At 39.5% G+C, this 122,259-nt stretch overlaps 5 protein-coding genes across 6 annotated transcripts; 4 read left to right on the top strand and 1 right to left on the bottom strand.

Annotated features, from left to right (window-relative positions):
* The first annotated feature begins 9,552 nt into the window (after positions 1-9,552).
* LOC125015179 (ceroid-lipofuscinosis neuronal protein 6 homolog) lies at positions 9,553-18,260 on the top strand. The gene is made up of 8 exons (XM_047596875.1): positions 9,553-9,731; positions 11,269-11,389; positions 11,985-12,083; positions 12,161-12,349; positions 12,549-12,604; positions 15,891-16,022; positions 16,697-16,825; positions 17,546-18,260. The coding sequence occupies exons 1-8, from the start codon at positions 9,646-9,648 to the stop codon at positions 17,688-17,690; spliced, it is 957 nt and encodes a 318-aa protein (XP_047452831.1). The 5' UTR covers positions 9,553-9,645; the 3' UTR covers positions 17,691-18,260.
* A 7,714-nt stretch (positions 18,261-25,974) lies between these two features.
* slc7a10b (solute carrier family 7 member 10b) lies at positions 25,975-46,331 on the top strand. Its single transcript, XM_047597426.1, is given in 12 exon segments — positions 25,975-26,037; positions 26,040-26,196; positions 30,816-31,020; positions 31,313-31,464; positions 36,543-36,668; positions 36,762-36,915; positions 37,866-37,989; positions 39,600-39,703; positions 39,777-39,873; positions 42,778-42,927; positions 43,023-43,200; positions 43,297-46,331. Coding segments are annotated over 12 exon segments (1,641 nt in total). The 3' UTR covers positions 43,428-46,331.
* Positions 46,332-48,099: 1,768 nt separating this feature from the next.
* dus2 (dihydrouridine synthase 2) lies at positions 48,100-60,679 on the top strand. The gene is made up of 16 exons (XM_047595736.1): positions 48,100-48,224; positions 48,791-48,931; positions 49,003-49,048; positions 49,128-49,219; positions 49,327-49,370; positions 51,673-51,733; positions 51,821-51,868; positions 51,953-52,018; positions 53,966-54,036; positions 54,472-54,558; positions 54,876-55,044; positions 56,195-56,316; positions 56,419-56,559; positions 57,039-57,126; positions 57,854-57,927; positions 59,419-60,679. The coding sequence occupies exons 2-16, from the start codon at positions 48,809-48,811 to the stop codon at positions 59,642-59,644; spliced, it is 1,458 nt and encodes a 485-aa protein (XP_047451692.1). The 5' UTR covers positions 48,100-48,224; positions 48,791-48,808; the 3' UTR covers positions 59,645-60,679.
* A 789-nt stretch (positions 60,680-61,468) lies between these two features.
* On the top strand, positions 61,469-79,197 carry LOC125014564 (nuclear factor of activated T-cells, cytoplasmic 3-like). Of its 2 annotated transcripts, XM_047595735.1 has the most exons (11): positions 61,469-61,867; positions 62,989-63,173; positions 64,366-65,053; positions 65,299-65,697; positions 66,711-66,873; positions 69,012-69,211; positions 69,595-69,767; positions 70,010-70,150; positions 70,234-70,289; positions 74,815-75,571; positions 78,372-79,197. In XM_047595735.1, the coding sequence occupies exons 2-11, from the start codon at positions 63,167-63,169 to the stop codon at positions 78,497-78,499; spliced, it is 2,712 nt and encodes a 903-aa protein (XP_047451691.1). In that variant the 5' UTR covers positions 61,469-61,867; positions 62,989-63,166; the 3' UTR covers positions 78,500-79,197. The 2 variants fall into 2 exon arrangements, with proteins under 2 accessions (XP_047451691.1, XP_047451690.1); XM_047595734.1 differs by lacking the exon at positions 62,989-63,173 and having other exon boundaries at positions 61,470-61,867.
* On the bottom strand, positions 77,730-81,503 carry pdcd2l (programmed cell death 2-like). Its single transcript, XM_047595737.1, has 2 exons — positions 80,695-81,503; positions 77,730-80,161 (listed from the first exon to the last, which is right to left on the bottom strand). Exons 1-2 carry the CDS (start codon positions 81,176-81,178, stop codon positions 79,563-79,565), a joined length of 1,083 nt encoding a protein of 360 aa, XP_047451693.1. The 5' UTR covers positions 81,179-81,503; the 3' UTR covers positions 77,730-79,562.
* Positions 81,504-122,259: the final 40,756 nt, after the last annotated feature.

The raw sequence follows: 122,259 nt of genomic DNA, 5'->3' as shown, positions 1-122,259 counted from the left end.
ATCATTTAAAGAGTTGCATAGTCTTGCTTTAAGTGTAAATCTGGCAGATTTTTTTGTGGTTTTCTGGGTCATGCTAACATTACACTCTTCACCTCAGCCATGGAAATTTGGGGAAACAAGGCTTCAGTGTTAAGCTTTGTGAGCCCTATACAGCTCTTCAAATAAACATGATTTTTACTTTAATCAAATGCTTGCTTCTGAATCCATCCAAGTTATCTTGAGACTGACATGATGATGGTGAAAAGAGAGGAGGCACGAATGCAACATCACTGGCTTGATTCGATGGATTAAGAGAGTTAGCCCTTGAACCTGGTCGTCCTGCTCTGGTTTGTCTCAGTCTTGTCTTACTGCTGTCAATATATACTGCTTTAAAGGTTGGAACTGAGTTAGAGTGACAGTTATGAATAGATCTCTTCACTCAAACTATTGACCTGTCTGGAACCGTGCCTTTAAATGAGGTTTGGTGTTACGCAGTGTGTCCAAAATTAATGTTACACATGGGGAAGTGTTTCCTCAAAATGGATAAGGTCCGTTAAATATTTTCAACACACAGAATATGAACAAAACCAAGCTCTGACCTTCCAAGTAATATTGACCTGAGGAAAGATAAGATACTAAGAATATATCGTATAGAAGCCAAAAGGCTTTTTGAAGCTTCCATAACTTTCACGTGGTCCTGTGTGATTACTAAATTATTGTATTGGTATTTTGGTATTTATTGTAATTAGAATTCAACTGTACAAAACTGGAATAAAAAATCAAATCTGAGACTAATTATCTGAGATTAATATTTTTTAAAGTCCAGGGCCTTCAGTGGTTTACAGATGCTAACTGTAGTTTTGATCCTGAAGCCCCTATTAATGCATGTACGTGCAGAATTTGAAAGGAACGTATCTTTCTTGTATCCCTGATAACCAATATCTGTCTCTGCTGTCCTCAGCATCAAAGAGGACCTAACAGCAGCACATCAGAAAATACCTCTATTCTTTGAGAAGGAACAGTAGTCTTGCTGTGAAGAAAGAGCTACGAATATGTGAGTAGTGTGCTATTATGACATCATTGACGGGCTCAGGATAAGGTAGATGGCGAGAGGGCCACAATAGGATAGCCTCAGCAAGACACAGAGACATGCACTGAAGACCACTGTCAGTCTGGAAATTGGTTTTCCGGCTGCATTTGGAGTAGTTTGTAGTCCGTGAAAGGATCTTAAAGCACTTTAAAGGGTGTTTCCATTTGATTTCAAGTTGCACAAATTCTGTATAGGCCTATATGAGGTTATGTTTTACATTGCAGAGCAAGGCATTCTAAATGAATGATTGTATGTACTGTAAATCATACAATAATCTGTAAATTGACTTATAGCACTCACATGACATGTTCAATTACTCTCTAGCCATAGATGGATAGATACTCTATTTATCCCATGGGATAACTCTTATCAGTTCTTTTGACAGTACTTGTTTCCGGCCAATACCTATTAGTATAATTTTTGTATGAGGATTTAAAGATTGCTTTGGGATTCTTTGTTGCAGTTTTCTGCATTATTCACTGAGCTTTAGTTCTCCGTAAATTTAATAAGATTTTGTTATCTCATGCTGCTACAGTCACTGTGTGTGTCCTGCACTGGGGTCTTTCCAACTTTTAGCAACCTTTAGTTAAACCATAAACATGAGCTGACATGAGGTTAATGTTTTTTTTTGTTTTGTTTTTAAAGGAAGTGTTTATAAAATTTAGATGCATTGCCATTGAATTGTGTGTACTACAAAAATCGTTGTTTGATACTTGCAAATTAGATAACGAGCCTTAGTGTATTTATGTGAATGGCGCAGATTAATAAATGCCAGCATGCAAACACACCAACCTAACATCTAAATCTAAAATTCAGCTCTGTGAGTGCGATAGTATCATTGAAATTATGTTATAGAAAAATGAAGGCACCCCAGAAGCTTTAGATAAATGATATCCCTTGTACTTGCCTGCTGATCTAAACCAGGTCTTTCTGGAAAGTCTATTACTCACCTTCATGTTATTAGCATTTAGAGAGGCTGGGGTCATCCAGGGATCCAGACCAACATGCACACACTTGAAATCCACCAGCGGTCTTAAGACTCTTATAGTTACAAACAAATGAAGAAACAAGAAAAAGACCAGAAACCTCAGATTAAATTTCTATTTCTGCTGGATGATGGGCATCTGTTACTGAGCAGTTTATGCTCGGTGGTACAGAAGGCCAGGTCAGGACTGTTTATTGTATAAGATTTTAAGCCATTCATCTTCTCTTTGTTCTCTGGCCACATGATAAGAAATTATGTATATATTAAAACAAGCTTACACAAAAACAAATTTAGGAGATATTGTGTCTCAAAAATAGAGATATTTTCTTCATAAGGACGGTCATGTAAATGGTCTTGTATTCATATGGCACTTTTCTACCTATTGGCCCTCAAAGCCCTTTAAGGTCATGGTGACACATCTACCAATTGCTCACGCAAGCACACACCAGTGCCAAGAAAGGACACTTCGGTATCTTCCAGGTATCGATAATAATCCTCTGATTCGTGGGCAACCCGCTCTATGTACTGTGTCACCGTGCTTGTCCATTCACGCCTTTATTCCTGATCCCTCTCTCACTTCTGTCTTTGGTTCACCACCCAATATCCATTTTTCAACATTCATCTTTTTTAATGGGAGAATCTAACTGTTGTGGTTGTAGTTTCAATGACAAAGCAGTTTACTACACTTGGACATATGGATAATGTTAGGTCATTCAGTGAAGTAACTTGAGTTGGAAGATTTTGAGATCTGTAAATTCTCAGACATAACATTGACAATGAGGCTGAAGTTTTTGTATGAATATTTTGAAATGTTCATTGGGCCTGTGACTGAAGGACAGTTTCTACCACCGGACCATCAGACTCCTCAAGGTACTCATGGTAAAATGAACACACATCTAACGGCCCACTACAATGTGCAATGTGACTGCCACTTCCACTTATCACCTTTGTCAATATATTGTAAATTTGTAAGTTCTCTCATCTACAACATTTCACTTCATTGTTAATACTGTGTTAATCCTGCACGCGACAAATAAACCTAATTCTGAGTCACTTTAACAAACACAACTTGTGATGGTGGACTCTCAGAAGGAACTGATACACTATTTCATTCTCTGTGGGGATTGTAACCAGTCATAATCTAAGGGACTATTTTTGCCTGCACCGGCAACAAAGATCGCCTCCATTATCTATCTAGCACAGGGATTTTAGCTAGACTCTGCAGTATGAACTGATTAGGGACCAACTGGCTTAACTTAGTAATAAATTATAAGTCAGAGACAAACTGTTAATGTCCTGTGATGGTCTAACTCTGGTAAAAACTGAAAAAAAAAAACGGGTTCCTACTGCAGTTCCTGAGGTGAAAAGTCCAGGGGTGAGTTACTCCTTGCCACGTGCAGACCAAATTACCTGGACAACAGTAGAGTGGAAAACAAAATCACTTTTCCAAGGTCTGTTGTTCTATTCCTCCAGCCTCCACTCAAACATCAAGTTTCTCTGGTCTCTTGGCACACACAGCCATCCATTCGGTGAGCCATGTTTCCCCCCAGCATTCAAGTGGTCCATTTTAGAATTGGCATGCTTGCCTCTGCTGAATAAAGTGACACCAAAATATGTCACTGCGAACTGAATTGTCATGGTGGGCAAAATAGCCTTCTCTGTTTGCTATGGGACCACTACGTTCACATCACTGATCTTCCATGTGTTCCATTACTTTTCCTTCTGGTTCTGGACTTCTTGACCATGATCGGCTCTCAAAGCTTTACTGGAATAGCTTTTCTTAGGGCACAACCCCCATTGAGTCCACCACCTGTCAGTAGTACAACTTGCTATTCACCCCAGGCCAAGAGAACATGCTCTCCTGAGCCACCAGTCCAGCACTGAATTTAAGTGTGCAGTGCAGTATTAACATTAAAGCTATTCAAAACAATGGTATGGCTGATTGCCAAAACCTGTTTTCATTTATTTTATAAAATACCTTCCTCTTTGCTGATTTTATCATTATCTTAGAAATGCAAGATGGACAGAAAAGGAGTCCGGTCGAGTCTTACACTAAAATACAAAAAGTTTTGCAAAGTCTGCCTGGACGGGGATGGAGACAGTAGGCCATGTCCATGATCCATAGTCAAATCTATTCTTGATTAATGATGTTTTTCTCCAAGATTCAAATGCAAAATAGGTGCTTGCGAAAATGACATATTCTGGAAACAAAGGCAATCACACTCTGTTCTGGTGCTGCTTAGTAAAATGGGAGAAATGCCCTGTACTGAATACACATTAAACCTGGGGTGCAGTATTGGACAAATTTAAATGACTTAAATGACTACAGGTCATTAAGGAAAAGGGAAAAATGGAAAAGAATAACTAAATGGGCAAAAGATACTGAAGAGAAAAAAGGACATTGTAGTAATACTGCACGGTACTATTTAAACAATGAAAAAAGATCTTGGTAGAACCAGGACCCACAGAGTGGGAAATAAGGATTTGGAGTGTGATACAACTTGAAGTTAAAATCATGTCACAGATGGATGCTCAGTGTACAGTACAGAATCATTTGCTATTGCCTGGACATCATGGTTGACAGAATAAAAGGCCAAACCAAATCCTAATCCACTCTAACTCTGCACCTACTGTGCCGGCTCTAAGAGAAGGTACTGTACATCAAAACCATTATTTTCTTTAAAGAGGCAGAAGGGAAGTTCTGCTAGTTTGCTGGGAAGGAAAATGGACACGTAGCAGCAATGCCAACCTTAACGTGTGGAATCAGTGATACTAATGTATACCTTCAAAGTGCTGGATTTAAAGGCAAAAGAAAAGAAAAAATGTTTTATATAGGCTTCCAGCACAGAGGTTTTCATTATTTTTCATTATTTCATTCTGATGTTATTTTTTCTTCTTCTTTTGGGTTTGTTGAAAAAGTTTTCTATCCTGCAAAAGTGCCTTTCTATGTCACTGTCTGCATGATAGCAAGACAAGACAATCAGAGGCGATAACTGTCTTCCACCTATTTTAGTGCTAATGTTCATATAAATACATATCTTCATACAATCTCCTCACACTGTGGGATGACTAATACTACTCATTTCCACTTATTTAGGCTTTTTTTTTTCCTGTTGGATTTTTCATTTTATATTTGATAACATTTTATTTAATATTGGCAGGAATTTGAAGTCATTTTTCTTATACCTTTTGTGTTAACATTTCCCAACCGCCTTAAATTATTGAAATTAGATTTATTGCGCCCCTGCAAGATGGCTTTTGCGGGAAGTGATTTGAAAGTCTTGTTCTTCATCTACCTTGATTAGGTTTGTTTCGATTGCTGATGCTATATAGCCATAATCCAGTACTTGAAGTCAATCTTGGCCTGTAAAACATCACAGCATGTTTCCGACCTATTTGTACTTATTACCGCCTGCATGTAGGATTTCCTTCCAGTGCCAACCACTTTCTCTCTGCTTGAGTACCTGTTCATATAACTTTAGAGCATAAAGTTTTGTGGTGGAACATTTAAATCCACGCTCCATTCAAAACACATGTCCCCTCTGCCCCATAATGTGTGCTCCATGCGTATTGTTTTTTTTTTTTGTTGTTGTTGTTTTTTGAGTGATCTAAATGTCTTTATTCTTATACAGAAAGAAAAAAGAAAAAAACTACTGGACACTTGTCTGGATCTAGAAAACACAGGTAGGAGACAAAACCTTGGGCTAGTGGGAATTAAGTGTTAGACAAATGCATTTTTTCCTGAGATGTGGGGCCAACTTTAACATTAACTGCTAACTAGAACTTGACAGAGTACATCTCATACTGACCCCAATACAGAACAGAATGGAAAAAATACTGGTTCTCAGAGAGAAGAAACTAGCATATAACAGGGACCTGACACACATCTTTCAAGACATGAGTCTGACATGAGTTTCATTTACTTATTTTTTTTAATTTTAGTTAAATGGGTTAGTCACAGTTTCCCATTTATGTAGTAATGTAAAGTTGCATTGGTTATAGCCTTTGCTTATAAGGAATTCCACATTATTAAATAAACAGGTTGCTGGCTTTAAATGTGTGTAAAAGTTGTAACTGATGAACGATGTACATAAAAGGGTACTGTAAAAAGAACTGTGTGTGTATATATATATATACACATACAAACAAAAACAAAAAAACGGTAAAAAAATAAAATAAAATAAATAAATGTATAGAATATATCACACATCTTCATTCTCCTAATTAAACGACTTTTTACCTGGTTTGATCACACAACTAACTGTTCCCTCTACTAAACCTAGCAGACAACTAGCACCACTCTGTAGCCTTCTGCTATTAATAATATGTGCAAATTACACTTAATCACTCATCATTTAGGTCATCTTCAAATGGAACTGTATGCCTGCCACCTAAATACATTGCATTGTGACAAGGCAATTATGTGTTATTTGTGAGGAGAAGGTGTAATGACTGCCTCTCTTTGTAGGGACATCTCTTTGCTACTTATGATCCTTCCCATCTAATAAATGATATTACTTCTTCAAACCAAAATGGCCAACACGTTTGGTTACTTACATTACTTTATAAAGATAATAGACACCAAAATGTCATCCTAAAACAAGGAAATTTGAGAGAAAAAAAAGGCTTCTGGTAGTCTTCACAAAGTAAAATGCTTTTCCATCAGGCCACAAGATGTCACCCACAATGTCTCTGTGAGTAGCTGCACTATGTATTCCTTAAGTGGTATTCACATTTCAACCATATCTCTTTTACTAATTTTCTTGGTAATTTTGTCCCTGACAGATCATCATGAGTCATTGGCAGTAATTTAGGCCTGTATAACAACTGACAACATTAGGTGAGTCATACACACATGCGCACACACGCAAACACACAAGTAAGAGTGATAATTCCATCTGGTCAGTCGGCATGGGGGACTCATGATTTATTTATTCTTTGATTCTTTGTTGTGTCTTTTGAACTGAAACATTAAGCGATTATTTATCTTATCTTATTCATTTTCATAAAAGGGATCCGTCTGTTGCTTTATACTCCACATTGTTCCTTTTTTTCAAGATGATAGCTGTGGACTTGTGTGAGATATTGAATAATAATGTATGCACGTAGATGAAGCCTTTGTGTGTGGTAGTGGATCACTAGCTAGACTGTGGCTCAGAGACTATTTAATCAAACAGCACCCTCTGTTGGTCATTTGACATTTCTGATCTCTGTACCAAATAGCTTCAACAAACAAACAAAAGAAACTTTTATAATCAGTCAGATCAGTACTCCAGTTCATTTAATGTACACTTGTTTGAATAGCTTTTCAATGGCAAGAGCAGGACTACTACTTTAGATGACACAATGGTGTGGTGGTCACTGCTGATGCCTCACAACAAGAAGGTTGTGAGTTTAAATCCATGGGGCCGTTCTGTGTGATGTTTGCATGTCCCCCCTTGTCTGTGTGGCTTCTCTCCAGGTACTCCAGCTTCCTCCTTCCGTCCGGAGACATGCTCGTTAGGTTGACTGGTGATTCTAAATGGACTGTAGATGTGAGTGTGAATGGTTGTGTGTCTCCCTGTGTTACTGCACCCACAGAAAATGAATGAATACTTGAAACTATATTGTACTTGTACTTGTACAATGTGCATTAAACAGCCTTTTCATTTTAATAACCACATTCCGCAAAATCAAAAACAGTTTTACTGCAATTAGTTATAATCTCCATGGACTTAATGATATTCCTTCAAAGTCCAAATCATTTAACAACCTGTAATTTTTTTTTTTTTAAGATCATTCTTTCAGATGGAAAGCTCCCATAGCTTAACAAGAATACTAATCTGTGAACTCAGGTGTACTTGTTCTGTTATTACAAGAAAAGATGTTGGAAATGATTTTTCTCGCTATCTTGTCCAGGATGTGCATTTTTCAACATGACTTTTGCTCTTAAAGATTAAAATTTATCTTGTTGTGCATACTCAGCCCTCACTCACCTCATGAATAGACTGTAACACAGCTTGGACTCCATAAAAGTATGGGGCGAGATGGCTGACAGTACAAGAGTAGGAGCGGGACGCTCTCATTGTCACTGCTGCTGTCAGCTAACCTCCATGTTAATACAGAAAAACATTATTTCATGAGTCACTATTTCAAGCTTAAATTAATGACAATGAATGGAATGAAATACAAGAGCAGGAATAAAAAAAAGCCTGGAACTGGCTATTTGTTGTAGATGTACCCTGAGGGATTTAAACAGTAATCTGAGGAGAGAATAGTCACTACAGGAACAGTAAGCAAAGTACTTTCACTGGGGACCTCGAAAAAGAGCTTTCTTCATTCTGAATAAGTGGAAATATTGATTATGTATAATTGAAGAAAATGCCAGCAACCTTTTCACTCTCCCCCATGTACATACAAAGAAAGACACACATACACACCACAGATGCGGAGAGATGAGTTTCTTGCATATTAGCCAAAACCCATTACACTGCTATCATGTTAAATTATCTGCCAGGTGTTATGTACTGAACAACAACCATTTCTATCCAGGGGGTGGATGCCATTATTATACTAACAAATAAAAGGCACTGTTGGGAGTGTCGACTTCTCTTGTTGTTATCCTGACTGTTGCACCATCGCAAGGTGCATCCCAGTCCCAACAGTCCCAAATGGTGTGAACCAGGAAAGACTACAGACCAAGGCATTTCTCCACAGGTTCTTCAGAGCTCCCACAACCCCATACAGACTGTTTGTATATACGCTGTGTGGCTGTGGGACTGTGGCTCTCCATGACTCTCCATCCACATAAAAAACTGCTTTATGCCTGCCATGAGGTTATTTATTTGATATCTCTCAGCTCATTAGTTACATATGGAAACCATACACTAAAACTGCAAAACAGCTACAGTTTCACTATTAGTGTAAGTCATTTTTAAGTTATAGTTTTAATTCTTTAGTGTTCTTTTCAGGTATGGAATTTTTGCAGCGTTACCTCACTGTGGTTTGCAGTCTGCAATGCGCTGTTGGAGCATATTACAGCCAGAGTTGTAAGCAATTAAAAAGTAATCTCTCTTTCCACAAACTATTCTACCTGAGATGAAGGTACGCCTCAGGACGTAACGTGGGAGGTGCCTCTACGACAATTCTAATGTAGAGTTTCCAAACTGCAACCCCATAAAATTATTGATATTTTGACAGTTTTTCTGCAATAAATTCATTTTGAAATTTAAAAGTAATTCTACTGACTTTTTCGCTTTCAGACTGATAGCGCTCAGGATATCTACCAGTGAATGAAATGACTGACATGGAGTTTGAAAATGAAGGCACCATGATACTCACTGTGTGCTCATCTGATCCCAGATTAATGCTGTCTAATAAAAAAATAGGAGCAGATTTATACAGATTATAGGCTTATCAGATAAACCCGCTGGACACATTCCAGCACGGTAGCTGGGAATTTCCACTGAAACTATTCGCTTTAATGTGTATTTATTTCACTCGAGGAGCAACAGTGAAACATCACATTCAAGTCAGGAGGGATGCTAGGAAAATAGTTCCGATTTTCTGTGAGGGGTTTTGGAGGCTTTCAGTGTGTGTCCATGTTATCGGCATGAAGTTTCTGTGGAAAAGGAAGATGCAGCCCTCCAGTCGAATGAGAGAGAACTCAACTCTGCATGCAGCTGCTTTCATGTCCAGGTTGGTAAATGTATATTTTTCATAATCAGTTATCACTCCTAATGTGGTGTTCAAGCCAGCTCTGACCGATGACACTGCTTTGTAATATTTGGAGGTTCAGTAGTTGCTTTTGTTATTGCACTAAACGTCTTTATACGCAGCCTGGCCAAAAAAGGTGTGCATAAAGTGTACAAACAGTGTACTACCCTCCCGTTCTTTGATTCAAGATTCAAGAATCATTTATTGTTATTATGTGTGTACAAAATGTTGAATGGTAGCTCCTGGCTAAAGTAGTGCAAATATAAAAAAATAGCAGAAAGGACTATAAATAAAATGAATAAAATAAAATAGAGCAGTATAGATATAAACATACAAGTAAGTCAGCATGGAGGAGCTGTGTGTCTATGTCAGGCACAAGAGTTGCGTGTGTATATGCTATGGGCAGGGTGTAACCTTTATCTCTATAATAAAACAACATATGTCAATTTTTAGTCATAAATATATAATAAAACTGTACAAAACACCAAGTGTAACTGAGTGTGTAACATGAATTCAAAACTAGCCTAAACTGGATTCATTAATCCAAAATTTGAAAAATATAGTACATTCAACTTTAAAAATCCGAGCTGTAGCATCTCTGAATATAAGATATTTGTGGGACTAAGCTGATTACAGATGCAGTTCCAGACAAATTAAATTGAAAGCAGCAGTGTTGTAGCCTACCCGCTGCTGGATGTGTGGTGTGTGATCATGTGAGGTAAGAGCTAGAGCAAAATTTGGGGTTTTGAAAGTTGCTCAAGTTTTATACATGTTCCATTCATGTTCACAAGACAATCCTTTAATTTGTCCCACCGTGGGGAAATTTGCACTATTACAGAAACATATGGTTAAGGACAGTGAAAAAGACAAGAAAAAGTGGACATAAAATAAATACAAAAACAATGAAACACAACAGTAATGTTACGTATGTGGTCTAAGGCTTGGTTGCCTCACAGCAGCATTTATTTTTAAACTAAAGGGTCAGACTCTTCAAAAATCTATCTAATCTATCTATGTAACATAGAAAAACTGGATCACTTGTGACTTGTAATAATTTCTTTAACCTATATTGTAAAAGATGTCAATTTAGTTCAAAACAAACCAAACATAGCGGCACTTGTCATTTCCAGTAGCAATAGATGTTCATGTGCAGACTGTTAAATGTACACTTAGCTGATTTGTCACATTAATGATAAGGGCACACAAATATAAATCAGTTAAAAGAGGTCATTATTAATTGTTGGTCAGACATATGAAACAAATGATCTTCCTTCAGCTGACAATAAATTCCAGTCTCCTTCAAGTTCTGTTTCAGCATTTCTGCCTTTAATTGTCTTTTCTGGGCTGCTGATCTCTTCCCTTGGCTCCCTCACTGTACAGTGGATCTGGAGGGCAGCCAGAGTCCCTGATTATGCAATGACCAGCTGCTTTAATAATTGTAATCTCCATGAAGTGAAACAAAGAACTTCTGTGCACATTAATCCATTTGTATTCCACCACACGTTCCTGTGTTCTGCAGCCATTCGTCGGGTTCCGCACAGACAGAGGTGTTTTGTCCGAAGCCTCGGTTCCACTTGGACCTTTGGCTTTGCTTCACTGTCCAGAACTGGATCCTCCATGTGGGCCTGAATGTTGTCATGGTAACAAATGATATGGCAATAGAAGAATCAGATTGGTTTTATTGCAAACTACGACAGTATAAAAAACAATAAGTTGCAGTTAAGAGAAACAACATACAGTATATAAAAACACTCGACAACAACCTGAAACAGTGTCAAACATTGATCAGATATTGAGTGTTTTTGAAAATGCACAGTCCATTTTGTTATTAATTATCCTCTTTTATGGAGGATAGCTTTACACCAAACTATACATCATGACATAAAGACAAGAAAGTAATAAAATGTATTTTTCATATTTACTTTTGCTAAGTTTAATATTGGATTGTCTCTAGCTTTTCTCTATATTTTATGGATTTTGTCAGTCAATAATTTTTTAATATTTTAAATTGACTTGTCAGTATAACTAATTATCCAGATATCGGCTTGAATCCTTTTTTTTTTTTAGAAAAAAAGCTGCTTCATCTCTAGCACTGAATAAAAAATAATTTGTTCTTTCATTTTAATATACTGTCAATTCAGCCTTTTATACACTGAAATAAATCTGAATCATAAAAAATTGATTTTTTTTTAAGGAAGAAATTAAATATTAAATCTGTGTTTCTTCTTTCTGCAGCTCCTCCTTCCTGCAGACTGGTTTCCCCTGAGGAATCCTGGTGTTGTAGAATACCTACAGTTTCTGTACAACCTCACTACTCCGTTGATGCTTCTCAAAGTAACTGCAACTAAATGTGTTACTACTTTAAATGTTTTTTCTTCAGGTCAGAGCTAAACATGTATTTAAAAATTCAGATACTCGAACGCAGACCCAGGATGCTACCCCGCCTCGCCATCCATCTCGGCATAATCTCCGTTGTTATGGGAACCAGCCTGCACATGGTGACCAATTCCATCACGCGACGGCTCCTGCTGACTGGCTACCAGCTTCACCTGTCCGTCAGTGAGAACCCAGTTATGAAAAACCTAAAACCACCATTGCTGGTGGGTGATATCAGCTTTTTTTGATAGTCTAACATCCATTTCATTCTCAAAAGGAAATCTGCACTCATGTTTTGTTGTGATTTTTTGCACAAAAACAATTACTTTGCTCAGTGTGTGATGCAGGGTTGGATTTTTGAGGAATATGGCGTGGCTTAAGTTTACATCTATAAAAGTTAAGACTTTATATTGTGCTTTGCAGGCTGATGTCTTTGAGCTCCTGTTTTACTATGACAGCACCCTTGGTCATCTGATGTGGTAAGAAGAAAACGTGAACCTATTTTTACTACAATATGTTAGTGTTCAGTGCAGTCACACGGGCCTCCAACATTAAATTAACTGTAAAATAATAGAAATACATAATGAACTACATTCATACATACTGAAAACCAAACGAAGGCCGTCTGTGAGGCTGGCTCACATTGCCTGTGTCTGGACCAAAGATTTGGTCTTGAACACACCCAAAGATTGCAGCTCATGTCCAGAAAGTGCATACTGTTCGTACTGTGCCGGTATAAGAGAAATATCTGTCTGTACCAGCAGGTGGCAGTAGTCTAACTACTGTAGGACTAGATCATGAGAAAGAATTGTGAACTGCCTGCATCATGCAGGTCAGTTGTTTAATGTTTAGACTTTCTAGTATCATACAGTCCTGCTCACCATTATTGGCACCCCTTCATTTTTTGCATAACCTCTATAATATCTTCAGAAATAAATGGAAATGTACCAAGTTTATATCATCAGGATCTTTTAATTGGTGGTCCAAAGTAATTTAACAAAGAAAATAGTTTTTTCAACTTACATATTGTTATTTCAAAGAAGAAACCGAAAAAACTGCATGTGCAGCAATAATGGCACCCCTTTTTAATATTTGGTTGCACACCCTTTGGCAGTGATGACAGCCTCCAAACGTTTCTTGTCATCTATAAGCTTCTTGCACTTCTCAGCTGGTATTTTCTCCCACTCTTTCTTTACAAATTGTTCAAGCTCTTGAACGTTGGCAGGTTTCTTTTCTCCAATGGCAGATTTCAGCTCATACCAAAGATTTTCAATCGGATTGAGATCAGGACTCATTGCTGGCCATTTTAAAACAGTCCACTTTTTCCTCTTCAACCATTCCTGCATGCTTTTGGATGTGTGCTTTGGTTCTTTGTCTTGCTGGAGGACCCGTGATCTTCAACTCAAACCAAGTTTTCTTACACTGGGTAGGACATTCCTGTTAGGAGGTGACTTGTTGCCCTCTTTCGGTTTACTTTCATGTCTGCTTTTCTCACCTCAGGTGTGTGGAGTGAGCTGCTGATTGCTACGCTGGGGCTGGGCTGCCTTCCCACCTGTTTCACATTTCTCGTTATGTTGAACCATACTTAAGGACTCTCCACTCTACCATTCTCTGCCAGTTGCCAGTCCTCCAGCTAGCCTCCGGAATCGTATTATTTGTGTATTACACTTTTTGCTCAAGATCTTTTGTTATTAAAACTTCTGTTGAGCCTGAACATCTGAGTCCTGCGCTTGGGTTCATTCTCTCCCATTTGCCATGACACAACAATTTTGCTCTAAAATCTCTTAATAATTCTCTGATTTCATGAGTCCTGTGATACATTGAAGGCCTCCAGTACCAGATGCAGCAAAGCAGCCCCACAGCATTATGGATCCTCCACCATGCTTAACTGTTGGTAGGGTGTTCTTTTCCTTGTAGGCTTCATTGCACTGTCTATAAACATACTGTTGAAGTGCATTGCCAAGAAGTTCTATTTTTGTTTCATCTGTCCACAGAACATTTTCCCAGAAGGATTGTGGTTTGTCCAGGTAGTATTTGGCAAAGATCAGTCGTTCCTTTTTTTCTTTTCATCAGCAATGGTGTTTTCCTTGCCCTTCGCCCATGAAGCCCTGTTTGGTTTAGTGTGCGGTGTATGGTAGTTGTTGAAACCATGACCCCAGACTGTTCCAGGTTGGCCTTCAGGTCTGTGGATGTTTGACGTGGTGGTTTTTTCCACCATTCGCACCAACCTTTGAAGACTCTCAGCAATTTTTCCTTTCCCCCCATGTCCAGGGAGGTACTTGACAGTTCCATGCTTGGCAAACTTCTTTATAACATTACGCACTGTTGAAACAGGGATACCAAGGTCTTTGGAGATGGCCTTATACCTTTTGGAGGTCTTGTGTTTGCTAATTATCGCACTTCTGATGTCCTCAAACAACTCCTTTGTCTTCACCATTGTGACAAAGGAATAGGGGATAATAAATGGCTTTTTAAAACACGGAAGTCATCATTCATTGGTTAATTCATGCCACATGGGCACAGAAAATTTATCACAGATGATTCTCATTTGTGATTTACCACAGGTGAGTCACAACGTGTTTCCATACTGATTTACAGCAAAGGGTGCCAATACCAGTGACACAGCAAGCTTTAAGTCTTTCTATTTTTTCCTCCAATTGTTTTAAATTGTTGTTTATCATTTGCTTTTTTGTATCAAACATGAGTTCTCTATAAAAAATAAATGCTTCACATGATTCATTTTTTTTGAGAAGATATTCCATATTATGTACTTAAACTTAATGGGTGCCAATAATGGTGAGCAGGACTGTATTGTTGTGAATATATCATAGACATGTCTAGCCCATTTTTAGGGGGGCATCCTTAAACTTCCAGCACCCCTAAAAATAGGAGCTTTAAAATGTCAAAAAAATCCAGCGCCCTCTCCCTCTTACATTATAGTGGTATGATTCACCTCTCTCGTTTACCCCTCCCTCCCCCGAAAGCGTGCATAAACGTTGGGACCATCTCCTGTAAGTTCTCCTGTAAATTACCTGACAACCCCTAAAGCTCTGGCCCTAAAATCGCCCTGGAATATATAATTGGATTTTAATGTTCATGAGTGATTCAGATCAAAAATGAGAAAAGCAGTCTGTGACTCATTGGCTTAGTCTCATCACATTGGTTTTGTTTGCAAAGCTGAACAGCCATTTATACTGATAAATCGACATTTGGCGCTCTTGTGAGTATTTGTGGTAGCGGAGCAGTGTATTTAGGATGGAGTTAAAATAAAATACAGTGTTTGTGCTATTGGTTATGAACTAACGTGCCACAGGTTTATTTTTAATAGACTTTACAACAAGTTCAAACCACTGTAAATACAGTAGAGGGGAAAAAACAGCTACTCCATAAGTGCATGGCGCAGTACAGGCAAGTCAAGTCCTTAGCTGTGGACTCAGCCATCTTGGTACATCTGAAAGAAAAGGGCCACTCATTTGTCAACAGCGTAACACATGTGACCTCAATGGTTCTCTCTGCTAAGGGCCCCACAAGACCTCAGATACCTGAGAAACGGCACTTGTAAATTAGAACAAAAGAAGCCTTTTGGAAGCTGGCGCAGATGGTATTCACATCCACTTGTCCTCCACAGGCCCCTCTTGAGATAAACACACAATTATCTTGACAACCTTTTTTTGTGTCAAAATGTTTTCTTTTACAAGCATACAGCACAAAAGCAGAAAGAATCATCAGGCATCAACAATGATTCTTTCTCTTCTCTCTGTTTAGGTACGTTCCCCTCTTTCTAGTACTCATGCTCTACTTCAGCGGTTGTTTCTGTCACAGGAAGCAGAAGATGCAGGAGGAGAAGATGCCAACAGCGGCATGGGTTCTGCTTATTCCAAATGCTGTCTATTACTGGTCAGACTGCTTTACTTCTACTTTATAATTACAGTGTACACCTGAGGACTGCTTTAACTGAGGAGTCACAGGTTCAGTTCATCACTACATATACCATGTTCACCTAATAATTAGGTTTCAAAAAAAGACATTCCATGATAAAGGAGTTGTGTACTCACAATTTCAGATAGTTATTTAAAATAATAAAATAAAATACAGAGAGGTAATTTATCCTTGAAGTAAAAATGATTACATATTTAACAGTAGTAAATCATTTACAGTGTGTCCTCTGCACCACACTGTCACTCAGCGCTGGTTACCTATATGTTTAACATGTATGCGCAATATGAATTTATCTCCTCTCTTTTCCTTCTATCTTTAAGTTCTTAAACAGTCCTTGTGTCAAAGAATTAATAATAATACTTACAAGCGAGTTTTAAAACCTCACCTCATCACATGGCTTTGCATTTTTACTATTGCCTTGCCATGCAACTAACTTCAGTGGTGCTTTTCTATATAAGGTGGCTAAACTGGTTAAACAAACAAATGTTCTGTAAGTGGTTCCACTTCGGGTCTGTGATAACAGAAGCTGATGAGCTGGAATAATTGTGCTACTTTACTAGTGATTTGAGGTTTCAACATGAGACCCTTGGCTTAAAGACAAATAAACACAAATGCCTCTGTGTTCTTGGCAGGTATATGATCACTGAGGGACAGACCTTCTTCCTCTTCATCTTCACCTTTTTCGCCATGACCGCCACAGTGATGCACCAAAAGGGGAAGGGCCTGATCCCTGACAGTAACGGCTGTTTTATGCTCTACAGGTAAAAATGAAAAAATGCAATGTGTCCTAATGCTCCAAATCTGCACAGTGACTTCACACATTAGGCTTCTCCAAATACAAAAATAAAGCAGTTGTTTGGCACATAGGGCATTAACTCAACCAAAAAAATAACTTTCCAGAACTGGGATTTAAGTTCAGTTATAGCGAGAAGCCATTCTTCCAGCAATGAGCAAATTAATCTAGATGTTCGACATTCTGCATGCAGAGCACAACATCTACGTCTGAAAGCACACACTATTTATTATATTGTGTATGTTTCCTACTCAACATCGTGCTTTTGATTTTTTTAGTAGCTGCCAAACATGGAGATGGACTACCAACACCAAACACACTGTGTGTCATAGGATGAAGTCTAAGGTCTAAATCTGTTTTGGATCTGATGTGAGGCCTCATTGCCCTTTCATTCCAGGAGCAGTTACTGAAATGACTCAAGATGACCATTGTCACTAGTTGTTTCCAGTATGTTGTTTTCCCAGTTTATTAGCTCTGATAAGGAGTCATTTTCTTCTAATCCAGAACCCAAACAAAGAAAACTCTCAGACAATTATCGTGCAATCTGTGTATTAAATGATGAGTTTAGCAGATTGGGGATTTTTGGCTCACTGCCCTACGAGTTTGTGCAGTGAAATATGGAAAGGAAGAAAGACAAAGAAAGGCACTGTCTTTTGGTCCAGATTTGTTGAATTTGTCTGTTTTGTAGTTTCTCTGCAGCTCTGTGCCTGGTACTAATCTGGGGGGCCTGCCTATGGAACAACAGCATCTTGAAAAAGAGAATCTCTGGTCTGATCTATGTTCCACAGCCGGGTATGGTCTACAGACTCTACTTCTGCCAGAACAACAACTAAAAGTTCACAGTGAGGCATTCAGTGTACCACTAATGATGCACATGGAACCAGATGAGGACATTCTCGAGTTTTCTAGGGAACGGCAGTCCTCACATCCACCTACTGTGTACTGTGTACTGCGGAGAGTATTCTCACACCATGTGTCACTGTGTGTTATGGAAACTGCTCAGTAGCAGACAGAAAGGCTTTGCAGCATGACATTAAGTCCCCACACATGATCAGTGGCTGTATTTCGTGTAATCAAGGACATTTACAACAGAAGGTAACATAAAAAACTCTTCAGAACCCATGAAAGGCTTACCCAACTTCACTCAGGGCAAAGGCAGTACAACATCAGGTCCAGGGTGCATAGGCTCAGGAATAGCTTCAGTGTAATATCTGAATATTGACACATCTCTATTAATATTTTGTACTGATTTAGTACTGTTAGCGTTATTATTTATTCACTTTCTTCTTCTTCTTTTTTTTTTTTTACTGTTGCCTGATTGCACCTCAGTACTTAAGTTTTGTTCTCCTTTCTGTACCTCATGTTTTGGAAGGGTAATAAAAAAAATCTTTGAATCAAAGGGGACAAAGATAACTGACAGTACTACACTTAATTTATTTTTTATTGTCTCTTACACTTGTTCTCAACCCATCTTTTATCAGCTAGAAAATCCCAGAGAAACACTTTCTACATAAAACTGAATGCCAACAGGCATTACAAAGGCTGCTATTAAAGCAGAGGGTGAAATTAACCAAGCCTTTATCAGTGTAGCTTTCAATGGATGGGCCCACAGTCACTAAAATCCATTTAGTCAGAACCACCGTAGCCATACTTATTTTATTTTATTAAATTATTATCTGTTGTACTTATTGCACTCTACTGGTTCCTTAGTCTTATGTGCATACACTACATAGAAAGCCTAAGGCCGGGAGACTGGAATGTGAATGTGTACAGTCAGCTAAATCCTTCCATCTGTTCCACTGAGACAGTTTTTGATCTCACTTTACCATTGTTTTATCTGAATCCTGAAGATTTACAAAACTGAAATACCAGCCATTTAAGAAAGAAAAAAAATTGAGGATAAAATATAACGGAAATAAGTGCAAAAGAAAGCTCAAAGTCAGTAACAGAATCTAAGCTACAGCCATACAGAAATAACAATCCATACAATTCTCACTGACTCTTTGTACAAGACTTTCCAAAACTGAACTCGAGATATAAACACAAAGGCTGACTGAGTGAATCACGGGGAAGGTGGCTACCAGAAAACATGTCACTGGGAGATGGAATGTCTCCATTTGTGCATATATGGATGAGTGGGTTCAAAAACCTTCATGAAATCTTACTCAAAGACCCTTTATTTTTGGAGACTAGGGACATGATGCTTGCTGGTTTACGGGTGTTTTGTCTTTTGTCCGCTTTGATGGGACTTTGCCTTGGTCTGATGAAGAGTCTGCAGAAAGAATGTGTTTTAGGAATTAATGTGGAAAAAAAATACTTTCACTAATGTTGACTCAATAGTATAAACAAACAAACAAACACATGAGTGCATAACTTTTCAACATCAGAAGACAAAGAATATAATGCAACTAACATTAGCTGAATACACTGCGTCCAGTCTAATATAAAATATGTCTAATGAGAATGACTCAGTCTGACAACAATACAGTTAAGAAAAACATTTTTCTTTCTTTCCTTTTTTTCTTATGCTAACAAGCGAAATAAAAATGGTTCTCTCTCCAATTAGTTCACAAGATGTAGATGGATAAATAACCACTTGAACATGTGTGGACTCAGTTTTCTTTTCCCACAGTGCAGTGGAAAAATACTGTTAAACTACTGTTTTCTTTGAGCTAGTGCAAAACACTGTTATATTTCAAATCACAACACAGTCAAAACACAGCACTACATTAACAGTAATGTCCTGTATTTAGATATAACAGGATTATACTGTTGATATTTCAATGGAAATTTACAGTAATTTCAAACAGCCAGGTTAGTATCATGCAGCAAATTATAGGCAACAACCAATATGTAGCTCCACTCACCAAACTCCTCCACTAAAGTGTGTGTCCGTTGTGGCGACTGCTGAGATGTGTTTATGTGTGAAAACATGTAGAGAAGGGCAGTGTAGTTCACAGTGTTGTAGTTTTGTAAATGGCCACATGGTTGCACTATTTTGACAGTTTCTGTAGAGCTGTATATTAGAGAGAGTCTGGCCACCTACGGAATGGACTGTTTGAGCTATCCCTCAATGCTGATTGGGTCTGAGCTGGTCACGTGTTTAATGGGCGCCATGTTTGCTACATCTAACCAATATTCACCCAAAGAGAAGTGGCAATAACAGAGAATAAAGTTGGACCAAAAGTTAAAATATGCCACAGTCTACGGCTCCAGCACAGGATCAGGAAAACATGGAGGAAACTTCACTGTTTCCTCAGTGAACAAAACAGAGAAAGTCATGGGAGCAGAAGATTAAAAGGAAGAACTGGATGTCAACTGATTTCTCCTTCTTATGTGAGGCAAATGTCAATTTCTCTCTTTAATGTTTGTTAAGATTTTATACAGGAAATGAAAGTCATGCCATCATTAATGTGAACCTTGATCTCAAAAACGCTGCTTTACAAAAGAAATGAAGTTTGAGGTTAACCAAGCCTTATGCTAGAGAGTTATCTAGACTAAAGGCTTAGAAAAATAGCAGCTACTGTCATATATACTGTGAAACCCATGTGTGCGTGTAATTTATGTCCATGTTGATAGACAGATTTAATTAACACATAATTTTGCCTCTGTTATACCAAGGAACTGTTTTATCTCCTTTCCTGTCCACTTTTTACACCTCTGATTTCTGATACAGCTCTGGGTTCTGCCACCTGCAGAGGTTCTCTGATGACTCTGCGGTAGTAGGGTGTAGAGATGGACAGGAGGTGGAGTATGGGACACTGATCGCAGATCAGGGGCGCCGTGACCTCCAGCAGATCCCAGGAAATCTAAATACAGAAGAGAGCAGAACAAGTAACAGCTATGATACTGAGCAGGAAGCTCAAATTCCAAGGCCTCTGGTAGAGGACCAGACAACCTATTCATGCTTGGTGCTTTGAGGGGATGGGCCTCCTTCTACCTCTGTCACAGATCATGAGATGAAGGCGTCAATGAAGCATCCACACCGCTGTTTTGTCAAACATTCATCCCTTAAGAATCGGTTTTACTGATATATGGCCAACAAAAATGTCATCCTCTTCAAGTGGCGTCACCTCCTCAGCTTTTCCGGAAATATACCCAATTGTTATTGCATGTCCTTTAGTGTAAGCACTAGTCCAAACAAATCCTCATCTCCTTGACAATGAAGCAGAAGTTAACATCATTAACAAAGGACGTTTCTCAATTCCCCCAGGCCTATCTCTCGCTTTAACAACTTTCATGAGTACTTGTGTCTTCTAGGCTTTCCATGTGCTTGCATGGAAAGCCAGGAAAAGGCTTTCTATGCAAGCACATGGAAGAGCAGAGGGTCACAGAACAGAACCATACCGCCAAATAAAGAAAAAAAAAAAAAAAACTTGCGCAAATAAAGTTTAATTTTAACAAAGCTTTCCTGACTGAACTCGGCTTCTCACCCAAGAACATGCAATTTTGTGTGTGTGTGTGTGCGCGTGTGTGTCTAAGTTAAATTTTTGTTGAGAGAGTCAACACTCCACAGTAACCGTTGATATTGCTTACCATTACTTCTTAAATTATACCTCCACATTTATGGAAAGACATTTTAATATTACAACATTGCAGCTTTCACTGAATAATGAAATGGCACTATGCAAATTTGTATTTTAATCTGATCAGTAGTCTTTCATGAGTCATTGTTCTATTTCAGTACTTTCTACAGCCCTCTAACCTTGCTGGTTCTGGAACTGGTTGCTCATCACTGTCAGGACTGGAGCTATCAGGAGCCTGTTTCTTTCTGTGTCTGCCATGTTGCTCCGCTATCCTCCAAAACATTCTCTGTGCATGTTTCACTCTCCCACTCAGATATAGGCTTGTAGTATTTGCCTTGCTCTCTCATTTCTCTCCATTTCTGCTGGCCTTTTACCAAGTATGCCTCCCATTTTGCAGGGTTGCCATCCTGCTGTTCATGGTAACGGTGCTGCTTTTCAGCAGTAGATAATCATGGCATTTGCCTGAAAAACAAGTTTACCTTTTACAATATTTACGGAGTACAGTCTGTTTATTTAATGTACAGTTACAATATTAAATGAACTCTTAAAAACTACAAGAACATATCATGAGTGACACATGAGTGTCCACTATTTTACTCTTAGCCCTCTAAGTTACCTTTCCAAGGTAACATAGTTGATATTTTTGCCGTTTCTAGGCCTAAAATCAACATGGCACCTGTAACCAAACACCACATGATATTTTTATATAAAGATCATTTCTAAACATTATGTATGCAATTGAGTAAAAATTATTGCTTTTATTGCAGTGACTTGGAATTGACACTTCCTTGAGAGGCATCATGTAATGTGTTTGTAATGAGGAACTTAGCTCTTCTGGGACATGGATACAGTTTGTTATATTCCATATAAAATTTTATATATTGCCAAAAAAAGAATAACTGTCATGATTATCTAAACTTAAGAAAAATATTCTAAAAATGCAAATTTTATGATTGTTAAGCCAATTAAAAGGTGGTTGTTATTAAAGCTGAACAGTTATTTAGTTGACATTTTAGTGATATCCAGTAATTTTTTTAACAATTGATTATTTCTACAATAAATAATGATGGAATTTGTAAAGACATGACCACAGTGAACGTTTTTATTAAAAAAAAAAAAAAAAAAAGATATATGTTTTTGTTTTTTTCTACTTTTAATTCTTGCAAGATACATCCCATGGACAAAGTCCCTCAATTACATACTGACATTGAAGCTGAAAACTCAAAGTCTGATCTTTTACTTACAAGATACAACACCGTACTCAATGTTTCCCCAATTCAAATATTTTTCATTAAGTTGTACGATTCTTCTGAATATAATTAATTAATATAACTCATGCAATATAAGTGATTCAGTTTGAGTAGAAATTCTCTTTTTCTCATCCTCGTGCCAGTAGGAGAGAGTGACTCCTCTGTGGCTGTTTGTGGTGCACAATGATGCCTCCGTGGTGTGTGGCGCAAAGTGACGCCTGTTTATATCCACAGTAGTAGACTTTGTGTCTGATGCTAATTTTCCAACTCGCTCTCATCATCTCCAAGTTCATAGGGAGGGCAGAGAGGACCCATTCAGAACGAGGAGTTCATGTAGGCTGCTGGGCCCATTAGTCTTGGCTCTGGTCCAACAGGTTTCTGGGGGAGGAGGCGATGCCATCTCTTCTGAGCTGGAGTCTACTGTGGGCAAGGTGGTGCTCAGTAGATCCACTGCTTCTTCCACAAAACACACAGCTGCTGGAAGATAAAGTCCATAATTTAGTTTTTAAAGATTCCTTTTCCAACTTAGTTCACATGGACACTTGACATTTGCAATTACACTGTGCAAAGTATAAGAGAATGTAATTTTTTGGGCAGTTTACATGATGACGTGTAAAGTTAGGAAAACCGGACTTGGGTTTTCCTAATTATTTTAGGGATGTAACTGATATTTTGTCTCTCACAAGATGTTGGAAACATAGTTCGCGATTCTGCACCATGTTGAAAATGCTACCAGTCCACTGTTTGGCAGGTGTTATCTCTACCATGTTCACAGTCTTTGCAGTTAGATTTGCAGTTGGCTGATAAACCAAGGTATTCTGTGCCAGTCCATTAATAGTTTCACAGAATATGCTATGTGATATCAAGGAATACCTTATGAATACTACAGGGTATGTTTCATTTAATGCTGTAAATTTATTTTCAGCGTGTGCAGCTCGGATCAGGTGTAGGTGGCCCTTTAAATGAAATTTAGCACTGAGGACCAATTCAGCCAAAAAATAAAATAAAATAAAATAAACCGCATTTATAATTAAACAAATTAATAATAAACATTTACATTAAGTATGGGAAAAGTAAATTTAAATATAGCTGAATTCTGATGGGGGGCAGCAGGTTTGTGTGTGCGTGTGTCTGTGTGTGTTTAATAGTCTAACCGCGTCTTTAGAAGCTGTTGGTTTTGCTCCTAATGCTCCTCCACCTTCAGCCTGAGGGGAGGGGAGCAAACAGTGTGTGTGCAGAGTGGGTGGAGTGAAGGTGGGCAAGCTGCCTCTCATGATCCTCTGTGTAGCTTTCACCACCAGAGCCTTCTTTCCTGCAACCGAGCAGCTACTGTGATGCAGGAGCTGAGAACGCTCTCCACTGCACCTGCACCTGTAGAACAAGGTCAGAACTGAGCCCCCAAGTCCAGCGCACTTCAGCCTCCCAAGAAAATGGAGGTGTTGTTGCTCCACTTGAGGTTATTGGTGAGGTGTACGCCCATTTACCTGACACTGAAGACCATTTGCAGAGAGGGGCTGTTTCTGCCCTCAGTCATATGTCAGCAGGTTGAACAGGAAGGGGCTAAGAACATGGCCCTGGGGGGAACCACTGCTGAGGGAGAAGGTGGAGGAGGAGCTGTTATGGATTTAAACAGGTTGTGGTCTGCCTGTTAAAAAGTCCAGGACCCAGTTACAGATAGAGGAACTCAGCCCAAGTGTCCAGAGCTTTGTCACTAGAGTCTGTGGTATTATTGTACTGAATGCAGAGGTGAAGTCCATAAAAAATAGATGGACACAAAGTCTCCAGGTGGGTGAGGGCTGTGTGCACCATATGGCTCTTTATATGGGCCATGATTCTTGATGGACTTGGGACAGCTGCCTGTGATAGTGAGGTGTTTTAGATCTTGGCCAGCACTTCAGAGAGCTGATGTGCGCAGCTCTTCAGTAACCATCTCATTATGTTAGTCGGACCAGCAGCTTTACGAGGGTTAATCCTTTGCACAATTCTGCTGAGGTCACGCTGAGGGGCACTTCTCCTGGTGGTGGCATGTCCACATGTCCCTAGGGTTGTTGCAGGAGAAGTGACCCTGTATTTTCTAGGCATGTGTCTCTTTGGCTTTCTTTATGCCCACAGTCAGTTCCCTCCTGGCTGCTCCTGAAAGATGCATCCCACATTGATAAACAACACCCCAGTAGAATTTATCCCCTGGGTACTTTGAATACCTGTGATAAAGTTAACAGAAACACCTCATATGGAGCCAGAGGAATGGCCAAATATTGTCAAAGCTCTTTTCTTTCTTATTTTGAAATGAGTTTCACAATAATCATACAAAATTAGCATTTTTTCCCCACACACTTCACTGTTCTTAATTTGAAAACCTGTATCAGTTAGATTTTTCCAGGTCTTATATATTAAATTTTCTTGCTAGCACTAAGTGCACAAATTAAGAATTATCGTGTCAATTAAGAAGGGGAAACTTTCTTTGTTTCGTTGTGTTTGTCCAGACATCAGAGTCTCATGACCTGTTAATGCAAGTGCTGTAGGTTTACTGCTCCTCATGCAATATTAATGTCTTCATCTGACTGTAGGGCTGTACTTTGTAGGATGAGTTATAATATAACTAATGCATTTTTAAATGACTTACTCCAAGACCACTCTAATAAGCTGTTGTTTGAACTGTGAAGATTATTTATTAGGGGCTGATCTTAGTTGATATAAATCGTATTGACGGATGCTTCAGTCCATTGTGTCAATTTGGGTGAATCATGAATTTGTGCCTGAGACATATTGTTACACATAAATCCCTCTGTCATCCGTGAAACAGACAGAATATTCAAATTTAATTTTATTTCAGTATCTTTTAAGTAATTTCACAGTTTTTGTCAAATGCACATATGTCATGTTACACAACATGACGCGTGTAGCTATTTTACACATTGTCCCCATCCACACCTTGGAGCCAGTGACTTCGTTACAGCGAAGTAAAGTCAGGTAAGCAGCCGTTAATGGACATTTGTTGCACCAGTTGCTGGTTTTTACAGAAACAAGTCAAGCAAGTTTCTGATGGGTTTAACCCACATAGTTTCCTATTTAAACCTCAACTTCCCACCAGTCTCTTAGAACTGAAAAAGCTACTCGGATGAGTGGCGACACGTCTTCTCAAAACTCTACAAGTCCAGTTGCCCTTTCAAACGTCTTTCAAGCATGCCAATGTCTCGATTCTTATGTAGAAACAGGGTAATATTGAGAAGAACGGTTCCTCCCGGTGTTCCTGAACGCCTCACGGTGAGCCTGGGTATTTAACATTCTACCCTGGACAGCGGCAGGTTGTTGCGCAAGCGCAGCCCATTCAGTCTGCATGAATGCGGAGTGAGGAGAGGACAGGAGCGCTGGGAGTACTGGGACTGGGAGGAACACACTGGACTGGACGGACCGGACCGGACCCGGGCAGGCGGACATGGATGGACAGAACGGCAGCAGCAGCATCTGCTCCGCAAAGGAGGGCAAGAAGAAGAAGAAAATCCCCGATAGAGTGACTCTGAAGAAGGAGATCGGGCTGCTGAGTGCCTGCACTATCATCATAGGTGAGGCAGGAAAATAAGAGAGCTGCAACTTGGGAACGGTCCTGCCTTTTACTTTACTATTGAAGAACTTGTTCACAACAACTTAGCCTGATTTGACTTCTTTAACAGGCACTTACAGGGTTGATAAATTGCAGCTAAAATAATGCTTAACTTCCATCAGTCGAATGGGCAGATAAATGTCATAATTTGTGGCACAGGTCTTAAGAAAATGTGGATCTCCATGTTTGTTTTCGGTTCACATTGCACAGAGATGTAGTGCTTACGTGGCTGAAATATATGAAGTCTGGGAGCAGGCTGGTGATCAAGCAGAAGGACATTGTCTGCTGGAGCAGAATGAGCAGCAATGAGGGACCTTCAAATACACCTAAGCACAGTAAATATAAGCATCATCGGGCTGGATGGAGGATACCTGCAGACTACAGCCCTACAGGGCTGGCTGCACAACTCTGCTCCATCACTCTTAGGTTCACATCTTTAATCTACTTTAACTTTAGTCTCCTTTAAAGTTAATGCCTTACCTTCTTTTGCTACTCCTCCGTGGCAGCTAAAGAGGCTCCTGTGTTAACATAGAGAACTCTGCATGATATCTGTTTGGTGTGCCGACTCAGATAAACATTTCTTCTAAAATCCATAGCTGTAGAATTCGATTACATTGCCTATTTAACACAGAAAAAAACATCTTATGTGCCAAACATTCAGACAAGAAAAATGCAACAGGAACCTATAATATGAGAAGGGTCAACCTGCAGACCTCTCGACTGGACATCTCAGGTTTGTGAGCCAATGGGAAGAGAGAGACTGGGAGAGACCCCCACATAAAACAATAGGTCATTTGTGCAAAGCTTATGCTAGGTGTTGTAACAGCACCTTCTAGTGGACGTGGTTATTATGAACAGAGCAGGTGTGGAAATAGTTAGAGTAGAAGAGGAGTTTTAATGTGCCATAGTGATGCTTTCCATTTCAAGCCTATAATCCACATGTGTGGAGAGAAGGTTGATAGGATGTGACAGGTTTTTGCTATGGACTCCCAAAAGGTTGGTGTTCAGTGAATGAAAATATATTATGCGCTAATTTTTAAAAGAAGGTAATTCTAATTCGTCACCATCAATATTCTTGCAGGTAGATATATGAGCTAGTAGTGTCTTTAGATTTTGGATGACTACCACGTCGTCAGAGAAAAACAGAAGTATACTGCTGCATAGGACATGCTGGTCTCTAAGTGCAGTCAGTTAGCAACACATACTGCCCTTTTCTAGAAGTTCAAAGAGGTTTTTGTGCTCTTTGCTTTAAAAACTCCCAGAGAAAACTGCGATATACCATATCAGTCCATATTAGAGACACTGTGGTAGCTAGAGTGGAGGTTAAGTGATATAGTGAAATGACAGACTTCCTAAAAATGTGTTTGTCTTCAGTAGAGAACATTTTGTGTGTCTATAATGTTCAGATCTTGTGGCTTCATTTGAGGCTAAACACGCAAAACCGGTTTGTGTAGCCAAGACAAGTGGGTTCAGTGACAGTTCACAGGGAACTATCTTAACAACTACACAATTGATTGCTATTAAATTTGGTTTAGATTTTATTGGGTCTCACCAGATGGCTACTAATGACCTTTTGCTCCTTGGCCTTTTCATCTTATGCCAAGTTAAGGCATATACACTTTGAATACACTGTATACACAGATCAGCCGCAACAAAAAAATAACTGACAGACGTAATGAAACACACTGACCATCTTGTGACAATCCAGTGTTCTGCTGGGAAACGTATGACCCTGACATACATGTAGATGTTAGTTAGACATGTAGCGCCCACCTAGTCCAGACCAGACACCCCCACCCCATAGCAATGACACTCCTTGATGGCAGCAGCCATCCCCAGCAGGATGCAACCTGACATAGACACACACACAAAAATGGTTTGGGAATCAATAAACAAGAAAAACAGCATCAACACAAGGTGTTGACCTGGCCTCCAAATTCTCATCCTTCCCCTCAACCCATAAGACTCAAAGCCCCCCACTAAGAACATTTTGTTAACAGACACCACAGGACACCATCAGAATACTCATGTCCATTCTCTGATGAGTAGCAACTGTTTTGGAGACACAAGGGAGACCTACACATTATTAGGAAGGTGGTCATAATGTTATACCTGATTGGTGTATATTTTTGTTCAACATTTTAATTAATGAAAGGATACCTACATGGTGTGAATGATACTGGTTGTTGTAGTCTGAAAATTTTACAGAACTAAAAGAATTGACTGTTGATCCATACATGGGTCGCAACAAGATAACCAATGGGTGAAGGGAAATCAGACATAGAGGTCTTTTTAATGGAATGTGGTGAGTTATTCAGACAACTCTGGGGACTGTCCAGTGTAATGCATGGGACAAAACCATCACCGTAACTCATGCTCATTTACAGTCCTGGCAGGCATCGTCTTTCGTTTGTGTCTTGGGTCATTGTGCACCACATGGTACTGCAGTACTGGCTGTAGCCACCCAAGTTTGGATAAACCCTTTGTATTCAGGTAACAACCTAGTCTTACCTAGTCTCCACAGTAACAGCATTGTCTTTCCTACCTTCCCATTTGTACCCTGGTCAACACTTTATTTCCGTTGGACCTTTTGAGTTTTGGGTTTTCACTCAACAATTTCCCGCTGCCCCCTCTGTCCCTCTCTTTTCTCATGTCCTGTGCATGGACATGAACATGTCCTGTTGCTTTTCAGTGAATTTGTCATAATATTGATTGTTTATTGAATTGAAATTACTTTCTTACTTACCTAAATTGCAGTGGCTGAAACCTTATCAGATCTGTCAGTTTGATTGTCTTGCGTGTAACAGGGATTACAGCCACATAGGGCTGGTAGTGAGAGGTTTCAGTTGCCTAATTTCCCTGCCATAGTGCTTTTGAGCAATATACCACAAACTGCTACAGCTGCATGTGAGTGGAATGAGAGACAAAGTCTATTAAACTTCTATATGTGACCATGGAGTTTATAACATCCGACCTGTGGCCGCGTTGTTGGAGGTGCAGGTGCTGGTGCTGGATAACAGAGCAGAACATCAGAAGTCATTTTTCTATTGGCTAAACCTTACCTATATTTGTTTCTAGATCTTATTCCCTTCAACCCCAAACATTTTTCCTGTGTGTCATTGTTCGGAAATTGTAGGAATAAACTGACATAGAAGGTGAGACAGTCACTTCCTACCTCTGCAGATTGAAGTGGATAATTTATGTCTGGTTATGTAATGGCTGTGTGTGCCACTTGGCTGCCTTCTGCCGTGCTACTGGTAACGTTGTAGTCTGAATGCGTCGGATCTGCTGGTACTCCACACTGCATACTGAGGCTCTGGGCAGGAGGGATTGTCCCTATCCTGAGTGATGGCCTTTACATCCCTCTCTAACTCCCTCTGTTATAGAACTCTTTGTGTTTTAATGCCCTCTGTATAGACTCGCAGGGGAACAGTTTGGATTGTGTGACTGGGGTTGCTCAAGAGTCTCAATGGGTCACTGGTGCTTTTAGGGTGCAGCAACAAAAATGTTGTGGATAGTCTGTGAGATGTTCTTTACCATGTGAAAACCTTTCTAAACAAGTAGTCACATGTGAACAGCACGTGGGCTACTGGAACATATGGAATGCTGTAGAAGATCAGTCATGTTACACATTATATCCATTATAAATCGCTGCAATAATTTTAAGCAGGCACTAGGTCTAAAAAAAAAATTTTTCAATCTATCTTTTAATTTTTAAACACAGACTAATAGATTGGTTCACATATAACAATTTCTATGATTGTGAACATTCACATCATAGCAACTTGTATGGAGTGGTCTCCTGGATTGGAAGAGACTGAACACACTGGTGAAGAAGGCCAGCTCTGTTCTGGGTTGCCCTGTTGAGCCTGTGGAGGTGGTGGGTGATCGGAGGATGGAAGCAAAGCTGTCCTCCCTGATGGAAAACCAGTCCCACCCCCTCCATGGCGCTACAACAGCACTGGGCAGCACCTTCAGCAACGACTGCTTCATTCGTACTGTGTGAAGGAGTGTTACCACAGGTCCTTCCTTCCTGCTGCTGTGAGGCTGTACAACCAAACCTGCTGCCAGTAGACCACACACACAGAACTACTGTTGTATTTAATTTGCTATTTTTTGTATTTATTTTTATGTTTACATTTCCTTGTCATGTGTACTGAGATTATTTTATTTGGGATTTGAAATGTGTCACCTGTACAAAATCTGAGTCAGAGAAATAACAAATAATGGCACTAAGGTCCTATTTCCTACATATTTCTACATGCTGCTGAGGCATGCACCTTTCATTCTACCATAGCAGTTTGACATTAGACGACTCTAACTTTTGATCATTTTCACTTCTACTTACTTTGTAATTCACTCCAAAACTCTGGAAAAACTTGAAAGTAAACTTTAATGGAGATGTCCAGCTACTGCCAACAATGAACATGCACAATGTGTCCATGCAAAAATACGTAAGGAGATTTAGGAATGTTTACATGCAGAAACAACTGGATGGAAATTATCCTTACCTGGAAAATGGCACACCTGCATCATTAAATAATGTACACCTGTCAGAATTACATACTTTCTTTTCTGCAGGAAACATCATCGGCTCTGGGATCTTCATCTCTCCTAAGGGGGTCCTGGAGCACTCGGGGTCGGTGGGTTTGGCACTAGTGGTTTGGGTACTCGGAGGTTGCATTGCTGCACTGGGATCCCTCTGCTATGCTGAACTGGGCGTCACCATTCCCAAATCTGGAGGAGACTACTCCTATGTTACCGAGATATTTGGTGGTTTGATGGGGTGAGTAGTGCCTCTTCTGCACTTTTTATGGAGACTCAATGGTCTTATCAGAAACTTTTCACTTTTATATAGAGGGTGAGATAGAATGTACACATACATTAGGAGGTAGGACATACAGGTGAAAATCACATGATATTGATGAGTATGCAAGTGTGTATGTAGACTTGTAATCCTTATTCATGAGGCCACTCAAGTTCAAGTCAAGTTTTTCCACTGGATCGTTTTGTCAGGGTTGAATTATGCAGAGATTTTGAGTGTGCCCCATGTCACAGGAGTTCCTTCTCTTGTGCAGGTTTCTCCTCTTGTGGAGCGCCGTCCTCATCATGTACCCGACAACGCTCGCTGTCATCGCTCTCACCTTCTCCAGCTACGTCCTGCAGCCCGTCTTCCCAAACTGTGTTCCTCCATACATGGCAACACGCATGCTGTCTGCCACCTGTCTCTGTGAGTGTCTTCACCAGTGTATTTGATTCATACATGTTTGCTGTGTGTGAAAACCATATGGACAATGCGTCCCTACTCCCTTGTATTGGATTTCTTGCAAATTTGGAACCAGAGTCTGCACGGTAGTCCAAAAGTGGTTATTGATGACCTGCCCACACTTCCACCAGACTCACTTGCGTTTTCATTTAATTAATACTGCACTCCGCTCTCCCTTCACCAGTTACAAAGAAATGTTGGATCCAAATGTCACGTTTCTCATAGTGCTTTCAGACAGACATGGTTCTGGTTCTGGCTCTAGTTCAGTTCTGGGGACCTTGAAGCCCGTTGGCATGGCAACTTGCAGTCATCATGATGTTATATCCTGTATCTCTAGCATCAAAAATTAACAAAAAAAAAAAAAACTTATCTGAAAAAAACTTGAGTAAGCATCAGTACTATATAACTAGCTAAAATGACAGAAACCACCCCTTAAAAAAAAAAAAGATTTGACGTGTATTTACTGATTTCGCTTGGCCTAGTCCCATTCACTAACATGGAGGAGGTGGAGCTTATGACCTATACTACAGCCAGGCACTGGAGGAGCTCTACTTGCTTTGCCTTCACTTGATGAAGTGTTAAATTGTCCATCTTAATACAGCCAATGGTGAGAAAATGGTGGCTGATAATGACAGCATGGTGACCATTTATGAGTAGGCTTCAAGAAGAAAACACAGGAAAACAAAAACAAAATGGCTACAACATCTCCACTACTACTCTGACTCTGCTTTCTGACTACCAGTCAGAGTACTTGCATCATTCATGAAATATGGCATGTTGTGATTGCTCTGCGGCTGCTTTTCGGTGGATCCTGACCTTTCCTCTGAGTTCATGCTTGTTACTAGGGTATGTGGTGACATGAAAAACGTCTCTTATATAACTACAGGCTTTCAAACCATTGTAGTAAAAAATGCATTGCGTCCCTCAAGAAGAGCCAGACTAGATAGCAGGCTTAACTGGAAACTGCTCTGGAATATGTATGACAAAATAAAAAATGAAGGAAATGTATGTATTTGACAATTCATTTATGTACTCTATGCTGTATATATGCATGCAGTCAGTGGGCTAATAATGGAAGCTTCCTGATTATTTGTGGCTCTTCTGAAACACTATACCCTCAAGAGGAAATGGAAACGCTGCCTTGACAGAGAGGAACGGTGCAGCGAATAGTTGAAAATGAATAAAGGATAGTCTTGGATCCTTGAAGGAATTCATGGTGTTTAACTTTGTTATTCGCGAACTGTGAGAGAGGCAGATGTGAGAAAATGCAATGTTTAAGGTTGCTGCCGGGTTGACAATAAAGTGGGCTATGAGGTCCAATGTTTATTGTAATTGCAATGTGTGTAATGACCTTGTTATTAAGATGTTCACAGAATTTGGGCCAGTTTGTGACACAGACCAATCAAGATGGTCTGAGATGGAGTGCTACATAGAGTCCTTTAACAGATGGCTGCTAGTGTTTGGTTGCTCCTTTTTTGAATGTCCCTAATATAACGCTTAGTTCCTGAACAGGACAGGGTGTTAGGGTGAGTGAAGAACCTATTAGCATTTCTTTTGTTTCCGTGACAGTCAGTTGGAAATGGTGGTTTTGGTCTTACCGCTGGGTGAAGTGTGCAATCACGGTATAAAAGTCCTGGACAGAGTGATAGTGTGATGATGAATGTGGTGGTGTGGTGGTGGAGAATGAGGGGCTGGTGCAGTCAGAATAGTGGGATTTGCAGAAGAGAGTACTCTAGACGAGATGAGACATGAGACCAATGTGCAGACTGAGTTGTCATTGTAGAGCATGTACTGAAATACTGTGCTAAAAGACAGAGGATACCTGTCCCAAACATAGGTCTGCAGGTTCAGAGAGTCATGACTAGTCACTAGTCACTAGTCACCCTTTATATAGCTTTAAATATCTTTAACAAACTTATCAGCCATTGTGAAAAGAAATACTATGTATCACATACATCATATGTAAGTGTACTTACAGTCCCACTTGCTAACATGGAAAAGTGTATGACCCGTACTGCCAGAGGGCGATTGAGATCCTGACTTCATTGCCAGGGTTGCTGTCAAATCTTGGCATATTAAAAAAAATATAATGGACATGGAGCATAGAGGATAGATTTATGCTGTGTTGTTCATATCTATTTGTTCATATTATTATTTATTTTTTATTTGTTCATTTTAGATTTGTAAATATGGATCTTGGGAAAATGAACTCTGTTCTCTCAAGATAAAAACTTGTTATCTCGGGAAAACACGCTATGTTTTTCACCTGTCATAACGAGGTAATTAACTTGTTATCTCAGGAAAATAAACCTTTGTTTTTTCAAGATCTCGATATATTTAATAGGCCTTTTGCACATGACGTCAGACTACTTCCGGTGGGTATCCTGACTTCCACTATCTCAGTGAGCGGTGTTTTAGAATTGCAAACTCAAATTCTGTTAGGCAGAATTGCACAGACTGCACAAATCTGTCTGCAACTCTAGTCTCCAAACTTGACAAGGGTTACAGGTCCTTTATAGAACATTACGTATTTGATAATGAAGCTAAGTGTTGTTGTTGTGCTAGCTCTGTCATTAGCAGAGATGCTAGGACAATGATAACAACATACAGGTGTTTTGATCATCTATTAGTGTCTGTTTCTTGATTAAGTTGCTATGATAGCTTTATACATATTAAACTGTTGCTATATCCAGTATTCTATTTCACAGGTGTCATCCACCAAGTTGTACCTGGAATATAGTTTAGAATCATTTAGCCTTGTTGTGTAATGTCAGACCCTCTCACCTAACATTGTTTTGGAACAGTGTCAAACTCACTTGGTCACAGTAAGGGCACGCTGTCACAGGTCTATGAGGAAAGACAAGTAACCTCATTACCTCAGGTTTTCTCACAAGATTTTAGGGTTCTGTTTTCTCTTTTGTTGTGTTATGCTGCGGTTGCAGACATTGCAGTATTCCACGAAGTTCCACTGTGGGTTCAATGTGTTTCTCCTCGTGTCAGTATTTCAGGAGGACAACTGCACACATAACTGTTAAGGCCTACGTTAGCTAAGGACAGCGACTGAGAAAGATACTGTCAACTAGTGTTTACATGCACAATTATAATCAGTGTATTATCGTATTTCTGTACTGTATTTCGTATTTCTGAGGACCTGATGTCTTTTATCAAATTACGGCAGTTATCAATTTAATTCAAATAACTTTCGGTATCCCCAAGGGGTCATTTAACAGCACACTGATTATTAATCTGCACATGTAAATGCACTCAGTGAAAAACAGCTCCTACTGTTCCATACCCTTAAATTCTGTCATGTTACTGTTTTGATGATTTAGAAATGATCCAAATCCACTTAACACATCATGTCTATTTATAATGAGTATGAGAAGGACATACTTTTGTGAATGATGTTCATGTAGTTGCTCTAAGTTCAAATATCATATCATTAAAGTACACATTTCACGTATTCTTTATTTATACTGTATTTAAGTCTTTTTACAGTAGACAGGGCCACAGCTATGCTCAATATAGGAAACACACTGGGCCTAGATACTGGTGGAGTTGTTTGGAAGAAGAGAAGGTTGGAGATCTGGATCTGGAGGTGAAGGAGAGCGATTTCCAACTAAAATTACAGCAGCAGAGTAGAACATATTTATGGTTTGGCAGCAAAGACATGACTGACTGATGAATAAGATGTGCCATGCTTTCTTGATGGATATTATACTGTTGAGATATGGTCGGTCATTACACGAGGGTATGGTGGCTGTGTTACAGCATCTACAGTTTAAGACTTGAACCGGACGTAGTGTCGGAAGTTGTCTGATATCACCGTGAAAAGGGTTTCGTTTTCCCAAGATAACGAGATAATTAACTCGAGATCTCATCTGTATCCGGAATGCATTCACCATAAAAAAAAAATCTCCATTATGGACTGGAAGAACAGTCAGTACTAAAAGTGACATTGACAGAAGGGACCAAATGCTGTACATTAGACAGTGTGGACCTGTCAGGTTGCCTAATTGCTTGGTGTCCTGCCTGAGAGTACCTGCTACAATTAATCCACACTGCCTCTTTGTCTGATCAATGAGTAAATAGCGTCTAGCCATGAAATCCTGTCAGTGAGGTGAAACGGCTGGACTCCAGCATGCGAGTCCTTGCTTCTGACACCATCATTCACACTTGTTTTTGGGACCAGATCCTGAAACGTGTGCTCTACCCAGCTTCCTCAGGGTGGTAGAGGGGACCCAGACGGTTTTGTTTGCACTTCGCAACGGAAGTGGTTTGTTTTGTGGGGCTGACAGCTTGTCTTTGTGCTGGAGAGGCAGGCCACCACGAGAGAGAGTGGGGAAAAGCCAGTGACAATGATGGACGAGGTGAAACAATCGTGCCCTCCCTCACTCGGCTGTTTCCCACATTCCTGCCTCCCATGGCAACAGGCCACTGCCGCCCACTCCCGGCAAGAGCACCGTTAGCCCACCATATTTTACAAGTCAATCAAAACGTCATTAATACGTCTCAGTCTATGCACTTACTACTTCTAATTTTTTAGTCCTGGAGGAGTACAAATAATGACCCCGAGGAAGTCCTACTGTGTAGATGGAGGTCAATATACTGTACATCCGTCCAACTCTATTTAAATTTGCAGCTACATTTGAACTCCGTCCTGCCCTGGCATTTTGACAACAGGAGTGTTAACCAGTGAATTCATTTAGCATTATGTGTACACTCCTTATATCAGGTATTACCAATCTGGCAACCTGAGTAAAACATTTTCACGATAACACTTGAGACCAATGTTTCCAGAAACAAAGCAGTGAAAAAAAGGAGTGTACCCAGGTATGTCCCAACTTTATGGCAGTACAATAATATAACCATATAGTGCAATGAATGACACCATCCAGTAGAATATGAAAACCCATCCCAAACATTTTGGAACAAAATGGAACCTCTGACATCAGTACCTGATTATTATTGTGTCAGTATACCCAGGCTTTTCTCTGTCCTCTTGTTTGTGTTGTCTTGATGTTGCTGCGTTTCCTACTCAGTGCTGCTGACGTGGGTGAACTGTTCCAGCGTTCGTATGGCCACCAGGATCCAGGACATTTTCACCGTGGGGAAGCTGATGGCTTTGGGCCTCATCATCGTAGTTGGCCTTGTGCAGATCTGCAATGGTAAATTTCTCAATCTGTGCACTGAAGCTTGACTTCTCCTGAAGATTAAAAAAACAACAGGAAACACACTCAGTTGTCTAATTTATATTCTAGGGCACTATGAGGCACTGACTCCACACGTGGCCTTTTCACTCGACAGGACGCCATCCGTAGGGCAGATTGCTCTTGCCTTTCTACAGGCATCATTTGCCTTTAGCGGCTGGAACTTCCTCAACTATGTCACAGAGGAAGTAGTTGAGCCGAGACGGTGAATATTAATACATTTCTCATCACACGCCAGCATGTCATCTTGATACTTTTTTCTGCTTACACATGTGTGTCTGTGACATTTCTAGCTTTTACAAGGACAGAATTTCTCTTAATCAAAACAGAATAGTTTCACATTGTAGAAAATAGCTTAGACAGTTAGAAAGTTGCTAAAGGAGGGCTGGTTGGTTTGCTTTCCTTAGCCAACAAATTAGAAACTGGAAATAATAGCTATTCTGACTAAATGTAAATGTCCAACTCGATTTCTCAACATTGTTTTTCTTTTTTTTTTAAACATTTTGTGTGCCAAAATGTTTCTTGGGTCCGAACAGTAATTCCTTTTCTGGAATTTCGTCCAACAAACAGTCTGGTAAAAATGTGGCTCCTATTGAAAAAAGTACATTTAAATTATTTATTTATTTTACAAAATTTAAACAAATGGGATGACTGTGGAGGATTAATACGGTTTAATATTTTTTATTTATTTTACTTTTTTCCCTTTTCAGTTCACTATTGCTCCATGTTTCTTATCAGTGCTAATTAAAATCTGGTTTTATTGTGGAATGTACCTGAATAAAATAAAGAATAAAACAAAAAAAATAAATGTAGCTGTAATTTAATTTAAAGCTTTGTCACACAAAAATTCTACAGTTTAACAATTTCTTTCTTTTTTGTTTGTTGCGTAATCAGTTACCAGTTTACATCTGGTGAGTTTTTACATGCTTATCAACTAGTGGGTTTCCACCACCACTAGCTCTGCACTGCCAACAGTTTCTATTCCTTGCTAGTCATTCCACTATTGTGATCAAAAGCTTTTCATGTGAATCTTTCATGTTAGAAGTCAAATATAAAAAGCTCACTTTGCTTTTGCCTTTGATCGACTTCAGTGCATGTTTAATAGATTTTTGGTTTTGACTGTATCATCTGTGCATGGTGTGTGGCCTCGGTCAGGAATCTACCTCGTGCCATCTACATCTCCATTCCATTGGTGACCTTTGTGTACACGCTCACCAACATCGCCTACTTCTCCTCTATGTCACCTGAAGAGCTGCTGTCATCCAATGCTGTGGCTGTAGTGAGTAATGTTGCCAAATAATGAGTGTGCTGTCACTGTCACTTTTATGAAATCATAACATAACAATGATGACGGAAAAATATAATTTATTTTATAAATTTAATCATTACAAGCAATATGAAACAGTGGGCGAAAACGTCACTGACAGAACCCTTCAGAACTAGTTTGACATGCTATCTGATGTTCCATATTAAAAGGAAATGTGAAAAACTGGAGACTTTATAGTTTAGAAATTTGTTAGTAGAGATGGGATTTACGGCTCCTTGAAGGGAGTTGGTTCTTGTGGATCCATTCTTTTGAAAGAGCTATCCTAAAAACTGGCTCATTTTTAATATTTCTTTTTAAGAAACCAGTAAGGGTAACTGTATGGGGAAATAATTGCAGAGAGGAATGAATAAGAATGATTCAAAATATGTAATATAAACTATGCAATATAAAATATATTCTTTTGGTATGCTTACCACTACACCACCAGTGCTATGATATTCTGTCAAACGCTTTATGGTTTTGGTCATCACAGAAGGAAATTGAGATGCTGCTGCCTTTTCTTTGACTCAATCTGTATTTTTGAGCCACGAGCCACTCACTCCAAATGAAACATGTCCTTCCCTGTCTTGAGACCGCTGCGTACTGAGGCACCAGTGTGTGGAAACCTCAGATGATGTCATGCAATATTAACATATCAAATAAGCACTGCGTGTACTCTGCTGTGCTCCTTACCTTGTGCCTGGAGTGGCAAAAAGAGAAACACAGCAAAAAAACCCATAAAGAATGGCTCGCAACTGCGACTCACTTCCCACTGATTGTTTTAAAAAGCCAGTTAATAGATTTAGTTCGTTCACGAACATCACATCTCTATTCTCATGATCTGAGGACAGCGTCTGTGATACTGCAGTCCAAACATCCAAACAAGATGCCTTGTGTCAGCTGTCCATGCTGATGATGGTGTAATGGTGTGTGTGATGTTTTCTTAACATCATAATACCAATTTCCATGAAATACCATAGACTTGTATTGTTTCTGATCATGTTGTTGTTGACTCAGAAATGACGTGATGCAAGTCAACATGGAGCAGATTCTGACATCTGACATTCGTTTAGTAGATCATCTCTGGGTTTTTAGACTGACGTGTCTAAAAACATCAAACTGCTATTAAAACATCCCAGTCTCAGCTTCTTTGCTCTGCTCTACATTGTCAACTGATGCTCAGATTTCGATCGGTATAAGCTGTGACATCAGGTGTGTCTCAACTTAACTGAGCCTCATTTTTGTAGCTTGGTGACATGCTTTCAGTTATCATGTTAGCATAACCTGCAAAACACATATTGGTTATCTAGCCTATGTAAAAGAATGCGCTTCGTTTGTAGTTGTTTTCAATTGCCAGGCGTCTGTTTGACCAGTTCTAGATGAAAAGTTTTTATCTTTTTGACATCATAAATGTCTGCTCTCAACTTCATGAAAATGTATTTATTGTCTTTTTTTTATGTAGAATTTACTGAAAAACTGGAAATACCTACATATATCATTTTATGTACACATCAAGATTCACGTGAAATAGCTGCTTCAGGTCTGCACACATCAGTGACTCCCTCTGTTGTTGTGCTGTTCAGACATTTGGTGAGAAGCTGCTGGGCGTGTTCTCTGTCATCATGCCAATCTCGGTGGCTCTCTCCACCTTTGGGGGTATCAATGGCTATCTGTTCACCTCCTCCAGGTGAGACTTTATCTGCATGCTGTCACTGTTGACACTGGTCATGCTGCTGATGGTCTGATGTTTATGCTGGCAGGTTGTGCTTCTCAGGAGCCAGAGAGGGACACCTGCCCAGTTTGCTGGCTATGATCCACTACAGGAACTGTACACCCATCCCTGCCTTGCTCGTCTGCGTATGTATAATCTCACACTGACATTACAGTAATGTCAGTTTTTATGTGCATATTCAGTATTTTTAAATTTCTTTTGCATGTTGTTATGTACTGTTCGTATATGTTGGTCTTTTTTTGACTGCCAGCAAAGTGTGTCCTGACAGACAATTCAATTTGGTTCATAGACTGTATATAAATACGGGCAGTGCATCCCCACTTCCTTGACCTGACCAAACTGATGCTATTTATCAAGAGTTTCTGCGCAGAAACTCTGCGCAGTATGTTCCTAGAGTGGAGCCATGCGGAGCCGTGATATTGATGACCTGTCCACACTTATTTCAGACTCTGTTCTCATTTGTTTAATACTGCACTCTGCCATCCACCAGTTACAGTGCATGGACGAAAGGGTTGCTTCCCTGCGCCTTTGGGTCAGGGAACGGGTTCTGACTGTTGTTTCTGCTTATGCGCCAAACATCAGTTCAGAGTACCCACCCTTTTTGGAGGCCCTAGGATGAATGCTAGATTGCGACCTGACTGGGGAGGAGCTGAAGAAGGAGGCCTACAGGACACGGTTGGTCTGTAGGTCGCCGGAAGTAGCTGACCGGCACCGGATGGCTAAGCGATCCACAGGCAGGGCAGTCGCTGAGGCAAGAACTCTGGTGTGGGAGGAGTTCGGTGAGGATCAATCAAAAAGGCTCCGGCAAACTGTCCGGCACCTCAGGGGTGGCAACTCACCAACACTGTTCTCGGTGGGGACGGGGAGCTGTTGATGTTACCTGGGGCTATTGACCGGCAGTGGAAGGAATACTTTGACAAGCTTTTCAATCCAACCAACACACATTCCATAGACGAAACAGAGCCAGAGGGCCTTGTAGTTGGGCCGCCAATCTCTGGGGCAGGAGTCGCCGAGGTAGTGAAACAACTCCTCAGCGGCGGATCTCTAGGAAGTGACGAGATCTGCCCTGGGTATCTTAAGGCTTTGGATGTTGTAGGGCTGTCCTGGCTGATATGCCTCTGCAACATTGCATGGACATTGGGGACAGCGCCTCTGGAGTGGCAGAACGGAGTCCCCATCTTCAAGAAAGGGGACCAGAAGGTTGGTTACAACTATAGGGGATCACACTCCTTATTGGAAAAGAGGGTACTGATCCAATTGATAGCTGAACCTCAGATCGAGGAGGAACAATGCAGTTTACTGCCCTGTCGTGGAACCATGGACCAGCTCTTTAACCTCGCTAGGGTGCTGGAGGGGAAATTGGAGTTTGCTTAACCAGTCCACATGTATTTTCTGGATTTGGAGAAGGCTTACGACTGTGGCCCCAAAGACATCTTGTGAGGGGTGCTCCAAGAGTATGGGGTGGAGGGCCCCTTGTTAAGGGCCATTTAGTCCCTTTACCAAAGGAGTGTGGACTTGTTCCCAGTGTGGGTTGAACTCCACCAGGGATGCCCTTTGTTACCAGTTCTGTTCATAATTTTTATGGACAGAATTTCTGAGCGCAGCCAGGTGGTGGAGGGTGTCAAGTTTGTTGACTGGAGGCTCCTGTCTCTGTTGGTCCTCCTAGTTTTATCAAACAACGATCTTATTCACGAGTGAGGGTAGGAAGGAGCGGCATCCAGAGTGATGTGGACGCTTAACCGGCCTGTTGTGGTGAAGTTAAGCCAAAAGACGAAACTCTCAATTTACCAGTTGATCTACGTTCCAACAATCACCCATTGTCACGCACTTTGAGTAATGCCCGAAAAAACAAGATCATGGATACAAGCGGTTGAAAGGAGTTTCCTTCGCATGGGTGGTCAGGCTCATCCTTAGAGATAGGGTAAGGGGCTTGGACACACCGGAGGAGCTCAAAGCAGAACTGGTTGCTCCTCCACGAGTCATCTGGTAAGGATGCCTCCTGAAGGAGGAATTATATCTCCCATTTGGCCTGGGGATTGCTCCGAATGAGCTAGTAGAAGTGGGAGAGGGGCTTCGGAGAGGGCCGTCTGACTTCCCTGCTGAAGCTGCCGCCCCCGTGACCCAGACCCAGATAAGCAGTGGACAACGGCGATATGGTCATATGATATGTTTTAAATGGTTTCAGCAGATTTGGTTTTGGTGCATAGAGGTTTCCAATAAAAAGATACATGATTTTGCAATGTAAAACTTTAAAGGCCGTTTTCTCAAAATGATTTTTTTGCATATTCTGAGCCAGAAATGTAGACTTCAGTAGCACTTACACATACAAAACTTTCCAGATTAATCCTATCCTATCCTATCCTATCCTATCCTAATCCTAACTACACTCTGCAGGTATTTACAGAGGGGATTTTTCAGATATCATTCAGAGCCTGATTCATATAACATTTTACTCCTAAAATCATGGCATGGCATGACTTAAGGAGGGAAAAAGTGAGTAACAAAATGAAACAATAATTTTAAACCTCACTTTAGCTATTATTCAGATTTCTGTTGTGGAAATGTATGCAAATGTGTGCATATTTAAGTAGATAACTCATTTTGCATATTTAAATATAAATTCACTGTCTGTAACATCATGTAAGTATTAAACTGGAGAAGATTTATGGTGATCTCTATATTTACCGATCTGTAGTTTCTCACCTTAATATAATATGAATACATGCTCAAGTGTCCATCTTCCTAATATGTTTAATTTTAGTTAAGTTATTGATGCTCTAGGAAAATGATGTGGCATCATGATCACTACAAGATATCATGCCAACTGCTTTGTGAAGCAGGACCATGAGAGAAGTAATAAATAAATAAGTACAGTGTATAATTCAAGATTTCAGAAAATACAGTTAGAGTTTTTTCTGAGGGTCAAAGCACAGCTAGCCAGGCTGGGCAGATGGTCAGAGAACTACAGAGGTTCACTTACAAGTGTGGTGTTCCAGTTGTAGTGTTTGAATTACAATTCTGTTTTACAGTGTGCTGCAACCATTGTTATTCTCTGCATTGGAGAAACACACAACCTGATCAACTATGTCTCCTTCATCAACTACCTGTCGTACGGCGTCACCATTGCAGGTCTGCTCTACTACCGCTGGAAGAAACCTAACCTGTACCGACCAATTAAGGTACACACAAAAAAACAACAAACTCTGTGTCAGAATGTATCTGCCCTCACACTGACCTTATTATTTCTATTATTACCTTGTAACTTCTTTTTCAGGTCAATCTGCTAGTTCCTGTGTGCTACCTGATGTTTTGGGCATTGCTGCTGGGATTCAGTCTTTACTCTGAGCCGGTTGTTTGTGGCGTCGGTCTGGTCATCATGCTTACTGGCGTACCTGTCTACTTCCTAGGTGTCCATTGGAAAGAAAAACCAAAGTGCATCTATAACTTTATCGGTTAGTTTCTGAAGAACTGTTTAATGGAAGAAGTCTGATTTAACTCTTGTCCTGTAACTAATACATAACTCCTGGCTTGTTGTTTTTTTTCTGCAGAAAGGGCGACACATGTGGGCCAGAGGTTGTGTTTTGTAGTCTTTCCTCAGATTGACCCCATCGAGATTGCCAGTCCTTCAGAACGGACTGACCGGTCATCAGGCAGGAGCAGTTTGTCTGCCAATTCATAAAACTCTTTTCTGACATATATGAAGACCTTAGTTTTTCTTGTTTTTCTCCTGTCATTATGTAAGTCCAGATGTTCCCACAATGGGAACTTTCTGTCTGACCTTTGACCCTCAAGCGGAATCTCCTGCTGTTCTGTGTGAACTGATTGCACTTTTTATTTGCATCTCTTTTTTAAGTCATCAAGTACAACATAATGCCAACAGTGACACACTGTGAATGTGACCCATAATCACATTTTGGACCCATTTGTTTCTTATTTTGTATCATGACAGAGCAGTGACTGACTGACAGTGCACAATTCTTTTTTTCTGAATGATGCTGGTGTTTTATTGTGCCTTAAGATCTTTTCACACCAAGTCCAAAACCAATTTATACTCATAAGTCTCGCATTGGTTACTACTGGAGCAAATTGCCATGACAATTTGTATAGATATTCATGTTATCCATGGAACGAATTATCACACGGACTTGCTTGAATGACAAGTACACTTTTATAGTCTGTGAAATTTCACTCAGCAACACCAAAATTTCCTGTTTGTCCAATACTATGCATTAACTAATTTTACCTTTGTGTTTAGTGCTTAGTAGAAAATGCCAACATGCTATGCTAGGTTTGTGTGCTAGCTTGTTAGCATGCTATCTGAGCATTTAACCTAAAACTCTGCTGAGCCAGTGTAGCTGTAAACTCCGATCCTAGATTAACATTAAAATGTAAAGCCTTTAGCCAACACAATTTCCCAAGAGCTCAAAGTCTTTTACACAGTGAATTCAATATAGATAGGGAGGTTGAGTCATTAAAGGTTGTAAGATTATAGAGCATAATCGATATCCACTGACTTTATTTACATTGCTGAGATTTTGACTAATGTAAAGTGTCCGTATTGGTTGTATTAAGCTGTCATTGTGATGAGCTTGAAGTTGATATGCACAGCATTTAAGATGAAAATATCAGTTACATTATAACAATGTGACATGAACACTGCATTAACATCAGCAACCCAGTAGAAGATGGCAGCTGCTCAGACATGGCTCTAAATAAACAATAAATATTTTATATTGGAACTTCTCACCTTTTTGTGTTCATAAATTGTAATCAGTGAATTTATTTGGTAAACCTTTATAAATTTATTTACTAATGCTTCCACTCAAAGAGTCATTAAGAGAAAAATGATTTTATTCCAATATTAACCCTTAACTTTATAAATGGATGATCCTAATGTCCTGTAGACCTTATACAGAAAATAAGAGGTGACAGTAGGGCTGTCCCTATTGAATTAAACCATGCTGGAGCACAGATTTTTTGTTTGTTTGTTTGTTTTTTCCAATATTGAATTAGTAACTGCTTCATAAACAAAAAACTGAACAAAAGCCATAGTTTTAGTTTAGTAGTATTACCGAGAAGATATCCAGTAGACAACTGTTAAGTTTCAGACTTGGCGTGAAAAGTTCTTTTGTGGCAAAAGTGTATATTCAAACGTTTATTAACTGGTTAACTATAGTACATGTAATATATTGTGTGAGTGCCTTTTGCTTTGCATATTGCCTGCGTTTATTAGAGAAGTGCTTTGGTCTTCTGTTGTCTATGTCCTGGCCATTTAGTACATACCACACAAACCAGATGGTGCACAAAGCACCATCCCATCCAAGGGACCAAGGGGACCACCTGTTGCTAACAAAGTAGTTGTGTTCACTATACATGCTACTCTCAGCCAAACTCTGTGGTTTGGAGTTAAATGATTTAGACATAGAAATATTTACAAAATGAGATTCTAAAATTTGGTGTTATGTTATGTGTATTAAGCCATGTTTGATCCTTCTTACATTTCAGTTATACTGCATATGTATTTGCAGTTGTTCTTTATGGCAACTGAATCTATTCTGCTGATCAAGTAGGCCCTGCAATGTTACAGTAATGTTTCTGTAACTTCTGACCTCTTCTAACTTATGTCTTCTGCCTGGTAATTCTTTCAGCATATAATGTTACTGCAGGTGTTATCGCATTAGTCACTTAGCATTTTTAGACTATTCATCAAAGCATTATTTATATCTGTCCAAAAATAAAAACAGAAATAAATGAGATTCACTATTTAGCAACATACAATACTTAGTAGAAGTCTGGTCCTTGCATGTAAAAATAAGCACAGGTATGTTGGTCATATTTCAGTCAAAACACTTAACTTAGAAGTTTCTCCACTATTCCGTAAATCAGCCCTAACTCCTCTTTTTAATTGAAATAAACTATAAATCAGGCTTAGAATTATTAGTGTTGACTTGTGTATCTTACAAACATTATTTGTATTTCACTTGGTTCTGCTTGAAATTAGCTGACTCTGACAATATTTATGAATTGTAATATTTTGTTCAGTACTCAAGTTAAGATAGATTTCAGTGGCAACAGCCACTTATGTGGATTACAACCAAACCCTTTGCAAATTTTCTGTCCATTAAATTGACACTGCCTCAATCTTTTGGCTTTGATTTTTAGACTAAACATGAATGTGGCCATTTTCAGGCAGCCAGGTCATTCGGTGCTAGAAGTGCTTCATATAGCACTTGTGGGTATAATAATCAAGCATAGACCGAATATTATTGTTACTCATTCGAGACCGTCTGCTACAGTTTCTGTTTCTTGAATGGTGTAAATATTTTTGTAACACTAATCTTATGTACATCAGTCAAGAGGGAATTTGTCAGTGAAAAATAGAATGAAACATCAAATCAAAAACCCAGCTGTATTCCCTGTCACATAAATTGGGAAAACCACACTGTAGGATCTGGAGCAGCTGGTGTCTTCATCTGTCTCAGTTTGTCTTCAGAGACACTGTAAATTTCTTGTAAAGCATTCAGTGTTTACAATGGAACCATTACATGGAATGTTGTTTTGTAAAAAAAATAAAATAAATAAAAGTAAATAACTATAACAGTACAATAAATCGAGAATGAACTGAACAAGACTGATGTTGATTTTTTCAGCCTTGTAGTTTGCTATATGTCTGTAGGCAAAACAGGTACACTTTTAATTTTGTGATTATGTTTTTGAATTCTTTCTGTTTTCTTTGATTCACTAGTGTAGTGTACTATATGTACTGATGCCACTGCCGCTTGGGGCCACTGAGTGGCAAAACATGATGAAATGTAGCAGTAGAGACTGGGGAAATGTAGATTATCAAATCAAATTAAGGACGATTGGACTCGACAGTGATCCATTCGAACTCAAGTAACAAATGGTCCATGAACATTAAGGTATGGCCAGAAATCAGTTATCTTGATATAAATACTAGAAATACTATACCTATACTAGAGCACGACCTTTTGGTACTTTATAAAACACAGCTGCACCAGCGTTATACTAGGGTACCCCTTATTTAACCTCAGTTTAAGTTAGTTTTAGTTCATTTCAGTCAGGATAAATGTAGCTAAATAAAAGACACTAACGCTAAGAGCTTTACTGAGAAGTAACGTTAGCCATACGATACTGGTCGGACGCTACATGTAGTGACAAATGCAATAATTTAACGTATGACTTTAAATGAAAACAAGTGAGTCTGGTGGAAAAATGAAAAACTAACAAACAAACAACAACAACATAAAAAAAAAAAAAAAAGAATTAATAAATATTACCAGACACAAAATGTGAAACACGGCACCAGGTTTCGTCCGTATTGTTCATTTACTTCTCTTTTCTTTATCTGTATGTTTTTATTAATAAGATTTGTTTTACTCTGGAGGAATGTATTGTTTGGCTTCTACAATATACAATCTATAAATGGCCTCCAGAGTAAAACAAATCTTACTAATAAAGTTACGTATTTTCTGACAGAAATGTCTCACAACTGGGCAATGACAAAATATATACAATCGTTCCTGGACATTGAGAACAAGAGTCTTGTATTACAGTTTTTCTCCATTGGTTTGGCTCATTTCTTGAAACAGAGATTACGTTCTCAAAACAATATGGACAAACCTCCAAACCACTTGGCAATTGTTGACAACCGAATTGTATTTCTCATTGATTTCATCACTTTGCAAATGTCTTAGTACATCTTTGCAAATGATTAAGTACAGGTAACCTACAGTTATCACAGTTAGCCTACATTTAGCACAATTTCCAAGTGAATAGATCTTGTTGATCTAAACTGATTGATTGATTCTCAGTTTAATGGTTGTTCTCTCCAAAACATGTCAGCATCATATCATTCTATAAGCCATCACATGCAAAATAGTTCAATTGTCAAAATAAGTCAAGAACCTAATACCATTAATACCATATATGAATCTCTTCGAACTTTGATTAATTGTCAGGTTAATCTAGAACTTGACTAACGAAGGAGGAGTTTCACACATCTCAGATGACCATTCAAACAAGATTTTGGCAAAAGCACCAAGAGTGTTGAGAACATCCAGTCTGTTTCGAGAAATGAGCCAAAGCAATTGAGAAGGATCTTTTGCCTTTTGGTGGCACTGACTATTTATATGGGAAAGGAATTTAGTTTTGAAGCATGAGTGAACGGTTTTGGGAGAGATATGAGCTTTTGCAAGTGAACTATGGTGTTGTGCTGAACTGTAAGACTGTTCTGCCAAATGATCTTAGAGTTTTGAGAATGTAATTTCTGTTTCAAGAAATGAGCCAAACCAATGGAAAAAAAATGTAATACACGCTGTAAATGTATGCATGTTGACGTCACGATGACGCAGAGGTCTAAGCAGGAAGTTTAAATACAGACAGCAACACGCTTAGTGTTTGCCGCATGTCTACACGCTACGGCTGCTGTGATCAGTACAGGACAACATAAATGCCGGTGAGTCTGTATAGTTGAAAATTAAACAATGTATACATTTCTGTAAACGCACGAACGGCCTCTGTACGTCTGCTTTAGCTAAAGTTCCGCTGAGACCGGTGTTGAAGGAGCGGCTAAAATGTTAGCATAGCATGCTCGTGATCAATCCGTCCTTCCAAACTCCATCCAGAAAGCTTGAAGTTAAAGGCATTCCTAGTTTTCTGCAACGTGTCAGATCGGCCAGAATATAAATACGGCAAACATACAACTCGACTTTATGCTGTCCTTATATCGGCTTAAATATCTTTCAGTTAATCGCAGCTGTTTCGGAGGAATAATCATCCCAGTGTGTGTTTACACAGAGAATTGTAGAAGTAGCTAAATTATGTGGAGCAAGACTAGAGGTTTAAATTTTTGTTATGTGTGAATGGTGTGCTATTGCTTGCCAAGTCAAAAATCATAATAAATAATATCCACGAAGGTTTTAAATAATGGTTCGGTTGTGTGCGTTTGAGGTGAAACCAAAGCTGCATTATGTCAACAGAATTTTATCTTGGTGTGACTGTTGACATGCTCTGTTATTATAGCAGGAGGAGTGAGCAGCCATGATGACAGCAGGCACACTGAGCTTCAGGAACATCACCGCCCTGGCTCCTATGGTCCGGGTGGGGACTCTACCCATGAGACTGCTGGCTCTGGACTATGGCGCTGATGTGGTTTACTGTGAGGTGAGGGTGGAGGAAAGCATAATTATGAACTCGGTGTTGAATTATTGTCAACTGTGTGCTGTCTGTTCCAGGAGCTGATTGATATTAAAATGGCCCAGTGTCAAAGGGTGATCAACGGTAAGAGTCTGCCTTAGTTGTTACTCTTGATACCACAGACGACGCAGACACGTTTTCTCATTGTGTGTGTGTTTGTCAGAGGTGCTGGAGACAGTGGACTTTGTCGCTCCAGATGATCGAGTGATGTTCAGGACCTGTGAGAAGGAGAAAGACAGAGTCGTCTTCCAGATGGTGAGACGGGAAACATTTGAACTAAACAGCTTAACCGTTTTTGACTTCTAGTTTCTGTTGTCTTGCTCTAAACTTACAATCACATCAGTGCTTCTTTCTGTTTTTAGGGAACTGCTGACCCAGACAGAGCGTTGACAGTGGCCCGACTAGTGTGAGTTCGTGATCTCTGAGTTTTGTGCTAAATATCAGGAAAACCATTAGAAAAGTAGAAGAGGTAGCTCCATCGCAACACAAATTCAGCTAACTAACTGTAGTAGATAGGTAGTGGAGCTCAGGGACATCTGTGCTGTCTTTCTGCGGAGGTGCTATTACTCTGAAAGTTTCCCGTGTGGTTATTCTGACTGTGTTATAATGTAAGATGTAATTTTATACATTCATCCATTAAACAATGTTCCTACATAACTATGCACACTTTAGACCTACTTTGAAATACATTTAGATCTGTTGAAAATCCTACATTTTCTGTAGTAACCATCTTGTTTTTTTACAATACTATCTACATAGAGGATGTCTTTTGAAGATGTGAAGACAAAATCTAATGGTAGTGTTGTGGGGGCTGGTCTGTCAGCAGTTTGTTGGAGACCATGAGATTTGTGCAGAGGTTGTTGGTAGTCAGCAAAACAATCCAGTCAACTACTGTAACAATCCATATCAAGTTTTGACTTGGCTAAGTACAGATAAATAAGTTCATTATAACTTAATGACATGGAGGTCACTGACCTGAAAACTTCATCAACTTTGAAAGCTTCAAATTCTAGTGTAGTCACATTCAGCACCAAAGTGATACAAAGTGGACCACTACATGGATGAAACCAATAGTCCTCTCATCTGTACTTCCCAGAGGCTGTGTAGATCAGTTCTGGGATTGTTACTTTTGGTCGCCATTTCTTTCTGAGGCACAGAAAAAAACGAAGACATGCTACATGCGTGGCTTCCTTGGTGACACATGGAGGAGGGGGTGTGATGATGTTGGGCAAGCTTTGATGGTGTCATTGTTGGTGATTTATTCTGAATTTGAGACAGCACTTGACCATCATGGCTGCCACAACTGCTGGCTACACCATTCAATTTGGTTTGTACCCAGGGAGACATCATTAATCCTTCAGCTGGACAATCACCCACGTCCTAAAAGGGCTGTTTGGCCAAGAAACAGCGTGATGGAGTGCTGCATCTAATAATAGAACCTCCACAATCACCAAACTTCACCCAACTGAGATGTTTAGCATAAGTTTGGCTGCAGTGAAGACAGGGCAGTCATGAAATTCTAAAGAATATCTGTCTTCAAGACAGTTGCAACCATTCCATGTAATTACCTCAAGAAGCTGATTGAGAGAGCGTGCAAAGCTGTCATAAAAGCAGATGGAGATAAATCTAAATGTGTGATTTTTGTGTTACTTATTCAATGTTGTTCCTCTGTTAAGTAAAGAGTATTATCCATTCTCTGATTGTAACCGACCCTGATGTGGATAATTTTATGTTTTTAAAAGACATAAGTAACTGTTGCAGCCATCCAGTCTGATGACAGTGACAGTCTGCTACTGTCAGATTATCTGTAGTCTCCTGTTCATTGTGTTGTGAGAAAAGTCTTTAACTGGGAAGTTTGTAGTTAGTCTGTGCAGCACTGTCCAAGAGTGGAGCCACATGGAGTTGGTTATCGATGACCTCTCCACACTTCTCCAGACTCACTTATGTTTTAATTTCCTTAATACTGTGCTCTGCTCTACTGCCACCAGTTACAAAGAAACGCTGGAATATACACTGAACTTACTTATTTCTTTTATTTCAGCTCTCAAGGTCCTAAAGGACCGCTTCACAGAGCAGTTGACATGGCAGTTGGTAGTGATCATGATGTCACATCCCGTTTCTTTAGCATCAAATAACTAAAACAATGCTTTTCAGAAAAAAATACACTTGAGTATGCATTAGTATTACATTAACCACCTAAAATTACCTCATCCTTGACACATCCTTGAAAAAATATAATATTTTACGTCCCATCTACTAATATGGACAAAGTGGAGCTTATAAACTAGCCATCTGGGTGAGTTCTCTTTTCGTTTTGGTGAGTGATTTATACTGTCTATGGTTTAAGCCAACATGAAGCTAACTGAATAATGACTTTGCATCCAACAATAAAGTATTAATGAACAGAACATCTATATAGCTACAGCACTTTTAAAAATATAAAGAACTGTTACCTCAGTTCCGTTGTACAATGGCAATAAAGTGAGTCTGATTCTATATTTAGGTTACAGAAAAGAAACCTTGACTCATAATTTAAATCGCAAGTTTCCATTCACCATGTAACACATGTGGGTATAAAAGAGAAGTATAAATGACAATGTGGAAAATGTGAGGAACTGTCACCAGGGAACCAATGATTTAATATCTCATGATGCTATGCTGTGTTTGGCTAGTTAATCTAATTTGATTATTATCTGTGTTTTATACAGGGAGAAGGATGTGGCAGCAGTAGATGTGAATATGGGCTGTCCAAAGGAATACTCCACTAAGGTGAGTTAAATGTCCGGCAGCGGCTGCTGCTGCTGCTGCTCTGGTCTCAGACCCTGTGGCTGACCTATGACCTTTAATGTTCTGCAGGGTGGGATGGGTGCCGCTCTTCTTTCAGATCCTGACAAGATTGAAGCTGTGAGTAGTACCAGCTCATAGTAATTGTATCAATCATATCTGGACAAAAAACACTGTACTAATTAACTTTTGTCTCACCTGTAGATTCTTAAGACACTTGTTTCTGGACTTTCTATACCAGTGACATGTAAAATCCGAATCCTTCCTTCGGTAAGATCTGCATGTCTGTGTTTTTATTTATTGAGTTAAGTTTCATCTTTGATCTTGGTTGTGTGTATCCAATCTTTCTACATTTCAAATGTAACATTTACAGCAAAGCTGAAGATACTCTGGTGGATGGTCTGACTTCCACTTTAACAGTCCAAAGGTATTTTATTGGATTGCAGAGTTAGAATAATTGTAAGGTTGAAACTTCTTGTAACTGGCACTAGGCTCTTCATTTAGTATGTGGGTACATTAACATTCATAGCTTGGATGGATATCTATAAATGTTATCTGTCCTACACCTTTTGTACTTATACAAGTACAACTGAACTGTTTAGGCTGGAGACAAAACTGGCAATATTATGGATCTAAACTTAACAACCAGTGATTATTAAAATTGCTTTGGTTCAATTCTGAGCAGATGTGATGTGATCATTAATCTGAACTTTTAGCATGAACTCAAAAGGTTAACTACTCAAAAAAATTGCATCTGCTGCTCAGGAAGTGATCATATAGTTGATAGTGGTTTCACTGATAACGTGTTGGTAGGATATCAACCATACATGCACAACAGTTTTAAATAGTAACAGATAGTCATACAGTGTTTATGCACCCCATAGAATGTTCTACATTTCTTCTTAAAAATGTCTCAAAACATCAGCAGATGTCCATGCAAGAAAGACAAGGGGAGACTAATTTTAGTCAAATAATTCTACTTTGGTTTCAGCAATCCACAAAACTTTTCCATTTCCAAACATTATGCATGATGTAGAAATGTTTTTTTTTTTTTTTTTTGGAGAGCATTAACTTTGCCCCTGCCACTCTGTCATGCACACCATGGTTGTTGAGTGTTCTCCTGATGGTGGATTCAAGAAAATTGACATTAGTCAATGTTAGAAAGGCCTTTAGATGCTTATAAGTTACCCTGGACTCCTTTGGGACCTCTCTAAATACTGTGTGTTGCTTTTGGAGTGTTCTTGGTCAACCACTTTGAAGGGCATCAGTCATCTTAAATCTCCTCCATTTGTTCACAATCCTTCTGACTATGGATTCCATACTTTTTAGAGATGGGTTTATAAACTTTTTTCGAGCCTGAAGTTATGAATCATTTTAATGCCGCAGAGTGCAAAGCATTACAGACTGAACTGCAGAAGTGGGCGTTTGAATGTCTGGGCCTTTGTGTTTTACTGCTCTTCACATATTGTATTTTCTCAAAGAGGGTTATTTGCCCGTTCTATTATATTGCTTATAATCTTTAGATAATACCGTACATTGGAGGATGACTTTAGGGCTGTAACAATGCATTGCCAGAAGTTAAAAATCGATACAAATGTGTGGCGATTCTAATTGGCTGAGATGAAAAATGAATTGCGATGCCCTTTTTAAACAGCAGAGGGCGTAATCTAGTTTTGAGTTCACTTGATTGATGTCATGTCACTGTGTTTGACATCATACATCACTGTCAGGTATTCACATGGGATGAGATATGCTGATCTACCTTAAAAACATAAAAAAAACCCCACTTCAATCCCAAGCTAGGAACACATGCAAGCCTTAGTTTTTTCATTTGAAGAGATTTTATTTGTTTTTATTAGTCATTTAGTCACTTTGATATGGGCTTCTAACCTGATTAAATGATTGTTTTTCAGTCATAATTTGTCTGCAAACTCATTTTGTTAAAAAAAAAAAAAAAAAAAAAAAATCATGAGAAATGTGAGAAACTTAAATTGTTAATCCAGTATTGGAAGTCGTATCGTGAGTTGAGTGTATCGTTCCATCCCCATTTCAGGTGTAATGGGAGAATGGATAACTGAGAGAGACACTAAAAAAAAGAAATTTGTTGTTGAAATGATAGATTGATGAATGGATTCACTAAGTAATTATTGAGATTTAGCTGTTGAGAATTTGAGTCTCACAGTGTCCCAAGTGAGTCTACAGTTGATTGGTTTTCAGGTGGAGGACACGGTCAGTCTGGTCCGGAGGATTGAGAAGACTGGTGTCGCTGCCATTGCTGTTCACGGCAGGTAACTCCTATTCTGACAGTTTGTTCACATTTGTGTGTTGGTCTTTTTTTAAATCAGTACATCCTTGGATTATTTGGAAAACACAGGAAGGGAGTTATATGGTTTTATTTTTTTATTTTTTAAGCTGTAAAGACCAGGTCACAGCTAAAACATCAATTGTCTATATTGCCGCAAGAATACTAAAGTTATCCTCACTGCCAGGTGATGCATTGAAACTTCTTGTTTTATTCCACCAACTGTCAAAAAAACAACAAAACCCAACTCATTTTACATAAAAGAAGAATGAATACACAGACCATCAAATTATACAATATTAGCTTTCATTTGCAAAATATGACAGAAGGAATTGAATGTCACATTATTTGCTGGTGAACTGTCTGTTGGTACAGTGCTGCTGAACTTCATGAATGTTCTTTTCCTGACTGTGTTGCTCAGGTTTAAGGAGGAGCGTCCCAGACACCCTGTCCACTGTGATTACATTCAGGCCGTCGCTCAGGCTGTTTCCATTCCTGTCATTGCAAAGTAAGTAATAATCAAACATAACCGTATTAAATGTGTTTATCCTACTGGAAAAAACGTGGAACTGTAACACTGGAGCAGGTGTATGGTCTCACACAGTATGGTGACGATGCTGACATCAGGGTGAAATTAATTCGTCTTGTTTCTTGTACAGATAGGGGTACCTATGATGGACGGTTTTGAAAATGAAAATGAGCTTGACTTAAATTTGAATTTGCTTCCTTTGTTAATAAGGACCCAGCAAAAATATTTAGATTACTTGACTAAAGAATTTTTTCCCTACCTCTTTGACCGTATTCTCTGTCTCGTTTCTCCTGCAGTGGAGGTTCTCTGGACCTGGTGAAGAACAACATCGACATAGAGGCGTTCCGAAAGGCGACCGGCGCCTCTTCGGTCATGTTGGCTCGCGCCGCCATGTGGAACGCATCAGTGTTTAGCAGCAATGGACCACTTCCTGTAGAGAAGGTCATGGAGGACTACCTGAAATATGTGAGTCTAACAATCGGCACAGATTTCTACTTGAAATACAGGCCATTAAAATGAAATGTTTGAAACTGTTGAATCTTTCTATATGTAGGAGTAGGCATTTGAGATGGCATCTTCGCATGGTAAATAACCTATAGATATACTTATTATTTATTTATCTATCATATACTTATTATTATTCTAACCTTTATTTAACCAGGTATGTCCTGGGCATTGAGATCAGCAATCTCTTGTAAGAGAGACCTAGCCAAGGATGGCAGCTCATATAATTAGATTTGTAATGTTTAGACATAAAAGATAAAAATAACAATTGAATTTGCAAAATCAGTTAATAATAAAACATTTAGACTAGAATAAAACATTTGCTCTCATGTAGCCTAGATATAATGGGATTTACCGTGGACTTAAATACATTCAGAAATATAGACTTTGGAGGTTGAACTCTGGACTACAAAATGTCCCATGTAGTTGGAGCAGAAAACCTAAAAGCTTTCTTATCCATTTCTGTTCTGACCTTAAGAACAGTAAAACTCAGTGACATTTGGCATTTCAGCTTAATTATTAACTGATGTCAATTATCACAACACAAATTAACTGTTACTTTTAAGTTTTAGTCTTGAATCCAGTGAACCAGTGCTGCTTTTTTCTGGTGAAGTTGGATGGTTATGGTCTCCACTTGTAATTCCTAGCTGCTGATCTGTGCACATTCTACTGCTCTGATTTCCAGTATTTCCCTTCTTTGAGTAGCAGCCACAGACCACAGGCAGGTCAGTTGGGATAAATAGCAGATGTGTTATGGGTGGCAGAAATACTAGCCCCCCTCATTTACAGGGGTTGAGGAAATATGCAATTACTTAATCCACTGTGTGGATTTTAGTTGAAATACCTGTTAACAGAAATGAACATTTGCCTTAAATAAATGTTGACTTATTCCAACGAGCCTACTTCTGAATAATGTTATCCTATCATCATGCTTACATTCGTCTCCTGAAGGTACTGAGTATTGCTAATGTGTGGTGGGTGCAGTAAATGGTTTTATTTTGGGGACAGTTGGAATATTTTATCATACATCCAATCAGATGGTATCAGAACTGTGATTATGTGTTTAAGTGATTATGATGAGCATGTGATGAGGCCCTGTTACGTTTGGCAGGCAATCCGGTACGACAACCACGCATTCAACACAAAGTACTGTCTGTGTCAGATGTTGAGGGACAAAGTGGAGTCTCCTCTTGGGAAGCAAATTCATGCTGCTCAAACCAACAGTGAGATCAGGTACAGGACTTTATAAATCAGAGGTAACAGCAGATCGTCCATGTCTGATATCACGTGTTGGGGAGGTATTACTCAATGGTGTGTGGTGTTACTATGTTGCAGTAAGGCGTACGGGCTGCACGAGTTTTTCCAGCAGACTCAAGAGTTGCTGCAGTCAAGGAGGGAGGCCCTGCAGAGCAGCAGGCAGCTGGACCAACCCGTAGTGGATGGAGATGTCACCACTATGGCTGTCAAGTTTGAGCGGTCAGTTTTTTTTACTCATTGTCTGTATTAACGTTATATAGCATGATCAGATCTGTACCACTACACATCTCATCTGAATTATGGGACAGGGTTGGATTCAGTTACTGGCTGTCAGAATACCAAGGTTCGTTGAAGCTTTTGTCTCTTGGTTTATTTTATTTGCGTAAACAGATGCAAGTAACCATACTCCTCATTTACCACTGACCCAACCATATGTGGCTAAAGTTACCGAGGTCAGTAGTTGATATCAGCTGTAGCTAATGAATGTTAATAGCGTAATCTATCCATTGAAGCTTTAGTCTGTTCCTTTGTTCTGTCTAAGTCACCAACTCAACAGAGATGCTTTGTACCACCTGTCTAAAACGTCCAAAAGACAGTAGGCCAGCAGAACAAATGGTCTTTTAGTGAATCTTTTATCTTTTCAAATCTTCAATTCATGATTTAGGTTTTCAGGATATGATTTGTGTGTGTGGTTGCAGTAGGGACTATCCACCACGTATCACTCCAAAGATGTTCCTGCTGGAGTGGAGCCGCAAGGAGAAACTGGAGCAGCCGCTGTACGAAATTGTAAGAAAAAGAAAAGTATAAAGTCATTAAACGTTTAAGTCCTGGTTGATTCGACAATGCTGAATAGTTACTGTTGGTTAAGATGCAGTTTGTATAAAACATTATTTCAAACTCATCCGCTCTCTAAAAATTTTGGATGAACAGTATCAGTAAGCACTATTCTCACTGACAACATTGCATTTGCTGAGACTACCTAAAAGTTGATGTGTGCTAGACTTAGACTTGATTTTATTGATCCCTTTGGGATGTCTCCCTCTGGGAAATTATATGTGCTATCATGTCAGTTAAATGTTTTAATGTAAAATACAAAAAGTCCAATTTCCATTAGTACATGTCGATAATGATTTAGCTCTAATCAGCTGACCACCGTTCATTATCGACCAACATTCCAATTTTATTGACACTTTTATTGGCCACCACTATAAAGGCCCATTAGAAAAGCAGATCAGATGATGCAAGAATTTTGAGATCATTTTCTGGTGCACATCCAAAATGGACACAACCCACATATATGTGTTGTGTTGTGCATTGCGATGTTCTGGCTGCTGGACTGAGGCACCAGAACATGGAGGCCCTTGGCCCCCAGTGAAAGGAATATGGACTGGCTCCTTGGATGCTGTGTATACTGGCGTCAGGAGCCAAGCATCATAACAGATGAACTACCTCAGTCATCACTTTGTGTTAGCTGCAAGCAGTCTGTCATAATGCTTGTGTGTTGTGGTTTCAGGTGGAGCGTTCTCAGGATCGAGCCTTCCAGTCCACTGTGACTGTAGCAGGGAGGAAATACAGGTCTTCACTGTGGTTAGTATAAACATTAGTGCTTACTGGATAATGGATTCTGTTGTGTGTAGCACATAATAAAAGGTCACTGGTGCAATAAAACATGAAAAAGATGAACAGGGATACAACCTGGGTTATGAATGAAACAAATATCTGTATGTGTTACTGGGCAGCTTACACTATGATGATGTGCCCTGCATCAATCTAAAGCTCTCTGGTCTCAGACGTTATGACAGCAGTGGTTTGACCATTTGACCAGGCTCACATTGTTGTCTATTTCTATTATAACTTACGTCAGGCAGAGATAAATAAATAATAACAATGTGTGTGCATTCAGAGAGAAAGCCCTGGAGGGATGTTAATGCAAGGTCTGAACAAGGCCTTAGCTCTTGTTGGAGGAAATGTTTAGATCCTGTTTTCTTCTTCCCAGTAAATGCAGCTCTGACCACCCATTATTGCCAACAGGCTACAGTCTGAATGTTTGAACAGTGCTGCATACTGGTGGTAGGAGTTAAGAATTTGATGGCAGATTATATCTTAGTTCCCCTTTTCAGAGGGGTTTTCCAATTTGACACAAATAGCTTCCTTTAATCCTCTTTCAAATCAGCTGTCTTCAAGACAGAAGTGTTTTATAACTAAACAAGCTACTTGGATGGGTGTAAAATGTCTTTAAGAAACCCTGCAAATCCAGTTGCCCTTGTCGTGCGTTTTCTTGGATAAACCCAGACCTGGAGACCTGAGAACCTTCAAACTCATTTTGCGGTATTGTAACACTACAGTCAGGGTGTGATAGTAATGTCATGTGTTAAAGGTCAGGGTGTGATAGTAATGTCATATGTTAAAGGTCAGGGTGTGATAGTAATGTCATGTGTTAAAGGTGACATCCGGTGATTGAACAGAAAATGTAAAAGAAATGTCTTTTATAGCTTTTATAACCATGTTTGACAATAGTTTTATTACTACGTTGGGCTTTCATTGCCTGTCAGCAGCCATCCTGCAGGCGCGTCCATATTCTGACTGACTGAATGAATGAATGAAATACAATACCTGTACTCTGAAGAGTACATGTCAGCTTAAAGTGTCTAAGTACTCCTGCATCTTTGCAAGTATTTATGCTTGTTCATTTCCTATAGTTATGACGTGTTTTGTGGTTGAGCACACCTTCCTACAGTTTTGACCACATATACTACACAACAGTGCAACTGAAAGTGTGAAGATAGCATCAGATGATATACACATTCTTAAGGCAACCTAACTAAAAACAATATTTTCTTAACTTCATGTTAAGTGTCTAATTATCAGATCCACACTCAAGTCATTTTTATGACTAAGTGGTCATAGCATTGAGCATCAAAAACTGTTGGGAACTGGAAACTGGCATCAAACATTTACTGAAACTCATCTTATTTACATTTTCAATTTCAGACTGTATTATTTTGTCAGTACTCTTGTGTAACTGCTTGAGATTAAACTTTGCTGGCTGCACATGTAAAATAATCTTGTTGGTTTCAGGGAGAAGTCGAAGAAATCTGCAGAGCAAGCAGCCGCTGTCGTCTGCCTCCGAGTTCTGGGAATACCAGAGGGTCGGATTGGTGAGGAAGACTCTGGTCTTGTATGCAAGAGAAAGAGAGAGGGGAAGGCAAATGGTACCATGGAGGAAGAGAAAAGCAAGAAACAGCATGTGGAGGACCTCCAACAGGAAACAAAAACCTTAGAGAACTCTAGTGATGAACGATGACGATCACAAAACAAAACAACCACGGAATTTTTAACAGTCATCTCTACTTTTTTTCCCCTTTTTTTTTCAAACAGGAGGATCATAAACTTCTGTGGTTGTGTGGGCTGAAAGAGTAAATCAGGCTTCCGTTGGTGGCAGATTAAAGAACAACCTTATGGGTCATATTGTCATACATACCTCTATGATTTCCTGGTTTGCCTTATGGTATAATCCAAAGATTAATACTAAATTTAGATACACAAAAGACAGCTGCTCAGCTCTGCCTTTATCTCTCTGGACTTTATTTTTAACCTTTAGTGCTGCGATCAAACCAGGGGCTATCCAGCCACTCGGCTGGAAATATCTGCTTCACCCCTGCCTTTTTTTTTTCTTTTTTTTTTTAATTAAATGTATGTGTCAGAAAAAACAACTTTTACCCTGGTGCCTTTCTGAAGAACTTTTTTAAAATCCTGATTTTGGATCATCATTTGTCTTCTGATGGTGTCCTTTAGTGTGTGATTAAGGAGAACGATTGGATGCGTTTAACATCATCACCACTCATTAAAGTAGATATGTCGGTTCATCTTTGCATGTATACCTGGATCCACCTCTGGCTCCTATTTGTAAAAGTATTCAGGTTCCATTTGTTTCTGTATTGTCATGAACTTGTTTCACTTTCTCAATGAAAAAATCCAACGTTGCTGGTGAATTTATCCTACGAATGAGCAGTTTATGTGTCTTAATCAAAAATTATTAGGTAAAAGATGAGAGATTGGAGCTGCGTTTGTGGGACCTAGATTCATTAGTCTGTAAATCCTTCATTTAGTTCGTTTCTTTAAACTTGGAGAGCTCTGTAGCATTTCAACATAAGATCCTGAACTGAACCAGCGAGTGGCGTCATCACGGGGCGTCTAACGACACCTTCAAGTGTACTGGGAAATATGGCAATCACTTTCTGGTTGAGCGAGTAATCAGCAAGGCTGTGCGACGCTACTGTACAATAAACTCTTATCTCAACTTTCTTTTTAAAAAATAAATATATAAATAAACTCAAAATGAAGGAGTGTGTGAAAACTACTAACTTTAAATTAGTAAGTGACTTCTCCCAACAAAATGTCCGTCTCATTAACATTACCGGGAAACGGACTGCAAATCTATTTTATGGCCTGTCTGAAAATATGCATGATAAACTTATTTGATATCACACAGGAACTAAAATCTATCATCTGCAAAAGGAAGTGGACTCGTAGTTGCACAATGCAGATGTGAGAAGTAAAATTTGAATATGATATGCAGTACACTCTGAAAACTGGACACTCCAAACCTTTTTCATAGACAGAATCCTTTATGCTTAATCATTTAAAGCGGTCTGCCGTTGTTTCCAAGTGTGATTGTTGTTGTGAAGTCGGAAGGAGCTCTCAATGAAAGGGAAACGGGAATGAAAGGGGAACATCCTTAAAATAAATAAATAATAAAAATAAAATAAGAAAGGCAAGATAGACAATATTGGGTGATATGTATAGTGTCCAAGATTGTGGAAGTAGTAATAATATGACATTAATAATGTGAACATTTCATTTATGATTACGTTAATTTGACCAATTGGATCTGTACAATAGCAAATAATAATACTAATTTTAATAGAATTTTTAATTATTAAATTTTTTAGAACGGTTCTACGGAATACAGGCAAAATATTCAAATGGCTAGATGTGTGCTGAAAATTGTCTGCTGATTCATAACTGACAAACCGCAGTGTTATTTTTTTTTAATTTTTTTTTTTTAGTTGTACTTTTTCAGTACTATTTCCTTTATCACCGCAGTAATCAGTAAAAGGCGAGTTTACGAGGAGACCGTGAAGGTAGCATAAGGATCAAGCTGGAGAGTAAAACTCGCTGCAACCGATCAGAAACACCCAAGTCAACAACTCTACGCAATGATGGGACTTTTGTGTTTCAGTAACGGAGTATAAATGCGTATTTTATTTTTTGTTGATCGAGTACGTGTTGGTGAACTACTCTGAGATCGGTATTAGTCGCGTGTTGTTTGCGCTCTAGTTATAACAGAGTTCTGCTTTCAGTCGGATGGAAGTGAGTGAGACAGGTCAGTTTTAAGACAGACAGGTCGGTTTAACAGCTCCCTCTGAGTAGATTTAGTGTCTCTTCAGTTCAATGTCCACAATCAACTACGCTGAGGAGCTGGACTTCAGGCTTATCTTTGAGGAAGACGGCAGACAGATAGCAGGTACGTGTCATTTTATCGACATTAGTTAGTAATTTGTCAACTGCGTGAAGCTGCGATGACCTAGCACACGTTACACAGGACGTCAAGAAACCAGTTTTCAAAATAAAACAGACTACACGGAAACGGTAGTAAATGTGACACGTTTCCCTTGATTATAAAGTGTCTGTACCTCTTGAAAAGCCTAAGAAAAATACCCCCCCCCCACCCCACCCCAAAAAATTTCAATTTGTTAAATGTGTGTGGCTATGTGCCTTTTAACATCATATTAACATATTACACATTCAAACGTGATATTGACTAATGTTTTTCAGAAGTTGCATAATCAAATCCTAGACATGTAATTATTTGTACATTTTACTTAGAAAATTCTGGCTGGATGTTCTTTTCTGCTCTTGTTGTGGTAGATGTGACACATACAGCTGTCTGCTGTTAAATTCAGGCGAACGCTGTATGGTGGGACAAGAATTAAATGTACCGAGAAACTTTACTTAATTGATTAGCATTATTTCAGACAGCTGTAATTTTAATGAACAAGTGACTTGGTTTGGGATTATTTTGTCGCTGATGTTGACTTTTTGCTCTTGCTGTAACATCAGATTCTAACAAGTGATGTTGATCAGCTTTGTGAGGGCTTTGCACTTCTGCCCATAACCCATGAATTCATGCTTTAGCTATGGTAACGTTTTGCACAAATGTCCACCCTTTTCACTTCCTCTCCCCTCTCCTGGATGACAACCAAGAGAGGGAAAGCAACTATTATATACTGAAGGAATAATAAGTTAAACGCGCTCTTTAGATAGGTGAATCTGTAAGGGAAACCATGTTGCTTGCAATGAGTTGGTGGTCAATCAACGATAAATAGAAAGATGGAAATGTATTAGAGGATGTGTTGATTTTCTTTGTCATATATCATTGCAAACTGAATGTTAGGTTATTTGGTCCAACAAAACAAAACGCTTGAAGACATCACTTAGAAGCTTTCTTCTGTGATACTTCACAGACCATTGACAGATATATGCATTTATAAATGGAAGGCTGCATCGATACATTGATAAGTGCTTTGCTTGCTTGACTTTCAACCTCTGTGCAGACAGACATGCTGTCCTGCCTGTCTTTTACAGGTTTTACTTCCTGGTTTTCTAACCGCTCTGTGGCACCCAGCTGGTTGTGGCGCGTATCACCTCCTCCCTCTGTCTATCTGCTCTCTTCAACACATTGAGGGCTATTTGTAAAGAAGCATCGTGTTGAGCTACTGAGGCAGATCACAGTTGTCGCTTTGATGCCTTTTTTGCATATACCATGCAAGGTGTGTGTTTGTGAGAAACAAGGGTATTAATAATAGTGTTGTGGTGAAGAGTGTGTGCAGCTGCGTGAATGAATTTACTGAACTGTTGTAGATAATCTGCCACCATAATTAGTTCAGTGCATGCACTAGTCATTGTAGTACACCTCACAGTTGAAGATTTGGCAGTTTGACAGACCAGTATGTCATTATTGTGAATGCACTGCACAGACATAAGCTTAAAAATACATTGTAAACAAATACACAGTCACCATGACCAGAAGACGGTAAACAACAAGCAGCAGGCATACAGGAGAGCATGTAGTATTTTTATTTATTTTTTATTATTATTTGGTGGGCTTGTTATTACATTCAGTTGTTTTGAATTCATATCTGCTCATCATCACAAAATCTTATAGAATGCCTTATTGAATGTATTAAGTGTACTTAATCATCTGACTGAGGTTTTAAATTACTGCTAGTCATAGGTTCAGTTCATCTGTGACCTACCAAGAAGCTAGGACTACCACATTTTGTACTAGTGCCTTTTTAAGTTACCAAATCCATGGTGTAAAGCTAGTTTTACATTTACATTAAGACCCCAGTTATATATATATATATATATAATAATAATAATAATAATAATAATAATAATAATGGCCACCTCGATTCACAATTGGTTCGATTATCAAAACCCATCCTTCTTGGGTGGTGAAACGTTCAGTCTAATAATGTTCTACAGTATAATTGATATAATCAGTTATCAATGTTATCTAGTCCCTGATTGGAAAAATTTAGGGAAAGAAGGTGAACAAGCGTTAGTCTTTTGTTTCTGTTTGCCTTTGCTTTGTATCATTTGACGTAGTTCAGTACTTGTTGCAAGTGGGACTGTCTGAACAACAACTAATGTTGATTAACATTATTAACAACATTAACAACATTTTTATTCAAATGTTAATGTTGTAATTATTAAAAATACATACATTTTTTGATATTGTTGGACAGGTTTGTTCCAAGCAATAAATAAAACTACTGTTTAGTAGTTATTTGTCATGCCAAGAGCGTGTAGGAGGACGCTGGCTCACATCTCTGTATTTGCTAGTTGTATCCTGGTGATAAATATAACTGGTGAGCTTTGCTTGTAAACTGCTGCCATATAATAAAAGGTGTTTGCAATGCAAATGATTATCCATCTGATTTACATGTTGGTTTACAGGTCCAGATCTTGATGTGAGTACACCTCCTTCGTCTACGCAGGCTCTGGCTGAGCAGCCTATCAGCCACGGGCTGCAGAGTCACCTGCCATGTGTTCCCACTGCAGACGACTACCACTATGTTGGCTACCAATCTCAGGGCCCCCATTACAGTGCCCAGGTGAACCCTAGAGCCTTTGACTGCCCCAGCATCCAGATCACATCTATTGCTCCTAACAGCCATGTGGAGCCCATTAGTAGCCAGGAGGTTTTGGCAGTGGGTGGGGCAGAGGGGGGGTTCTCTGAAGCCTCCTGGTCCAGAGACCAGCTGTATCTGTCTCTGGACCCCTGCTACCGTGACCCAGCACTCTGCCCAAGCCCTTGCAGCAGTCTCTCCTCAAGAAGCTGGATGTCCGACATCTCCTCCTGCGAGTCCTTCTCACATGTCTACGACGATGTAGAGGGGGAACTGCTCGATGCTGCTCGCCTTGCCCTCGGGTCCCCTCTTGGGTCACCTCTTGGGTCCCCAGGCTGTGGTGGTGGGGCCTTCGGGGTGGAGCTGTGGCAGCAGAAGTACCAGCATCCTTCAGCCTTCAGCCCAGCACTGTCGCCACATCAGTCGCCCCGTCAGTCGCCCCGTCAGTCACCTTGTCACTCCCCTCGCACCAGTGTCACAGAGGAAAACTGGTTGAACCGTCGGCCAACTTCCAGGTAAAACAGTAGCTCTCTTATGATGAGTGTGGTGATTAAGGTGATGTTTATTTTTTTAAGGGAAGTCTACACAGCCTTGTGGTACAAATAATAAAGATAAATACCAAATTTGTAGTTACAACACTTGATAAACTCTATTTAACTGAAGTTAACACTTTTGGCTCAAATGTTAAATTTGAATCTTGAATTGATGTGGATATTCACACTGGACAATTAACAATGCTAATTCTGTCCTCCTTTCTCAGGCCGTCTTCTAGACCAACGTCCCCTTGTGGGAAGAGACGATACTCCAGTGCTGACCCTCATGCTCGCTCACCCTCACCTCACCACTCGCCCAGCCCCACTCCGGTCGCCTCTCCACGGGGCAGCGTGACAGATGACACCTGGGTTGGAAGCCCTGCTGGCGCCCTCGGATCCCTCCTGATGTCTGGGTACCAGGAGCTAGATGTCCCCTCCAAGACCAGGAAAACATCTGGGAGCCAACTAGGTCTTGTTGCCAATCAAGGAGACTCTGGTCTGGAGTCGTTCCAGGATTCTCCTGGAGATGAGGGACGAGAGCAAGATGGCGTGGCTGAACTCTTTCTTCAAGTGCCCTCCCACTTCAGCTGGAACAAACCTAAACCTGGAAACCCTCCTTTGTTCAGGTTATTATTGTCATTATCTGTTATGTAATCAGATCAGTTTACTAAAGGTTCTGGAAGATATGTTCATATAGGGGTATCAAAAGTAATACCCCCCTTTCCCAACACCCTAAGTTCATTGCCAGTAGCTTCCTTGAATCCTAATTTAACATGACTCAGAAGGCCAAGATGATGTGTTCACGTCAGAAACCTCGATTTGTTAGTCCTGAATTGGCCTGCGTGTGCAAAAGAACAAAATCATGTTGTTGTACTCTAGTAAATATGAAGGCAACTGGAGTGAGCTTTTAGTTGAAATGCTGTAAAAGGCAGAACAGATAATAATAAGGACAAAGATGAGAAGAAGGACATTTTTTTATTATGGCCTTTTGTGGGCCATGGCTGCTAACTCTGTACAAGTTGTAGGCTGATGTTTGGATCCAGTTGTGACGAATGGGGACTTGGATTGATGTAAAATTTGAAACTGAATGGATTTTGTCAAAACAGAATTGAAAAAAAATAATAAAAATTATTCCGTTTGGTTTGTAATGCTCAAAAACAACAGATTGGGGTAACAAGTATCATCTAACTTGGAAAATGTCTGCTTCAGTTATTTCTGATGCAAGAAGGTAATGATAACAGTAATGATAATGATAATTAATGTTTTGTCAAGATAGATAGATAGATTACTTTATTCATCCCCGAAGGGCAATGAATAGGAGATATATTGAGTCCTTTCTGGAAAGGTTGCTGTTTCCAAGTATTTGTTTTTTGTGAGAAAGGAGAAATGTGGCTGATTTTTCTAAAACTGCATCCCACACCAAAACAATTTGTATCAATAAACTGCACTACTGCAACGATATTTGATTTTGGGGGTGAACTGTACTTTTGAAAGATTTGCTACTAACCTCTTCATACCAGATGCCACATGAGCATAGCATAATAGGCTCATCAGTGTCTTTGTAGTTTTAGAAATAATGTAAGTTTGATTTGTGTCATATAGTATATGATAATTATGCATGTGTTGTCTCTGCCTTCAGGACCTCATCACCCCCTCCACTGGACTGGCCTCTGCCTAGCCACTATGAACCGTGTGCGCTGAAGCTTGAGGTCCAACCCAAGTCCTACCACAGGGCGCATTATGAGACGGAGGGCAGCCGAGGAGCCATCAAGGCAGCTACAGGAGGGCATCCTGTCATAAAGGTAATTCCTTACTTGTGACCATGCAAGGTTTTCTGTATGTTAACTTTATTCTTAACTAGAACTTGATTCAGATGTTTGGAGTTTTGATGTTAGGTCTGTCTTAGGCAAGAGACTTTTAATATCAATGGAACATTCAAAATTTGCTTTAATTTACTGTTACTCGCTGTTGCTATCAGATTGTGCTGTTTGTTGATTATGAGATCCACAGAGCCGTAATATGTATTTTTGATGATTTTACGACTGCATAATACACAGCTTCTACACCAAAGCACTTAATACCTGCTGACCCTGCAGGTCCCTGTCTTTGGGCTTTGCACTCACTCTGGCTTCTGGTAAATTATCATGGGCAGTTTAGTCGGGTATTTTGTTGACCAGTGCTACAGTCATTCAGTATAGGATTGGACGTTTGTGAAACAGAAGAATTTGCATGATCACACAACTCAGGCCTCAACATGAGTTTGTTTTTTTAGGGCAAGGGGAAGAGGAAATTTACTTGCACAACCAGATAATTTGGTGGTAATTTTGGAACTGACGGGCTAAATAACAATAGTGGTGGTGTTCCTTCAATTCTGCAACCGGTCCTTTAAGGTGTGATACCGGGCTGGATATCACTTCTGATTTCCTGAATCGATTTGATTCTGATTCACAAGTTTCCTTTTAGAGATATTTTCAATTCTATTCAATTTCAGAGATATAGGGACACACAGCTAATAACAGGCTAAACAGTAGTAGTATACAATGCATGAATAAAAAAGAAATTAGAGGATAGGCACACCAGCACTATAGACCTATAGGATGGCCCTGACTGTAAGCTTTATTGAAAAAGAAAGTCTAAACATAAACCTTAAAAATAGAGAGAGTGTCTGTCTCCTGAACCTAAACTGGGAGCTGGTTCCACAGCTTGGAAACAAATGGTCCTGGAGATATTTGGTATTTCCCAAATATTTCACTTCTAGTTTGCACCTCCTACATATGACATTGCTTTTGTGCACCTCTTCTCTGTCATCATACTTTTAAAATGCTGGCACACATCAGCTTTCAGGCCTGATGGAAACTGTAGTTTCTGTCATGCTCTCGCTGCATGATCTCATGAGACTAGTCATGCAAAACTAGTCTCTTAGGACTGCAGTGAGCTTTCTAAAGACATGAGGCAGGATATGATATGATCTTTTGCAAAAACAGAACAGAGGTATTATTTATCGATATCAGTATCATCTTTCAAATAAAGATCGATTTGAACCGACTTCTGTTTTAACCAAAAGCCTTAGTGTGGTGTGATAAAGGATGTTTGCTGGGGGCAGAGCCAGATGTTATGTCATAGACACATGAGCATCATTTACATATTAAAACACTGTGGATGCTTTCAGTTGTTTGTCTGAATTCTGCATTTGCAAACAACATGAAACACTAGATTGTACTTTTCCCCCCAGACAATTGGCTTTTGTGCCCAGACAAGTGAAACGTAGAGTTACGCATTCAAAGAACTAGTGCCTCAAAAAGTGTCACATGTTCATAAAACGCACGCGATGATTGAAACTGGGAGGATCCACTGAAGATAAAACCACAGGGCGACGGACGTTGTGCTACAGTTTTGCTGATGCTGTGTGTGATCAGCCCGGTGGATTCTTTGAATTGTGTGCCAGGCTGAGGCAAGTAAAGCGCCCTCAAGTCCTCGCATGTAACAGACACCAGCAGGGCTATTCTGGGTGTCACATTCTCAGGCTGCTGCTGAAGCCAGATGAGCTTCCTGCTGTAAGATGTGTTAAAGCTCAACGTGTTTACTGTCAAGTAAAGGACAGCAGCTGTGCTCACAGAAAACAGTGCATTTTGACCCACTGCTCTCATTCAGTTAACAGTCATTCAGAACATAATGTTCTTTTTCTTTCATTTTTTTTATCATTAAACGTTCAACTCAGGGAACTGGAGGGGAAGATAAATGTAGACACAGAGAAGCACTGTGTATGTTTGTGAAACAAACAATGATTTATTTGTTTACATGTTCTGGCTCTGACCTCAAACTGATCATGTCAGAGACTGATACCAGTCTTTGCATGCATCCCTTAAACAAGTGACTGCTCAGATGTTTGTCAGAATAAGGAACTGTTTATCTCATGTGTGCTGCTGATTTCCATCTACAGTTAGAGGGGTACAGTGAACAGCCAGTCAGCGTACTGTTGTTCATTGGGACTGCGGACGACCGATACCTTCGTCCTCATTCCTTCTACCAAGTCCACCGAGTGACGGGGAAGACCGTTACCACCAGCTGCCAGGAGAAAATAATGGGTGGCACCAAAGTCCTGGAGATCCCTCTGCTTTCAGAAAACAACATGTCAGCCAGGTACCACATCTGTGCTAATGACCTAAAAATCTTCCTGTCTCATTCACTTGTATGACGACCTGCTTCTTTGCTTATTAAATCCCAAACATATCAAGGCTCAGATGTTATTGTAGGTAGCTGTATTAAGCATAAGTAGTAGTATTTATAGAAAGTAACAGTAACAGTAGTGGCATATTGCTGCTGCAGACCTTAGATTAGACGTGTGGGACAAAATGAAGTGCTGTCAGTCCCTGCTTTTTGGAGAGACAAATGCCAGCTTCATTTAACAAAACTCTAATGACATATTTATAGCCAAAGCAACACTACCCCAGTAGACAGTGTTCTTCTATGCATCCTGTAGCGAATTATAATAAACATTATTGTTTGGATTTCATTTATCAAAGCATCGACTGCGCCGGAATCCTGAAGCTGCGTAATGCTGACATTGAGCTGAAGAAAGGCGAGACAGATATCGGACGGAAGAACACAAGGGTGCGAGTTGTGTTCAGAGTTGCCATCCCTCAGGCAGATGGCCGAATGCTGTGGCTGCAGACGGCATCTATTCCTGTTGAGTGTTGTGAGTGAATTCCATTTCACCTATTCACCTGCTATGCTGAATTCTGGTGATGCCAAGAATAAATTTCATTCCGTCCATAAAAAATTGTTCTTAATTTGAAGTTAGAATATATTAACTAAGCAGAGGATGTTAGATGACACAGATCACAATCACAAAGCTGAGTTTGTTAGGACATATGCTGTGTGTCATGTATTTTGAGTTAACCACAAATATATTTAGATTCTAAATCTGTTGTTTTTCAGCCCAGCGCTCAGGCCAGGAGGTTCCTCACTTAGAGAGCTTCAGTCCAGACAGCTGCTCTGTGGAAGGAGGAGAGGAGTTGCTCATCACTGGATCCAACATCTCCACTCAGTCCAGGGTTGTTTTTATGGAGAAAGGGTCAGGTAAGATCAGTGTGTGTGTTCATCAAATTCATCTCTTGTAAAGTTCTATTAGCTCAAAAGTGACACATATTTGGTCCCCCCAGATGGACGGTCGCTGTGGGAAATGGATGCTAAAGTTGTAGCAGAAAAAAGCAGCGGAGTAAGTACAAACTTAATGATACAAATATCGGAGAAAGGGACTTTGGGGATCTGGGAGTAGGAAAATGGAAAATTGTAATGGAAATGTTGCTCCCTCACCTCATTCCTTGGCTCACTCCACTGGCATCGATCAAATAAAGGCATAAATACACTTTCCCCAAAAAAGAACATTTAAAGACTTGTATATGTCTTCAGTGTTCAGTGAGTGCAGTGTTTCCATGGAGTCTTAAAAAGTCTATATTTGGTAATCCCAATTTAAGGATTTAAAAAGTCTTAAATACAAGCATATTATGCATTGTATGTCTTAAATAACATTTAGTCAAGTCTTAAATCCTTCCATCCATCCAGCCTATAATGTTTCTATTGAATGACAATACATTTTGTTATTTTGAAAGTAATTCTGGGTCCTTGATTTTTCTTATTTTTTGTACTTTGTGTAGGTCTTAAATTTAACCCGTAATGGTCTTAAAAAGGACATAAAAAGTCTTAAATTTCACTTGTTCACTTGAGTGGATGACACAGCTTTAGATTTGATGCTCCTTTGAGGTATCCCTTGAACTCTGAAAGGTGGATCTCACAAAAGTACACTGAAGTTTTTGGAGCACTTGAACTTAAGATGACAACTTAAGAAGACACTAAAATGGCAATGAAGATTCCCTTTAGAGGAAGTGCAAGGAGGAAGTTAACAAGAGCTTGCTGAAACCACAGAGTCTGAGTGTGAATCAGAGTGTGTGTGTCTGAGGAACAAGAGGGAGACAAAGCAAGAGCCATTATTCCATGCCCACTGAATATAGGAAATGGAATCATATGAAAAATGTATTCCTTTATTTTTTATCAACAGATATCTTGTTCTCTTTTTGTAATGAGGAAAATATTTCAGTTCACAAAATACACAAGGGCTTCTTTTTATGTTGTAATCCAATCCTGTAAAGTTTCAAAGGTATTTTGCTGAGGCTATATGTGGCTGAGTATATAGTTGTATGTTTCTGATCTGCTCAGGCCACACCAACCTGTTCAGTGTATCGTTGTTTAATAATAATCTTTCTTTCTCCGCTCTTGTTACACCAACCCAGATAGCCATCTTGTTTGTCTGGTTCAGTCAGTGTTTTCTCCCCCTTAAAGGGGAGGTTTTCCTCCCTGCTGTCACTAATTGTTCCTCAAGGGAGAGTGTTGGTCTTCTCTTTATTGTAAGGTCTAGTGATACTGTAAAGTCTTTTCCTTAGGTGAACTGTTATGATTTGGTGGCATGTAAGTAAAATTAAAATTGAATTCAACAGAATTGAACGAAAGTCAAAATCCACTAATTATGTGAAGCAGAGCTAACAGAGCAAAGGCAGCAGCAAATGGTCTTATTATATGAGCTGGATTGGGAATTGGGGGTCATGATTAGTTTTCCTTAGTACAATTATTGTTAGACAATTTATCACGATATTATGATAATCACGGTTATTATGTGTTGATTGATTTCACAACTCTATTCATATGAAAAATCACATGAACACTCCTTGAAAGTATTAAAGTTTCCTTTATTTCTATCTTTTGATGCCAAAATATAATTATATTACTAATTATATGACCCAATATTTGTATTTGTATATTTAAGTATCTATTTATATAGGACCAATCACTAACCCCCCCAGGAAAATTGTTTAAATTATTTAATTTTATGTGGCCACACATAAAACTATTATTTTGGTTAATTTATTTTATGTTATGTTTTATGCAATTACAATGACATTACGGACTGGGAGCACAAGTGTACAATCACTAGATTGAGCTGGAAGCACAAGCCCAATGTTTATGCACAGATGGGAGAAAGCAAAGGCAGGTAATGCTAAATGTTCACTGACTGAGTGAGAACATTGTCATGGAGTTTTCTTCTACACGTCACTGCACAGACACTGACACTGTCCAACAACAAAAAAAGAAAACAAAAGCAATCAACCTCACGCTGCACTGAAAGGCCGTGTCGTACTCGTACACAATTAATTGCAAATGACACACTAACATTTAATTTCCTACTGATTCAATGCAACGTTAGAAAAACATTGACGTTTAATGTATTTACCTTTATTTTGGCATACAAAGTTGGGTGGTTGTCCCGCAGGTGGTGAAAGATATTAGATGTGCTTCCGTTTGGTCGGGGGAATAACTCTTCTGCCATTTTCCCCACAGGCACTCACATCATAACTTGCAGGGACCAAAACAAAGCAACACACGCGGGCGTGGCAACACGTGGCTGTTGCATAACTTTGTTTTTGTTCGGTTTGAGTTGCCCTTAACTATGGTTTTCTGATGGTATTCAGGAAACATTACGATCAATTAATCGTAGCTCTTAATACCGTGTTTAATTGTAAAATCAAGTTATCGTGACATCCCTAAGCTGGATTTAGGAAAAGGCATTTCAACACTATTTTTGCTGAAAAAAATCATGAGAATGGGCACAGCACGACTAAAGCATTTCAACATGCTGTAGTCAAAATCTGCTGGGGTCCAAGAGCAGGTTAATACTTGTATTTGTATAAAGAATTAAATCTGTGAGCATTCTAAACACATTGAGAATATCTTAGTCTTTGATTTTAGTCTACAGGTGCTTCATAAATGTTCAGTGAGGTTCATTTCATGTCACTGTGGAATGAAGCCCTTGACAATTGAGAGCAAAACACCCTTTAATCTGAACCATCACATTTCATTGTATGTTTGATACACTGCTGTCATTCTCTCTCTTGTTTATTTCCTGTAGCACAGATTTATGGGAAAACATGGCCTATCTGGTGTCAGACTTGTGGAACCTGGTGGTTCCTTTAGATTTACAGCATGTTCAAATGTTACATACAAAACATTACCAGACACAATGTCTTTATGTTTGTTCTACTTGATATATTTAACACAAATATCAGTCAATCAATCAATATCAATAAACTTTGACAGAAATGTGCTGCAGCGGGTAAAATAAGTATTGAGCAGAAAACAATTTTCCATACTAAACATATTTATTTCTAAAGGTGCTATTGACATGAAATTTTCACCAGGTGTTGGTAATAACCCAAGTAATCCATACATAGAAAGAAACCAAAACAAACAAGTTCAGAAATTAAGTTATGTGTAATAATGTGAAATAACAGAGGGAAAAAGTATTGAACACATGCAGAAACGGAGGTGGAAAAAGGCATGGAAAGCCAAGACTCCAGCTGACATCTATCAGTGATCAGAAAGCCATCCTGCCCCTTATCAGTGCAAATGAATATCAGCTGGTTCAGTCCAAACTGATGGCCTATAAAAAGGTGTGTCATTACCAAGGTGTCACACAAGGAACATCTCATGGGTAAAACAAAGAACTCTCTCAAGACCTTCACAACCGTATTGTTGCAAAGCGTTCTGATGACATTGGTTACAGAAGGATTTCTAAACTCAGTGAGCACTGTTGGGGCCATAATCTGGAAGTGGAGAACATCATTCAACCATAAACCGGCCACGACCAGGTGCTCCTTAGAAGATTTCTGACAGAGGAGTGAAAAGAATTAACAGAAGAGTTGTCCAAGAGACGAGGACCACTAGTGGAGAGCTTCAGAAAGACCTGGAATTAGCAGGTACAATTGTTTCAAAGAAAACGATAAGCAATGCACTCAACAGCCATGGCCTGTATGTACGCTCACCACACAAGACTCCATTTCTGAAGAAACAGCATGTTGAAGCTCATTTAAAGTTTGCTGCACAACATTTAGGCTTGCCCAAATGTCTCAAAATTGAACTCTTTAGATGTCATAACACACATTGGAGGACAAAATGCACTGCACATCACCCCAAAAACACCATACTGACAGTGAAGTTTGGAGGTGGGAGCATCATGGTGTGGGGCTATTTTTCTGAATATGTTACTGGCAAACTTCATATAATTAAAGGGAGGATGAATGGAAAAATGTACCGACCGAGACATTGTCGAGAGAAATCTGCTGCCATCTACCAGAATGATGAAGATGAAACGAGGATGGACATTTCAGCAAGACAATGATCCAAACACAGAGCCAAGTAAACTCTCAACTGGCTTCAGAGAAAGAAAATAAAGCTGCTAGAATGGCCCAGCCAATCACCTGACCTGAATCCAACTATAAAAATCAGAGTTCATAGAAGAGGCCCATGGAAACTTCAAAAGTTTTAGACTGTTTGTGTGGAAGAATGGGTCAAAATCACACCTGAGCAATATAACTAGTTTCTCCAGACAGGAGGCATCTTGAAGCTTCATTACCAACAAAGGCTTTTGTACAAAGTATTAAATAAATATCAGTAAGTGTGTTCAATATTTTTTCCCTCTGATATTTCACATTATTAAACATAACTTAATTTCTGAGCTTATTTGTTTTGGTTTCTTTCTATGTATGAATTACTTGGGTTGTTACCAACATGTGGTGAAAATTTCATGTATGAAAAAGTGTGATGTGTTCAATACTTATTTTACCCACTGTATATAGACTAGAAGCCACCATCTTCTCCTTTGTCTCCCATGTGTTTTTGTTTCTGTCTTTCAGTCCAGCATTGTGGTGGAGGTCCCTCCTTACAATAAAAAGACAACCTGTCCGGTCCAAGTCCAGTTCTACATCTCAAATGGGAAGAGAAGAAGAAGTCTAACGCAGAGCTTCACCTACCTACCTGGAGTTAGACATTACTTTCCTATTGCTACTGGACTCAAACAGGAGCACTGGGAGCCAGACCGCATCTCCCACATTCCACCAGGCTTCTGTGCTCCTTCTTGCCAAGGACCCTCCCATGACCGAGTGCTTGGCTCAGATGTGCCTTATTATGATTCTTGTGAGCTCCCGGCACATTGTGGTCCTCTTCCACAGAGCACCACACGTCTCCACCATCCTACCTCCTCGGTCCCTCTTCAGAACGCCTTAATGTTCTCTCAGACCTCTTCCATCCCTATGCCCTCTGAGACCTCCTCAGTCCCTTCTCAGATCTTGAGTCCTCTTCAAACCTCAGCGATGTCTCTTCAAACCTTTACCATCCATCCTCAGACCACTGTCCCACCACAGCTCACCACAAATCCTCCCCAGGTCTCTTCACTTCCTCTTCAGACCTTCACAATCCCTCCAACATCCGCTGGTGGATCACGGAGGGAACTGTCTCCATCTCTGAGTTCCAGGGGTACCTTTGAAACCCCCAGTGACTCCCAGAAGGACACTCTGCTTTCCAGCCCAGGAGAGGTACTCAGCATCAAGCAGGAGCCAGAGGACCAGCCAAATCTGGGATCCTTGGGTCTTCAAGAGATCACACTGGATGATGGTAGGTCTTTCTTTTAAAGGAAAATTTGCCACTTTTTAGTCTAATTCAGCCAACCAAAGCATAAATTCTTCCACGTGTGTTATTGCATTGCCTTCATATACCAGGATGCATTCTGTGTGGGCAAATTGCCCACAATGTGTAGACATTTCAAACGTTGTGTGCCTGTGTTCAAAAAGTAAAAGGTTTCAAAAAGCATTACCTATTGAAGAAAAGAAACACAAAATAAAAGTAACATTAATATGATTGCGTTTATGAATGTCCTGTGGTATCTAGCAACACAAGTTAGCGGGGGTCTTTGGGTTCTATGGGTTGAGGGGAGGGGCCTCTGTGGATCATCCCACAGATACTTGATGAGTTTGTTCATGTTTTTTTTGTTGTTGTTCCTAAGCTGTTTTTGCATATGTGTCAGTCTGCATCCTGCTGGGGATGACTGCTGCCATCAAGGAGTGTCATTGCTATGGGGTTGGGGTGTCTGGTCTGGTCTAGGTGGGTGGTTCATCTCTATGTCTACGTCTCCTGCCAGTGGTTTTAATGTGGCTGATTGGTTCAAGCGTTACTCACTTAGTAGTCATCTGGCCTAATTTCCGGCTGGTTTTGGTAGTAGTTTCCAATTTATCTTTGTGGTTTTATGTGGGACAACATGTGGTCAGTGATTCAGGTCTGGATATTGGAATTCTAAATCTACTGGTTTTCTGTGTGTTTCTCTGTCAACTCTGGGCCAGACGTGTGTGTGTGTGTGCTCATTTATGTGCGATGACATGAATGTTTTTGCGTTTGAAGGCTTTCTCTTTGGTTTGGGTTAATAATAGCTGTGTCTGTAGCTCGTTGCTGGTCTGAATGATGCAGATGGGGGTTAAATTAGTTGCAGTCTCAGTTGGCGGGTACCAGCTGTCACCAGGGCCTCTGTCCCTCTGGCTGGCACCCTCCCACCCAACGCCTTTCTGCTTGACTTTGACCCCCAGCACTCTGATCTGTACCTTTAGGAGAAACATTAACTTGTAACTACATCTCATTGAACAACTTTACCTACTAAAGCTGCTACTCATTAGTACCGATTTTGGAGATTTAAAAGGAAAGGAATATCTCCAGATTCAATCAGTGGTCCCACTTTTTTGTTCCCATTTATTGTTGTTCAGGACTAGTTCAACTTCACAATGTAGTCCTGATTCTTTAAAATGACTAGCAAGATAAAAATACAAGATGTTACTGTTACACAAAATGAGGTTTACACACCTTATTACTGTATTTTTAGGACCTGAAAAGACATGATACATGTGATGATGGGGAGTCTGGGAGTTAAGTTGGTGCAGTTGCAAATGTACATGAAGTTTTCTTAGTTACAGGTGAAGATCATACACTTAAAAATTAAGTATTTTAATATTGCTACTTTTACTTAAGGGAAAGATAGGAGCACTGCTGCCACCTTTAATTGTTGAGCTGTTTATGTGTGTGTATCTCTCAAGAGTTTCAGGTTTCACAGCAGAGCTATGAATAGACTCATTTGGGCAGGGATGCAGCCATTTGCTGCCCTGTAAATAAACTCAGAGCAACTTTTACTACTGCTGCCGATACTGAGAACCCATTGTGCATTAACTACTGTTTTACATAATGATGCTGTTCAAGTAAATATAGGTAATATGTGTTTATAGTCATTTGAACAAAACGTGTATTTGTAATTTAACAAGCAGGATTTGTGCCTGCTCTAACCCCATGCTCTTCTACCAATGCAGCAGTTTCAACACCAGCAGGGCCCAGGTTTCTGTACATGGATGAATGCCTTAGCTGGATCAGTGTGGGATTTAGTGCAATCTCAGATCATCATCAGTTCTTCCAAAAATATATCAATAACAATTTACATATATTTTTTTTGATTAGACAAAAACGTTTTTTTCTTGTTTAGGTAAACTGTAGGTGACGCGTAAAATGTGGTAAATGGAACGGTTTGTTGGAAGTTTGGACACACTTTCATTGAATTAAATGACAAGGTGTGTCCAAACTTTTGACTGGTATCCCTGGAAAAAAAAAATCCTGTTTTATTTTTTTTTCTGGACACTTACCTGTGCAAAAAATGAAATAGTTTAACATTTCTTTAAATAGCAATAATATCAGACTATCAGATGGTCTAACTTGGATGTTTAAAGCAACATATGCGCTAAAGTTTGTTCCAGTAGTTATGTTTATTCCAGTTGTGTGGTTAAACACTGCAGTGAAAGATTGCTTACTTAACTGTGTGTATTTTTCCAAGCCTCCATTTAGCCCTTTTATCAGTAAAAAAAATAAACATCTGTTCATTCTACCAGAACGAGAAAACATTTTAAGTCAGACCAACAGTCTTTCATCAGGAAAGACTTTCATGAATACAAAAACTGGCATCCCCGTCCCAGCTATCTCCATATGAATATGACAGTGGTTTCTCTGCAGGTAATCCAGAGAATTTTTTTTTTTTTTTTTTTTTTTTAGGGCAGTGCTTTAAAAACCTCCAGCAGGAGGCACTTAACCACTCAAACCACCTTTGAAACACTGCTTATCAGTATCTTAAGGCACTGCATAAACCCTTCACAGGCCACCCCAAACTGATGGAGAGATTAATTACCTACTATATGTGTTCTATATTAAACTATCAACATGCCACAGGTTGAGACCTGAGGAAGACTGTGGGATATGTTGCGAACCTCAAAAAAAAATAAATAAATAAAAAATTCTTGCAATTAAGAAATGTTCCAACTTTACTACCAATCAGAAAACCAAGCATGTTTAAGCTTTGTGAAAATGTGACTTGTTTCTTTTTTGGTTGTTGCAGTGAATGAGATTATCGACAGAGACATCAGCAGTGTGGGCAGCAGCGACCAGCCCGACCAGTACCACCTATACGACTGGGAGCACAAGTCCAGTGACACTGCCTTGCCGTTTTGTGGAGCTCCCCAGTAGTTCTGATGCTTCCTCGTGAGATGACTGCAGTGTTTCTACTACTGTTTGCAACAAAGTCACCAGATGGTTAGGGCTGCACAAAGTGCTACAATTTGACCTTAAAGTGCCTGAAAATCAAATCAGCTCCCTCTGTGGGCACGTTTTATCAGGGTATACGTCAGATTACCGTTTCCCCGTCTGTCTCAGGAATTTTAGAACGTAACTGACTCGTATCTCACAAATAAACCAAAGATTTTTTAACTTTTCATGACTGAATAGGAGGAACTCTAAAATGTGACAGAAGGGCTATAATTGGATTTTCACACAATCAGTAATGCCATTGCAGTGGCTAAAGTTCCTTGAGAATAAGGAAATTCTGTCATTATTTATTGGCCAGTAAGTTAAAAGATCTATTTTTGATATTCTGGATCTGATTCAGTAAAAACTGAAGTCCTTCAGATAATCATTTACATTTTTATAGTTTTGTTTTTCTCCGTACAGTTTACATCTTTCGCTAAATTAATGCTGTTCAATCTGAAATGTTGTGCTGTGAAGCTTAAAACACTGAGTTTTTGAACTGTGTTGTAAGGCTGAAGTAAAAAGGAGGATATGTGTTTGTCCTGTGTCTGAATGACTTCTTTAATGGCTGATTTGAATCAGCTTAGGTTTCTATTTGGATTCAGCACTGCTTTTGGAGTAAAGATGCCAACTGAAACATCTCAACTAGTCCCCTGTCTTTTATAAAGAAATACACCAAAGGCAGTTTAAATGATGGTTAAAAGCTGGGTCTGGTGTATTACTTAGCAGCAAAAACAAACCAAAGGAGCTGTGTTAAATCAGAGAAAACATATGCAGCACTGCAATGACCTGAATGATGTCTGTCTTGGGCAACAGTGTTACTCTTCTATATAAAGGCAAAACTATTTCTTCGTTTTGAACAAAGCAACACAGGCTTTTTCTGCATAGGCCAACATTGTGACAGGTATAACAGACTTCTGAAACCACAACAGTGTATGGTATACATGCCAATATTTTGACATAACGCAATATATCTCCTTTCATAGTGAGAATCAGACATATTCAGTCATTTAAAGAGCTGTTGGTCTGGGTCTGTTTGAACAAAGCAGAACTCCTCCACAGCGGAGTCTGAGCTAGACTTCCAGCAGCTGTTTGTGCAGGTATAAACCAGCACAGTCCCGAACTCCAGCTCCACCTTCTCGCCGTAATCCTTCCTCTGGAGTAGGCTGACAAGAGCAGGCATCAGCTGCAGCTCAAAAGTCCTGGATCCTCCGCAATAGCCGCATGCAGAAACCAGCTGAGCCATGTTGGACGGCGGCTCGGAGATGAATAGCGGTCTCCCGCTGTGGCAGTAGCGCAGGATTTGCTGTGGACACAGTGAAATTTTCTTCATGAACCTGGAGAAAACCGCATCTCCGTGTTTGGCTCTGGTCTTCTCGTACTTCTCCTCTCCTCCACCACCGCTCCCCTCCAGCTCTCCCACTGCCACTCCCTCTCTCCTCTCATACTCTCTCAGCAGCTGCTGTGCGTGGTCCAGGTCCTCCTCCTCTCCAAACAGATCTGCCTCCTCTACCACGCTGATGAAGTATGGACGGAAGATGGGAATGTCTTGTGATCCTATCAGACTGAGGTCATGAAGGTGGCTGCTGACAACCATCTCACTGACTGAGGGGAAAAAAAAAATATCAATATCACTAGACCTGGGCTTAACAACAGCATCATATTAAGAAGAATAGTTCATACATAAGGTCTTATACTACAGTCCAATAAAAATACCCCAGGAGGAATATAATGGCGGTTTTCTGTTGTGGAGGTAACTAAATAATGTTTTTGCTTTTTTTGGTAAGTATAGCTTATGATTAATGACCAATACAGATAACCTTTGTCATTGTAGATATAGGGATAAATGGCAAATGCATTGTTGTGATGCTGATTAACTGGACCAGGTCAAATGACTGGTATAAAATATATTTACATATATGTACCATTAAGTAATTCAAAAAATTTAACATTATAAGCTTAAGTACATGGACTAGAAGTATTGAGTATTGAAAATGCTGTCATAGTTGAGTGATCCAATTAAACCATCCAAAGAATATTTGTCACAAACAAACTTGAATCAACCTTAATGATAATACTAACCATAACCTTAATTCTGGAAGTTGGTCGTGAGGATAATAGACATCTCACAGCCTTACCTTCTGCCTCAGGGGCTGCTACCTCCTCCTGAACCTGGATTTCCTCCTTTACACCTCCTTCCCATCCACCATCCCCGTCTTCCCCCCAGTCATCAGCGGTGTCACACCAGTCCGTGGCCAAAAGAGGAGCATCCTGAGTCGGAATGTGTCGGGTGGATGTCTGCGCTGCCGCTACCTCCGTCTCCAGGCGCTGGGAGCGGAGCACGGTCCAGCACTCCGACCTGCCGCTACACTCTGCAGCCAGGCACGCAAACAGGTGGAGGTTTCTGTGGTAAGGGGACGCCTCCAGGGGGCAGTACACCTGGACCACGTGGGCCAGCGGGGCGCTGCAGCGACTACATCGTGGAGGCAGCGGGGAGATGCCCGGCAGCCAGTCCGGCTGACCCCCAACTTTGTTCGTCAGGTACGAGGACTGATATCTTTTGGTGTCCAGCTCTCCATCAGACAAACCGATGAGAGTCATTTCCTGAGCGACTGAAGCCATCCGTCACATTGAAAACATCGACCGGAAGTGAAATTATGTGTTTGAGGTCCGTCACGAAAACATTACCACCGGCCTTACAGTTAAAGTTAAAGTTATTACGCACTTATAAATACCTCCAGAGCAATCAGGAACAAGCAGCGCAACTTCTTAATCACCAAATGTATCAAGTTAAGGGGGAAAAACAGTAAAACAACAAACAGCCTACACAGCACATTTGGAAACGCGACATAAAAGGTTCCGGCCGGACCAAAATATCCTACGGAACAAAACGAAATTTCCTTTCGAAATGTATCCCTGAGCACATGCTAATTGTTGTGTTTATTGGTTTCTTAGTCCGTATTTTAGTGAGTGAGTTTAGATCAGTATGCCAAAACAATATTACTATTATGAAGCGGCAAAATTGATTTCGGATTAATGAAACACTGACTATAAGTAGGAACACATTTATTTTGAAAAATGTTAACTGGAGGTTTTACGTGACAAATCCCGGTTTGAGATCTTACAAATTAAAAGAAACGGAAGAATTGACCACTAATAAGTCAAACAACATCAATTCCTTTTTTTAAAAAATATATACATTATAAAGATCATGTGATGTGTGTTTATATGGAAATGAACCAAAAGTAATACTTACAGCAGCCACATTGATCAGGGTGTCTGCAATTGTATCAGCAGATACTTATTTGCCTGCCAGCTTCATGAGCACAGACATGGAATACTTGAATAGTTTGCACACGCAAAGCAGGCTGTGTTTGTTATGTTAGATAATACAATGGCTAAGGTGTTGCAGTGATGTCTGCAATGATATGATGTTTTTGCAGTTCAGTTCAGGTGGCAATAAAACACAACATGTATATGTATTTTCACCTGCTTAAAAACATGAATATTCCACTTCCTTATTTTAAATGAATGTTGGACTATTGAGGCCTAAAAGACCCCAACAGTTAGCACTTACTACATTTCCAGCTCAAGCCAGTGCTTATTTTAGAGTAATCTTAATGTCTACTTTCTGAAATGATATGACTGCAAGGAATTGATCAAAACTCAAAACAAAGACAACCCCAAAGAGAAGCACTTATAAAGACAAGAATCATCCTCTGTCTTGTCAAATCAAATCAAACTTCATTTATACAGCACATTTCATACAAATGAATTGCAACACAAGCTGCTTCACATATAAAACAAACCAGCAGAACTCCCACACGCACAAACACACACACATACAGGAGCACAGTGATAGAAAGAGCACTAATATGAAAGAACCATAGGCAGTAATCGGGCCCCCTCATCCTGCTGAGCTAGGACCATCCCCGTAGCATCGCTCCAGCCAGAGCCAATCACAGCTCCCAGAGAGGATGGTCCTCGGTGGGAGATGAGAATAAAAAGCAATAATGATAATATAAAATAGAAAAAAATCTAATCATAAAAGATTTCTTAAGATGGATAAATAAATAAAAATATGAATAAATATACACCAGATAAACCAATACATACATAAATGACTAAATAAATAGAGTTCTAATCCAGTGTACGTAAATCAAGCTATAATAGACATTTAAGATTGTCTAAGAGCCAAGCTAGAAATGGGTTTTAAGGTGAATTTATCTACAGAGGTAAAGCTGTAACAAGCTCTCATATGCTCAATTTGGTAAAACATCTAACCACATCCTATAAGAAAGTGAATGAACAGCCCCTGGAAGGATGGACAAAATTACTTTGTTTGATCTTAATATTTCTGAGAGCTCTGTGTCTAACCCACAGGCCCGTAAGCAGTTTAGGAGACTCAAAAACTTTGGCCCTCTGCAGACGTACACTGCTGCTGCGGCTACTGCTATTGCGTATGATAGGCCCCTACCTCTCAGACACAAATAATATGCGCAGTGTTGACCACAAACATCCGGTAATTCATGCTGGAGGTAACAATTGTGGTATAAGATCGGTTTTATTCCAGGTTGACTTTCCAGCAAATGCAGGATTTTCATAGGATAATATTCAAAATCCAGGCTGAGCCTGAAAGAGTCAAAGAATGTGGCCTTTCCATCTTTTTCCAGAGTGAGGGCCAGCCAGTGCTCTCCTGACAGATGACGAGGGTTGATCTTCGCAATGGAATCGTAGCAGGCGTAGAGCATGATGTAAGGGGACTTGAAATTGAATATAAATCAAGTTGAAAACAAATAAAGTATATCCTCTTTCAAAATCTTCACGGGTGATGGACAGAGTTAAATCCTTCAGAATTCTCTCACAGAAATGCCGTTACTAAATCGGGGTTGGAAAGGTTTGGCTGGGACCTGCCTGCCATTATGAGACAAAGCCAGGTATTCCACGTCGATGTGGGTAAAGTTAAAAGTTGAGAGACCTTTTCTTCCTGTGAGCACATGGTGGTTCACATCAATTCTCGTCAAGGGACAGAGGGTTTTGCCTTTCATCAGAGCCGCTGAATGACCTAATCGTGCTGCGGGGGAAACGGTTACTTTTTCACAAACAGAGAAGCTCCCATCAAACTGACTCGTCAAACAGAAAATGCGCGTCACTCATCCGGGTCAGTTTAATGTGCAAGTCGATGCTGAAGAACACCTCCCTGTGCAGGGGACCCATCACGTGAAACTCGCTTGAGGTGGCACTAAACTGGAGCCTTCTAACCAGACCCCAATTGGAACTGTCAGCCGCCACCACAAATCCATAAAACTGGCTGTGTCTTTATAAAACATACCACCACTGAAAATACTCCAGAGAGTTGCATTGGAGAAATTCAACAATGTCTCTATAATAGCTCTGTAGGGGTGTGTACCACTGGACTGAGAGACCCAGGGTCACCCTGGGATCTCCCAGAGTCACGGCGACCTGCGAGGAAATGGTGTTGAGGCGATAGTTGATCAGACCCACACAAGCATCCTGCGCCAAGTGTGTCCCATCTTTGTTAGTAATTTGTAGACGCAGGAAAAGCAGAGTGTTGGCAAGATCCAGATATTCCTCTCCATCACCTGGGATAAAAATTCAATAAGCCCCATCGTCTGTGAGAGTCGATAAAGGGGAAATCTCTGTACTCTGCTCGATGGACATCTGCTTCACCGGAGCCGCGAACAAGTCCAGCTCCGTCATGCTGCATTTGTCAGGTTTTGAGTGTTGAGGTGAGGACCCAAATGCAGGACCAAAGATGAGACACGGGGGTTCCAACAAAAAGTACTTCTTGATTCTCTCTCTCTGGAGTTCTCAGATGTTTCTAGAAAACAGTCTTTAATAAGAAGGTTCAGGTACAAAAAAAAAACTCAAGGCAAGGAAATATTAAGCCGGCTCTGAAAAACAACCTCAGAAAAATCTCTTCCAGAAAAAACAAAACTAAAAATTGCTCTGCAAGGGGAGGAAAAAACTCAAAGGACAGAAGTCGATAACGAGGAAAAATAAATGCAAAAACTTACAAAGGAAGAACTTCTCTGTGCTTCCTAATCAGAGTCGTTAAAGCCTTAGTAACTTAATTTCCCATTTTTGTCTTCAGTGCTCTAGCATAGGTCTTCTTTGAAAAAATATCAATGACTATTAATAGATAATTATACCCCTTATTGTACTCTGATAAAGCTTGAGTATCACAGAAATCCCCTTGAAATTGGGTCAGGGTTTAGGATACAAATACTCTGTTTCTAGCAAAATGTAGAGTGTAAGCATCCTGCTTCAATAAAAATTCTTTTACTCTATCAATTTTTACTTAAATCTCACTCCTGTACAGCTTTCTGAAGATGTTCTATCCCTCCAAAACTTCCTGGATGTGAAGGTGTATAATATAGCTTTTTCATCAGGCGTTCTTCCATTTTCTCCATCGCTAAGAATGACAGAGACCTCTTTACTGATTATCTGAAGATTTTCCAGGTTTGGATTAGATGAAAGAGACAGATACTTTATTAATCTCTATGAGAAATTTATATTTCCAGCAGCTTGACAAGAGTGGGACACAAGTTTTTTGGGACATGCAGGTTTGGAGAAAACAAAATGAGTATTAAGTTATATAAAATATAAAAATACAAAAAATAGAAAATACAAAAGGTAGAAAAGGTGTTGGTATGTGTGTGTGTGTGTGATAAGGTGAATGTGTATGATAAGGTATTTGCTACACACAGCAATACAGTGTCTGTATTTGATATATTTATTCTATTGCCTCCCCCGAGGGATGTTGGGGAGGAACGATCTCCTCACTCTGGTGGAGCAAGACATTGACAGCAGTCTGTCACTGAAGCTGCTCCTGTGCTTGTTAATGTCACTGTGCAGTGGATGGTCTGGATTGTCCATGGTGGCTAAGAGCCTGTTCAGTGTCCGTCACTCTGCCACAGATGTCAGGCTGTCCAGCTCTGTGCCAGCGACAGAGCCTGCCTTCCTCACCAGTTTGTCCAAGCGTTAGGCATCCTTCTTCTTAAGGCTGCCCCCAGCACACTACTGCGTACAGGAGGGCACTTGCTACCACAGCAATGCAGCTGTGAATTTACAATTTATAATAACATTCAATGTTATGTAATGCAACATGTGTAAGATATCGCATGGCTGATCTGGAACGTAAGTGAGACAAGGCATTTACGATCAGAGCATAGTGCCAACAGGTGAAACACATTCATTTCAATGGTTTCATTGTCGTGGATTATACCGCTGAATGTATCAGCAGTATATGTAGCAGATCTCGCAATGAAACTGCTGCAGAACAATGTTCAGCAGCGGTTCGATCCCCTGAGTGTGCCATATGCCGAAGTGTCCTTGAGCAAGATACTGAACCCCCAGTTGCTCCCAGTGCAACTGGTGCTGGTGTGTGAATGTGTGTGTGCTTGTGCGAATGGGTGGATGTGTCTCTGACCGTAAAAGCGCTTTGAGTACCTTTGAGTAGGTAGAAAAGTGCTATATAAGAGCAAGACCATTTACCATTTACATCCAACTGGTCCCGAGTAGTCATATAATTAACCCTATATGTGGCTTTTGACCTCATCATCAACCATTTCTGATTAATTCCCTAAGGACACACCCCCTTGACCATCCATCAAACTTTTTGACATTAGGTAGCTCTTTGTTGTGTGTAAGAATAATTTAAAATATTTCCAATCACAAATGGATTTAAAAAATAGTGTAGAATTAGATCTAAAAGGCAGGTTGTTGGTTTTAACTGAGGTTGTTGTTTTTTGTTTTTTTTTTTTTGGTTTTAAATAGAGCTACTTTGTCGAGTGCTGTTTTCGATTTCTTATTAAAACCATTAAAAATAAAAATAAAACCACTAAAACTAAAATCACAAGACAAGGGTAGAAAGTCTGCAGGAATGTCACTTACAGTATCAATAAAATTAGCAGCCACCTCAGCAGTAAGATGGCACCTCCTCACAGTTCCCTCTGGAATATCATCCTCTGTTTAAAAGTAAAGACACTAAAAGACACAGAAATGATCAGAAATAGCTAAATCTAAAACAGAGGAGATGTGTGTTGACAGGCCGGAAGTGATAACAAGGTCCAGTGTATGACCTTTGATATGAATGGGTTGAGTGATATGTTGAGTAAAATTCATTAAGTTAAGAATATTTAAAAATCAGCTGCAAGACTGATTCATTGTCAACATACAAATTAAAATCACCTAAAATAATAATCTGATCAAATTTGGTGTGGATAATGGAAAGTATTTCTGAGAAATCTGAGATAAAAGAAGGGCAATGTTTGGGAGTCCTGTAAACACAGGTGCAGAGTATAGGTGGACTGTTAAAAAGAAAGAAGGATATTTATCAACCTTTAATCCTCTAAAATCTAGTGATGATGATAAAATAGCTGCTACACCAGATACTCTCTGTTAAAGAATGAGAAGCTGTAGTTGGGAGGGGATGACTCGTGAGAGTTGTGATGGGAGATCTGTCCTGCAGGGGGACCTGTTGGAGGAAAAGAAACTGTGGTCCGTCGATGTGGCAAGGGAAGAAGGCACCTGCGAGGGGGCGTGGCACATGTATCATAGACGAGGTCTATGACACTGAACAGCATAGCCTTTAGACTGTTTCCGTGCTGTATCACCACCACCCCCAACAGGCAGTTTCTCCAGGACTATGTAGTTACCCACTACCAGCCTGGTCTGAGGGAGGAGCAGAGGAGGAGGGGAAGGAGGCAGCCCCTCGTGGGAAAAGGATGACAGGTGGTACAGGTGCTGCAGCGTCAGAGTTGGAGAAGGGAGATGTCACACCTCAGAAGGGGATTCCCTGTGGCTAGATGAGGGATTCTCTGTTGGATCAGAAACCTGCTGGAGTGATGGAGTAATCAGCCTGGACCAACCTGGGGTCAATGTGTGGATGCCACCGGAACCCTGATTTCAGACAGGGACCACCACCTCGGTCCAGGAGGGCCGGCAGTCAGGCGTGGAGCAGGAAGGCCGCAGACAGTCTAGAGCAGGGGTCTCAGACTCGCGTCCTGGGGGCCAATTGTGGCCCGTGGAATAATATTTGGTGGCCCCCTACCTCACCCAGTCCCAGTCATGTCTTTTTCAAAACCTGCCTTGAAAAGAAAGGTTGACTCAGTACTGTTCAGGAGAAAAAAAAACAAACAAACAAAAAAAACAACAAAAAAAAAAAAAATAAAAAAAAAAAAAAAGGGAAAAAAAAAAAAAAAAAAAAAAAAAAAAAAAAGAAATACACAGAAAAAAAGAAAGTAAAAATAAAATAGACAAAAAAAAGGCAAAAAAAAAATAAAAAAATAAAGAAACAAAAAAAGAAATAATAAAAAAAAAAAAAAGGGAGGAATATAGAAAAAAAAAACCAAAAAAAAAATCAAAAAAACAAAGAAGGAGAAAATCTAAAAAATAAAAAAAACATGAAAAAAAAAAAAAACAAAAAAAAAAAAAAAAGAATAAATAAAGAGATAAAAAAGAAAAAAAAAAGAAAAAAAAAAAAAAACAAAAAAAAAAAAAAAAACTAAAAAAAAAAAAAAAAAACAAAAAAAGAGAAAACGTGGTGAGAATGTTGAGCTACCAGGGGCCTCCCGACGTGTCTAATATGCACAGATAAAGTTGCGGTGCACAAGGAGTATAACATCTGACGTCATTACTCAACTAGACATGCTGAGGAGTATACAAAATACCATGAAAGATATCAGTTAAAGACAGTGTTAAGTATCTCGGAATTCATATTTCTAAAAATCTTACTGAACGTCAAACAAAAAACTTTAAACCCAAAATACAAAAAACTAAAAGTCTATTCAATATGTGGCTTCAAAGAGATTTGTCTCTATTAGGAAGAGTTCTTTTGAGTAAAGCAGATTGTATCTCTAGATTTGTATATCCTACTCTTTCTCTTTTTGTTCAACACTTGTGTGTTCTACACATTCGTAAATAAATAAATAACACCCTAATTAGCTTTATCTGGAGAAATAAATGCCATCATCTAAAAAAAAAAGAGATCTTAGCAGCCCCAAGAGGTGATGGCGGCATGGAAGGTTTTGGTTTATGGGGGCGGGGGTGGGTCTATTATGGACATGTGAACCACCCTTTAAAACAAAATTGGATAAACAGGAATATTTGAAAAGCCAGAATCTTATACCACAAAATCTTTTTTGGAAAAATTGGAGGGTTACTCTTTTTCTTCTAAAATGTGATTATTGATTGTTTGTCAAAGTTACATTAAAATTATCTAAATTTCAAACAGTTCTGTTGCAGCAGCCAAATTGTGCTTTTGTCCATAGCTTCTCTCCTCATGTAAACTATTTAATCTGGGAACAATGAGTTCATAAATGAGGATAAAATAAATCTCTATATCTGAAACATTGGATTTGACAACAATATATGTTATATAAAGGATTTAACGAAAAAGATGAAGGGGAAATTCGCTTAGATATGAAGGTATTTTTTTAGATCCAAAATCCTTCCTGCGTTAACTTATAAAAGAATACCTCAAAAGGTAATAAACGCTATTCCTAGTGAATTCTTCATTGATATAAAAAGGGTTAAAGGTTTTTATTGGGTTTTTGCTTTCTTTATTAATGGTATAAACATCTATGAGTCGCGCATGGTAACAATTAAACATATAAGGAATCATTTTTCCGGAAGCGGAAAATCAACATACAGACGGTAAATTTGTATGGTTCTCTTCTTTCTCGACTTTAACAGGAAAACAACGATGGCTCCTTCCACAAAAATTTGCTATTTCCAATAAAATTAAAGAACTTCAATACAAAATCATACATAACATTTACCCCACTGATATTTTTCTGTCAAAATTTGTCAGTATTGATGTTAATTGTGTATTTTGCAACGCAGAAGTGGAAACTATTAGACACCTTTTTTTGAATGTAATTTTTCCCAGATGTTTTGGAAAAAAATTGAAGACTACATCTCCTCACACTCCAACCTACAAAGTAATTTGAAAGATAAAGATATACTTTTATACTATAATAACAAAGAGAGACCAATTCAACACTTAATTTATTTGAATTATTTTACTTGTAAAATCTGTAGTGTACTCTCCTTTACATAAAGGAAAAATTTTTCCAAAGGGTCGTCCTTCTTTATGTTTTAAAATTGAATTCAAAAAAGACTCCTTATGAATGTATAAAAAGAATTGATACCAAAAAGTATCACTCTGTAAACGATAATCAGAGATTTTTGGAGATAATGTAGAGCCTGTCATGTCTTTTTTCTTCTTTCTTTCTATTATTTTTTTATATAATGTGTAACTCTATGTACTGACATTTTGCACTTTATCTACTTTGTTTTTTATAATATATTTGTGTTTATTCTTTACTTGAGATGCCAGACTTTATTTGTGTTATTCAAGTTCAATGTTTTTGACTGTATTTGAAACTTTTCAATAAAGTTGGGGGGAAAAAAGATACAAAATACCAGGGAGATGAGCAGAGGACCGGCTCACCAAACTTAAAACATGTCTACTGAGGCAACAAGGGGGGGGGAGGGGGGGGGATTTTTTCAAGAAAGCAAGTAAAGAGAGTGATATGGCAGTCGAAGCTAGCAACGTGGTGAGTGAGATGATTGCTAAAGCAGGAAAGCCTTTATAGACGTGTTTATCAAACAGTAGACTAAAGTATAGTCTGTCTGGAAAACAAGGGCCAATTTAGCAACATCGGCCTTTCAGCCAACATAGTGGCAGAGCGCATTTCTGACATGTCAGGTAACATTAACGATAAATTTGAGGGAGAAAGCTAAACATTTCCATTCATACTCTTGATGAGAGCACAGGCATCGCTGACATCTGCGACAGCTCCCAATAATATGTGCTGTGATGTTGGTGACAATTGTTGAGAGTGCTCACAACGATTGCAGTATGCACGGGTCCAGAGGCACCGCTCCGGAGATATTTCGCCAGCTGTGTGCTTCCGCAATTTGTGGGGTGCCGGACTTTATTGAAAGGCTTTGTTGGAATAACACCGACGGGATAGGCCAATTAGTGACAGGGAGGAGAAATGGATTGGTGGCACTAGTTCAAAGAAGACTGGAAGAGGAGGGTGTGGAATTGAGTGCCTTATTGCTGTATTGATAATAACTGAATATTCACTCCAAAAAACATCGTTGAAGAGTACTTTTTTTATATGATTTTTTTGCTGTAGTAGAACATATTGTTGCAGTGCCCTATATACAGGTGAGACTTTTTTTCCGCAATAACATCTGTGATCAGGTCATCATGGCGCAATTTTACTTCAGCAAGCAAGCTAAGCAGCACATGTTCAACCACCCGATTTTTTTTCGTGGAATCCTGGCAGTCAAACCCCAACGCAAGGTGCAAGAAACATTCTAAGGCACTTATTACAGTCAATCTGTAACTAATAGACAATAGAAATACACACCATTAGTTTTGAAGTTAAAATGAATTACTTCTTTTCACATTTATGACACTTACCCGAGTAGTTTCCTGTGTTTCTTTTTGCAGTGACAGAGGTGCCTTTAGGCCACAATGGGAGCAGAAGTCCTCCTTTGAATCTGAAATGAACAACAAAAGGATCTTACCAATTGTATTGTGCAGACAAATGACATTTGAACATCACTGGTTTTACTATTGGGAATTGAAAGTGACCCCAGTACAGACCAGGCGTGTGAGAGATTGAATCCTACCCTGGCTCTCCACCAAGATGTCCTTGGAAAACACGTGACATCAGGTTGAAATAAATATATGACATTATTAGAATAAAAGGAAGACTTTTGTCTAGACATTTGTCTATTACCATATAACAAAATTGTTATCTTAAGGAAATATTTTATGAAATATTTATTTGATCAATACTATCAGTGACATACCTGATGCAAGAAGGATGTCCTCAGCCATCTGTCTTCTCTGCTGTGTCATGTCTTTGCGAGATGGATTAATGTTAAATTCCTCTGGGATTGCAGGGAATGTCTCAGTAGTTTTTGTGGCCATCTGAGTGAAAAAAAGCACAATTCAGAATTAGTTATTTTTCTCAGTAGCTCTGTAAGTATTACTCTTAAATCTAAGAGGCTATGACAGGGCTGTTGATAAACACTCTCATGTTCGTAAATATTTAAAGAAATTCGCATCCCCTAAGGGAGAGCAGACTCTAATGGCAGGAATTCAGTTTTATAGATAAAAAATGTTTCCACCTGGCATGAGACAAACACACACAGCTGGTTTCCATCCGACTCTGATTATTTGTGTGAGCAAAAGTAGCAGGCTTCCCAGGTATGTTTAAGTCATTCAATAGTCTCCGCTTCTTCACATTGAGAGTTTGATCGTGTTACTGAAGAAATATTTTATTGTCACAAAATTTGTGTCATGGTTTATTGTTGTAATCATGTCATAGATATGAAAGTATTATTGTTTGTCTACAAGTTATATTGGAAACATTTATCCAGTTATAAAAGTGCTTTGTCAGAGTGCATGACTAATAGGGGCCAGACTGCTAGAAACCTTTGGGCCCCTGTGAAAACAATGTATTGTAATATATAAATATATGTTTCCCACCGGAAGAACACTTAGCTGCCTCTTTGAGGTTCCTCGCAAGTGGTTCACTGTCTGCATCAGCGTGGATACAACCACACATATCTGCGTCTTGTGATAGGGTGCATGGCAAGTACTGATCCATTAGTGAACGTGTTTGTTCGATACTTACACTCCAAAAAATCAAATTGAAATTTCTTCCAATATCTTATAGTTGTTCAGTGTAATTACTCACCGACAAAACTTCCCAGTGGCTGTGGCGCGCATATTCACCACATGCCGTCAATCGCCATAGTCAGTGGTCAAAGATTCACCTAGTTATAAGAGATATTTAATCTTAAGGTTTTGCAGAATCCATTATTGGTCTGTATTAATCAGAAGTTTTCCAATGGGGCTGATACTAGCCAATTATTCTTGTGTTTGAGTTTAGTAATACTTAGCATTTCTTAAACTTTGTCTTAAAACTTACTTGGTTTCTCTCTCAAACAGAATAACACCCATAACGAAGGAGTCTAGCAGGTATAGTCGATTTGCACCTGTCTTCTTCAGAATAGTGTATATGTAGAACTCTATTGTCTGAAAGACAAAACTCCAATTACAAAAAAATTAAAAATTGTTGATTATAATGTGAGAAGTTCCTTTAATGGGACTTGTAATGGAATTAATATACTTTTACCTCGCCATCAAGGAGACTGTGAAGTCTCAGTGAGAGGAAATCTTTGTGTCGTAGACAGATGGATAAATTGTCATATTATGTCATGACTGCAATGACAATCTGTGTTTCTCTCCTTTTCCACAGCATGTTTATCTACTGTAGTTTATAAAAGAAAAGAAAATACTTATTACATATTTTTTATATGCACCAAATAAATTGAAGGGGAGAAGAGATCAAAACAGTACATTGGCCAGTAGGTGTCTACTTGAGATCTGGACTGTTTTATATGTTGGACTCAGTGTATATTATCACTCTAATAACCTACCAGAAACTTGTTAGTGTATGTCAGCACTTGGTCCGAACGTGTGGGGGATTCTCCTTCTGCGCCCTTTTCCAGGTTTCTATTCAGGACATGACAAGAATGATTTCTAAGAAATTGCTCAGCACAGCAGGCCCGATTCACTATTGTGAACATTTCCTTGTATGAGACCTTACTTTATCTTCACTTTTATCTTCTCAGTTGTTAGCCTTAAGAGCTGGCTTTGTGTTGCCTTTTACATTGAATTCTAAGTCAGGGTGGAGGGAAAAGGGAAAGGGTGCATGCTCATTTTTATGAATCATTTTGTTCACAGCCTCTTGGCTCTTCTTTGTTTTCACCCTCTTTTGTTTAGGGACTGGCATTGTGTCCGGAGCAGTGTAGTATTCAGACTGCCCAGCTTTCACTTCTGGCTGATCCTTTTTCCCCCAGTTCTCCTCTGACAACTTTATATCCATGAATGTCTGAGGCTTTGTAATGACACAATCTGGCAAGTTGTGTTTCATTATATGCTCAATGTATCTTTCCTGTAGGGTTCTGTGCATGGTTAGGATGAATGTCCCAGGTCGCAGTTGTTGTTTTTTTTCCTTAAGAATTGTGGGTGTTTTGTTACTATTATCTACTCTTCTTAATATAACACAATCGCGTGTAGATCCATAGTGACAGTTTTGTTCTCCCGTGATCTCTTTTTCAGAGTCCGTGTCGATTCTAGACCAGTATCATTCTTACAACTCTTATCATTTGTGATGCCGATAGACACCGCAACTAGATGCGCATATTGATATTCTCCTTAAATGTTACTCGCCTTGGGTCTGTGTTGCATTTATTCGAGTTTGTTAGACATCATGCATCTATGCATGGCTATGACAGCAAAGCTTCTTTCAGAGTGAATTTCGCTCTTGATAGACTTCTTCTGTGAGATGACCTTGTGATTAGGGTACTGCCTGTATGAGTGCCCAACTGAAGTCTCTAAAGTGTTTATCTCTTCGAGCCTCCTCACATTCTCCTTGTAAATGTGGTATAACACATGTAAAGTAATCTCGTTAGCCTAATGGGTTTAGGAGAGTTTGTAACGGTACTGTCTAGGTGGTTTGACACAGTCTTTCTGCCACTGGTTAAGCCGGTGGTGTTCAGATCATGCCCTGTCCAGCCTAACCTAAGGGTCGATAGGTAAAGATTACGTTTTTTTTTTTTTTTGTTCACTGATCTTGGACACAATGCTTCCAGTTGCATCTAGATAAAGATGAACTTTTTGTTTTTTGTCGGAGATGTGCCAAAAAAATGCCAATTCCTTTTTCTGTGTACACATGTATACAACATGGGTCCACTTGAGAACTGATTGAATGTAATCGGGGCAGGTGGATGAAATGTGAACCTCCATTAATATGTTATGATGGAGATGTGCCGCCTTCCTGACCTCATATCCAATTGTTTTCAGTATGTCTCTGTTTAAGGCCTGGGTTATGCAGATTTCCAGCAGCAATGGCTTCTTTTGGTGTTGATCCTAATAAGTCATAATATGTTTGACTAATGCCTTGGGATATATTTTTTGCAATTTTCCCCCTTCTTATGTTAGATGCTGGCCTCATCCTTGTAAGTCTTCTGTGATGATGAGCTTGTGCATGTCTATACACTCACATTGAAAAATTTTTGGGGGGCTTTTTAGCTAACCAAAATGTGTAATAGGCCTTACAGGTTGGAAAAGTACAGACATCTGATTTAAGGTCATATATGGGCAAGTCTTTTTCCTACTGCCTGCTGACTTCACATATTGACATTTATAGGCCAGCACACAGCAAGGATTCTTCTTGCTGAATTCATCATAAATTTTGTGTGTCCAAAATGACTTTAATTTCATGGTTCCTTCAAGTGGCCTGATTGATTCACATGTTTTTTCCCATGTTTTTTTTTTTTTTTTTTTTTTTTAGTAATTGACATTTTAAAACTGCCTAATTTCCCTCTTTTTTCTTGATTTCTCATTGCCTGCTGGTTTGCGGGTTTGCCTGGTTGTGTTTTTATCATCCCATCATATCTTATCTGTATCTGCAACCTAACACATGTGCTTATGTTTGACCTCACAACTCCTGTTGGGAAATTCCATGTTGGGAATCACTTTTAAATTTCAACCTTCACCAAAGTAGAAATCACCGCAGGCCATAACTGTAACATGACTAGTACTTCCACATTGATCTGTGCTCTATACTAACTTGCATTCTGAATAACGCTTAAGAGTTTTAGGTCCTGACCTCGGGTTCCTCCAGATTTGATGGAATTGAAGTGTACATACGAAATTTAGATAGGGCCGAAATAAAATTATCATAAAAGCTGCAATTTGAACTGACTGGAGAGGTGTTTAATCTTTCAAGAACCATTTCCCTGGCTTGATGAGCCTCTCCACTTTTATTTGTTGGGCACGCTGCTCTCTCACACTGCAGTCTGCCTTTTTTTTCCTTCCCTGTCTCTACATCTTTACACCACTTCTCTCTCTTTTTCGGGGTTTCTGTTGCCTCCTCTTTTCATCTGTGTCACATCTGGCATGGTACACGATGGAAACAGTTACCTTCATGCTAAATTAATAATTCCTTTCGGGAAGTTATTACAACATTGACCCGGTTGCAATGTAAGAAAGAAAATGTGTCTTAAGACGCATTACAAAAAAACGGCCTGAAACCTCCTGAGCAAGGCTGACAATCAATGCTAATGTTAGCTTTTTTTCAGTAATACATGCTTGATGTGCTTTATCATGTTAACATCAGCCTCAAATTAGTTATATTAATAAATACAGAAAAAATCTGATTGAAGTTGTATTTTTCTGATAATATGAGTAACAGGGTTGCATTGGTGACCCAGCGACACAATCACTGTAGAATGGAAAGACTGGAAAAATATGAAGGTGAGAAAAAGAGGAGCGTTACATTCTTGGTCTACCATATAGGGAAGCATGGGAATGTGCTTGATGGTGTCTATTCCTCTTCCTGTTTTCTTCCTCTTCTTCTGCTGTATCTTATCCTATGTATTCAGTCAACTCAGGGTTGCGCACATGTTTTGTCATAGCTTTGTTGCATTACTATTATTTAAAATATGTTGATTATTAAAATGTTTTAACAATTAAAAGACATATAAACAAAATCCTATAAAAAATACATTTCAAAGTAATTTACATACTTATATTTGACATGTCAGTTTGTCATTATAGAAGATGAGACAAAACAAAAATGACATTTTAGGAGGTGCTTTTGGTGTATTTCGTATTTTGAATTATATTTTGGAGCGTATTCTTCTACAATTATATTTAAATTAAAGTGTGTGTATTTATGTTTTGGACCTGAATTGGTTGAATTTTTTAAGGTCGGACGGAAAACATCCTCGAATTCTGAAATGACTCTGTATACGACTGTATATTGTAAAAACTTGCAGAGACTGAATGACAGGGTGACCATTTAAACCATTCAGCTTGGAACGTTGAAAAATCCAAAATCAGAACTCTACCCGAATGATAACGGCAAGTGTGTCCCTGACACATTCAATGTGTTTTTAAAAAAATTTACAGTCAAGTACGAAAAATATGTTTTTCCACAATTATGTCTCTTGTACATTGTCTTATTATCTTCTGGAAGACACTTGTGTGTGTCATTTCCTATCAAGCAAAAACTTCCTGGTTGAATAATTTGAGTCAATATTTGCCAGGGGTATGAATAATTTCAGACTTGACTGGATATATATTTCTAGCTGGAGATACAAAAGGTGCTCCATCCTAATATATACACTAACAAAATTTGAGAGTGATTCAAAATTAAATATGGCTTGTCAATTAAAACTGCCCCAACAAGTAGCACTTACATGAAATCCTTCATCGTTGTTTACTCAAATCGTTTACTCGAATCCAGGCAAAGTTTCAATGGTTTACATAACGATCCATCCACAGCATCGTTGTTATCTAATCCAGGCCAATAGACGTTATGATGTCTGACTGCTTTGATGGCTTTACCTGGTTTGAAACCAGTTGCTACAAAAATGGCCTCCAGTGTGATAGCTCCATACTGATATGCTTACTGTACTCTGCAGTATCCAATATCTCTAAGCTAATTTTGGAATAAAGTCTTTCAGGTAGATTCACACATCACGCATTACTTAAGAGGCTTCAACTTGTCTACTATTTTCTGTGTGTATGATGCAGAAAGAATTGAGTGAGCATGTCGCTTTATTTTGTTATTTAAGTAACACATTTGTAGCTGGGAGCCGGAAAGTCAGAAAAACTACCCCAACGGTGAAGCAGTTACTGCACTTTAAAAACAAAGTTAGTGCGGATATATAGGGTGAATAGTCATGACCACATTGGGAACTATACAAAAATGTCGATGTGTAAAACTCCGCCACATGCTGTAGGAATAATTCTTTAAAAGGGGAAGGTGAATCAATTTTCAACAGAACACTTGTTCACAACCAAACGCAACCCCAAAGAGATGCCACCTTATGAAACACAAGCATTACTCACGAGTTGGGCTCCATTTAGTAGGTGGTCTGAGTGGTGATCTCTGCAGTGAATGATTCTATGCCTTCTGAACACTACTGCTTTCATTGTCCCATACAGCCTCAGTTGTTTTTGGTAATTTAAAAAAACTGCCCCAAACAAGTAGCACTTTACTGAATCAGCAAGTCAAGTCAATGTCAAGTTAGGGTGATAGAACATGACACAGAAATATATACAGATTTGTCACATGAAAAAAAGACCATTAGCGTATATTTCTCCATAGATATGTAAAGTGTTCATACTGTTTGAATGCAAGACAATCAGCATACCCAACAATCTCAGCATTACTGATATTCTGTAGCGCCAAGGCCAGTGCTTATGTTCGAGGTATTTTTAATGTCTATTCAAGAGACTTAATGTTTTGTCTGAGAGTAGGCTCCTTTGATGGCTTTTACCTGCGTAGAACCGGTTGCTACAAGAAATGGCCATCAGGTGAGAAGTTCTTCCAAATTACTTGAATGTCTTCTGATACTCTGCTCATCCAATATTTCAAACTCCAATTTTGGAATCAAATTAATATTTCAGGTAGAATCAAACGGAGTTCCGCTATTATTAAAGGCACTTGTCTTACATATTTTCTTGTGTGTGATATGTGCTGAACAGTTTTGAAGAGCATGTCTTATTTTTTAATTTAGAAGTAACATTTGTAGATGGGCGTGAATCAGTTCAGCAAACTACCCACAACATGAAAGCACATTTACTGCATTTAGAAAACCGAAGTTTAGTGCATTATGTATTAGGGTAATTGTCATGAGAACCGCATTGGAACTCATACAAACATGTCAGTGTAAAAAGATCCCCACATGCTCTGTAGGAGACCTAATTTATTTTTTTCTTTAAAAGGGGTGGTGATGCAATTTCAACAGAATACTTGTCCTCACAACCAAAACAACCCAAAGAGAGAAGCACTTATGAAACAGGCATTCACGTGTCGGAGGGGCTCCTCCACATTTGAGGTGGTCTGAGAGTGATTCCAGTGAAATATCGCGTCAGAATCACAATGCTTTCAATTGACATACAGCCAGTTGTTTTTGTCAATTGAAACTCTGGCCACCAACAATAGTGAGCACTGGGACTGAATTCTGCAGTCAAGTCATGACTCAAGTTAGGGTAATTAGAAAGATCATACAAGTGTTTTTCATGCATCCTAAGAAAACGCAAAAAGCATTCCATTACTTATTGTAAACAGAATCTGGCTGTTGAGGCCAATAAAGACGACCCCAGAACAGTTAGCATTACTGCAATTTACAGCATCACCGCCAGTAAGCTTAGTTAGAGGCCGTAATCTTTATGGTTTACTTTCTGAAATGATATGACTGCACGAAAATGATGAAACACTCAATCAAGACAAACCCAAGGGAGAAGCTCTCCCACTTTATGAGAAGCAAGAATTGCATGAATGGATCCATTTGAGGTAGTTCATGCAGTGTTTTCAAACATGTGGGCTTCAAAGTTCCGTAGCATATTGCCTTGGTCCAACCTCGTACCATTTCCTGCATTTTAAATGTCAAGCTTAAACAAGCAATGAAGATCGGGTCAGTTATCATGAAGACTCTTCATAGTCCAGTTGTTTCTTGTTGATCCTCTTTCTTGCGTCCCATTGCGTTGTGATAGTGGGTGTTTCTTAGAAACAGATAGTTGGGTCTCCATCTTCAATACTGAATGCGGTGGTTTCCAACCTATTGTGGCTGATTGTCACATCAGAAGTTTAATTTGGTTTTACATGACACTGATCCATCCACAGCGCCATCGTTGTTGTATTATCCAGGCCAATAGAACTTTAATGATTTGTCTGACTGGCCTTTGCTTGGCTTTACCTGGTAGAAACGGTTGCTACAAAGGGCCTCCAGGTGCCGCTCCATAGATGATGTTTAGGATAATCTGACATAGAGGATTAATTCTAAAAAGGGGAGGTGATCAATTTAAACAGGAACAATTGTGTCAACCAAAACAAAACTCACAAGAGAAGCACTTTGAACACATTAGGGCATCACGAGTGGCTCCATTTGAGGTCGACTCTAGAGAGGTGATTCTCAGTGAAATTATGCCTTCTCGCAGAATCACTCTGCTTTCATTGTTCCATACAGGCCAGTTGTTTTTTTGTCAATTTAAAACTGCCCAATCATTAGTAAGCAATGGACTGAATTATCAAGGCGCTAAGTCATAGAAGTAAATGCTAAGTTGAGGGGTGATAGAAATTGACAACAGATATATAAGTTTGTCCACTCAAACAATAAAAAGACACCATTCCGACGTATATTCTCATAGTTCATTGTATGGAAAGTGGGAATTCAATCAGTGTATGATTGAAGATCAAACAAATGGAGAGCTACTCCCAAAAATGTAGCACTTGTACGTGTATTCTGAGCCAAGAGCCAGTGCTTATGTGTAGAATATTATATTTTGTAATGTCTATTTCTACCCTTCGCTCCCATGAATCGAAATTGAGTGAAAAAAGCTTCTGAAACAACGACAACCCAAAGGAAGCACTTATGAACAACAAAGCATCGATTGAGTGGAGACTTCACCTAATATGGAGGGTGGTCTGGAGAGTGATTTCCCAGTGAATGACTTGGGCGCTTCCGATGAATCAAGATGCCTTTTATTGTCCCGTTACGTGCCTAGTGTGTTTTTTCGTCAATTAAACTCGGCTCCGCACCAACAAGTATAGCACGCTTACCGAATATCTGACGAGTCTATAGTCCAATGCTCAATGTTTGGGTAATAGAAATTGGACACATACAAGTGTCTTTTCAAGGCACTAAAAAACCTACGAACATTCCATCTTCCTTAGACTTGTAAACGAATCGTGGGCCTGCTGATGTTGAGCACTCAAAAAGAGACTCGCCGAGATCAGTTAGATTACTGCATTTACAGTGCTCATGACCAGTCGCCTTACGTCTAGACGTATTACTGTAATGTATACTTTCTGAAACTGATATGAGAGACTTGCAATGAATTGTATGAAAAACACACTCACTGTCAAGACCACCCATAGAGAAGCACTTTATTGAAGACAAGAATCATGGAACTGGATCGCATGTTGGGTGATCTGAATGTGTTTTCACAACATGATGGCTTCGCAAGTCCGTTAGGCGCGAATTTGACCAATGTGTCCAACTCTGTTTCCGCCATTTCCTGATATCAAGAATGTCAATGATTAACAGGCAGATGAGTCGTGTGTTGTGCCTTACTCATGAAGAGAGATTATCAGAGTTTCATATGCTCCACGTTGGTGGTTCTGTCTGCATCCCGATCTGTCTTGCGTCTAGACCCCATTCGTGCAGGTTGATGATGGGGTTTCTTGAACTGAAAAGAATGGTCACTTTTAAATATAGGTTAAGGTGTCGGAGGGTTTCAACGCCTATTCTGCCTGATTGTCGCCACAAAGTTGTACACTGTTCTACAATAACGACCTCATCACCACAGCCATCCGGTTGTGATAACTTGTATCCCAGGCCAATAGACTGTATAGATGATTTGTTCTGATCAGGCCTTTGATGGCATTACCGTGGTTAGAACCAGTTGCTACAAAATGTCCTCCAAGGTTGAAGCTCCATACTGATGATTTATGATACTCTCTGGGTTTTAGGAGTTTAATTTCTAGAAAGGGTGATGGGTGATGTCAATTATCATCAGAACAAACTTTGTAACACTCCTAGAGACACCCAAAAGAGAAGAACTTGATTGAGAACAACTCAGAGCAATAATCGCACACGAGTGCGATCATAATTTTGAGGTGGGTCTGAGCAGTGATCTCAGTGATATTGCCTCTTTCAAGAATCACACGTGCTTTCATTGTCCTACAGCCCGTTGTTTTTGTCAATTAAATAGCCCAACAAGTAGCATCTTACTGAATTCAGCAGTCCAAGCTCAGATGCTCAAGTTAGGCGTAGATAGAAATGGACACAGATATATAAAGTTGGCCACTAAGAAAAAAAAAAGGTCCATATAGCGTATATTCCGCCCTTAGATATTTAAAGTGTCATGTATAATTGAAGACAATGTAAGACTACCCCATAAATTTGCACTTAGACTGTTATTCTCTAGAGCAAGCCTGAGTGCATTATTGTTAGAGTATTTTTAAAGTCTATTCCTACCATCGCCATAAGATATAGATTGATGAAAAACTCACAAAACAAGAACAACCTCTAAAGAGAAGCACTTATGAACTAACAAGCATCGCTGAGTGGCTCATATTTGAGGTGTCTGAGAGTGATTCCAGTGAAATATGGCTTCAGAGATCAGGGACTGCCTTTATCGTCCCTAACGGCCAGGTGCTTTTCGTCAATTAAAACCTGCCAACAAGTAGCACTTCGAGTTGCTGCAGTCAAGTCAATGCTCAGTTAGGGTAATAGAAAATGACATACAAGTGTATGTTTCTTGCACTATAAAAAACGTCAAGCATTCCACTTCCTTATTGTAAACGAATCGTGCCAGTGTGAAGCAAAAAGGACGACCCCAGACAGTTGAGCACTTATGCATTTACAGCTCAAGCCAGTGCTTACGTTTAGATTAATCTTAATGTCTACTTTCTGAAATGATATGACTGCAAGGAATGCTGAAAAAACACACAATCAAGACAAACCCAAGAGAAGCACTTATGAAGATAAGAATTCATGAATGAGATCCATTTGAGGAGTGATTTGCATGTGTTTCACAACATGTGGCTTTCAGTCTCGTAGGCATTTGCATGTCCAACCGTCCCATTTCTGATTATAAATGTCAATTAACACGCAATGAAGTCGCGATCCTTATTCTCATGAATCCTTCATAGTCAGTATGTTTCTTGTTGGCATCCTCTGTCTTGCGTCCCCATTGCAGTGATGTGGGGTTTCTTGAACAGAAGTGTCCATCTTAGAAATCGATCTGCTGCGCTCATAGAGTTGTGGATGTTGTCATCTCGCAGCCTTGGTGCTGCTCTGGCCTGATTGTCTAGATATTTCAATGTGGTTTTTACATAACGATTGCCTAATCTCGAGGCGCATATGCCATTGTTGTTGTAGCTATGAAATGTCGCAGGCCGAATAGACCTTTAATGATTGTCTGACTGTCCTTTTGAGCGTTTACTGGTAAGATACCGGTTAGCTACAATAATGGCCTCCCAGGTGAATAGCATTCTGCCATGTCAATGAATTGTCTCATGTAGATTACTTCTGATTAGGATTAATTCTATAGAAGAAGGGAGAGGGTGATCAATTTCAACGAATAAATTGTCAAACCAAAAAACCAAGAGAGCACTTATGAACAACAAGCATCCACGAGTGGCTCAATTTGAGGTGGTCTGAGAGTGATTCTCAGTGAAATATGCCTTCCAGAAATCAGACTGTCTTTCACTGTCACCATACAGCCAGTTGTTTTTGTCAATTAAAATGCCCAACAGTAGCACCTTACTGACTTCAGAAGTCATGTCAGATGTTTTTTTTTATTTTTTACTCAAGTTAGGGTGAATGAAATGTACAAAGATATACAAGTGTCACAAAAAAAAGGACCATTAGCGTTATTCTCCATAAGATATGTAAAGTGTTCAATCATGGTATGATTGTGGAAGCACAACAAGACTACCCCAACAAATTAGCACTTACTGCATTTACAGCTCAAGCTAGTGCTTTACGTTAGAGGTAATCTTAATGTTACTTTCTGAAAATGATATGACTGCAAAGGGACAAATTGATGAAAAACACACAATCAAGACAAACCCAAAGAGAAGCACTTATGAAGACAAGAATCATTGAATGGATCATTTTGTAGGGTGATATGAATGTGTTTCACAACATGTTGGCGTTCGGCAGTCTGTAGCAATTTGCCTAGTGTCCACCGCGTCGCTTGTTTTGTCCTGAATTTGCAATAGATATCGCAATTGTTTAAACACAAATGAAGTCGGGCTCTTTCCCTTTATCTGAGGTCCCCTGCTACTCTTGACCACTCCTTCATACGTCAGATTGTTTCTTCCGTTGCCTCTCTCAGCTTCTTGTTCTTGCGTCCCCTTGCAGTTGATGTGGGGTATGCGTCTTGAACAGTATTAGTGTCATTCTTAAATACTGAATGCGGTGAAGTGTTGTGCCATACCTAGTAATAGAAATTTATTGTAGCTCTGATGCTGAGGACTGGTTGGTCCCACAAAGTTTCAAATGGATATACATAACGATCCATCCACAGCCATCGTTGTTTACTTAATCCAGGGCCAATAGACTTTAATGATTGTCTGACTGGCCTTTGATGGCTTTACCTGGTAGAACCGGTTGCTACAAAATGGCCTCCAGGTGAAGCTCCATACTGATGTCTTCTGATACTCTGCATCATCCAATATCTAAGTAATTTTGGAATAAAATTCTTTCAGCATAGAATCACCAGTCAGCGGTAAAGGCACTTTCTACTATTTTCTTGTGATTAGGTGCAGAACGTTGAAGAGCATGTCTTATTTTTTTATTACGTAAACATTTGTAGCTGGAGGACGTGTAAGTCAGGAAAATACGCCAACCGTGAAGCACTTATGCGCATTTAAAAACCACGTTAGTGCATATAATTAGGGTAATTGTCTGACCACATTGGAACTATACAAAATTGTCAGTGTAAAAATCCCACATGTGTAGGAATAATTCTAAAAGGGGGAGGTGATCAATTTCAACAGTACAACTTGTCACAACAAAACAACCCCCACGAGAAGCACTTATGAACACACGCATCACGAGTGGATCCTTTGAGGTGGTAGATTAATCTGAGAGTGATTCTCCATGTGGTAGAAGAATTATGCCTTCGAATTCAACCAACTGCTGTTAATTGTCTCCATTACCGCCGCAGTATGGCGGCTCGCTCATTGTGTGTACTTTGTCGGAAGAAAGTGTCGGTTTGTCTTATTGAGATAAAACCGTCGCCCTCAGAGAACGATAGATGAGTGTAGCATCTCCTACTTTAGCGGAATTGTCGCGGCAGGTACATGCTATGCTAATGTGCTGTCTCAAGATGCCTAAGGAGATTGGTAATAGAAACATGACACCAGAATTCATATAAGTTCTGCGCCTCATAAGTAAAAATAGTAGAGGACCAAGATTTAAGGTCTGTGATTTTCCTCGCTAATGAGTGAATATTTGTTAGATAAGTATGTTCGTCAATTTGTATATAGAATTGAAGACAACGCTCAAGAGATACTCGCAACAACTTAGCAGAGACTTCTTAGATCTGTGATTCGTCCATGAAGACCGCTCCAGAACCAGTGCTCTATTGTTTTCAGTAGAGTGTATTTTTGAAAATGTCTATTCGTCTACACTCGACCGCTATAAGATAATTGTGTGAGAGATGAAATATCTAAACATAACAAGTGACAACCCAGAAGAGTAGCACTTTTATTTTGATACACAATGCCTCAATACATATGAGTGGCTCCTATTTCTTGTATGGTGTTGTGTGTCTGATAAGACTGATTTATGTGATTCCCATCGTGAAATATGGCTAATAACCCCTCTCTATTGGCTCCGAATCAGTACTGCCTGATTTAGATCAGTTCCCGTGACGTATGGTCGCTCTCCTGTTGTTTTCGTCAGTGATTAAAACTGCCCCACCACGTAGCAGCTTACCGAATTCTGCAGTCATGGTTCAATGCTCAAGTTAGGGTGAATAGAAATGACGCATACAAGTGTAATTTTCATGCACTAAAAACACGAACATTCCACTTCCTTATTGTAAACGAATCGTGGCCTGTTTGAAGCCAAAAAGCGGACCCACAACAGTTAGACTTACTGCATTTACAGTCAAGCCAGTGCTTACGGTGTAGAGTAACTATTATTGTCTACTTTCTGAATGATATGGCTGAATGAATTGATGAAAACACACATCAATGACAACCCAAAGAGAAGCACTTATGAAGACAAGAATCTGAATGGATCCCATTTGAGGTGACTGCATGTGTTCCACAACATGTGGGCTTCAGTCCGTAGCATTTGCGGTCCAACCTTCCCATTTCCTGAATTTAAAATGTCAAGTAAAACGCAATGAAGTCGGGGTCCTTTATCATGAACTCCTTCATAGTCCCCCAGTTGTTTCTTCGTTGCAGCCTCTGCTCTTGCGTCCCATTGCAGTTGATGTGGGGTTTTCTTAACAGATGTGTCCATCTTAAATACTGAATGCGGTGGTTTCCACATTTCTGCCTGATTGTCCACAAAGTTTCAATGGTTTACATAACGCATCCACTCCACAGCCATCGTTGTTTGTTTATTAATCATGGCCAATAGACTATGATTGTCTGACTGGCCTTTGAAGGCTTCTAACCTGTTGAACCAGTTTGCTACAAAATGGGCACCAGGTGATAGCTCCCATTACTGATTGTTCTAATGATACTCTGCATAGGTTAATTCTAAAAGGGGAGGTGATTCTCAATTTCAACAGAACAACTTTCACAACCAAAACGCAACCCCGCAAGAGATGCCCTATGAACATCAAGGCTCATATAACCACGACGTGGCTCATTTGAGGTGGTTCTGAGAAGTGTTTCTCAGTGAAATATGCCTTCAGAATCACACTGCTCTTAATTGTCCCATTAACAGCCAGTTGTTTTTGTTCAATTTAAAACTGCACCCAACAAGTAGCACTTACTGAATTCAGCAGTCATGTCAAAATGCTCAAAGTAGAGGGTGATAGAAATGACACAGATATATAAGTTGCCACAAAAAAAAATAGACCATTAGCGTATTATTCTCCATTGATAGTTAAAGTGCATGTATAATTGAATGAACAACAAGATATACCCCAACAATTAGCACTTTACTTGGTATTCTGAGCCAAGCCAGTGCTTTATGTTAGAGTAATTTTTATGTCTATTCCTACCATGCATGAAAGAAATTGATGAAAAACTCACCAACAAGACAACCCCAAAGTGAAGCACTATGAACACACGCATCATGAGTGGCGCTCCATTTAGAGGTGGTCTCGGATCTGAGAGTGATTCCCAGTGAAAATTATGGCTTCGAGAATCGACTGACTTTATCGTCCCGGTGTACGGGCCAGTTGCTTTCGTCAATGTAAAACTGCCCCAACAAGTAGCACTTACCGAATTCTGCGGTCAAGTCAATGCTCAGTTAGGGTAATGAAATGACATACAAGTGTATTTTCTCATGCCTAAACGCAAACATTCCACTTCCCCCCCCCCCCTCCCCCCCCCCCCCCCCCCCCCCCCCCATTATTGTAATACGAATCGTGGACTTTGAAGCCAACAAGACCCCAACGGTTAGGCCACTTACTGAATTTACAGCTCAGCAAATGCTTACGTTAGAGTAATCTTAATGTCTACTTTCTGAAATGATATGACTGCAAGGAAATTGTGACAACAACACAATCATGACAACCCAAAGAGAAGCATTATGGAAGACAAGAATCATGATATGGCATCCATTTGAGGTGATTCTGCATGTGTTTCACAACATGTGGCTTCAGTCGTAGCATTTGCCATGTATTCCAACCGTCCCCATTTCCTGACTTTCAAATGTCAAGTTAACACGCAATGATAGTCGTGGGGTCGCCTTACTCATGAATCCTTCATAGTCCAGTTGTTCTCTTGTTGCCATTACTCTGTCTTGCGTCCCCATTGAGTTGGATGTGGGGTTTTCTAGTACAGAAGTGTCCATCTTAAATACTGAATGCGGTGGTTTCCACCTATTCTGGCTGATTGTCCACACAGTTTCAATGGATTTACATAACGAATCCATCCACGGGCCATCATTGTTTATTAATCCTGGCCAATAGACTTTAATGATTGTTGACTGGCCTTTTGATGGCTTTACCTGTAGTAGAACCGGTTGCTACAAAATGGCCTCCAGGTGAAGCTCCATTACTATGTTTCTGATTACTAGCATCATCCAATATTAAGCAAGTTTTGGAATAAAATTCTTCAGCGTAGAATCACACGTCAGCTTAAGAAGGCACTTTTCTACTATTTTCTTGTGTGTATGTGCAGGAAAGTTGAAGAGCATGTCTTATTTTTTATTTATGTAACATTTGTAGCTGGAGACGTGAAAGTCAGAAAAAAACTACCCAAAGTGAGAGCACTTACTGCATTTAAAAACCAAGTTAGTGGCATATATTATGGGGTAAAATTGTCAATGACCACATTGAACTATACAAAATTGTCAGTGTAAAAATCCCACATGCTTTGTGGGATAATTCTAAAAGGGGAGGTGATCATTTCAAAGAACAACTTGTACAAACCAAAACAACCCCAAAGAGAAGCACTTATGAACACAAGCATCACGAGTGGCTCCATTTGAGGTGGTCTGAGAGTGATTTTCAGGTGAAATATGCCTTCTGAATCACACTGTCTTCATTGTCCCATACAGCAGTTGTTTTGTCAATTATAAAACTGCCCAACGCAGAAAGTAGCACTTACTGAATTCAGCAGTCAAGTCAATGCTCAAGTAAATAGGGTGATAGAAATGACACAGATATATAAAGTTTGCCACAAAAAAAGACCATTAGCGTATATTACCATAGATATTTAAGTGGTCATGTCTAATTGAAGACCACAAGACTACCCATACAATTAGCACTACTATATTTCTTGAGCAAAGGCCAGGGGAGCTAGTGCTTATGTTAGAGTAATTTTAATGTCTATTCCTACCATCCGCCATAAGTAGATAGAATTTGTGAGAATATTATTGATATAGATGCTGTTAGGAATCCATGCGCAAGAGGAAAAGATATTAGACACAGACACCTCTCTCTCGAAGAGCGAGAAGCACTGATGACACAAGCATCACTGAGTGGCTCATTTTGAAGGTGAGGAACTGTAGAGATCTGATTCCAGAGTGAAATATGGCTCGAATCATGACTGCCTTTATTCGTCGATACGGCAGTTGTTTATCGTCTATTATAAAACTGCCCCAAACAAGTGTTCTTGGGGAGTCAAGAGAGAGACTTTACGAAATTCTGCAGTCAAGTCTCAATGCTTCAAGTTAAGTAATAGAATGCATACAGGGTATTTTCTATTGCACTAAAAACGACGAAACATTCCACTCTTGGCCTTATTTGGATACGAAATGTTAGCGCATGTTGAAGCCAAAAAGACGACCCTAACAGTTAGCATGAGATTTTGACTGCTATATTACAGCTCAAGCCAGTGCTTATGTTTAGAGTAATACTTATTGTCTTCGACTTTGCTGAAAATGATATGGGCTGCTCAAATGATTGATTGATATACACAACAAGAAAGACAACCCCCAAGGAATGAAGCATCATTATGACAGACAGAATGTCATGAAGATTCATCCATTTTAGGTAGATATGCATGGTTTCCACAAATCGCATGTTGCTTCAGTTCCGTAGCATGTGGCGCGATTCCAACTCGTCCATTTCTTGATTTCAAATGTACAAATGTTATGACACGCCAATGAATGTCGGGTCCTAACTCAATGAAATTCCTTCATAGTCCAGTTTGTTTCTTGTTGCATCGCCTCTGTCTTTGCGTTTCTCCAATGCAGTTGATGTGGAGGTTTACTTGAAACGCAGAAGTGTCCATCTTTAAATACTGGAATGCTGGTCGGTTTCCACTATTCTGTGATTGTCCAACAACAAAGTTTAAAGGGATTTACATAAAACGATCACAGTCCACCATGCCGCGCCCTCAAGTTTGTTTAGACTGAATCCAGCGCCGCTCAGAATAGACTTTAATGATTGTGCTGACTGGCCATTCTTTTGATGGCTTTAAAATGGGTAGTGAACCATGTTGCTACAAAATCTGGGCGCTGCCAGGTAGAAGCTCCATATGATGTCTTGCTGGATGACTCTGCATCACTCCAAATAGTTCTAAGCAATTTGTGCGAATAAAAGTTCATTTCAGCATTAGAATACACAACGTCAGCGCATTCTTTATAAGGCATCTTTCTGACTTATTTCTTGTGTGTATGTGCAGAAGAAGAGTTGAGAAGACAGCATGATCTTGTATTTTTTATTTAGAGGTAACAATTGTAGTGGATGACGGTGATAGAAGTCAAAAAATACCCAACCGTGAAGCAACTTACGGCATTTAATAAACCCACAGAGGTAGTGCTCAGATTATATTTGGGTAATATGTTCCATGAACACATTGGAAATAGTACGCAAAAAATGTCTCAGTGTTAGAACAATACCCGTCACATGTCTAGTAGGAATAAATTCTACAAAGGGGAGGTGATCAATTTGCCATAACAGAACAACTTGTCACAGACCGCAAAAACAACCCAAAGAGAAGCACTTATGAACACAAGCAGCCGAGTGGACTCCATTTGAGGTTGTCGCTGAGATTGTGATTTGCAGTGGAATTATGCCTGTCAGAATCGACTCAACTGTGCTTTCTAGTTGTAATACAGCATGTTGTGTGTTTGTCGCGAATTATACCTGCCACAGAAGGAAAGTTGATGCATGTATGAATTTACAGCAGTACAAGTTCAAAATTGCTCAAGTTTAGGTGTTGTAGGGGTATTGGATTGTGTTGTGATGTTGTGTGGATTTTGTTTCTAGGGAGTTGTATAGTTTATAAGTGGAAATGGGTTTGATGATTATGTGTTGTGTGAGGTTAATTGTGTATTGTTTGGTTTGATTCGGAGTGTTCAGACCTAGGTGTGTGATTTGTAATGTTAATTGATGTGCAGGTGGTCAGTGTTGTATGTCCGGATTTTTTGGTTATAGTTAGTTCGTTTGTAGTGATAGAAATGGACACAGTTATATAAGTTGTGCCACAAAAAAAGCCATTAGCGTATATTCTCCTTAGATATTTAAATTGTTCATGTCTAACTGAAGAACAAGCAAGTCTACCCGAGAGAAACAATTAGCAGACCTTTTACTATCTTTGAGCCCAATGCCAGTGCTTTTGTTAGAGGTAATTTTTCTATATGTCTATTCCTCTCCATCGCTCCATAAGAAATTGATGAAAAACTCACAAACAAGACCCCCCAAAGAGAAGCACTTATGAAACTACAAGCATCATGGAGTGGCTCGCCATTTGAGGTGGTTGTGAGTGATTCCAGTGAAATATGGCTTGCCGAATAGACTGCCTTTATCGTCCCGTAACGGCCCGTTGTTTTTCGTTCAATGTTTAATACTGCCCCAACAAGTTTAGTAAAGCGCACTTACCGCATTCTGAGTCAAGTCAATGCTCAAGTTAGGGGTAATAGGAAATGGATCATTACAAGTGTACTTTTCTCTCCATGCACCTAAAAAACAGCGGAAACATTCCACGCTTCCTTATTTGTTAAAAGAATCGTGGCATGTTGAGGCCAAAAGACGACCCGCAACGTTTGAGCACTTTACTGCATTTACATGTTCTACAGCAGTTGCTTGCGTTTATGAGAAGTTATAGAAATCTGTTACTGTTCTTTCCTGAATGATATTGACTGCAAGGAAATTGATTGAAGACACACAATTCAAGGACAACCACAAAGAAGAAAGCTACTTATGAGACAAGGAATCATGAATGGATCCATTTGAGAGGTGTATGTCTGATGTGTTTGTACCCAGACTCGCATCCTTGAGGCTTCGCAGTCCGTAGCATTTGCCATGTTCGCCAACACGCTCCTCAATGTGTTCCTGATTTCAAATGTCTAGAGTCTACACGCTCAATGAAGTTCGGGTAATTGCGGCGTACTTACATCTTGAACTCGTCACTAGTCCAGTTGTTTCTTGTTGCATCCTCTGTCTTGCGTCCCATTGCAGTTGATGTGGGGTTTTCTTGAACAGGAAGTGTCCATCTTTAATAATACTGAAGCGGTGGTTTCCACCTATTCCCTGGGTGATTGTCATCCAATAGATTCGCTATGGTTTACATAACGGATCCATCCACAGCCATCATTATTTACTTAATCCAGGCCAATAGACTTTAATGATTGTCTGACTGGCCTTTGATGGCTTTACACCGCTGGTTGAGATACGGTATGCTTACTCAAGAGACAAGAGTTGGGTCCTCCAGGTGAAGCTCCATACTGATGTCTTATGATACTCTGCATAGGATTAATTCTAAAAGGGGAGGTGATCTAACTTGTCAGAACGAAGAAAAACTTGTACACACCCAAAACAACCCAAAAGAGAAGAATCTTATGAACACAGCATCTCCGAGTGGGGCTCCATTTGCAGGATAGTGGTTGAGGAGTGTTCTCAGTTGACAATATGCCTTCCGAACTCACTACTGTTTTTTTTGTCCCATACCAGCGCGAGTGGGTTGCTTTGTCAATTAAAAGCTGCCCCAACAGTAGGCACTTACTGAATTCAGCGCAGTAAGTCAATGCCATACAAGTGTGGGTTGATAGAAAAAACGACAACAGATATAGAAGTGTTGCCACAAAAAAAGACATTAGTCGTATATATTCTCAATAGATATTTAAAGTGTCATCTAAATTTTGAAGCCAACAAGACTACCCCAACAATTAGCACTGACTGTATTTCTGAGCCAAGCAGTGTCTTATGTTAGAGTTAAATATTTAATGTCTATTCCTACCATCGCCATATAGAATATGATGAAAACTCACAACAAGAGACTCAACCCCTCAAAGAGAAGCACTTATGATCACAAGCATCATGAGTGGCTCCTGTTGAGAGGTGGTGCTGGAGAGTGATTCTATGTGATAGTATGGCTTTCCGAATCAGGACTGCCTTTATCGTCCGTACTGGCCGAGTTGCTTTTCGTCAATTAAAACTGGCCCCAAACAAGTAAGCACTTACCGAATTCTGCAGTCAAGTCAATGCTCAAGTTAGGGTAATAGAAATGACATACAAGTGTCTATTTTCATGCAGTACTAAGAAACACGGGACTTCCATTCCTTCTTGTAACAGAATCGTGTGCCTGTTGAAGCCCAAATGACGACCCCCAACAGTTAGCACTTACTGCATTTTCCATGCTCAAGCCTCGCGCAGCTGCTTTACGTTAGAGTAATATTAGTTGTCACTTTCTCTGAAATGATTTGGCTGCAATGAATTGCATGAAAACACACATCAAAGAAAACCCCAAAGGAAGAAGCACTTTGAAGACAAGAATCTGAATGGAATCCATTGAAGGTGATCTGCATTGTTCACAACATGGTGGCTTCAGTCGTATGCATTTTGCCATGTTGTTTCCAAAACTCGTCCCTATTATCTGGATTTTCCAATGTCTAAGTTAACACGCCTTTGAAGTCGGGGTCCTACTCATGAAACTCCTTCATAGTACAGGTAAGTTTCTTGTTGCATTCCTTCTGTCTTGCGTTCCCCATTGCAGTTGTGATGTGGGGTTTCTTTGAACAGAAGTGTCCATCTTAAATACTGATGTCGGTGGTTTTCCACTATTCTGCCTGATGTCCACAAAGTTTCAATGGTTTTACATAACGATCCATCCAGCCTCGTTGTTTACTTAATCCAGGCTCCGCAATAAGCCTTTAATGATTGTTGACCTGGCCTCTTGATGGCTTTTACCTGGTCGAACCCAGTTGCTACAAATGGCCTCCAGGTTGTGAAGGCTCCATACTGGGGTCTTATGATACTCTGCATAGGAGATTAATTCTAAAAGGGGGGAGGGATCAATGTTCAACAGAACAACTTGTGTCAATAACAACCAAAACAACCCCAAGAGAAGCACTTTTGACCACAAGCATCACAAGTGGCATCAATTTGAGGTGGTCTGAGAGAGAGTCTCAGTGAAATATGCTTCAGAATCAACTGCTTTCATTTCCATTTACAGCCAAGTTGTTTTTGTCTCAATTAAATACTGCCACAAGTGAGCACTTTACTGAATTCAGCAGTCAAGTCAATGCTCAAGTTTGGGTGATTGAATATGACCAGTTATATAAGTTTGCCACAAAAAAAGGTCCTTAGCGTATATTCTCAATAGAGATATTTAACGTGTCATGGTATAAATGAAGACAACAAGATCTACCCCAACAATTAGCATTACTGATATTCTGAGCCAAGCTCATGTGCTTTGATGTTAGGAGTAATCTTAATGGCTACTTTCTGAACTGATATGACTGCGAAAGGGAATTGATTGAAAACACACAATCAAGTCAACCCAAAGAGAAGCACTTATGAATGAACAAGACATCATGAATGGATCCATTTGAGGTGATCTGCATGTGTTTTCAACTGTGGCTTCAGTCCGAAGGCATTTGCCATGTTCCAACCGTCCCATTCTTTGTTTCATAAATATCAAAGTTAACACGCAATGAAGTCGTGAGTCCTTACAGCATGAACTCCTTCATAGTCCAGTTGTTCTTGTTGCATCACTCTGTTTTGTGTCCCCCTATGCGCCAGTTGATGTGGGATTTCTGGTTGAAACAGAAGTGGGTCCATCTTAAATACTGAATTGCGGTGGTTTCCACCTATTCTACCTGTTGTCCACAAAGTGTTCAATGGATTTACATAACGATCCATCCCAAGTCCATCGATGTATTGTACTTATAATCCAGGCCAAATAGACTTTAAGGAATTGGTCTGGTGACTGGCCTTTTTGGATTGCGGCTTTTCCAATGGTTAGACCCCTGGTTGTCTACAAAATGGCCTTAGGTGAAGCTGTCCATACTGTGATGTCTTTATGATACTCTGCATAGGATTAATTCTAAAGGGGAGGTGATCAATTTCAACAGAAGACAAATTATGTCACAACCCTCAAAGAACAGAACTCCCGCAAAGAGAAGCACTTATTGAACACAAGATCATCACGAGTGGCTCAATTGAAGGCGGTCTGAGAAGTGATTCTCAGTGAATATTGAATATTCCTTCAGAATCCACACTGCTTTCATTGTCCATACAGTCCGTTGTTTTTGTCAATTAAAACTGCCCAAAAGTAGCACTTACTGATTCAGGCAGGTCAAAGGCAATGCTCAAGTTAGGGTGATTAGAAATGACACAGATATATGAGTTTTCCACAAAAAAAAGACCATTAGGTATATTCTCCATAGATATGTAAAATGTTCAATCATGTATGATTGAAGACAACAAGACTACCCCAACAATTAGCAATGAGTATGAGTGGTGTGGAGCCCATGCCAGTGCTTATGTTAGAATAATTTTAATGTGTTATTCCTACCATCGCCATAAGAAAATTGATGAAAACTCGATGACAAAACAGACAACCCGCAAGAATGAGAAGCCTTATGAAAAAAGCATCATGGAGTGGCTCCGCATTTGAGGTGGTCTGAGAGTGATTCCCAGTGAAATATGGCTTCGAATCAGACTGCCATTAATAGTCCGTCACGTGGCCAGTGTTTTCGTCAATTAAAACTGGCCCCAACAAGTAGCACTTACCCGCGAATTCATGCAGTCAAGTCAATGCTCATACTTGATAATTATATAATCAGGTAATAGGAAAATGAACATACAGTGTATTTTATGCACTAAAAACACGATCATTCATTCTTATTGTAAAACGAAGTCGTGGCTGTTGAGGCCATGAAGACGACCAACATTTGAGCACTTACTGCATTTACATGCTTCAAGCAGTGCATTACGTTAGAGTAATCTTAAGTCTTACTTTCTGAAATGAAATGACTGCTAAAGGAATTGATGAAAAACACACAATCTAAGATCAACACAAGAGAGCACTGTATGAGACAAGAATCATGAATGGATCCATTTGAGGTGATCTGCATGTGTTTCACAACATTGTTTTATCCGCCTGATATCAGTCCCGTAGCTATTTGCAATGTCCAACCGTCCATGTCTTGATTTCAAATGTCAAGTTAACACGCAATGAAGTCGGGGTCCTTACTCATGAAACTCCTTCATAGTCAGTTGTTTCTTGTTGCATCTCGTGTTCGTTGCGATCCCAATTGCAGTTGATGTGGGGTTTCTTGAACAGAGTGTCCTACATCTTAAATATGAATGCGGTGGTTTCCACCTTTCTGGCTGATTGTCCACAAAGAGTTTCTCAATGGTTTACATAGAACGATCCTCTGAGATTCGCCACAGGCCATCGTTGTTTTACTTAACCTAGGCCAATAGACTTTAATGATTGTCTGTCTGGGCTTTGATGGCTTTACTGGGTAGAAACCAGTTGCCCAAAAATGGCTCCTGGTGAAGCTCCATACTGATGTCTTCTGATACTCTGCATCATCCAATATCTAAGCAATTCTTTCAGTGTAGAATCACACGTCAGCTTAAAGGCCCACATTTCTTACTATTTTCTTGTGTGTATGTCCCCTTGTTCTGCAGAAAGTTAAGAGCATGTCTTATTTTTTATTTCTCTTTAAGTAACATATGTAGCTGGAGAGAGGAAAGTCGAGGAAAACTACCCCAACGTGAAGCACTTACTGCATTTAAAAACCAAGTTAGTGCATATATTAGGGTAATTGTCATGACCACATTGGAACTATACAAAATGTCAGTGTAAAAATCCCACATGCTGTAGGAATAATTCTAAAAGTGGAGGTGATCAATTTCAACAGAACAACTTGTCACAACCAAAACAACCCCAAAGAGAAGCACTTATGAACACAAGCATCACGAGTGGCTCCATTTGAGGTGGTCTGAGAGTGATTCTCAGTGAAATATGCCTTCAGAATCACACTGCTTTCATTGTCCCATACAGCCAGTTGTTTTTGTCAATTAAAACTGCCCCAACAAGTAGCACTTACTGAATTCAGCAGTCAAGTCAATGCTCAAGTTAGGGTGATAGAAATGACACAGATATATAAGTTTGCCACAAAAAAAAGACCATTAGCGTATATTCTCCATAGATATGTAAAGTGTTCAATCATGTATGATTGAAGACAACAAGACTACCCCAACAATTAGCACTTACTGTATTCTGAGCCCAAGCCAGTGCTTATGTTAGAGTAATTTTAATGTCTATTCCTACCATCGCCATAAGAAATTGATGAAAACTCACAAACAAGACAACCCCAAAGAGAAGCACTTATGAACACAAGCATCATGAGTGGCTCCATTTGAGGTGGTCTGAGAGTGATTCCCAGTGAAATATGGCTTCAGAATCAGACTGCTTTCATTGTCCCATACAGCCAGTTGTTTTCGTCAATTAAAACTGCCCCAACAAGTAGCACTTACCGAATTCTGCAGTCAAGTCAATGCTCAAGTTAGGGTAATAGAAATGACATACAAGTGTATTTTCATGCACTAAAAACACGAACATTCCACTTCCTTATTGTAAACGAATCGTGGCCTGTTGAAGCCAAAAAGACGACCCCAACAGTTAGCACTTACTGCATTTACAGCTCAAGCCAGTGCTTATGTTAGAGTAATATTATTGTCTACTTTCTGAAATGATATGGCTGCAATGAATTGATGAAAACACACATTAAAGACAACCCCAAAGAGAAGCACTTATGAAGACAAGAATCATGAATGGATCCATTTGAGGTGATCTGCATGTGTTCCACAACATGTGGCTTCAGTCCGTAGCATTTGCCATGTCCAACCGTCCCATTTCCTGATTTCAAATGTCAAGTTAACACGCAATGAAGTCGGGTCCTTACTCATGAACTCCTTCATAGTCCAGTTGTTTCTTGTTGCATCCTCTGTCTTGCGTCCCCATTGCAGTTGATGTGGGGTTTCTTGAACAGAAGTGTCCATCTTAAATACTGAATGCGGTGGTTTCCACCTATTCTGGCTGATTGTCCACAAAGTTTCAATGGTTTACATAACGATCCATCCACAGCCATCGTTGTTTACTTAATCCGGGCCAATAGACTTTAATGATTGTCTGACGGCTTTGAGGGCTTTACCTGGTAAAACCGGTTTGCTACAAAAGGCCTCCGGGGTGAAGTCCATACTGTGTTTCTATACTCTGCACCCTCCAATATCTAAGAAATTTTAAATAAAATTCTATCAGGTAAAAAATCACACGTCAGTTAAAAAGGTTTTTCTCTTTTTTCTTGTGTGAAAGGCAAAAAGTTGAAGAGCTGTCTTTTTTTTATTTAAGTAAATTTGTAGCGGGGGGAGTAAAGCAGAAAATACCCCAAGTGAAGATTTTATGCTTTTAAAAACCAAGTTAGTGTATATTAGGGTAATTGTCTGACCACATTGGAACTAACAAAATGTCGTGTAAAAATCCCCCATGCGGGGGGGAAAAATTCTAAAAAGGGATAAATTTCAACGAACATTTCACAACCAAAACAACCCCAAAGAGAACACTTTGAAAAAAAAAATATCACGAGTGGCTCAATTTGAGGTGGTTGGGGTGATTCTCATGAAATATGCATTCAGATCCACTGCTTTTCTTTGTCCCATACACCCATTTGTTTTTGTCAATTAAAACTGCCCCAACAAGTAGCACTTACTGAATCAGCAGTCAAGTCATGCTCAAGTTAGGGTGTAGAAATGAAAGATATATAATTTTCCCACAAAAAAAAACCTTTGCGTATATTCCCCTACATATGTAAGGTGCAATCTTTTATGATTGAAGACAACAAGATCCCCCAACAATTAGCACTTACTGTTTTCTGAGCCCAACCCAGTGCTTTTTTTAGAAAAATTTTAAATGTCTTTTCCCTACCATCCCCCATAAGAAATTGATAAAAACTCCCCCAAAAAAGGAAAACCCCCAAAGAGAGCACTTTGAACAAAAGCTCATGGGGGCTCCTTTGAGGTGGTGGGAGAGTGATTCTCAGTGAAATAGGTTTTCGAATCAACTTTTTTCATTGCCCCATAAGCCAGTTTTTTCGCAATTAAAATGCCCCAAAAAAGTACATTACAAATTTCGCAGTAAGTCAATGCTAAATTTAAGGGTGATAGAAATACACATTTTTTATTTTTTGCCAAAAAAAAAGCCCCATTGCGTATATTTCCATAGAATTTAAGTGTCATGTTAATTGAAGACAACAAGACTACCCCAACAATTAGCACTTACTGTATTCGGGCCCAAGCCAGTGCTTATGTTGAGTTTTTTAATGTCTATTCCTCCCCATGCCTAAAAAAATTGTAAAAACTACAAACAAGACAAAACCCCAAAGAGAAGCCTTATGAACAAAAGATCATGAGTGGCTCCTTTGAGGTGGTTGGAGGTTTTCCCAGTGAAATATGGTTTTCCGAATCGACTGCCTTTATGTCCCGTCGGCCTTTTATTTTCGTAAATTAAAAACTGCCCCAACAATAGCATTACCGAATTCTGCGTCAGTCAATGCTCAAGTTAGGGAAATAGAAATGACATAAAAGTGTATTTAATGCACTAAAAACACGAACATTCCACTTCTTTTGGTATACGAATCGTGGCCTGTTAAAGCCAAAAAGACGCCCCCAACAGTTAGCACTTACGCTTTCCGCTCAACCCATTGCTTATTTTTAAGTAATATTTTGTTACTTTCTAAAATGAAGGCTGCAATAAATGATGAAAACACACTTTAAAAGAAAACCCCAAAAGAGAACCCTTATGAAGACAAGAATCTGAAGGGATCCATTTGAGGTGATCGCATGTGTTCCACAACATGTGGCTTCCCCGTAGCATTTGCCATGCCCAAACCGTCCCATTTCCTGATTCAAATTCAATTTAAACACGCAATGAATGGGTCCTTACTCATGAACTCCTTCATAGCCCATTTGTTTTTGTTGCATCCTCTGCTTGCGTCCCCATTGCAGTTGTGTGGGGTTTTTTTGAACAGAAGTGCCCATTTTAAATTGAAAATGGGGGGTTTTCCACCTATCTCCCTGATTGCCCACAAAGTTTCAATGGTTTACATAACGACCCATCCACCCCGTTGTTTATTTTTAATCCAGGCCAATCAATAGACTTTAATGATTGTTGACGGGCCCTTTGAGGCTTTTCCCTGGTAAACCCGGGTTGCTACAAAATGGCCCCCAGGTGAAGCTCCATACTGATGTTTCTGTACTCTGCACACCCATATCTAAGAAATTTTTGGAATAAAATTCTTTCGCGTAAAATCACACTTTCGTTTAAAAGGCACTTTCTACTATTTTCTTGTGTGTAGTGCAAAATTTGAAGAGCAGTTTTTATTTTTTTTTTAGTAACATTTGTAGCGGGACGTAAAAGTCAGAAAACTACCCCAACGTGAAGCACTTACGCATTTAAAAACCAAGTTGTGCATATTTAGGGTAATTGTCATACCACTTTGGGAACTATAAAAAAGTCAGTGAAAAAATCCCAATGCGTAGGAAAAATTTCAAAAAGGGGAGGTGTTCAATTTCAAAGAAAACTTGTCACAACCAAAAAAAACCCCCAAAAGAGAACATTATAACACAAGCACCCGAGTGGTCCATTTGAGGTGGCGAGAGTGTTCTCGTAAAATATCCCTTCAGAATCCACTGCTTTCATTGTCCTTTCCCCAGTTGTTTTTGTCAATTAAAACTGCCCCAACAATAGCACTTACTGAATTCAGCAGCAAGTAAATGTCAAGTTGGGTGATAGAATGAACAGATATATAATTTGCCATAAAAAAAGACCTTTAGCGTATATTCTCCATAGATATGAAAGTGTTCAATCTGTTTTTTGAAAGACAACAAGACTCCCCCCAACAATTAACTTATGTTTCTGAGCCCAAGCCAGTGCTTATGTTAGAGTAATTTAATGTCTATTCCTACCATCGCCATAAGAAATTGGAAAAAAAACTCACAAACAAGAAAACCCCCAAAGAGAAGCATTTGAACCAAGCATATGAGTGGCTCCATTTGAGGGGGGAGATGGATTCCCAGTGAAATATGGCTTCAGAATCAGACTGCCTTTATCGTCCCGTACGGCCAGTTGTTTTTCGTCAATTAAAACTGCCCCAACAAGTAGCACTTACCAAATTCTGCAGTCAAGTCAATGCTCAAGTGCTTATGTTAGAGTAATCTTAATGTCTACTTTCTGAATGATGATGATATGACTGCAATGAATTGATGAAAACACACAATCAAGACAACCCCAAAGAGAAGCACTTATGAAGACAAGAATCATGAATGGATCCATTTGAGGTGACTGTTGTTTCACAACTGTGGCTTCAGTCCGTAGCATTTGCCATGCCCCAACCGTCCCATTTCCTGATTTCAAATGTAAAGTTAACACGCAATAAAGTGGGTCCTTATCTTGAATCCTTCATAGTCCAGTTGTTTCTTTTGCATCCTCTGTTTGCCCCCCCTTGCATTTGATGTGGGGTTTCTTGAAAGAAGTTCCATCTTAAATATGAATCGGGGGTTTTCCCCACCATTCTGCTGATTGTCCACAAATTTTCAATGGTTTACATAAGATCCATCCCAGCCATCATTATTTACTTAATCCGGGCCCAAATAGATTTTAAGATTGGTAAAAAACCGGTTTGCTCAAAAGGGCCTCCAGGTGAAGCCCATATGATGTTTTGATACTCTGCATCACCCAATATTAAGCAATTTCTTTCAGGTAGAATCCCGTCAGTTTAAAGGCACTTTCTACTATTTTCTTGTGTGTATGTGCAAAAAAAGTTGAAGAGCATGTCTTATTTTTTTTTAAGTAACATTTGAGGGGAACGTAAAAGTCAGAAAACTCCCCAACATAAAGACTTACTGCTTTTAAAAACCAAGTTATGCTATTTTAGGGTAAATGTCATGCCCGCATTGGAACATACAAAATTCAGTGAAAAAATTTCCCAATGCTGTAGGAAAAATTCTAAAAGGAGGTGAAAATTTAACAGAAAAACTTGTCACAACCAAAACACCCCAAAGAGAAGCACTTTGAACACAAGCATCACGAGTGGCTCCATTTTGGGTGGTCTGGAGTGATTCTCAGTGAAATATGCCTCAGAATCACACTGCTTTCATTGCCCCCATAACCCGTTGTTTTTGTAAATTTAAAAAAGCCCCAAAAGTAGCACTTACTAAATTTCAGCAGTCAGTCAATGCTCAAGTTGGGAAATAGAAATGACATCAAGTGTATTTTCGCACAAAAAACCCGAACATTCCACTTCCTTTTGTAACGAACTGGCCTTTTGAGGCCAAAAAAGACGCCCCCAAAGTTAGCATTTAGCATTTCCGCTCAAGTCGGGCTTACTTTAAGTAATTTAATTCTACTTTTAAAAAGTATGACTGCAAGGAATTGTTGAAAACTCACAATAAAGACAACCCCAAAGAGAAGCACTCATCATCTTGAACAGATGTGTCCATATTAAATACTGAAAGTGGTGGTTTCCGACTATTCTGCCTGATTGTCCTCAATGCTTTACTTAAAGATCCATTATGAAGCACTGCTCACTTAAGACTTGCATGCTACTACCTAATTTTTCTCATAAATTATCATAATATTGCTGCTGTAACAGTGCAGGTCCTCTTTTGTTTTGCCCAAAAAATCTTTCAGTTGAAACTGTTCTTTTGTTCAAAAAGTTATGCACCTGAATGTCCCATAATGCACTTGGTGTTACATAATGAGATATTTGATAATAATTATGTCTGTCTGTAAAACTGACTTGCATTCTGCACTGATTTTGCATTTGAGATCACCCACTAATGCTTGGGCTAAACTCATGGGATCACTTACCCGCAGAACAAGCAGCAAGATGATGGTGGCAAGAAAAAAACACCCTTGAACCCTAGTTAAAACCCTTGAGCAGAACTCAGCTCATATGTAGGTACCCATCTGCCTAAGGCTGGCCGGGCTGAGAGAAAAAAAGAGAAGAGAGAGGATAGGAGGAACAAGATAAACATACATCTGCCATAGATACATACATCAGACAAAAGCTTTCACGTAGACTCTAATTGCGATACAAATACCAGATATAGTTGATGAGGTTACATGACAGTTTGATAATGAAGATAGATAAATAAAGCTCTTAGTGATAACAGTTGT

Source organism: Mugil cephalus, chromosome 10 (assembly GCF_022458985.1).
Source record: "Mugil cephalus isolate CIBA_MC_2020 chromosome 10, CIBA_Mcephalus_1.1, whole genome shotgun sequence".
Taxonomy (NCBI): Eukaryota; Metazoa; Chordata; class Actinopteri; order Mugiliformes; family Mugilidae; genus Mugil; species Mugil cephalus.
Note: the sequence above shows the minus strand (reverse complement) of the source record. Positions and strands in the feature narration are given on the sequence as shown.

What these genes read in the sequence shown, in the direction of transcription:
- pdcd2l (XM_047595737.1), bottom strand. Translation starts at nt 81,178, where the DNA reads ATGGCTTCAGTCGCTCAGGAAATGACTCTCATCGGTTTGTCTGATGGA. An exon ending in AGCAGCCCCTGAGGCAGAAG is followed by an intron (nt 80,162 to 80,694) that starts GTAAGGCTGTGA and finishes TTTTCCCCTCAG; the next exon opens with TCAGTGAGATGGTTGTCAGC.
- dus2 (XM_047595736.1), top strand. Translation starts at nt 48,809, where the DNA reads ATGATGACAGCAGGCACACTGAGCTTCAGGAACATCACCGCCCTGGCT. An exon ending in GTGTCAAAGGGTGATCAACG is followed by an intron (nt 49,049 to 49,127) that starts GTAAGAGTCTGC and finishes TGTGTTTGTCAG; the next exon opens with AGGTGCTGGAGACAGTGGAC. An exon ending in TTGACAGTGGCCCGACTAGT is followed by an intron (nt 49,371 to 51,672) that starts GTGAGTTCGTGA and finishes TGTTTTATACAG; the next exon opens with GGAGAAGGATGTGGCAGCAG.
- LOC125014564 (XM_047595734.1), top strand. Translation starts at nt 61,795, where the DNA reads ATGTCCACAATCAACTACGCTGAGGAGCTGGACTTCAGGCTTATCTTT. An exon ending in AGACGGCAGACAGATAGCAG is followed by an intron (nt 61,868 to 64,365) that starts GTACGTGTCATT and finishes GTTGGTTTACAG; the next exon opens with GTCCAGATCTTGATGTGAGT. An exon ending in AGAGATCACACTGGATGATG is followed by an intron (nt 75,572 to 78,371) that starts GTAGGTCTTTCT and finishes TGGTTGTTGCAG; the next exon opens with TGAATGAGATTATCGACAGA.
- LOC125015179 (XM_047596875.1), top strand. Translation starts at nt 9,646, where the DNA reads ATGAAGTTTCTGTGGAAAAGGAAGATGCAGCCCTCCAGTCGAATGAGA. An exon ending in TGGGCCTGAATGTTGTCATG is followed by an intron (nt 11,390 to 11,984) that starts GTAACAAATGAT and finishes TTCTTTCTGCAG; the next exon opens with CTCCTCCTTCCTGCAGACTG. An exon ending in CTCCGTTGATGCTTCTCAAA is followed by an intron (nt 12,084 to 12,160) that starts GTAACTGCAACT and finishes TTAAAAATTCAG; the next exon opens with ATACTCGAACGCAGACCCAG.